Raw genomic sequence first — 128305 nt, 5'->3', positions numbered from 1 at the left:
GTGTGTGTGTGTGTGTGTGTGTGTGTGTGTGTGTGTGTGTGTGTGTGTGAGTGTGTGTGTGTGTGTGTGTGAATGTGTGTGTGTGTTATGTTGTCAGAATCTATTTGCCTCTTCTAACACCAGAGGACGTGCTGCTGGGAGAAATCTCTGAAAGCTTGCCATGTCAGGTAATGTTATGCTGCATAGTGGCCACTTGGTAGAAGCAGTCGACCTTCTGTCAAGCAGTCGGAATATTGAGAGAGAGAGAGCGAGCGAGAGAGAGAGAGACAGAGAAAGAGAGAGAGAGAGCGAGCGAGCGAGAGAGAGAGAGAGAGAGCGAGCGAGAGAGAGAGAGAGAGAGAGAGAGAGAGAGACAGAGAGAGAGAGAGAGAGAGAGAGAGCGACTAGTACCAGTGATGCAAAGTAACTACATTTACTGAAATGGGTACAATTTTGAGAAGCTTTTACTTGAGTATTTTCATTTCATGCTACTTTATACTTCTATTCTTCTTCTTTTCTTAAAAAACATATTACATTCAAAACGTTTGCTGTTGATACCCTTTGCCCATTTCTCTTCCAGAGACTAACCAGTGCTCTTCTGCTGCTACTGTAGTTGGCCACGGGTTGTTATTTTGTTCTTTCTTTAGGAAAATGCTCCATATAAGCACAGTATTAACTAAAATGACATGTTAAAGTTAGATTTTGATCCTTCTACAAAAGTAGGTCACACAGATTAACGCAGAACCTACCTCAGTGTTAATTGCATGCAGCCAAATGACAAAGTGAACCAGGGGCCACGGGGGTTGCTGCGGGATCAAAGCTCTTTTTGACCCGTTGGCAAAGCAGCCTTGTATCAGTATTACTCGAATGAGTTATGTCTCACAGAATAGCTCGCCACAGCCTGGCCTCAGTGAGCTTTCTGCAGCCACACTCTATCCAGAATGTGAAAAGACTTTCTATTTGCTTTGAGACAGCAAGACTCAATAAGATCGCCATAGATCACCATGGCATGATGGCTGAGGCATTCTCAGCCTCACAAAGCTTCCTTCCACTGTACAAAGACATCCAGGTAAGGTGGTAGAGGGTGAATGTGGCCTTCAGCCCCTTATGACACTTAACAGGATAGACGGTTTATAAAATGAATGGATGGATAGTTTGTGTTGAATGTAAGAAACGGAAGAAAATGCTGGCGTAAGGGCAGCAAAGATTTATTAAATGTATTATATATAAATCACATTAAGAATTACAAACAAACTACTTTTCTCTTACAGCTTTGAGGATTTGCATTTTTGTTTTTTTGTTTAAGGAGTAACTGTGTACAAATTTCATTTGATGTGAAGATGATAGCTCAGGGGAAACAGTACCTGTGTTTAAAATAATATAAAAAATAATATAAAAACAGAAGCACAATAAAACCATAATTTATTTTGTGCTCCGAGACATATTTTTCTATTCTGTGTGTGCTTCTCCTGGTTCTCTCCTCAATTATGAGAATTCAAAAAGAGGTTCATTTTCAGTGTCACTGGAGAGAAACTAACTTTTCATTAGTTTTCCTATTACTACTCAGAAATTGGTTTACAACCTGAAAATGGTTAATAAAAATAAAATGTAAAAGTTACAAAGTTTTGTTACTTTGTGATTTTATTTGGTTTTATTATTTCATCACATCATCACAAAACATTTAAAGATGTGACACAGAAACTAAACAAAACAACAAATATTGAAACTTCTTTGTGAACTGAGCACAGTTTTATGTACATATCATACTCATCATACACATCGCATTGCTGGTTTGGCTTAAACAGATAATTTTCTCACACTGAAATCTGTGTCATCTGTCAACTGCTAGATGTCATTACAGTATTTTTACACATATGTCATGTACAGATGTAACACATTTTGAGAGCATTCACAGATGTAGTCAGGAGGGATTCTGCTGCAGCTGCCAGTAGAAAGAAATGTGTCTTTTTTGAAACAGGCTGACAGGAAAGATGGAGTAATGCATAATTATAACAAAGTAAAGAGAGGACCTCTTTCACAGGTATTACAACATTCAACACATATTTCAAATACACGAGTTCCAGCACATCATGCTGAAACTCCACTGACTGATTCTGTACTTGATATGGCTGGCATACCAGGAAGCACCTGGCAAGTCGCAGAGTAACATTAACATTCATTCGGTGACCAGTTTTCTCTCTTTTAGCTCTGTCTTGCTCTCCAGCACCTCCTGGGAGGGAATAGCTGTCTGGTGCTCAGCAGGTAGTGTATGTTGGGTTTTTAGAGGCAGGAAACAAGACGTGAGAGCGGTGAGATTGAACCAAAACAGCACAGTTGCAGCCGTAAAACCGAAACAACAAGCTGAAAGATGCTAAAGCGCTGGTTTGAACTGCAGAGTTGGGTGATAATTCTGTGCGCGTTCATCACTAGCTGCACAACACACAACACTGTTATTTGTTGTTTTATGAAAATCATAGTTTAATGCAGCTTTAATGGTTTTCCTTGTGTCTGAGAGCTTTAGCTGCAAATTCTTTCATCATTGCTTTTTGGGATAAATCCTTTGTAGGGGCAGACATTGTGTTATATAAATAAACTTGTCGTAGCTTGACAAGGTTTTACCTAAAATGACAGAAGCTCGGGTTATATGTATTTTTAATCAAAGTCTTCAAGGTTGCAGCCTTTTCTCCTGTTATCTCTACAGAACAGGGAGTTGACAAATGTTTTCTAAATTCAACCAGTCATGACCTTTATAATCATCCGTACCGGTGTGTGAACACTCAGTAGTAAGTAGTGCTGCAATGAAAGAAAACTCTTTGAAATATCAATTTTAATTAAACCCAGCTACACAGCTTGATGTGGTTGACTTTGAAATGCATAATGGCCATTTCTGTCTTACCCCTCTAATTGAATGTCTTCCTACACCTGAGGGTTCTCGCCTCTGCAGGTACAGCAGCTGCAGCTTTAATGGCAACCACTTCTCTCTCAAACGTGTCAGGAGTGTCAGCCAGGCTAAGAAAGCCTTCTTCTTCAACTTGACATCTTCCTTTTCTGCTGGTTCCGACCTGGAAATAATGGGGTGACAAGAAGCACGGAGCTCCTTTTTTTCACACATCCCTATCAAAAAACACATTTGAAAATACCATCCTGTGTAACCTGGGGTCCAAGTTTATTTCTATCACACTTGTCTTAGCACATTTTAAACAGTCCTTAACGCAGTAACGTGCAGTATCCTTTTTTTCAGGTCAAACTCTTCATATCATATTGTTAGTTTATACTGACTTGTATAAAGCTGGCAAGAACCCAAAAACCAAAAAAATCCACCCATAAAAATTTGCAAATCCTTATGGATAGACCCTCAAAATATAATTATTGTTATTAAAAAACATATAATTCCACTTTTCATACGTAAAAATACTGCAGAAAAATCTAAGAAATAAAACTAAAACCACAACAGTGATTTTATTCCCACTCATTCTTGTGTCTTTTCATTGAAAGTCTCTGCCTGTAAATCACTGGAAATAATGGCCGAAACCAGCACTTTACATTTCTCTCTACATGAGGTAAAAATCAAGTTATGTTATGATAAATAAAACATGCTCAGTGTATGGACTCTTTGAAAAACGTCAAATGAAAATAAGAGAAAATTAATAAGAAAAATTTTCAAAAGCTTTTAACATCCCCTGAATAAAACTGCGTTACACATTACTGATACGTGCACAGTGCACAGTCCACTCTATGACAAAATGGACGAAAAAGAGGTAAAATGGCATGTCCCCCTGCCTTGGGCACTGATACGTCACTGTGTTTTTGACTGACACGTCACTGTGTGACATGTCACTGTGTGAAGTGTCAGTCAAAAGGTCTAGATTTAAGAGAATAAAACATTTGTCATGAGCAGAGAGCAGTTCTGTCTTTGTACTCACTGATTGAGATATTTTATTTACAGCTGGTAGATCTCAGTCTCGATTTCCACTCAGTTGCACTTAAAATGTTTTTTTTCAGTGTCTTCCATCACATTGAGATTGAAATTACCCCAAAATGTCAAGAGGAAAGATGCCTGACAAACATTTGTTCCCCCATTTTGCCCTCCTTTAGGTAAGGGTAGGGTAGTATGAAGAGTATCCCTCAATAGCAGCTCTGCAGAGATATTGTCATCACAAGTCTTTTAACTGGGGCCAGATGAAGGGACATCATTACTGATTCATCATCACAAAAACATGGAGAAGCACTCAGAGGAAAACTGAACAGCTCAAACACACTTTCTTTCGAAGAAACTTTCTTCATTTTCTTCATTTTGTCGACTCCACACTGTCATTTTCTCAGGGTCCATGCGTTCACCCACTCATGCTGATCGAGGATTGTTATGGCAACGCTGTGACCGACATTCGAATTCCTCCTTTCTTTTCACATTCCTCTCGTCTTTGTTCGCTCACATCTTGTATATTACATCCATGGCACCTCAAAAAGGAAAAGAGGGCAAGAGAAGACAACATGCTAACGTGGAGCTGAATGCTCCCCCTGTTCTCTGGGCTCTCAGTCTAGCTGTGAAATCAGAAAGTGATTACAGCGAAGCGTGAATGCTACTATTTGGAGAGAGACAAGAAGAAGCAAACTGGAATAGCAGGATTGAGGACCACTGATATAAGGATCTATTTGTGTCAGAAACAAGGAAGACGACTAACTTAATCCAAGTCATTTGAAGCTCATGAAAGTGGGGATAAAGTGTGATCTGCTGCAGAAACTGTACATCAAGTGCTTTTCAATGTCACACTAATCTCTGGGTACAAGGAACAAAAACAGCTCTGGAAAAAGTAGTGACAGAAAGAAAAGCTTTTAAGCACTCAAGTCACAGTAACTTCACAATAAAATCAAAATGTACAAAACAGTCCTTAGGCCACACAATGATTGTGCACAAAAAAGACACTGTTGTCTGTCCTGCAGCCATTACATCTTGTTTGGGGGGCTTTTGGCCTAAAGTGTGGTCGTCATTGAGTGAAATAAGCGATGTGCTCATTTGCATAACTGTCTCACCCTTGGGTGCCTTGTCTGTTGCACTGTCCTATAAATACATAAAAGGGCAGATCTTACACTGTTTGGGACACCCTCTTATTAAAACGGAAAGTCAGTGCCAAAACCTCAAAGTCAATATTTTCATTTAAATATCCATTTTCCAAGAGAGGTAACAGGTCTAACATTCATGCAAGTCACAATTGGAAGAAATATATTTTATTTATTTATTTTTTATACGTTTTTTTCTTATTATCTTATTTCTTTGTATTTTAATTAATTTATAATAATTTAATAATTTAATTAATTCATATTATTTCATAATATCCAGCAGTCACTGAGCAACATTATCGTTCTATTAGAGTTGTGTTTCTGGCCACTTAATAGCTGTAATAGCTATTCTCTCTCTTTAGCTGCTAAATGCTCAATCAGCTAGTCACCACCAGTGTCTGTCTGCTGTTCGGAGCACAGCACGTATCGTGCACTAGGTTTTTTCCACTGAAAACAGCTGCCTGTTGCAGCTGAAAACAACATGAGAGCGTGAGAGTGAAACAACAGCAAAATAAACAGATGGATAAACAATGAAACTCGACATTAAGCGCATTGCTTCTTAAAGTGGTGATTTGTACAGGAGCCAGAAATTGTGACATCAGAGGGATAAGAATGAAATTTGGGTCAGCTGTTGTTTTGTTATCTCCCCTGTTTATATCAATATAAATACAACACAATATCACTGCAGATCACAGCCTCCAAATGACCATGAAGGTGAATTATGTAAAACTGAACATTAGGAAGGGAGGATTTTTTGCAAGGCTTAATTGGCTATTGGTGCACCTAATAACTAGTCTATATTTTAGCACATAATATATTATCATCAGCATAACAATAAACACCATTCCTGTTATTACCAAAAAAAGTTAAGGACATGTAATGTGAAAAGAGAATCTGACCTAGGAAAAGGCTCTGAGGGACCCTAAAACCTTGCATGTTGTCCTTTGAACGAGCTTGAAGAAAGAGAGGAATTAAACTAAGCATGTCAGGATTGCTGGTATCGGTCCAACCAAACACTATCCATAGACTGTAAATAAAGATGGACAGAGCCTCCGTGATGTCACCCATAGGTTTCTGAAATGCGGTTTTGAATTTCAGAGTGAGCTATTCTGCCGTTGCCACCTACGTGGCCACTGCCAGATATAAGGGATTTGCCTCTCCATCATTACATGCACCAGATCCCCCAAATCACCTTCGATACCACAATGGCTATTGTGGTGGATATGATCGAAATCACCGTCCCCAACACTTTGCAGATGCTGGTAATCCATCGTCATGTGCAATTAAAATTATATCATGAGAGGAGAAAACCCAGTTTTATTTGCATAAAATCACTCAATGGAAACACAGGCAATTCGCAATGTTTTGTCGACTTTTCAAAACAAATCACTTCTATTTTGCACAAAACTGCGATGGAAAGGCTGGTAATGGCAGGTTCACTGAGATGGTGATGAGGGAGCTGCAATCAGGTGTGTGGGCAGGGGAGGCAAATGTGGAACATGTGAGCAAGTGGAATTGTAGACAGGAGAAAAATGCTGGTACATCTGGTGGACGGCTGGAGAATGGCAGATCTGTGGAGATGAAGGTGAGAACGTGGGTTAGGAGAAGTGAGCAGGGGTTTGGAGATGGGGGCTGAGGGAAAGTGAGAAGCAGACTGCGACAATGTTACCTGATATATAAGTAGTACTCAGTTTGCATTCCCGTGAGCCAGTGCTTTACAGTCCAGCACTCGGAAACCTGACTGTTTTTATATCCCAGCCCATCTAATCAGGGTCTGATTACAGCTGGGGTATTGAGTGAATGCAATTAGCAGAAAGGAAGAGAAAGCCTGCAGCCCTGTAGGTCAGTGTACTGCTGCTGACTGGGAGCTTCAGTTAGTTAACAACAAATACCCGAGATAGAGATGACTAATTCAATACAGAGGCCATTACAGTGTGAAAGTGTGTGTGTGTGTGTGTGTGTGTGTGTGTGTGTGTGTGTGTGTGTGTGTGTGTGTGTTTGTGTGTTTGTGTGTGGGACGAAGAGAGAACTGCTTTTAAGAAATGAGCATATTCTAGTTTTTCTTTTTTTATTCCATTTCATGTTCTCTATGAAATACTGTTCAACACCTAATATTTACATTCACATAATTTTACCAGATTCATTTTTACTGTTCCATATTTATTATCATTGGATCATTATTGGAAATCAACTGATCAATCCATCATCTGAACTGAAGTGAAGGTGGGAGACATGGCATTGTGGTTCAATTGTAGGAGGTCAGGAAAGAGGGAGAGAGGAGAAAGGCTTGGTGCTGAGTATAGTAGAGAGGGCTGAGAAGAGAGCTGAAGAGATGAGAGAGGACCAGCAGAGAGTGTTAAGAGGAGGCAGGGGAGAGAGAGACAGAGAGGCTGGTGCTGTAGAGCTGCGATAAATGCAGACCCCCGACAGCGTGGCCTTTCATATTTCAACACCCCTGCTCCTCAGCTCGCTCCCTGGCGGACCTCGCTGTCTGGCCCAAAAGTCTCATAATCTCCCCAGGGGGTCTTCTTCTTTTAAACAAACAAAGACACATACTAACATACACATAAACAGGATTTCCACACAGGCTTTTTCTCCTCCAGATACATTAGACTGTTCTAATAATGACTGTGTTGGCAGTGACTTTTACTGTAATCACAGCAATCACAAGAAATCTTGGTGCACAGGGTATCACTCATTCTGGTCCTTTGATTGCAGAGCTCATATCATTACCTACTTCTTTGAATCTCGCCCTTTCCTCCTCCTGTTCTTAATCCTACAGTGTCACTCAAGCTGACTCTACAGCTCTAAAGGTTTTACCCAGCAGGGCCTCCTCCTTTCTGTCTTTCAAACATGCGGCATACAAAAGGATGTTTTGTCCCTATTTAAACGTCTGGTTACATCAGAAATTGTAACTGCAATCTTTATTCATGTGTCCACACAGAAATAAGCGTTGCTAGAGGCTTGTTGATGTGACGACCACTTGCACAGCTAGCAGAGGAACTACTCTACCTGGTGAACCAATGGCTAACACACTAGCAAGCTGGCAACATGCTAGCACTATTCAGTCATAATAGTTCTCCATGCTGCTCTCTGTGTTCCCTGCACTGTGCCCCTTACCAGTCTGTGGAAAGGAGTGCAAGTGAAGGGGGGGGGGGGGGGGGGGTTAGGGTTAGGGTCATTATTGCTCAGCACCTGGAGATGTTTCAGTGTTTCAGTCACTGAACAAACTGCTCTCCATTATGAACAATACATCCCCTCCGCTCATGAAGCACTGCAGAGACAGTGGAGCTCGTTTTCTACTTCAGCTCCACAGTCACAAAAGAACATTTCAGAACATCTTTCTTACCATTCACTATTCACACACAGCTCACGCCTGTGAAGGTGAACACGCCTTCTGACCATAGACAATAAATAAAGATGGACATAGCATGGGTTACGTCACCATGTGTGGTTTGGAAGCTCAGAAGCTAACCCTAACCCTAGCAGACAGGTAGCTGAACGTGATGGCACCCACTTGTCACTCAAAGCGACCACGCCCCTCGATTATGCAAAATGAATAAAATATCAACAGGTGACTTATATTAATATTCACCCCCCGTACAGTTGTCATGACGAGGGAAATCAGTTATAGAGATTATTTTTTCCTATCAGCTGTAAACATGTTTTTCAGCCTAAGCGGTTGCTGCCTGGGTGTTCACAAAAAAATGAGAGTGAGGGCTGCCTGTCAGGATTGCAGTTTGTCCATCATATGTGATATCAGTTTGACAAAATCTCATATTATGGTCGCCTCAGCATTTTACTTATTAATCCAGTTGGTGCTTTATTGATGTTTTTTTTCATCTGACCATGACAGGCAATCAGTATCTCTGAAACCACTGATTGGACATCAATAAATCTTGAGAAAATCACACAGCTCATCATTGTAGCCGAGCAGTTTTAAAATTACACTGATTGGCTCAATAGCGGCTCTACCGTCACAGGTCAGAAAGAAGATGACTAGTTTATTTGATTGGCAGGGAGGTGGACACTATCATCTGTAGAGGAAGACTACAAAGGGATGTGCTCTGTCAGTCAGCAAACATGAAGAAAGGAGAAATGAGGCCACAGGAGATGACTGGAGCATATTCCCTGCCCTCTGTCTCCTCTCTGACAACTGCATACTCCCTTTGTGCAACTCGCTGCACACAGTATATCTTCATGATTATTCTTTTAGTGTCAGGAGAAGTGAACTGCATGAATAACACGGCCAAGTGAAGAGGTGGAGACCGCAGGAAATGGAGAAAGGAAAAGCAAATAGTGTAAGACAAGCTGATAAATGTGGGTTGGAAAATTGGCAAAGCTTTGAACTGAGAGAATAAAGGAGAGGAGAAAGGTAGAGATGGAAAGAGATGCAGTAGGTGTGTGAATCGGGAGATGACAGAGCAGAACCTTCCAAATAATATGACTCAATTGAAAACATAAAAGGAGGAGTAAATGGAGAGTTAAAATCAGGAGCAGAACAAACACGAATGACTGTGGCCGCCAAAGCATCCATAATACTGGCTAGATACAGACGCACATGCAAGCTGCACCTGGCTGCCTGTGTTTCTCATTTCTCGTGCAGGTGAGTGTGCGTGCGTGTGTGTGTGTGCGTGTGTGTGCGTGTCTGTGTTTGCAGAATGTTTACCTGCTGATAATGCACCGATCAATGGTTTATCAGCCTGTGAAGAGCCAAGCACAAATGGTCACTGCATCACTTCCTTGTCTCAGTCTGTTGTTTATACTCAGGAATAATATGTTTCATATACATTCCTCTCACTGCTTTCTCTGTTGAAATTCATATATGCAGCCTTTTTATCTTTTACAGATGTCTCTCTCTCTCTCTCTCTCGCTCTCTCTCTCTCTCACACACACATTTCATTCTCTCTCTGTTGGTCACCACATGTCTACAGGCAGCCTCAAGGAGCACAGTAACAGGTACAAAAGTATCAGGGTTACTATATGAGGAGGAGTCGTCCAGTGTGTGACCTGCCTCTCCTGCTTGGTGTGCATGCCTGTGCCTGCATGCATGTGTGGGTGTCTAAGCTTGTTTGTTTATAAAAGCAGAGCCAAAGGTCAAGCGAGCCCAGCCCACAAAACAACTCATGGCGGGAGTCTACAAATTGGCCCTGCTTTGTTTGAGATATTGATGAGACAAGAGAAGCAACCCAGACTGACATCGGTGAGATAATGTTTATCAGCAACAACAGTCATTAGATTCTGTTTAGGTGACTGTTAGTCCAATTTTATCCTGTGGATGGGGTGTGTCATTATGGAAATACATTGTGATATCTCTTTTTGCCGTGCTATTAAGTTGTTTTTTTTTCTACAATTGCTAACTCACATATCTATACTTACTTCCTTTCATACTATACTTCAGCTCACTTTTCACACAGTTCTCGTTCTTGCAGATCAGTCAGCACAACAGTTAACCTCACATCAACACTTCATCCATATTTCAAGATCAACTCTAACAACATGTACCATCACAATATGTGCCAGTGCCAGTATTTATTTATTCATTCATTTGGCATAAACCAAGATTCCAATACAACTAAAATGTCATGTTTTTATTGCATGGATTGTGCTACCTTACACTGTATGTCAGAGTACTAAATCAGAAATGCTGCAATATGATTCTGCTATTCAATGAGACACAAAGCCATAAATACTGTATACACTATACAGACATGTACAGGAACAGCCATAGATATAGACATAAACCAGCGTTTGTCTCAGCTCCGTTTCCTTCATTTGGCCACGTGTTCTCATCCATATCACACCTTTTGTCCTCTCTTTAATACATCTGGCGGTCTGATCCATCCTTTGCAATCTTCTGCAGGTACTGTACGTGCAGACATCCAGCATTCATTGTGTCCAAGAGAGAACTCCGATCATGTGGCCGGCGGTCATAAACTTTTCACCTCCATGAGGAAAAGGAATTCCTGTGTGAAGTTGAGGAATGGAGAGTAAAGTGAAAGGAAAAAGAAATGGGTTGTATTGTGATTGGGAGAGAATGGTGAAATGCCACATTGTCTCACACAATAACAAAATTCTGCCTCGCTCACCCTGTTTTTTCTTCACCTGGTACAAGTTGTTCAACACTTGCTGGAACGGTCCAGTTCCATGACAACAGGACAACTCCATCTGTTGATGAAGCTCATGTCGTATGATCAAAAGCTCTGAAACAACTATGGACCTTGTAGTGAGATCTGGTTGTTGTTTCCAAGGTGAGGAATGAACTTTAAAGTTCAATATTTATGGACAATGTTTAATGATGTGTCACAATAAACTTTCGATATGTCACATCTCGTAGTATCACCTGTTTGTTGATGCAACTGTTATATTTGAATGCTGTCTATTACTGAAATTATATGGTTTTAACTGACAGAGGATTGGAAACTATTTTGAAGCTCCACGTTTCTAAGACTAATGTTATTATTATAAAATATTGATTTCTGTTTTTTTCAGCCTGTTATGAATTGAAAATATCCGTCTTTGGTGCTCCCCAGTGGCAGTGTCAAATCATTTGAAAGATGCAATCCCTATTCTACACACAAGGACATTAACCTTAAAAGGTAAATTTGCAAGTCATTATCTACATTTATATATTTCCTGCTTTCCCTATAATCTCTTAATTCTCTCCTTCAGCCTTTTTCCTTTGCTCCTCCATAGGATAATGTCCGTGGGGCATCGTCTGTCACTCAGGCAGTTAGCCAGTGAGTCTGTAGACAGATACACTGAGTGACAGTCAAACCCCAGGTGATTAACTTCATGTCTTAATCCAAAGAGAAAGCTTTCTGGAGGGGAGCATATAACAAGCTTTGATGGTCACTTGACTGACGTATCTTTTATGTCAATCATAATCTTACACAGAAGGAACACAGACATTGAACTGATGGCCGGGTGCAAATGTGAGTTATTTGAACTGGAAGCTTGGTGATGAGTAGGATTCATCAGTTAGTATTTGTGAAGTACTTTCAGATGTAAATGTATCACAATGTAATAAGAACTGGTTTGGTTTGTGTGGGTGGGGATCTGCCATAATTAATGTGAGTAAGAACAATCTCTAAAGTGTGTCTGAAGTGTTAATTGTGTTGATGATCAGCAGGAGGAGTTTATAATTAGTCACTGTGTTGCAGTCTGGAAGGAACACAAAAGATCAATGTTAAACTCTCAAAAGAATCATTTCAGTCTCGGGCAGGATTATGACTCAATACAAAATTTAAAAGTGGTACTCGCCAAATAATTTTGTTGTAAACACTTCAAGACCACAGATAATTTAACATTTGAAAAGACAGGTCGTCGTTTCTTTTCCCTGTTTCAAGTGTTAGGAGCCTATACACAGAATTTTACATTCAACTTTAAAATAAATAAATAAGATTTCAGTAATACAACTGGCCTCTGATACTGTCCTTGGTTGAGAGATACATCATGGATGGATTACTGAACAGTGCTAATGGGCGCAGGCACAGGGGCCCAAAAGATCTGGGAATCACAGCCTTTGTTTGAAGTGAGTGTTATCATCACTTGCTGGGAAGTTAATTAAATGACAACTGACAACAAAAAGATGCAAATCAACCACAAATGCAATACCAGAAAGGGGCAAAATTAAACCACAAAGAGACGCAAAACGATAACAAGAGACATAGATCGACTACAAACAGAGGCAAGAGTATTAAACAGAGACGCAAAACCAACACAAAAAGCATCTAAACAACACAAAACTACTCTTTCGGTTCTGGGGATTTGGCTCAGTAACACTTTATTTGGTAGTCTGCCTACAGAGAGGCTTGTAGAGTATTTCAAATGACTGAACGGTTTCGCTAACCCTCACCCTAACCATGAAATGGTTCATTAACTGTTGGTTGAATATTTGCATATGCAATGTTGAACATTAGTAAAGCATTTAAATGTTCAACAGAGATGAATGAAATGGTTGAATAATTATTTACTGAATGTTTGTATATATGTTGTTGAACATTACAATGTTTTAGAAAGATTAGTGAAATGTTCAAAAAACTGTGTAAACTCCCTGAAGGTAAATAACGTGTGACCTCTGGAACTGTGCAGGAGGAGTGTGATGGCCTTTTTCATTTTTCCCAGCGTCACCATTGTCTCATAATCTGTCCATGGGTTAATATTCTGTCGCCAGAAGCTCACTCATTGATTCAAGACCACAAAGACATACTGTATATGAAACAAACACAAAGTCATGAAAGACATTCTGCATCACTTCTCACTACATGTCCCTTGCTGGGCCGAGGTGACCACCACAATCTTATGAATTATTCCATGGTCAAGGGCCAGTGTGTCCACCAAATTTCATGTAAATGTATGCAGACTAATTAACCAAGATGGAAACCTTCCCAGCATAGGTACTTCATGCATCTGCTTGATGATGCACAAAATATAGGTTTATGAATAAAGACAGTGGCCCGCTGCATGCTTTCCCTACATCTCTTTCTCCTCAAAGCTGTGTGTTTAAGATAAGGACCCGTACAAAGATAAAAAACCATGTTCTGCTCAGAAAGTACACGCATGCACGTCTATGATGTCAGTCTTAAGAGGATGAAATGCTATGAATTATTTCATGAAATAATGTATCATTTATTACATTATACTATTAACAGTGTGTACATTGCCTGTGTTAGTGTGTGTGAGGCTACATAAGCAATGAGGGAGAGTCAACCTGACATCCAGTCCGTGGTCATTACAGAGATGGGCCGTCTCTAAAGACCTTTCTGGGAAAGAAGACACACACAAGGACACACAGAGTCAGATAATGACACAGTATAAGGATATGATTTCTGCCGTTTCTCTCCTCTGAGTTAAATTATTGATGACTAAAGTTAAAATGTGGGTGCAACACATACCAATTTTCTCTCTCTGTAGTTTTGTGCTTTCTCATCCCTCCGCTCTCTCCTCCTGTCACTTTATGCAGGTATTTCTGCCTCCGGAGCTAGAGTCTGGATCTGTGACTGCAAGCATACCACCCCCTGATCCTGCTCAACACCTGCTACTACAACTATTATTATCCTTATTGTTATCATTATTATTATACATTCCTATATGCAACTTGGATTGTGGTATGTCACTCTCCCCCTCTATCTCCCTCCTCCAGCTTTCAATGGGTTCTTCCTGATAACCTAGGTTGAGATTTGGCTCTATATGAGCCTAGCCGCCCTGCAGAGTTAGCTCATTTCAAAATTTTGTATCTTTGATCTTGTTCCTTTGGTCACTACCCAAAGCTCATGACCATAGGCAAGGGTCAGAACGAAGATCGACTGGTAAAGGAAAATTGGTTGCAGGGGAGAGGCCAAATAGCGACCAGATGGAAGGCAATTTTCAAGACGGTGTCATCTATCCCAGATAAGGGAAACTGGGGCATCCTCCTGGAGCCAGACCTGGGAGGGGAGCCTGCTGGTGTGCATCTGGTGATTGGGCCTTGGCCCATGCAGTGCAGTGGGGTCACAGCCCAAAGAAATGACATGGAGCCACCTTCCTTTGGGCCCACCACCTGCAGGGACAGGCATCAGGTAAGGTTGCAATGTAAGCTGGGCAGCAGGCTGGATCAGGTGACTCTTGCTGGCCATATCTTTCTGTCTTTTTTTTTGTCTCTACAATAAACTTACACCAACTTCTCCTCACTTTGAGCTCAGAGTATATTGCTTTCAATTAGTTTGGGTATACAAGCAGCTGACAGCCAAGCCTCTGAATCAGACGCTGATTGGCTGTGACAGCACCCACCGGAGCCAATAGGAGTGTCAAATTCAGTGACATACCTCTAGACGTCACTAGCAAAGATGGCGGATGAGAATCGATCATAAACTTAGAGAAAGAAATCGGCAATGCCTCAGGCAAACGGTAAGACTATCTTTCGTAACTTTTCGTAGCAGTTTGTAGACCGAAGTGACTCACATGGAAAGCGTTGATTTTCTAGATTAAGTTGAAAAAAAGCGGCACGTCTCTAGCTCAAACCATGGCGGAGTTATGAAGCTCTAAACACAATGTGATATTTGGGAGCTACATACACTCCCGTGCTGCTTAGCCCCTGAGAACTTCGTCTGTTGGATAATCATGACTAAATCAACAGCAGTCGGAACTGAAGTTATTATTTAGAGTTGACCACACAAACACTCAGTTAATCTTTTTCATCAGGACTGTGCAGGTGTGGTGGTTTGATAAGATTTCATTGACAACATAAGGACACACCAACCCTCCAACTGTCATCAAATCATGTGTTGCTAAATCCTGATTGGTAACTGTAAGTAGATGACATCACCGCTTTCATACTAAGCCCTGCACACTTCAAACCAACATGACAAGAGGAGAGAGAGAAAAAAAAACACACACTATACAATACAGAAATCTCTCAATTAATATACGTAAGAAAGTGTCATAACTTTGGCAGGAAAATGGTGTTCATGCGGGACCCCCACTAACAAGCTAATTGAGAAATTATTTTTTCAGGGCGTTTAAACATAAAATGGTTTTGGAGGGATTTTTCCAACAATTATGGGAGAGTTTAATTGAGTCTGTTTTTGTCTTTGTTTATAACTGTAGCTATTATCTGTACGCACTTATGTATGTGTGAATCAGTCAATCAATAGTTTTACTTCTCATTGTTTGCGTCACACACCTGAATCCCTGTCTAGTAATGTGACTGGCTGCTATGCATGTAAATTGCTTCATATAGCGAGACATGACAGGACTGTTGACATGTGAGTTAAAGAAATGAGGTTATATCATCATGGTTATATCATCGTCTGACCGCAGCTCGGAGGAAGCGTTCCTCACAGAGGATACAGAGCTGGCACTGTCTGTCGCTCAGCCTGCTTAAAAGTGCAGACTGCTCATGTTTCTATAAATTTCTACAGAATGACAGTGACAGTTCGCGGCTGTCGGGGTGTGTTTGTGTGACAACAGCAAGCAGAAATGTTTGGTTTATGATCACACCATTTTATTCCAATATAACCCAACAAACATACAGCACTGAAGCATCTGAACAACTATAAATAATCTAGTAAAGTATACAACATAGTCTCTGTATTTGCACGAAAAAGCCTTTATTATTAAAAGCCTTGTTTTTTTTTTTCTTGACAGCTTCCATTCGTTTCGCTGACATCGCCTCCACTCATTATATTCACCTGGTCAGCTTCCTCGTGCCGCTGATGAGTTTTTCTTTCTCTACACATATGACAAGTGGCTGAAAAAAGTATAACCTGAACTCATACTCACTTTATTACAGTATGTTCTACTACAATAAACACATTGTTTGATTCTAATTAGCTTTTACTGAATAGCCTTAATCACAATGACTGGTTTTATAAAGGGACTGGTTGTGTGGTGAGAATATGGAGACCAGAAAATAGAAACATAAGCGTTACTACTGAAATGCTTTAGGTTCACTAAAATACAAAAATAACATACGAATGTGTTTTTCTGCTCCGTCACTCACTGTACCACAAAAGGAGAAGCTGTGCTCAGATTGCCATGAATTTAATGTGGGTTTATAGTTTTTAGTCTTTGTTTAGGTCTGTTTCACTTGTCAGTGTTAAAAGGTGACGTAGCATAAAGCAGAAATACTGTTTCTATAGTTGCCTGTGTTGCTCAGTATGACTGACCAGAAATATATCTGAGGTGTCCTGTTATATGATTTTAAAGGTACCTCCCAAACATTCAGAAACAAGTATTTTCTGTGCCTGTGGTATAATCCTCTCCATCCTGTCACAACACAGGATCTTTGATAATAAAATCTCAAGGGCTGACACGGTTGCAATACAAGCAGTTCAAAGGCCAAAACTAACAGAGGCTGTGAGAGCTGATAATGTGCTGCCAGTCTGATCAGAAATAGCATCTACTATACAATAAACATGCCGCTCATACAGTAACACTTGCAACAATACGTGCTGCTGTAAACCCTGGATTTAGCAGCATCACGGCTTCTGCAGAGAAAAACATATACACATATTCTGTACATATGCCACAAATGTACATGTACACACACACACACCTACATGACACACAAGTTTATAAAGACACAAAGTAAGAGGCGTATATACAAAGAGGTCAGAGGTTTTGTTTTCAGAGCTGGCTACATGTTTGCAGAAGGTCACTGAGCAGGCGCAGAGTCACATTTCCTGTGACTGAGAAGCTGACAAACAGCAAGCAAGCTATTTTTTACCAAATACAAACAAGAACCCACAAAGCGGTACAGATGTCAAGTTCATTGATCACAATACGCCCATTTGAGTAAAGTGAACAGCAGTGAGTGGGAGCTTGAAACAGAAAAATGCACTTTTAACACAGAAAAAAACTTGATACTGAATTAGTGCATTGTGCTGTTTAGCAGTTTCATTCAAGCTGTAGTAGGCCAAGATTTTTATCTAAAAATACCTTCATCTTTCCAGCCTGAATCATGTATGTCTATAATAAAAGAACCCTGTAATGCCCAGTTTACCAATATAAAGATATCAGGTACCTGCGGGAAGTCTTCTCCGCTGGCTTTAAATATGTCCTTGATGGCATTTTTGGTTCCTTAAAGTTAATACATTCTTACATGTTATCTGACACACTAACAGGAAGTGAGAGAAGTAAGGTGTGAATGTTTGTGTGTCTTTAGGAGTCGTGGTGATTGCTGAGAGTGGCTGAAAAGGCACTTATGTCAGATGGCTGGATGGAGAGAAACCCAGGGCTTGGTGATTCATACAGGTAATTCATACATCGAGGCATGAAAAATATTCATCAGGTTGTTTCACTGATATGGCCCATCAATGCTGCAATGCATTTAGAATGAGTGTGCATGTTTGTATCAGGAAATAGCCCGATATATGCATTTTTACATTGTTACTGCTGAGAAGCATCAGTGTTTTCCATTTTTCATCAGCTAATCCAACTGTGTTCCCTCCTCTATAGTCTCACATCATCACGTTTTTTTTCCTCCTCAGCTCCTCTTTTCATTTCCTAAAACACCTGACATCCAGAGTTTATTGGCTAGTGTTCCTGTGGAGCTATGGTGGCTGATGAGGCGGGCGTAGTCAGGGCAGTGGTGGTGGGAGGTTCAGCAGGGGTTACAATGTTGGTTACCACGGAGGCTGCTGTGGAGGTTATCGTGGTAGTGGTGGATCCGATCCCTGGACAAGTGGAGGGAGATTGATAGGTAGGGCTGAAGCGGTGCAGGTCTGCTGCTGTGTGCGAGGCAGGCGAGTCTGGAGCCTGAGGAGAAATCTTCATAGAGGAAGAAGAGAGCCAGAATCATAGGAGAGCAGAGGGAGGAAGCATCAAAAGCAATATATTGAAGCAAGAGAGAGGCGAGGTTAAAAGTACGAATGAATGTAATCCAGTGTAATTTTATTTCACTGATACCAGACTTACTATTTACCTTTTCAGTAAATAATTTACAATTCTCTGACCTGTACAATTAAATGCACTTGCTGTTAAAACCCAGGTTTAAAATACAAATGCGAGTTAATAGTAATTTGCCTCTCATTGCATTTCTCTTCACATGAAGATGAAGAGATATGACTTGAACTTACATAAATTCTGAGAATAACCAGCAGATCCATACATGAATAATTGAGCATTTGGACTCTAACATATTCTCTGTGACTTACCGAGGAAGTTTTGATAGTTTGGATAACCTTGATCCAGCTGAAGGGGCCGTGGGAGAGTCTCATCAGAGCTGCTCTGTCAGTCTAATGCACCTCGCTGCTTTTGTACAAGTTATCTAATTGGACACTATGAAGCCCCCATGCTGCAAAGACTGAGTCAAAGCTTTTTCATTCCCTGACCACCCTCCTGTTTCTAACGCAGACACAGACACACACACACACACACACACACACACACACACACACACACACAAACTCACACAGAACTAATAATCTCATAATCTTGCACTCCCGCATTCAGAGTTTTTCCTAATCATTGCCTCCACAGCAGCATTAATCTACCATCCTTCTTCAATTAGCTGCTACACACACACCTACACACACACACACACACACACACACACACACACACACACACACCTGCCTGTTGATTAATTCAGATGTGTTCGGCTGCGAAAGCTGATGCATCGGACTCATTGGTGATGCAGAGAGTTGGAGTGTGTGTGTGTGTGTGTGTGTGTGTGTGCGTGCGTGCGTGCGTGCGTGCGTGCGTGCGTGCGTGCGTGCGTGCGTGTGTCTCATCACACCATGGTGATGTCACACCATTTTTTTCTGTAATGATTTTGTTTTTCCTTGTCACTTCATTTCCCATTTTTGCCCCAAAAAACAACAACAACACACACATAAAGACAGAGTACCTGGCTGCTCTGGGGATCATGGTAGACTTTGTTTCGAGGGGAGAGCAGGACAAGGTCGTGTGCTGTGGTTTTCTCAGTACGTGGGGCACTGGGGTCACCATCATCTACACCATTGGCCTTGCACCTCATACTCTTCACACACAGCACCTGCAGAACCACAACAACAACTATCTGTGGATGCTTTCAAGCTACATCAGAAATCTCCAGGAAGCAACAGTAGCTACTGACTCGACTCGTGTAGAAGTGGAGCATTGTCTGCCACACTGTAATACTTGATACGATCACCAGATGACGCCAAAGTAAAGACTTTTCAGATCCTACACATCGTGGCTTTAAGTTAACCTAAAATAAAAAGAGGCCGACTGTGGCTAATAAACAACAAGGCAAGATAATTTAGTAAGTGAGCCGTGCTATTCCGATTATTTAAATTTGAGGCGGTTACTACTTAAGCTCGGGGTTTGATTCAAAAGAACTCGATTGTGCGACGTGTCCTCTGACCACATCGGAAGGCACACCAGAAGGCTGAGTGAAAAGCCATGTCATAATAGCGAGGAGGGAAATGTGATAATCATTTAAATAAAGGGATAACAGCATACAGTTCAAGATAGTCTTGTGGAAGTCACGTGAAAGGAATTCATAGTTTTGCACATAGTTGTTCGCATGAAAAGTGACAGAAAAAGTTGTTACAAAAACGAGCTTGAGAGAAACCAAACGAAACTCCACCAACTCTGCAGAGCGGCCAACTGCTGTGAGGAGTGGGTGTGAATGTCAGATTGTCAGTTTCGGAAAGTTGGAATGCATAAAAAGTCACAAAGCTTTGTAAGTAATAAGTGTAGGAATGGCATTTGGGACCCTGATTATAATATTTGAGCAGAGCAAAAGAAAACTGATAGATATGCTTGCAGAAAAAAAACACATCTTTTAGTTTGTGAGGTAAGTAAGTAAGAATTAAGTAAATTAACCCAAACCAAACCTCCCTTTAACTTTACTAACTTTTAAATTAAGTATGAGGTTTTTGCGATGTAGATCATGTTTACTCACTACCACTCATTGTCAGATGTATTATTGATCAAGTGATCAGTCAGAACCTAGGCAGAAATTAAATGTTTTCACACTTTGACATGAGTCATGAGCTTACAAACTCAATCAGCTGCTCTCAACTGGAACCTAGTTGCCAGAGGAAGTATTTCACCATCTGTTCATTTGTCCTATATGTAGATGCTCTGCAACCCTCTGACTTGTAGTAGAAAAAAAATATAAATATATCTATATTGTATATAGATACAGACGGGTGTCAAATTAAAGGGAAAACTTCCCCCATCTATAGGAGACAATGAGGAGTCTGAAAAACATGTGAATCATATGCTGTGAACTTAAAAGTCACCAGATCTCAACCCAGTTGAACACCTATGGGAGATTTAGGACCTTGAGACAGCGCTCACCATCATCAAAACAATAATGAGGGAATATCTTTTGGAAAAATGGTTTATCCCTCCAGTAGAGTTCAGGGTCTTGTAGAATCAATGCCAAGGTGCATTGAAACTGTTCTGGTGGCACAGGGTGGCCCAACACCTTACTAAGACACTTTATGTTGGTTTTCCCATTAATTTATCACCTGTCTATAATGTTTAAAGATGTCTGAAAACTCAAAATATATGCATATATTCTGTTCTTAAGATGTCATAATGTACTGTCAAGCATGGAAGAGGCAACCATGTCTAAACTGTATGCCCTTCTTCCAGTACAGAGGAGAGTGTTTCAAACTAATGCAGTTTACTTTGACATTTTGCCTTCACCTTCAGTTAAGTCACTGCTTGCAGCCAAGAAACAGCCTGGCACACGATGTAGAACCACAACTTGCTGTTTTTTGCACTTACGTATTTGTAAGGTTTAAACAAGTACTTCTGTGCCTTCAGGCAGAGTCAGGCTAGCTGTTCCCCCTTGTTTCCAGTCTTTATGCTAAGCTAGGCTAACTGGCTGTAAGCTTCATACTGAACACATGACGAGACGTGGGAGTGGTTTTAATCTGTTCATGTAACCCTTGGATTAAAGCAAATACTTGTATTTCTGAAAATGTGTAATTATTTCTTTAGGCCTTGCCTGTACACAGAGTTGATAGCCAGACAACATTCAACCTACTTTTCTGAAACTCTGTTTGAAGTTGTCTGACAGGAAGCCGTAGAGCACCGGGTTGGCGCAGGAGTTGGCGTAGGACAGGATGACAGCAAAGAAGTAGATGCCGGCAGTGACGCTGGACTCTGGGATGATGACAACCAGGTTGACCATGTTGATGATGAAGAACGGCAGCCAGCAGAGCACAAACACCACCACGATCACCACCACCATCCGCGTCACCTTACGCTCCGAACGGCGACGCTTGGTGAAGCCCGCCCGCGCCCCCGAGGACTTCACCTGCAGGGAAAACACCAATGATAGTTTGATTATGATGATGGTAAGGGGGATGAATATGAGAGTGATAATGATGATGATGATGAAAATGAGGGAGAGGGTGTTTAGGATGATGGAAATTATCATGATGAGGAAGCAGATTACAGTATGAATTTATACATGAGCTTTTTTAATCAGCTTCATATACACACTTACACACCTTGATGACGATAAGTAGGTAGCAGAGGCAAATGATGAGCAGCGGTCCAAAGAAGCCCACCGTGGCAGTGTAGAGGATGAAGGCTGTCGACCACACGTCATTCGGCTCTGGCCAGATCATGTTGCAGGAGTTGAATGTTTCCTAAAGAGAGAGGAAATAAACTGATTGAAATTTAAATATTAAAGGAAACCACAGCAAATTAAAAATCCAATCGTCATCTGCTCAGTCTGACAGTGAGTAGAATACAAGAGGTAAACATTGCACTTTGAAGAGTTTAATTGCAAAGCCCATAAATTATGCAGAGAGGATGTTTGGAGAAATGCAAATGACATTATCTGCTTCTTGGGGTTTTTAAGAAGCGTGTTTTGCATTGTGGAAGACATTTCCAGACATTAATGTGTTTAGTTTGTGTCAAACCGACAATTAGCTTTAACCCAGCTGCCTTGCCTCCTGTTGTTATCAAACCAATGTCCTTCACCAACAAAACTGCCGCATTTGTCAGAAGTTGAATTTTCCTATTACCTTTTTTCTATTCAAAATCTTTGCTGCCGTTAAGAGAAATTTCTGCAATACTTTTCTTTCCATGCACATATAAAAGCCTCTGCTAAACTTCTGAACAAAAGACACTGAACAGCGTGTTTTAACTCAGTTCGCATGTCTAGCATCTCAGCAACAACTTGCCTGTTTTTTCCATCACAGCCTTTCAAGTTCCGTAAATACCAAGAAATACTATAGAGAGGAAAAAGGCATTCTTTCCATCTAGACACATTCTTCTCAAGTTTGAAACCTGCATTATTTTTCATTTATTTGCTTGGCCACTTTTGGACAGCACAACAAGCTGTAAACCCAACACACACACATCCAGCAGGCACAGAGCAAGATTAATATTAATTTGGAGTTGTGTTTCTGGCCACCCAACAAATCTAAGTCCAATTCACTCTCCTCTTAGTTCTGCTTTTGGTTTCCACCAACTTCTCAGAGAAACAGCTGCTGCTAAATGGTCCATTATGTTCAACAGCTAGTCGTGAGCTTTGTCTATTTGTTGTTTGGTGTTGGGCAACTAGCGTACGGTGAGTCTATTAGAGCTTTTCCACTGAAAACAGCTCCCTGCTGTTACTGGACAATAGGTTTTGAGAACAGTGACAGTGAACATCCAAAACAGTCAGCTGAAAGAAGGTAAATCAAGGGTTACTGCAGAGTAGGTTTGACACTAGAAGTGAGCGCTTTCGCATTAGTCATGATTTATCCATTGGTAATAACAAAAATATTGATTAGAGCAGCTTAAGAGTTCTAAAGAGAAGAGTCTGACACTTCGGTCTCGTGCCTTCATCCGGCAACATCATTCCTGATTGTTTTTGGCAAGAATTTGGTTGTTTGTTGTGGTATTATGCCATTTAGCAGGTTACTGTATAAATCACTATTGGCTACACTAACAATTGTAAGGACAGGTTTTTAAAACACTAAATGATTTTCGAACACAGCCAGGCTATCCTGTTTATGGATCTTTGTGCTAAGATAAGCTCACTGGCTTTAGCTTCATGTTTAGCATACAGCTGAGTGGTGGGTCTTCATGTCCTCATTTTGTGACATGATGTATTATCTTTTTTGTTGTTAGTTCTTATCTTGTTTACTTTATGACCTGTTTTGGCAAAGATGCACTTTTTCATCATAATAAAGCCTGTTTAAAAAAAATGTAATTTTGAAATGATATAATGACATAATGAATGAATGTAGGTACTGATACAGACAATTTGTCATTAATGAATTAAAATGCAGAACCACCACTGTGGCCTTATTAAATGTAAATTTAAGAGGGACCTGCAGGGGTCACCTCGCTGTGTCTTGTGGTCCTATCTAACGTTTTGACCTCTGGCACTGGGACATAGGCCTTCAAAGACATAACGTTAACCAGGACTGGGTTTTCTACCTGGACATCAGAGAAGATGACCACCGGCAGGACCACCACAAAGGACACGGCCCACACAGCTGCGCTCACCACCTTGGCCACGCGGGGGTGTCTCCACTTGGTGCTGCGGATGGGATGAACCACAGCCAGGTAACGATCGATGGACATGACCGTCAGACAGAAAATAGACGTAAACTGGTTCATAGAGTCTGCAGTCATGACCACGCGGCACAGGAAAGAGCCAAAGGGCCAATAGGAGAGCACATTCTGTGTGGTGAGGAAGGGGAGCCCGATGATGTAGAGCTCATCAGCCACAGCCAGGTTCAGGATGTAGATGTTGGTGACAGTCTTCATCTTGGCGTAGCGCAGCACCACGTAGATGGCCAGAGTGTTGCCGGTGAGACCCACCATGAAGACCGTGAGGGAGATGACCGCTGTCACCAGAGTGCTGCTGCCCTGAAAGGGGACACTCTGAGTGGACAGGTTGGAGGAGATGTTGAAGAGGCGGGGGTAAGAAAAGAGGAAGGATGAGGGAGTTGCTGCAGAGGAGGAATCGAGGTCTGATGAGAGGGGAATCCATTGGGTCTGGTCTAGAGGCTCCATTATAGTTTTCAGAAATGAATAGGGAAGATCGTGCCACACAATCCAGAAGTAATTTTGTTTCCCCCTGTTTCCAAGGATTTAGAAAAAAGTATTCTCTTCTACCCTGTTGGTTTCCATGCTTTCTTTGGAACAGATCAGGAAGAGGAGAGAGTCAGCAGCCACCACACTATAGGATATCGGTTAAAATGACGAAAAGTGGTTTAACGTGTCTGATTTACAGTTTAGTTTGTCTCAAATTTAAGTTTGATTGTGTGCACCAACTCCAAAGAGGAAAGTTGTGAAGCCATTCATCCTACATTCTAACATAACATTGAAGCAGTTTTCGCAAGGAGTCGTATCAGTATTTACGCAGTACGCAGTACTGAGCTTTAGTATTGTGGTTGTCACCTCTCCGGTGTCTCTGGGTTTGGCACAGCCCTAAATTATTTGCCTTCTCCTTCTGCCTGACACCGCAAACACATCGCCTACAAGTCAACCGTCGTGCGCCGAGGGAGAGTCGATTGGAACAGCGCCACTGCTTTTACGCACGGCAGATCTACTTGACTATAATCTCTGTAATAATGACTGATTATGTGCTATAACCTTTAAGTAGGTTATGTGGTGCCATAACGTAATGCACTCCGAATGCAACGACACATTTTTAAACCACCCATTTAGTACACTCGTGATTTATCAAGAGCAGACTTACTTTGGCGAGCAGTGAAAAAAGTCCAAGTCTGCGTGAATTCAAATTCAAATGAGCAGATCCCCCAAACCAAACTTCTGGTGTTAATTCAGTCCTCTGATTTTCCAATAAAGCAATATCGATGGATAGCTTGTGTCCGATTTTCCGATCGATCGCTGTCCGTGGTGCTGAGCAGAGTGTGTCGGCAGCTCTGCTGTTTCTTTGATATGATTTGTTAAGAGATAGAGAGGGAGGGCGAGCAAGAGAAAGAGAGAGAGTATAACACTCCTTCATGAGACACAGCAGACACAAGGAACCGAGGGATCTTCAGTCTGATCATGGGTGAATTCAGTACAGAAGAGAACAGATTTACTGTTGTTGTATAATTTTAGGACAATTTTAAGGTGCTTAGGCTACTTAAGTAAAGTACTTGAGTATTTTCATTTCATGCTATTATATACTTCTACTCCACTAGATTGTAGAGGAAAACTTACACCAACAATTATCTGACAGCTATGCAGATTGAGATACATAAATATGTGAACAGTGTCTAAATCATGATGTAGTGCTATTTAACTAGATCTGCCTCAACCATCCAAAACAAAAAAAGGCTGCTTGCTTACATGTTAATGTGCCAGTGCTAATGTAATACTATTAATTATAAAATGTGACACACTGAAAGGGGGGATTCTGCCAAGTTTTACGCATATATTTTTTCGTACGTAAGATTTTGAATGCAAAACTTTTACTTGGAACATTTTTCTATTGGGGTATTACTGCTTTTATTATAGTAAAATGTGTGAGTATTTCTTCCTCATACAGTAGCCTTGGCTGTTTCTGATTGATGATTTAAGGTTCTTTGTATTATTTTTGCAGCAATACAGAAATCTAACGGTGACAATATATTTCCATGGTCATGTTCGAATCATAGTTTTTTTTGCAATAGTGGTTCTGGTTTAAAACTAAAGTGCAAAAATATTGTTATGTTATGTTAATATCATATTGAAGGGTATGCGCCTGCTATTACAGCCTGTGTGATACAGACCATCTGTCAATTCACCACATACTGCTCAGTGTCACCCTGATTAAGATGAAGGTGCCACAGACAGAAGGCCATTCTCACTAAGAATGTTCTTGTCCATATATTTTGTGCTCACACAGGTGAAATCCGCTCTATCAGCTATGCAAGGTGTGTCTGTTTAGTATCACATGCTAACACTGGCTAGTATTACACATCAGAGTCCGTTACAACTTCATGAATTCAAGTCAAATTTTATTTATAAATCACAAACCACAATTTTACTCAATGGGCTTAAAAATCTGTACAGCATTACAACACCCTCTGTCTTTACACCCGGACAAGGAAAAATATGGAAGAAACTTCATGAGGAGCAACAGAGGAGGAATTCCTCTTTCAGGATGGACATGCAATAGATGTTGTATACACAGAATAGAGCACCAAATACTGTAAGCATTAATGAAGAAAATGTTCTGGGAGGAGCAGCTTCCAGGTGCCACCAATAGATAAGACCTGAGACACACAACCTCCTCAACCGTGAAGAACTAGAAAAAGGACTATATAAACATGCAAGATGTGAAACCAAGCACGTCATTCACACGTCTAGGAAAAGGAAACAAACACAGAGAGAGGGAGAAGCCAGGGAATGAGGGAGTGAGGTAACAGAACGGCCGATGATCCAGAACAGAGAGCCTGAGTGAAAAGAGAGGACGGGGGGGGGCTCCTATGTTCAAGGGAATATACAGTGGGTTAGAGAGATGCAGTGGTTTCTGAAAGTTTACAGAAACTTCATCAGCAGGACACCATCGACTATGATGGAAGTCCTAGGTTTAATGGAATAATCAAGAGTTTTAAGTTTGGATTTAAATGCAGTCAGAAAGTCTGATGTCAGCAGGGAGGTTGTTCCAGAGGGAGGGGGCACGATAGGAAAAGGCTCTGCAGCCTGCTGACATCTTTTTAAGTCCAGGGACAGACAGGGCCCCTGCACTCTGAGAGCAAAGAGCATAGGATGGAATATAAAGTTTAAGGAGATCAGACAGGTTGGAAAGGGAGCCAATGAAGGGAATGTAAAATCTGTGTAATGTGGTCAAATATTCTGGATTTAGTTAAACTTCTAGCTGTAGCCCTCCGAACGATTTAGTTCTACTATCTGGCAGGCCTGAAAACAAAATGTTACAATAATCCATTCTGGATGACACAAAGATATAGATTGGAGTCTCAGCATCTGCAATAGACAGAGAGAAAAAACAGAATTAGACGGTCTCAGTGATTTCCTTAATGTGCTGATGAAAGATGAGGGAAGGATCAAACGTAACATCGTGGTTCTTGGCTGTCATATTCTGGGAAATTACATAGTTGTCGAATTTACTGTGCGTCTGTGTCGGGCCAAGCCAATAACCAGCATCTCAGTTTTATCGGAAATTCGGAGCAGGACATTTTTTGACCTTTAGCTTTTGCCAGTAGACAAATGATTAATTTGATCAGGGTCACCCTTGAGAAGGGTCACCAGCTTTGACAGTAAGATACAGCTGAGTATCATCAGTGTAGCAGTGGAAATTAATTACATGACTATGTATAATTTGGCCAAGAAGTGAAATATATAGATTGAAAAGTGACACCAAATTGGTTTTACAATTGGTCAAGGACTATGCAGTAATCTATCGTATAAAAAGCTGCAGCTGAGATTGAGTAAGAGTACACAGGTAGAATCTGAATCCGTAGTGAGCAAATGATAATTTACCACTTTGGCAACTGCAGTTTCAGCGGCGTCAGCAGACTGAAAAGGTTCAAAAAGACTACTGTTAGATATGTGTGCTGACAGCTGCTTAGACACAACTGTTTCCAGCACTGAAAAGAATGAAAGGTTAGAGACTGGTCGACAGTTCTGAAGAGACCCTGGATCAAAGTGTGGTGTCTCAAGTAGCAGTTTAACCACAAACGTTTTTTAACTAGTGGCCACAATGCCAGACGCAAGTGACAAATGAAGAATATTTAGGATTGTAGGTCCCATAACTGGCCAGAATCCTTTGGAAAGTTTAGCTAGAGGTTCGAAGAGGCAGGTTAAAAAGCTCACACCATCTTAGACAATGATTCCAGATATATAGTCACAGAATTTGTTAAAACAGAGATTATCTGGGATTCAGCACGATGCTCAAATGATTCTGCAGAAAATGCTGGAGTTGAGGAACTAATTTTGTATCTAATCTCATATATTTTACTGCAGAACAAGTCTAAAAGTAGGAAGTAAAGGAAGAGACAGCTGCTTTCTAATATGTTTGCCTAAAGGAATATAGGATTATGCATATTGTTACTGATTAAGCGAGAGAAATATGCTGCTCTAGTAGTGGAGATTGAGTGCTTGTAATTCAAAACACACTCATGCCATTGGAGCTAGAAGACATTTGCACTCCCTTCTTAATTCTTCTATAAATTGTGAATAAGGGGTCACGTGGTCTGTAGAGTACCACAAGTTGAGATGGTCAGAGTCTGTTGTCCTAGACAAAGCAATTTATAGCTGATGGAGATGGTTTAGTGCACGAGCCTCAAAAGAGTTAAAAGTAATATAGACTTGTAGATTAAGGCATCACCCCCACTTTGTCTAGTAGGCCAAGCAACATGGGCATTGACATACTCAGGTAGGGAAGTTTCACTCAATGGTAAGAAAACATTTGGTTTAAGTCAAGTTTCACTTAAACCAATCATATCCAGATTATGCTGAACAATAATATCATTTATATTCATTATCTGATATTTATAATACCAAATTTGAGGGTCTTGTTGGGGTTGGCGTTTTCAGTAATTGGGCAATCTGTAGAGCTGCTAGTAGAGTATGTATTTTTTGGAATGAGATATTTTCTGTTTTTAATAGAAGATTTTGGTTCCCTGCACTCGTGGCGGTGTTGAGAGGGATTTTATCAGGTGTTTTGTGCTACACATCACCACCACCAGGGGTAGGGCTAAACCAGTCTATGATACAATCAGACTTCTTTTTGCAACCAATGGAGTCGCCCCGTGATGGTCACTAGATAGGATGCAGATTTAACATAATTCCGCATTGGCTTTACTTTTAAGACCTGGAGTCTACAACCATTTTTATATACAGTCTATGGGCTAAAATAACAGGACAGGAACAGGCTACCTGCTAACACCAAGACTGTTTTAAAGTAAAGCGTAATAAGTCCATAGGAGAAGGAGCAGACAGCAGGTGTCGTTATCACGGAAAATCGCCATAAATCTCACAAAGCATCACCAGTGTGTCCTTGAGTCCTTAAGTTCTTATCTGTGTGTTCACTTTCAATCAGTCGTATATGCAGGCAAGGCATCTGAGGATAGACCACAAGGTAAACCTCAGTATCCCACAGAAAATGTCTGGTGGATGAGTGTGATGGAAACAGACAGAGCATCTACAATAATTCCACTCAATCCCACAATCTCATATGAGCTTCACACTCAGCATAAACACACTTAGACAGGAACAATATATATATATATATATATATATATATATATATATATTATCTGAAATACTGTAAGACACTGAGAATACTATAGCCTGTGAAAAATGCAAAATATGCAGAGCTGCATACATCAGGCAGTATTATTTTAAATGTCAGTCTATGAACTCATCTCAAATTGCTGTACATACAGGTTAATAGTCAAGACTGCTTCAGAGGAGCATTAAGCAAACATAAACACACACTTTCACAAAAAAGAGTAATTTCTTCTCAATGTGTTGTTTTATGTTTCTCAAATGCAATACATTTTCCACTGTCTGAGCCAGACAGATGAAAGGGTAGGAAGTATTCATCTCTTTAGCTCCATGACAGCCAACACATTACAAGGCAACATCAAGTACTGGTACCATGTTCTTGAGACTGTCATAACTGATGTCTCAGATGTAGTGCAAACCCCTAAGTGTAGTTCTTCACGCCCTGCGTGGCCTGACTGACACCTCTATTCATGCCTTAAGGCAGATGACCTGTGACAGTGAATGTGAGGCCCCACCTGCACATATATACATCCATCAACATGGTCATCCCTCAGTGCCACAGCCACTCTTCACCGAGCCCAGCTTCGCAGCAGGGTGATCAAGTGTTGCACCTGGTTCCTCACCTTCAGGGAACAGAAGTTATGGTCCTAACAATTTGTTCCCTTATCAAAGCGAAAAGCAGTGCATTCTTGTACATTTCATATCCACAGATTCAATAGGCTCAATAGGGGACCACATAAAGCCTCAAGAACCAAAGCAAAATCCTATGAAGGGACAGTGGATTTAACTAGGGTCCTCAGCTGATGGACCCCATTTAAAAAAACGAATGGCAATAAAGTGAAATCTTAATCATGGAAAAGGAGAGACCCTTATCCAGCAGCTCGTGAAGAAACATAAAAACATCAACAATAGAGCATTGAAATGGGAGTACATTTTAGTCTTGACACCACTGCTGAAACGCCCGCCATTTATAGGCCTCGAGTGGATAACGCCCTTGCACTCTGGATTGTTGGGCCATTACTACTACAAACACTAGTGTATCCACTCCTAGAAAACACTGGCCTGTCAGAACCAGACAGAATTGCTTCAGAGAAAAGAAAGTTGCTAGCAGCTCCAGGTAGTTGATGTGAAGCTTGCATTGTGCAAATGTCAAGATCCTTACATAGCAAACAGGGTTCCCTCTAAGGGAAGAGAGCTAACGTGCAGGAAGGGTTTATTGTCAGCCCCCTCTGGAAGTGACACAACACACAGCTGGTGATACCAAAGGTTCACTTCTGTAACAGCCTGAGCGGCACTACATCAATCATAGAAGACATCATACCTATTAGCTGTAAAGTCATCCAGAAACATGGCCTGTGTCTCAATTAAAATTGAGCAAAGGAGCGGAGAAATGCAGCTGACTCTAGGGTCGCATCTATTCTGAAAGTTCACTGCTTGAATGTGCAACGGTTGAATAAATTGCTAACCACTTTTCCTTGACCTCAGCGTTATGAGGTGAATGATTTGAAGGAGAATTCATTCACTTACACTAGAACTGTAACCCGTAACCCATAGCAATGGTTCTATTCACCCACTGAGAGGGAGCACATGCACAACATTGAAGGAGGTGAACCACTATATAATCCCTGCTGCTGCTCAGTCCTACAATTACGAGTGTGTTTTCTTCATCCTAGGCATTGAATCCTTTTGGAGGCTTGGAGGTGGAGTGGCCAGCTCAAGCTGAGGCTGGCTAGTGCTCTCAAAGGCCTCAGACTCAAAGTTAGCTAACCCCTCAACATACTCCATGTGGTCAGCCGAGTTACCAGTGGGAACTTTGATTGAAAACTCCCCAACTCAGACAAAGCCAGGTCCCTCAAACCAGAGAGGAGGGAGTCATATCGTACAGCAGTAGACTGTCCCACCGCTTTCTCCACAAACATTACCCACCTTTCCAATGTTGAACGCCGTAGCTGGTGACAACACACACAGGCCTTGGGTTTGGTCAACACTCCTGGTGTGGACAATGCCCAGACAGACGGGACATGCCCTATGCTGGTCCTTGTTGTGCAAAGAGAGGCCACATTCCTAAGGACATGGGTAGACAGAAGACTTCTTCTTCGGGTGCTTAGGCTTGGTGCTCATTCTGAAACAAAACAAAAACTCAAATTTAGCACTCCCCGGACAGCCACACTCATCAGTTGAAGCAGCAGTGGCTAACAATAACAAGGGCCATTAAGTTTAATTCAGGCTGGCCACACATGGACTGAACACATGGAGCTAACGAGCTGTAGCTTGCTAGCCCAACTCGGTGGACGTGTTCTTAGGGAGGTGAAGAGCACAAGAACTGAGGGGTGACCTTGTTGACGGATGTATACTGATCAGCCACAACAGGTAACTGGTTGTAATGTTGTGAGTGATTGGTGTGTTTCTTTTACTTTGTCAAGCCATGAAAGAGCTTTTAGCTTTAAGCCATGATAATTGAAACAACATTCAATTTACTGATGGTTCAGAAAGAATCAAAACCAGTTCATGTTTAAATGTTTTTGCTGATCAGTCTATATGTGCGGCCTCTCATAATCGGTCACAGGTCATCTGCCTTAAGGCGAGAATAGAGGCAACATCAGTAAGGCTACGCAGGGTGTGATATCCCATACTTTATGTGTTGTATGGAGTGAATCAACTAAAAGGAAACAGGTGAAATTCATTAATTCTATTAGAAGCATTATCAAAGGGGATGCATATGTTTCACAGAAAGCTAGATGGAGAGCTTTTCAGAAGAGTGGATGCCACGAATATGAGTCAAGAGCTCCATTTCACATCTGTCCCCCTGAAAGGCTTTGGTCAAGGGTTGTTTAACATTACACATCATGCAGTATATATTCAGTATACTTGCAGGCAGTAGAGAGATATAAGTAGAACCAAGAAAGAATCAGAAAAATTGTTCAATAGGAAAAATAAACACAGTACTTATGTTAATAAAGAGAGCAATCAATACTATAAACAGATGGCCAGTGGCTGTGGAAAATCATTGGTTTTGACAAACACATCTCAGCATAGGAATGTAATTATGGAAATATGGGTAGAGGCTTACACATGTTTTATTCAAGCACATTCGTGAGAAAATCTCAAAATAAATACAGGGAAAAAATGAACTCCCCTGACTATCTTCACCACTGAGATGAAACACGATAACAAAATTGCTTCAGTTTCAGAAAAAAAAACAAGAGATGTTATCAGAATGTAACAGAGCTGCGCTACAGGTTTGTGTACATGTTTGTATGTTCAAGGGCAGCTATATTCGTAAGGGTCAACAGATTGAGAGCCTATTCTTTTGAGAACATTTCAATCTGCGGCTGCTGGTCTGGATGAAAAAGCTGGCTTTGACGTCAGCTGTTAAGGTTAGGATCAACAAAAGTGTTATGAATGTGGCAAATGCCCCATAACCTCATCACCTCTCCAGAGTTTTCCTGTAAACAAACAAAAACTTATGTTTACATTCAGTGGAGCATGTACAAACCTCCACGCACATGTGGACTATATTAAAAAAAACAAAAAAAAAAACAGGGGGACCCACTCCACAAAACATTGCTCCATAACACTGCTCATGGTTAAATACCTTTAATTATGTGTGTGACAGGTAAATCAGATGTAAACCGCAGCTTATCCAGCACAATTATGCACTTGGATGAGCTTGGATAAACCTGAATATAAGTGGATGTTCCACTGTAGCTGCTCACATATCCAGACAAAACTGGCTGCTTATGTACAATATTATTCAAGTCAGACATTTCTCTGCACAAACATCGATATAAAATCATTCCTGTGACTTTTTACCTTCACATCTACATTATACATCTCTTCCCTGCTTAACTATGATTCGTCATTGCTATTTGCCTAAACAAGACACATGCCTGCAGTCTTTGTGTGAATGAATGTTGTCATCTAAATACAGACAACCACATATACCATAAGGTAGCTGCTGTAGTAGTAATTTTCAAAATTCTATTGTGTGGAGGGTGTTAACTGTTGTATTATTAGGAGCATATCATCAAGTCAATGTGTATATTTATGCATTTTGCATTTATTAGACAGCACAATAGGGAGAAATAGAGGAAATGACATAGAACAAAGGATTGCTGGCTGTAGGACATTGAAGTTGATTATCAAAACACCCCAGTTTAATGTGTTCTGACCTTTACTCATACCCCACCCTGACCTGAGAAATAAGAGGGTTATGGCAGGTAGATGAGGGCAGCTCTTGCTTTATTTCCTAGATAGTGATATAGTTATCTAGAAATTGGCCCTCAGGAAGGCTGCAGGGACCTTCCAGGACAGACCACGTGACCACATCACTGGTTTAAAGAAATAAAAGGAAGAAAGAAGGAAGCGGAGAGGTGGAGAGGAAGATGAGGTAAACAGTCTAAGCCTGCGAATGTTGCAAATTCTAATTTTTTTGTATCCTTGGTTGTCACTGGTCTCCAGAAAATACTGTTTACCCCTGCTGGCTGTGTCGAGGGTTGGCTCTAGTCTATTATGTCAAGTTGCAAAGTCCATGGACAGACTTACAGACTTTGGCCTTCAAGTGAAAGCAAAGGTAATCCAGCAGTAAGTACTTGAACCTTATTATGAGCATCTTATCCTTGACAATGGTATGTTTGTCACGACTGAAGACAGGGGAAAGGACCCAAATGCTGTCACACAAAAGGCAGGCTGATGCAGTGAAGATGCTTTAGCAATGAAAAAACAGGCTTACAGGTAGATGGTGGCTAACCAGGAAGATGACTTGCAAGGCAGGTACACAAACAAAAAGGAACAAACAACAAGTGACTGGCAATCACAAAGGTGGGAAAACACAAGGGCAGGAAGTAAAATAACCATGGACACATAAGCTTAAGTAATTTCAGAGTCCAGATAGGAAGGCACACAGAGGGGCAGATCATGACAAGCTGAAATCAAGTTTACAGGGAATGCGTGGGAAAGTCTGAGTGGGAAGGATACAGAGGGGCAGAGTCCATGTAAGGTTGGTAAAAAGGCTAACCCTCAGCTACTTTGTTTAGAGTTGTCTTCGCCTTCATGAGAGGCAGATATCCTGAGATGAGGGCATTTGAAGTCCTTTGAGAAAGCTATTAGGGTAAGCGCTAAAGGAATCAACATTGTTGCTCTCTTATTTAGTATTTGAATCCCCTTTAGATTGCCGATTCTTCGTGTTAAAAAAAAAAAAAAAAGAAGTAAATAACTGGCAAAAATCACAAGAAAAGTGAAACAAGAAAAACACACAAACCAACTGATACTGCAAATAAACATAATCCTGTCTATCCATTATGACTTTTAATTGTCAGCTGGTTTGCTGATAATACAGTTGTATATATATGTAAGTATATGTTTGTGCTTGTGGAGTTACAGAAGGTCCTCATGAATGAAAAGATTTGAATTGAAATGAACTTTGTTTAACTGCACAAAGCTCGAGTTGTTAGTTTTGAGCTGTAATATGTGCCCCGCAGTGACACGCAGTGTCCAGCTGATGCAAGGTTGAATTGCTTTGAATGATGCCTCATGAATAGAGAATAAGATTTCTAGCACATTCACACAGTCTCTCCTGTAAATCGCCTTCCAAGCACAGACACAGAAGCAGACAGACATGTTAAATCCTCAACTTATATTAAGCAATTTTGTACATTACATTGAAAATAATACATTATGTCCTGCTTACATGGGTGAACAGTAACAAAGTATATTTACTTAGTGCAATAGTATCTGTACTTTATTTGAGTATTATTTTTTTGGAAACGTATGACTTTTACTTCTCTATACTGAAAGACAAATAATGTACTTTCAACTCCATGAAATTTCAAGTACAAGTACAAGTACTCTACAAGTACTCTTGACTTGGAAACCTGTGTTTACTACAACCAAACTTCATCACTGCCTAAAAACAATGGACATTTCCACAGGTTTTGAATCATATTCTCTAAGCTTTTTATTCTACAGGTTCTACAGTCAGTCAGTCAGTAGGCTGTTTCAGAGTCATTAGTTTCTGTAAATGTGGATCAATACAACAATGTGTTGACATAAAAAAATTTTACTTTTGAATACTTCATTATTTCTTTAACTCAAGTAAAAATCTGACTGAACAACTTTCACTTGTATTGCAGTAATATTCGACCAGATGGGTCTATACTCTGATTCCAGTAATAGAGCTGTGTACTTTGTCCACCTGTTTATGATATTGTCACATAATTCAGATCATGGGGACGAAGTGTAACATTCACATCACTCTTTCCACAACATAGAATCTACATCCTAAAGATCATTCTCATTTGTGTGCACGTCATGTGTGTCGGCATGAGAAGTGTTTATCTGCGTAAGATGATTCATTGATGAGTCATTTCTCAAAAGGATTTCACACACATACACACAACAGTATAGTAGTAGCAGACAAAGTAGATACATCATAATGTTTATGTGCTTCTGTAACCATTACATTTATCCCTGACTTCCACTGTTTCATAGTCTTCCATGTTACATCCTTTTCTATGTATTTCTTCCTTCTCTGCAGGGAATGTAGTTGCAGGAAGAGGAGGACCCTACCCCCCACCAACCCCACCCCACCCCACACCCCCACTACAACACACACACACAAACACACACACACACACACAAGCAGCCTTTAGTTAATATCAGGTTGGGTAAAAAGGAAAGAGTTTATGCCCATCTCCACAGCAATGCCCTGGAGTGAAGCTATCACGCAGCCCGAGGGTTGACCTTACCAACCTGTCAAAGGACATTATTGTCCTGTGGGCAGTGTGTATGTGAGAGAGATAAGTGGAAAACAGGAAAACATGGCTGCCCAGAAAACAAAGCATGAATTACAATACAAGAAGACAAGGAGCTCTATACTATTCTACTCAAAATATTAACATAAAAGAGAAATATTAGAGAAATAAAAGCAACCATCTTATTTTTGCTAAGAGCCTAATTAACTGAAGTTAATTGACAGTTAATGACAGCAGTTATTAGATTTAGCCCTTACAGATTTAGGAAAATCCTGATGGGAATTATAGCCTATTGATTAATGGTAATCAAGAAAGGAGTTTGTACTTGTCTTCCAAAATTTGAGATGACGAGATTTATGAATCAATCTGCTGAAAAAGACTTTGTGAGCTGTGTGATCCGTGAGAACAGGAAAGTGAGTCCCATTTCCACTACATTGTGTATGCTATGGGAAATGTTTTAAAACTCTAGTAACTCCTAAAGGAATAATTTGACACTATAGAGTCTCTGCCGTTTGCATGGCAACCTCGCCGTGACAACAAGTCTCCATGAAGTCGCTGCATCCAGCCAAAGAAGTAGATACATAATCCCTCAGCTTGTTGTTTTCACCCTTATGTGCGGTTTAAAGAAACAAGATATAACATGTTAATTAGTGTGCTTAAGAGGTGCAAGTGGGTTGTGTTACCTTTGGACAGAGCCAAGCTTAGCTGTTTCAAGCCTAGGCTAAGATAAGCTAGACTCTTTTAACTCTTTTGGCTCTGCTTTTGGTCTCCTTCAACCCCTGAGGAAAATACCTGGCTTTTTAGCTGATACATGCTCCACTATAGTCACCAGCTAGTCTCTAACAGTGTCTACCTGCAGTTTGGTGCAGAGCAGGTACTATACTGTAGGTTATAGAGCTTTTTCACTGAAAACAGCTGCATGCTGCAGCAGGAAACACTATGAGAGCAGAGTGAACCTAAACAGTGACGTTGCAGCCAAATGGCTAATCAATCAGCTGCAACTCTATGAAGCTCCTTAAGACCATTGAGCGCTGTTGGGTCAGGTGACAATTATAGTGTCATTAGTATGACTGACCCTTTTCACATTGTTATTTGATACATTTTTATTGTAACAATATCAATTACAGACACTTTAAGTATATAAATATAATGAGTAGAGATGGCTGCAAATGTAATGGTTGTTTAATGTCGATGTTTAGCTAACTGTATCTCAAATGCCTGGAAAAGGAGGCAAGATGAAGTATAAACATGGTCTTAAACCTGATGCTGCTCATATGTTTTATTTATATGCAAACCTGATGTTATTTTGCGTGAAAATCTGTATTATTTATTCCTTTGAGGACTGTTGTATCATGTGGGTATAGGCTATTTGTATAAACTTCATCAAACTATTACAAAAGTCATCAATACTATTAATGCTATCTAAAGTAAAGTATCAAGCAGTTTTCAGAAAAAGGAGTGCAATTCAATGTTCTTGCCACAAGAGGCTCACTAAGTATTGAAACATCTGTATTTCTGCAGTATCACTGAAACCGGATGATGAGCAAATATTATTCTCTACCTTCCCTTTCTTAAAAACTACTGTCAGACTTTCAGCATGTCACAGAATCCTGGACTGTGACTTACATTTACTTCCTCATATACTCACACACACAGTGTCTTTGCATAAGCACACTTCAACAGGAATAACTGGGGATTAAACCTCTAACCCTGCAAATAATGTCCAACCTGCTCAAACACCTGATCCACAGCCAAACCTGCATCTGTAGATGAGCTGACATTCAATGGCGTGGCTGTGTGAGGGATTAGCAACTGAGCACCTAGTTAAAGAGAGCTGTGTGCTGTTTAAGGAGACAGGTAAGAAAAAAAAAAGAAAAGAAAAAAGGGACCACAGCAGGCAAGTTGAGAGGGCTATACATGCAGGTTCCTGGCAGAGCAAAGAAGTGTGTCCTCATTTAAACACAACTCAGTGTGACAAGGAGCACAGAGAGAGGGTAAGAGCTATATTTGGTCTTTGGTGTTAATTAATGTCACAGAGAAACCACTGTGCCACTTACTAAAAAAATAAACTGCCTCGCTGCTTCTCTCTTTTCTTAAAACTCAAAACCAAAAATAAGCTGCTGATAGTTCCTCCTTTATCCTTTTATTACCAAACCCAGCCTTGATTAGACTAAAAAGATTTGTGTTTTCTCTTTTTACCATCATTGGGCATGTCAGCATTGTTGTCTATCGCTATGTGTATTCTGATGCATGCTTTCGACCCAGGTGCAATTATCTAAATCATTTTCTATCATTACAATAACTCTTTAGATGATGGTCTTGGTGAAAGTATGTGCTCTCGGAGTGATTTCTGGCTGACTCTTCTTATTTGAGTCTCCATATTTCTCAAGGCTGGATATGAGTGCTGGCTGATTGGATGTACTGTAAGGCACATGAAGAACACTGTTGTCTGGAACACAATACGTCCAAGTGTCTGAATGAATCAGAACTGCTTTCTCTTCTTTTCCTCATGTTCACTATTTTGTTTGTGCAGCAGAAACTGGCAATATTCTCTCAGCCAACTTTTGAGAAAAAATGCCCTGTAAAGTTTTACATTACAGTCAATACTATAGCACCTTTTCAACCTTCAAATATTTTTTTGTTGAGATTTTTCTGTTGAGAAATAACAATTAGTGGTTAGTGCAGGTTAGCAAAAGTAATAGGCCTTACTATGTGTAAAATAAAACTATATTCATCGCATACACTGAGTGACCCTGAAAACAGAACCATCTGTACTGTAATGTAAAATTCCAGTTTTAGATAAAAAAAATTGTAATTATTGTTGATACTGTGTCAAATAAGGGGTTGAATGTGTCATTCAACTCTATGGTGTAAGTGCTGAGGCTGTACTTCTTCTTCCTCACTAGTATATCTCTGGAACGTATGAATAGCTGTGGATAATGTAATGTGTTGAACAGATATTGGATCACTGTGATTTCACGGTGATCAGCTGGATAGATGTTGAAGGATCAGTCGATCCAAAAGTGGCATAGACAGCTCCAAAATATATAAGTATAAGTATAGGTTCATGTTGATTTTAAAATGGAAGTTAGATTGTGAATGTATCATTGCATGAAAACAGATATTATAGACGGTTTATTAGTAACTTAGAAACACCAGAATTCACAGAGTGATTAAAGTACTGCTTACACACAGATTAATGCATTGTCTTTAGTGCTACTAATACTTCTCACAAATGATCACTACTAATACTGACAAATGATTGTCACTCACAAATTGCAGGTAAATTTGTGAGTTCTACAGGGATCTTGAGCATGGGCTGCAATGATGATGTCTGGTGCAATGTGTCAAAATTAAGGTAAGAAAAAATGATCTTCATGCTTTATATTATGTATTATGTGTATGTCTCATGTAAATCACAGCTTGCAAGGCCAAAATACCATTTAAGCCATCCATAAATAATATGTTTAACTTTAACTTTATTCCAGTTGGATCAAACAAAAGTTATTTAAATTAAGTGTCCTCTTGAATGTTTTACCTTTGTTCAAAGAATTAATGTTGCATCTCATTTCAGCCACATGCCACTGTTTTGTCACTACTGTGTATTTTGTTTCTACTGTACTGTTACTACTTTGCTGCAGGTTTTTCTAAATGTAATAATCCAATTCACAAGATTAGTGGTGGAAGAAGGAGTCATTCATTTTACTTAAATAAGAGGAGACAGATAGTATGAAAACAAGCTGCTCTTTACTTTTAGGCATTTCCTCAGTTTCCAGTATAATCTTACTGTCATGCATTTCCTGTCTTCTTCCTCTTACCCTCTCCTGGTTTCTATCACTACGATCATTTCTGCCACATCCTCAACTCTCTATCCTTCAGCCTTTGACAACAGCTCTCATCCATTCCTCTTTACTATGTGCTCCCGTCTCCCTCTCCAGAACCTCCTCGCTCTCTCCTTCTGCATTCTCTCCTCATCCCTCTCCTTCCTCTCCCCTCATCTCCCCCTTTCTTCCTGTAGCCCTACAATAACACAGACAGAGGCCTTAGTAAGTGCTGTTTTCCTGGCTGGGCTGGAGGACCCTCCCCATAACTAAACAGAGCCAAGCTCATTTTATCTTCACCCAGACCAGACTGGACCAGTCGAAGCCAGACAAATACAAAATACTACTACTATTTCATACATCGGGACAAACTGGTTCAGTGGGACAGCTCCAGTATGGTCAGCTGAAGTGTTCAGGTCAACCCAATGTCCTGTCCATCCATCACCACGTCAAAATCTTTTTTTTCTCTAATGCCAAATGCAAAGCTACAGTAGTTGCCTTAATTTCCTTGAAAATAATTGATATATATTTTTAAATTCACTTGTTACTTTCAGTTAATTCTCAATAATTTGTGTCAAACATTTTTCTTTCTAGGAAAGTTCTTTGTTAATGATTAGGAAATTGTAGTAAAATAGTGTTAGGTTCATACCCATGAGCTTCGGCTGTACCCTGTGTTTAGTGCTGATTAGCAAATGTTAGCATCCTATGATACTAAACTAAGACGGTGAACATGCGTTGTCAACATTATACCTTCACTGTGCTTTGTAAACATCAGCATGTAATTGTTAGCATCCTGATGCATCCATTAACCAAGGCAAACTAACGTTTCCTCCTCAGGGAGCGCCCTGATGGCTCACCAGTCTGAGGTTTTCTGTTTGCTTGACTCAGGTGATAGTCCCTGTGCGTCTTTGTATAATGTGGGTGTGTAGCCCTTTGAGACTCTAATTGTAAATTCCCTCCCTGCTTGTCTCTGTTCACTGTAAAAACACAAGAATATTTGAAAAGTTCCCTGTGTAAACGTGTCTCTGTATCTTTCTGCAAGACTGCACTTCAGCTTCACATGGGTTCAAGAGCTCAAGTTAAAATGTAGGACTGTCTGATGAGAAAGTATTCAGCATTTGTGTGAAACACCTGCCACCAAATGAAAAGACAAGTTCCAAAATGAAATGTGCACTTCATGGTAATCATTACTGGCATCAAACTAAAACTCATTACCAATGTTAAATTCATTTTTTTAATAAGAGCTATTTTAGGATGTCAGATTTTAAGATTTTTATATTGAACAAGAGACATGAATTTTTAAGCTATTATGAATATTTTCTCTGTGATGTTTGTCTATCTTTGTCGTCTTTTTTTTTTTATATATATATATTCTCTTGAAATATTTAACATTTCTTTGTTCAAAGCCATAAAACTTTATTTTTTAATTGCAGTACAGATCTGAAAGTTTACAAAGATATATGAAATATACCGACCTGAGTTTTGCAGAAATGTAGATAAATTATGCACAAGACATACAGAACAAAGTACAAAGACTAATGCAGAATATATAGGCTACGGCAGTGTGAAATAAGTCGATTTTAACGACCTTAAAGGAGAAACGAAAGAGAAAAACTATATATCAATAGTTTAACATTGTTATGTACTCTTGCGTAATATTTTTGATCATTGTAGAAATCATTGGCAGGGCTGTTATTCGTTTTGAAATGTAAGCATTTGGGTTATTTGGCCTGAGCTCTTCCACTTGCACATATTTTGCTTCTCAAATATGAACTGTGAAATGCTGCCGATGAGGATAAGAGAGTCTGAGGGTCATTGTGGAACTCTTCTTTTCTTTGTACAGAGCTCCAGATGCCTGCAGGGAGGATGGGTGGGCCTCGGCCAAATCAAATACCCAGGAAACACCTCTAACACGTGCCCTGCACTGCCTCAGGAAATACCGCAGAGAGATGGAGGGGTGAGGGGGTGTTCACCATATTCTTTTTTTTTTTCCAAAAACGCCATAAAATATCAAGTTTTGCAGCTGTCATTTCACAAACAAATCACAGCAAAGCCGTGTCATTTCAGCACCTCAGTGAGATGACAAGTTTCTGCGGGTGAAGGAGGCCAAACAGCATCATATCACTGCCTCAAGGAGAAGGAATCCTGAGTAGTGGCTTCTTACTATTTCAGCGAATTTATACATTTTCTGTATTTTGTACTGTGATACTTTTTTTTTTTACCTTTTAAATAATTTCAGAACCTGTGCATGCATAGTGGAGGTTTTGGCAACGGGGTACAGCTTTCCTAAGCCGACACACAGCTTCTCCTCTGCAGAGATAGACAAACATGTATGAACCGGGGTTCTTCATGCTGCTTTGGCAAAATTAAAGCATTAGTGTGCTTAACTGATTTAATTTGATGTAAATTGAGTTTAAAGGGATTTTGTGTTCGCTTGGCTCAACCTCATGCTGAGCCTTTTAAGTAACACAGGCTGCCCAGAGATAGACTTTCTGAGAAACATCAAAAGAGGCCTGCCAAGTGAAAAACCTCCATCACCTCTCCATGACACTTCTGAAGATGAGCTGAGAAGAAAGAGCTGAACTAAATTGTTGAAATATACATATAAGCCCTGGATATGTCCCCTCATCTGGCCCCTGCGAGAGAAAGACTTATAGTATATAAAGACATCAACAGTGTCTTTATATGACAACAAAGCTTGTCATTATAACCAGTGAAAAATATTTCATTGTATTTCCATGTCCATTATCATCTTGGTTGAGCATTGATATTTCCATGATTTAATGGACCAGACCCTCAGGGCCCCAGGAGCCCATCAGTTGGATGTCAGTTTCTAAAGTAATCAGTTTGTTATTACCTAGAAATGTGTTTGGGAACATTAACACTAAAGCAGATCATCAACTGAAATGGGCCTTTCTCATCATTGTCTGTCTTACCAGACAAATTTAAATGGTAGCCTATATATTCCTAAATAAATGTGTGTGTTTTATCCCCTAGCAGGTTAATCCAACCCCGACTATGATGACAGAAAGAAGACCACAAATATTATTATGTAGACTTGATTAAATATGGATATTTTTTTTAATTTTCCTTTTTGAAATTGTTTTTATTTCAACAGAAATAGAATTAATACTTTTTATTTAATACAAGAACAAATTTTATTTCCGATAATTTTTTATCGTTTGGACTATTTGATATTTAATGCAAATGCAGTAGAGGATAATTTTGGGATATTTAATGCCCTAATAAAGCAACAAAGCTGTGTGCCAGGTCTCAGCGGTGGTTCAGGGAACTGCATGAAGTAGAAGGAGGAGGAGAGAGGAAGTTCTCCAAAACTTTTTTTCCCCTGAAAAGGATTCTGGAGAAGCTCCGTTAGATTTTCAGAGGAAGGGGATCCGACCAGAAGACTGAGGAAAACACAGGGGACATAACGGTGTCAAAAAGTCCGTCCCTTCTTCTGTGTTTGTCTCCTCACATGAAAGCCGTGAAAAAAGGACGCGTGTTGTTTCTGTGTATTTTGTGCCTTCCCAGACTGAGAGGACTTACACCATCAGAGGCGATGAGATGTGAGTGAGCTATGCCTTGTGGAAATGGACAGACTTTATCCAAGCGAAAACATGGCGTCTGCGTACCGAGGTATAGCTTCTTTTCCAGTCTGCTTGTGGCGCTCTGCTGCCTGGAGGCATGGGGCTCCGGGCCGCAGGGGGACGGCGGCAGGAGCTGCAGCCCCTGTCCCGTTAACTGCAGCTGTGCCCTGGCAGGGCCCCAGCCGTCCTGCGTCGTCAACTGCTCCAACATCGGGCTGGAGAGGGCCCCAGCGGCGGCAGACATCCCGCTGGCCACCAGCGTGCTGTAAGTAAAACAGGTTGGGAAGGAGAGGATGTACAGTGGAGAGTGCATTAACTCCGTTTAACTAGGTTTTAATGGTTGGAAAAGATTCAACACACACTACTGAGGATATAAAACACAACAATTTCTTCTACTTTTTCTTCTTTTTTTTTCTTACTTAATTGTCATTTCATTTGTTTTCATGGTGGAGTACAGGCTGGTTTACCATGTTGTTATTTACAACACATCCCTATAGGCCTATTTGAAAATTGAGAGAATGCTCTCAGCCCATCTATTGTTTTTGTTGTTGTCATGCATGGACCTGAAACAATTAGTAGAGGTATGGATGGATCCAGTTACAGAAAGTCCATGCAACTATTCAATCATTTGAGTCACTGGTGAAGCAAAAAAAAAAAAGCCATTTTAAATAACTGGAAATTGATCATCCTTGTGTTCTGGGTTGTTGGAACAAACCCAGCAAACTGAGTGTGTCCCCTTTGGTTCTGGGAGTGATTAGGTTTTTTTTCACAATTTTCTGACATTAAACATTATGATTAATTGATACAAATAAGTCCTAGTAATGCATAAACACTGACAGATGTGGTGATTGGATTACTATATAACTATATAAACGTAACACCAAGCCTGCACTGTGGACTAGTTGTTAAAAAGATGGATAAAATAAACAAAAATATTTCAAGAAAACCCCTCAAAATTTGAATGTGCATAATGCAAAAACAGCATTTTCTCTTTATTTGAAGGTTACCTTTTTTTGTGGCCCAGGCCTGCATCAGAGGCCATACTGCTAGGGACTCTGTTTGTGTTTGTGTGTGCATTTGTGTATCTCAGTTTGGTAGTTTAAAGGGAGCTGGTCACCAAAGAACCAGTGAACCTGGTGTTTGAAGTGCAGATCAGTCTTTCGCCTCTGGTTCTGCTGCAGCGAGAACATTCTGTTCTGCCCCGACGGAAGCCATATGTTATCAGTTATTTGTTTCCCCTCTAACTACCCTCTTTTATTTAACTTAAAGATTTACCCTATTTACAAGGCCGGCTATCAATGCACATTATTTTGTAACTTTCTTATTGTAGAGACGTGAGTTAATTATCATATGAATGTTGTTTTATGAGGTTTTCTGAAGCAGGGTAAACATGTTTCAGCTGAAATTCCTCTCAACTAAAAGCAGCATGCATATTGAGAATATTTGTTAACCTACCCTCTCATCTCAACAGCTTTCCTTAATATTGCTTGACATTTATAGTGATGGTATTTGCATAAGAGAGGAAAAGTGCTCTCGTAGGTGCGACCCAAATTAGAGACAGATCTTGTTGCAGGATCTGTCTCTAATCATGTCCGACTCTTTTGGAGCCCTAATTGCATCAGTCTAGATAAACCTCTGTGGTCCTACTGTACCAGCAGAAGCCATATGTAGATGTGACCGGCTGTTGATATACAATACTCGCTAATTTGGCCTCTTGGTTCCTGTTCCCACCCTATGAGCAGAAGTATGGAATTAAAATCAGATATTTTGCTTTTAATTAACTAGGATTTCATGGCTGACTGTGGCAGGGCGAGACATCCAGCCTAGATCCAGTGGAGAACTTAACAATATTCATTTTAAAATGCTGCAGGCAGTGCTTGGCCTCTTACCTATCCACTCATTATTTAAAGAATAAAAAAGAAAAGATCATATACCTGCATGGACTTGTCTGGGTAATGGCCTTCAGACTGCCTGAGGCAGAGAGAGATGAGAGTGTAGGACTCAGAGATGTAATGTATTAGATAGTTAGCCCTCCTGAAGTCACCTTGATCCCTGTCTCATCATAGAACTTAGTTTACCTGATCATCAAGACTACCGTAAATCTTTACGAGGTGCATTCACAGCATGTCTTGCAGTAAATAATGTCAAACTGATGTTGTTGGTATGAGAGGAGGGAACATCATCCATCAATATTTTTTATACTGGTAATTATATAAAAAGTTGATCCATGTCAATGGATTTGTCATGACTATAAAATGTTTACAGACATGGCTTAGAACCTTTGAAAAGGTCACTTCAATCTTCCTTTCCTGTCTCTTTGGCTTCCCTCCAGTTTGTTATTGGCACCGTTGTGTGTGAATTTGAGACCTTGGAAGACTAAACAAACCCTGGATCGCAACTTGATTAGTTGTTAACGAACTGCTCACAGAACAGGGCTGTCCTTTAATCATCAACTAGGAAAAATGTAAATGAATAACAGGCCAAAGGGGGTGTCCATGGCTTGGCCAGCATTATCAGTTCTGCATTCATTGCTTTCATTTCATTCTGAGGGGATGGCAGACGAAGCAAATAGGCTACTTTATAGTGTATTCAGTTATCCTGAGTGCAAAGTGACATGTTTAACTTAGCTTGTTTTCGCTGACCACCACTCCAAAACACAAAGATATTATATACATATATTTAAAAAGTAGCGGCAAATTGCTGGAACTTTAAAAAATTTACTTAAAACAATTAGTTATTAAAATATTTTATTTAAATAATCGACTAATTGGTTCAGCTCTATTGCACACATAAAATGAAACATAGGCATTCAGATCCTAATGCATCTCACCTTGACAGATAGAGGATGGTTTAAGCAATCACCTCGCTCGTTAAATACTTGGTCTACCATGTAATGTAACTTCACTGCTCATTTCCCCTGAAGTTTAACAAGCCATTTCTTCGGGGTTCCTCCACTGTAAAACAAGAAAACCTGGTGTTGCTGTCAATATCACAGACATTTGAATCATTTTTATGCAGATTTATTTTGTCATTATTTTTGCAATAAATGGACAAAAGGAAACCAGCATGGTGCTGTAAAATGTGTATCTGGCATTAGTGTGGCATTTCTTCAGATGCATTAGCTCTGGTAAAATGATGGAAGCTAAACAGAAGCTATGGGATGGCTTCTATTGTCTGTATGAGAGAGACAGAGAGGCATAAGAGGATGAGGCATGGCTGAGTTACTGCTGAATATTCTTGACCTTGTTGTTGTTTTTATAAAGACATTTAGACCACTACAGTGAAAGCTGTTTTGGCAAGGCAGATGGTTCTGACTCTGAATTTTTGTTCTAAGTGAAATAATTAGTTTAAGTTTTCATGGTGGTTGTGAATTTAGTGTCATTTATTACAGCTGTCAATCTAAATAACTGTTCTGATTAGGAAAATCTTGACTAGAACATTTGATCAAGGCTTCAGCATACTAAGATACATACTGTATATTGAAATGAAAATTGTTCTAAATAATACTGTGAAAACATGCTGTCGGCCTCGATGGATTTTGTGCTTGTTTGCTGTTTAATGTCAAGTCCGTTGCCAACGACAAAATCATTGCACTTTTCTTTCAGTAAAAAGCAACAGATTTTCATTTGAAGGATTGATGGCAGTGCATTTTTGCATTCAATTGCTCCCCTGATTTCTCATAGGACAGACACAGCATTATTACTGAAGCAAGAACATGTCACCTTATAGGAAAAAGAACTAAATTTAAATGAAAACCAATGTTGGATCCTCTGTTAAATACCAGCTCCTCTCCTCTCAGTCTGTGCCCCTGTCTGGCCCCAGATCTAAATGCCATGGACTTGCCCCTGAAAAAGAAAGTCATCCAGTGGTAGTGGAGCATTTTAACATATTGCAGTGTGCCTTTGGAGAAAAGCATTCCCATTACACACCAGTCCATCCGTTCCAACCCACACACACACAATAAAAATCTCTTAACACTTCATTCAGACAGTTTATGCAACTCTGAAGTCACTTATGGGAAATGCTTGTGGAATAGACGCAGGTTTTTTAAAGTCTCTATAGCTTTTGTTTAGTATGCAAATTGCTGTGACACAAATCTTCTCGGCACTGTGTGTTCTGGGACGCTCAACGGAGAAAGTCAATAAGAAATTCAGTCAACATCTGTTTAAAAGTACCGCACACTGAGATGAGTTCACAGTGGAAGACAAGTGGCTGGTGGGACACAGCACAGTGCACAGATTTCTTTGGCCACATTTTATTTAATGTATTGCCTCTGTACTTAATGTGGCCACTTAGTATTTCAAATGTCAATTTTTTTTCACTTCTTTTGTAAGATTGGTCGCTATTGTCAGTAGGGTATAAAAGCAAATGTCCTTACATACAGTGGAGTTGTTTTATTTGCTGAATCATTTGACAATTCAAATAAACAGTACTTTCCACAAGTCTCAGGTCAGCTAGAGAAGAATCCAGATTACACCATAACAAGTGCAGAAGTTTTATAACAGCAAAAAGTCACCCACAGGTGCTTTGCATGTGATTTGGAAACTCAAAAAAGGAAAAATGTTTGATTTTATTTTATTTCATATCAACAGTACAGCAGATAGGAATTATTTTTATTATTCGATTCGGTATTTAAGTCATAGCTATACAGATAACCATACATCTGCTGCCATACATGCTGTTAGCATGCTAAAGTTAGCATTTAGGACAAAGAAATGCTGTGCCTAAGTACAGTTCAACAGAGCTCCTGTTCCTGTTAGACTTAGGGAAATGGAAAAATACATAACTTACCAGTAGTAAAGAACATTGTTATTATTCATGTCAAGTAACAAAGAGGAGTAAGTATTTAGTTTCAAAATGAACTTTCCTTGACTTTGTAGAACACTGTGGCTGTCTTGGGCAGTACACCGTTTACCTGAACTGTAAACACACTCATGGTCTCACAGTTTCTGGTCCTATCTGCCCTGCTCGGGAGAATTTGTGGCGTTACCATGGCAGTGGGATGCATATATACACACACACACAGAGACACACTGCAGGCATGGAGATGTGCTTTTCTGCTATTTACAACAAGCAGTTTTGGCTTCACACTGGGTCATGAGGCTTCACAGCTGTCAGACACACAAGACTCAATCTGAATTTCTGCCTTTTTCTCGATCACTCTCTGTCTGTACTCTTCTCCTCCTGCAGAGGTGGTTATCATCCACACACACACACACACACACACACACACACACACACACACACGCTGACTTTAATGAAGTGGGAAAGGAAAGATTGAATGTACGGACCATATGCGAGGGGGAATTTGTTGTGTTACCATGGCGATAGTTACTAGTGACATCACTCACAGAAGCACAGACATTCCAGAAAGTCATAAATAAGAGGAGGGAAGAAACAGGAAGAAGAAGAAGAATACTAGACGGCTCCCATCGTCTCCTCCTCTCTCTCCCTGTGTGTGTGTGTGTGTGTGTGTGTGTGTGTGTGTGTGTGTGTGTGTGTGTGTGTGTGTGTTGCTTACAGAACTGTCTTGGTTCATTATTAACTCACTGAAGTTTGTTGTCGGTGTCGGTGGTTACATGGCAGACTGAAGACGGGTCTCATTTTTGTGTTGGTTGGTGTGTGCGTGCATGTAGGTGATGCAACATTCACAACTACACTAGAGTTATCTTTTGTCTTTGAAGCATTCTTACACTCTTGTTTAAAGTTTGTAGCACTGCAGCTCTTTTTTAACTAACAACTTCCAACCAAAATACACATGCTGTGTCATACTCAGAGACTCATATAGTTAGCTGTAATCCTTCCTGCCAGACCTCTGCCAGATGTGTTGTATTCACAGATGGAAGAGCCAAAAAAAGAAACAGATAAACAGACTGGTAAACTAATAGGGTAACACAGAGGATAAAATACAAGTGTTTATTTTTGACTTTATTTATGTGCCAGTTGTCTTGGCTTAACCATGCTGGAGATATGAGGGTTCGTTTTCATATCTACACAGGAAAGTCTTGTTTTTAAATTGTATAAAACTAAGAATGAAACTTCATACTTGAAACTTGCCTACACTGCTTTTCCATCACGCTAACTATAAAGCATCACTTTTCAAGAGTCTGTCATATTACAAGTTTATTGAACTGACTGTTTTTGTATCTGTCCTGTAGTTATATTACTCTCTGTGTGCCATCAATCAGCCTATGCAGGAATAAATTTTAAGCTTATGTTTGACAGCGAGAAATTGACACAACTTAATTACCCCAAAACATATAGACGAAATTTGCAGTCACATCAATCATGCTGTCCATGCTCTGCAATATGCCAAGAAGGTTTGATAGAAATAACAGAGCTAAAAATAAAAAAAAATTACACTGATGCTTTATAAAGTAATTGTCCGCTCAAAATGTATTCTTTGAGTATTAAACACTTAAGCAGTGTGGATGGAAAACGTTTGTCGATTGTTCATGACAGAGAACAGCAGCTTGAATTCGGTCAGTAGAGTGGCTCTCAGTGGTGACAAGTAAAACAGCAAAAAATGTCCATAGAAACTAAAACAAGACAAAGATAAGTTTTGCAGCATAATCCACCACTCTGAAGTCCATCCAACATTCAGTATGTATGAAACAGCCAAATGTACGAGCTTTGAGGATTCTGCTGCATTCTGGAAAAACTGGACGGTGAAGAAAGGAATTATGCTGCAAGCAATCCACTGAAACTGACTGAGGTCAAGCTACTTTTACAGCCAGCCACCATTTACAGCTGCCTCCAGAGTGTGTGTGTTTGACAATGAAAACATAGCTTTTGGGTGGAGGTAAATGGACCTTTGATTTGTACAGAGGGACAGTGTGACCCACATGCAGACTCGAATAGAATAGACATTACATATTACTCTTTGAGTGCATTCAGGCACGTGTGCTAGGTTGAGTCTTGTTATGCGATAGAGAAACATACTGTGATAGAGCAGAGCGACATGTGTTAAGTTCAAAAGCATGTAAGATGGTGCTGGGAAAAAGGGAGGGAGAATCTGAGACCGACTCCACAAATGCTGTAAAATACCCTTAATACCATCAACATGACCACTTAATTAAAGTAATTCATGATGACAGCTGTGAATGATGTATGTGGCTCAGTACAGCTAATGTTTGTCTTCTGAACTGAGGGCTTTATGATAATGAAGTGGTCCAGGGCTTTTTACATTAGACCTGCATTAGTGATTCATCTAGTAGATTGGCAAGCGTAGCAGACTGGTGGATCTTCCTGAGGAAAACACAAACAAGTGTGCTCACAGTTGCAAAGACTGGCTGGTATATTTTAAGAAGCTTACCCTTACTCCCCTGTGTCAAGTCTAATCAATTCAGTTCATTATACTTTATTGGCATGTCAGGTGAACAATATCGCCAAAGTGTCAAGGATAATTCTAGGATTATGACTTGAGAAGAAAAGAATATAATTCATTTAGTAAAATGTAGTTAATAAATAGAAAAGAAAACAGTAAGCTGTGTGTGTGTGTGTGTGTGTGTGTGTGTGTGTGTGTAATAGGCTGTGTCAAGATATGCCATATTCAGTGATGTTGTTTTAGTTATGTGTCCCTCGGTTGTGACACGCAGTCACATATCGTGCAGCTAGGTTTGCTGCATGTCCCTCCCCTAACAGAATAGGATGCTTTTCACTGTCATCTGGCTCTGTGAACGTTGGAATTAACAAATCAGATTGCTTTAAGTATGCCACTCTGATAATATTATATTTGTCACATTTTAAGAGGAAGTGGATCTTTGTCTCTACCTCACCCGTCTCTTTCCTCTGCTGGTATCCAAAACTTCTGTGATCCCTCTTATTTATATTCATGGTTTAGGGCCAGGTAGGAATTGAGTTTAGTTTGAGTTTCGGTTCGATTCATCCAATGTTCCAGATAGACGTCTTTTGTTAATTTAATAAACCTCCCCGGGTATACTAAGATAAGTGGTTGGAAAGCAGTGCTGGTCTGAGGTTGAACAGTATTGGGCGTTATTTGATCAATAAGTCTTCAGACTCTTTTAGAGGTTCAGCTTTTTGGTTTGTAGTGCCTGAAATCTTAGTGTGCCTTGAGGGCTCGATTTGAGATGTAACCAAAGTATTCTTTTTTTCATGCACTGGTTGGTGTTTTTATTTGGATGTTTAATATGGACCTGCAGTATTCTGCATGCAGTGCCTCTATGGGATATTTGTCCCATTTTGTGTGGTCCTGATGACTGAGCAGACCCCAAACGTCTCTACCACAGATGGTCATCGGTTGGATTACACTGTCAAACACTTTAGGACACATTTTAATTGGAATGTGTAGTTTGTAAAATAGTCTTCTAATAGCATAAAATGTTCTACATGCTTTTAGTCCACTGCCAGACCAAAGTTACCTGAGGTACAGATTTTGAGCCCCAGGTAATCATAATATAGGATGTGATCTAGGTGGATTAATCTTAATTGATACTTGGTTTCCTGAGATCTGGGCATCTTTTCTGACAGTACTGCTCCGGGAGATCCAGGTGCTGCTGAAGTCCTTGTTGTGAGGGTGACGGGAACCGTACGTCATCAGCATGGAGCAGGAATGAATCCCTCTACACCCCTTTGGAGAATTTTTATAATATTACCCCTCTTACCAAAGAGAATCAAAAGCCTTTTTAGTAAAATCAATAAACATGCAAAAGCATTAGTTTTAATTTTTAGTTGTTTTGGGGTACGTAATGATTAGAGTGTAAACATGGTCAGTAGTGCGGTGATTTGGTAAAAAGCCAATTTGACCTGCAGGGCATTACGTTACATAAGGAACGCCAGCATTCGGGCATGGATAATGCTGCAATAAACCCTCCACAGGTTACTGCTCACACAAATGCCTCGGCAAATGTTAGAGTCTAATTTATCTCCACTCTCATGTATTGGGAAAATAAGCCCCCGGCTCCAGATCTCAGGAACGCAGTCTGACTGAAGAACGAGCTTGAACAGCTGAAGCAGGGCCTGTCTCAGCTCGGGGCTGCTGTGTTTTTGCATCTCTGTCCTGATGCCGTCAGGTCCACAGGCTTTAGAAGATTTTAGTTTTTTGTGCTTTTTGTCTAATACTTTCATAGTGATTATACAATCAGTGGGGTTCTGGATCTTTAATTGTCGATTCAAGGATTGTCAAGTGATTGTTTTTTTTTATTTATTTCTGTTCGTGATTGAGCTTGTTAGCTAAAATTAGCTCATTTAGTTTTTCAACATGATCTTTCCAAATGTTACCATTTGTTATTTAAGTCGTTCAGATGCTCCCAGGCCTGATTTTGATCAGTGGACTCCTCAATTTCTCTTAATTTCTAATTATGAAGTAGATTTTTCTTTTGTCCTTTTATCTGGATGTATTCTCTCACATGTTTGCAGTATAACTCTTAACTTTTCAATTCATAGTAAGACCAGCTTTACTTTATTATTTATGATAAATATAATGTATTTTTTCAACAGCCATGTTTAATTGGTTTGATTGAAACTGCACAGAGAGGAATGTATTCATTAGATCAGTGATTTCAGATGAGAGAAGGGTCCGTGTCAGTGATGGCATAGTTGACTACACTAATCCCAAGAGCTGAACAATATGTGACCCTCCCTTAGTCTCTGCTTTGTATTTTGATGTGAAGATGAAGAAGAATAGAAAAGGTTCAAGGACGAGAGCGGAAACCTGTAGAGATTCAATCTTGATTATATAAGCTCAAGACATTTTTTTTACTTGTTAAAATTCTAAATAATCAATGCCCTGTACAGGAGCTTCAGCCAATTTAAAACTGTATCCTTTGGACTGGGTTGTGTTAGGCAGTGAGAGAGAGCAAGACAAAGTGAAACAAACTATGGCTGGTGTTCACGGCAGAGGAAACATTTGACTTTTGCTCCAGCACGACAAAACAAATTAATCTGTTGTCTCCCCGTTGTTACTTTATCTACAGAAAGAACTGGAGAGAATAATAATTGGATTTTGTTCCCTGCATTTAGATATAAACAGCCAAGACTACAAACTTGCAGTGTCTGTTTGTGTAGCCTGTTCACTGGGCACAGAGAGTCGCAAACATAAAGATATTCCAGAATAACACTGTCCTGCTTGGGCTAAACGTTAACATGGGTTTTTGAGGCTGAAAATGGAAAACTGGATTGTTAGCCTCTAAACTGTGGAATTACAACCTTGCCAAAATTCTAATGACATGTAAATCAGAAGTATGTAAAATTTTCATTCAATGTCATGATACCATTTATATTCATAACAAAAAGCCTGTTTTGCATCTCAGTTTTCAAGTTAAGGAATGCACATTTGGCAGCCAATACTAAACAGGCAGTGTACATGCAGTCCATGTCCCTTGTCATTTTCTGATGCACAATTAAAAGAAAAATGGAACTCAATCCTCCCATTTGTAAGTCTACAGAGGATCCATGTCTCTGGATCTGTGAGGGAGGGAGGCCAAAAAAAAGTCTCATTTATTTCATGCCAGTGAACCTGAAAGCCGCAGAAGAAACTGATGCAACAAGGAACACAAGCAGAACGAGCAGAGAGCACAGTGAACTGATGAAGTGCTGCATGCTGTCTCCGAGCTCATGGTGTGGAGGAAGCTGAAGCTGAAGAAGTCCTCATCTTCACTACAGATTTTGCCGGCAGCAGCAGCAGACCTCTGTGCTTCCAGGGTGGCTGACGCTCTGCTTGTTTCGATGATGTTGGAGGCTTATTTAACTCCTATATGACACACTTCATTAATGTGCTCTCTGCTTGCTCTGCCCTTTCTATTTCACTTGTTCATTGCATCAGTTTATGTTAAGCTTCCCACTTTAGCAAACATAAGATAAATTAGACTATAGTGCTGTTTTCTACAACTCCCTGCACACACAGTATGATTGCCTGGGGCCTTTATGCTTATACTCCCCTAATGCTATTCGTCGCATTTTATAGTCATGAAAACTTGTGCAACACTTGTCGGCGAAGTTGCAAAATGATGATGATACATAAGTGTTTGAAATCTAAATTTACTCCTTACTATAAACTACTGAATATCTTATGAGTAATGACTATGGGAATTAGGAAGTGATTTCAGACATGACCATGGTAAACATCTAGCTGCCTACATGTTTTAAACTGTTCTTGCAAGCAGCTGAGTCTCTCACTTGGAGAAAAGAAGTATAGACATGCTGCTAGAATGGCTGCAAATGCACCACAGCTGACAGTTACATCAAAATAAAACCCAATATTAACACCAATACAATCCATTCAACAAATTTTTGGGGAACTTTTTATTTGTAACTGCTAAAACTACGTAACACAACAAAAGAAGCTCATTTTGGCTGATTTAACTTCAAGGTTAGCACTAGAGCTAACCACCTTGGAAAAGTGCATGAATACGCCTAAATCAGAATAACAGGTGTTTTTCCGACATTGTGTACATTAGCATTAGCATTGTGTTTGTGAGCATGTTAGCATGCTGACATTAGCTCAACTCACAGCTAGGCCTGAGTGCAGCCTCACGCAGCTGCTAGCATGGACCTGACGGCCCAAAAATTAAAGAATAAAAAGGTCAGGACCACGTGTGGACAATGGCCATGAGTGGCTATGTTGAATGTTGCTAATAGTTTAGCTTAGCTTCTGCTAACCATAGCCAAAGGCTCACGGGTGCAGCTGTGTCGCTGTATGAAGCACTTGCCCGAGGGGAGAGCTGTAGGATGGCGGCTGTATTTTTAAATTTGGCCTGTCCTTATTTCTAGATTTCTGCCATATAAAATCTAATTATAAACAGCAGTTTGTCATTGAAGTCAAATTTAATGTATAAAGGTAACATAAAATTAATGATAATTGCGTTCAACATTTAACAATCCAATTGCATGTTACTGTGGCACAAAGGTGACAAATAAATTCAGGACGATTGGCACTGTTTTGCATTATCATTTTTCACATATCACATATATATGTCACATATCTCTCCAGCCAAAGATCAAATGCAAATAGCAGCCCTCCCTAACATTTTTATTTTTCAATTCAAATGACCATGGGACAGATGTATAAACATTACAAACACATAAAAACCAAGCATATATAATTTTCTGCTCCAAACTAGTATTTATTAAAAACAAAACATAGGGTGAGTATGAGTGCAGCTTGTACAGTGCTTTGACAAGGTGAACATATGATTTTGAAGAGGAGAATGACAGAGAGAAGTTAATATCCATCATTATTCTATTTTGTTATTAGCTGGTTTAGATAAGTAGCCTATGTGTGGCTTTTTTCTACACACTTAATTACAAAGTGCTTTTGTGTGCTCAATTTTCCTGTCCTATTTATTTGTCCTATCTATATATATACTGTATATTATTATTATTTTAGTCAGCTTTTGGTGTTTTCCTTTTAACAGAATATTATTTTCCAGTGTGTGTCTTATTTTCACTTTTATCTTTTATTGTGAAGCACTTTGTGACTTCTGTTTCAATATGATGGTTGATATTGATCGAGAAATCTCAGCTGATGACAGCTTACTGGTGCTTGTTATATTGCGTTACAGTTTTTGGGAGACACTTTTGTTGTTGTTGAGTGCCTTCAGTAGACTGCAGCAATGTGCGGATGATGCATCCACCCCGTCAGAAATAAAACAAGACAAGTAGGAGTAGAAGCAGGTCCCACTACGCCATTGTTTACTCAAAACATTTGTTTCCATTTGCTGCCAAGTTGTGAGGGATCTTTACCAGTTTTTTTTTCCTGGTATTACCATTCAGTTGTGTTGTGTGTAAATTGATAAAAACAAGTGGGAAAGAAATGTCAAACTTGACTTTGGTATTTGATTTTGAGTTATGTTAAGAGTTCTTCCAGTTTAACGTCAATGAAATATAGTTACTGATTTCCGTTTTCGCTGAAATTATGCTTCACTGAAATAATAACAAGTTGGTTTTTTTCCTTTTTGTAATCACACCCCAGAAGTGCTTCAGGCCTGAGATCCATTTTGGTTTAAGCCCACAGTTTATGACTTCAAGATAAGTGAAACTCACGCAAAGTAGTTTACCAGAAAAAGAGTGAGCAATGAGTGTATGACAGCATCACAGATTTTTTGTTTTTCCTTTATGCATTGACAGCATGTAAAAGTGTGTATATGTGAGTGCGTCGTTCTTTGAGCAAGTGTGTTAAACCGCTGCACACAGCTGCCCTTCACTTGCCAGCTGGACACCAGACAACCCAGGCAGCAGCAGCTGGAAAAATGGACAGAATGTTCTAAAGAGGAGAGGAGAGGAGTGTTTGTGACCCAGCCAGCCAGACTGTGTAGCAAAATGTTAGGCTTTTTAGACCAAATCTCTTCAATCAACAACCCCGTTCTCCCTAGCTCCTCGCCCCATTCCCCTAATTTCATTCTGCCTCTCTTCTTGCAGTAGGGAAAGTACCCAGCTACTCCTGAGATTTTGTCCACCCCCTCACCCCTGTCTCAGGCATGAGGTGCTGGCTGGCAGCCCACAGTAGGGCGATTGTTCTCCAGTCTTGGCCTGTGTCAGTCACTCCCGGTCCCCCCCAATTTCTCCTCTGCTTCCTTTTCTCACCTGTGTTCTCCTCTAACTCCATCATCTTTAACTCCTCTTATACTTTTGCATTTCTCCCCTTCCCGTCAGACTCCTATAGGTCTGCCCAGCCTCTGGATATAAACAAAGCAGCAGAGCAACAGGGAGAAAAATAGGAAAGAAATTGAGTGTGTGGGGAAAGGAGGGAATCAGGCAGCGTTGCTGAGGGGGATGAAAGCGACCACAGAGCAGTCTGTGTTTAGTGGGTTAGTGGAGCACTGGCCTTCACTTACAGGGACTTGGACCACCTCACCACCACGATGCAGCAGATACCAATCTGTCCAGATACAATCAGAACTACATCAGAGTTTTCGTCACCAAAGTCTCTCCTTTTTTGTTCTTATTTGGAGATTGGAGACGGATGAAATCAAACAGATATCAGTCTTCTTGAGTGACTTTCTTTGTCTTTTTTTCCCCTGCAATTTCTGCAGATTTATCTTTTCCTCAATTCATATTTTTTGTCATTCCCTCTGCCCAAGTAGTCAATGAGGACTGTGTGTGTGTGTGTGTGTGTGTGTGTGTGTGTGTGTGTGTGTGTGTGTGTGTGTTCTCATCCTCCGGCTCAGAATAAGTGGCACCAGACAGGCCTTATAAGGAGTGGTTAGATCATTGGCCACACCGTCAGTAAAACAGAACCATATGTGTGCTCTGTGTTTTTGTGTGTGTGTGTGTGTGTGTGTGTGTGTGTGTAAGTAAAACCATGTGTGGCCAGAGGTAGCTGAGAGAACAGGAGCCTGTTGGTAATAGACATGGTGAAGGTCACATTATATTGTCATGTTAAACACACGTACACACACTCTTTCTCTCCCTCTCTCTCGCTCTCTCCTCTCTCTCTCGCTCTCTCCTCTCTCTCTCTCAACTTAATATCCTCTGGTCTATGCAGTGTTGCCGATTTGGTCAGTAAGAAAGTTTTCATATACAGTTGATTAGTACACACACACACACACACCTGGTATAGATGTGGAGAGCATTACATAAGGTGTCACCCTAATGTGTGAATGATCAGCTCGTGGGTGGAGCGTCTTTCTGCTGTCCTGTTTCATCTGTTGATGGATTTAGCAGAGGAGGACTCTCTCTCTCTCTGTCTCTCTCTCTCTCTCTCTCTCTCTCTCTCTCTCTCTCTCTCTTACTCTCCATCTTTCTTACACAGCTTGTCTGGAATGTACAGATGTTTCCTTTTGGGAATGGGCGTCCTGCTCTGTTCACACACACACACACACACTCACACACAAAGAAAGAAAGAGAGAGAGAGAGAGGAGAGAGAATTGTGTGTGTTGAATTGTGTACTCCCATACACTCAAACTCATATACACATTTCCCCGATGTAAATTGTCGATTTTTAATTAGTTTCTACTGAACACACACTATAAGTAAAGATATGGATCAGCATGGTTGTACAACTTTTTCAATATTAGATTATTGCTGTTCTTCAGGCACTATCTTGTTGCCTCACACACACAAACACACACACAAACACACACACATGCACACACACACACATGCACAGTGCTTTTTGTCCTCTCACAACCTCTGGCTTCTTGTCATCTGGCTCCTTGTTTTTTTTTCTTCTTCTTTTCTCGTATTGTCTCATCGTTCTCACGTGCAGCTGAGGCTTTGCTGTGAAGGCTCACAGAGGAGACTGAGGCCACTTAACAACGCTCCGCTCTGTCCTACTTCCTCCTCTCCTCTACTTGTTTGTCTTGGCAACTCATCCACACAGCTCAACCAATTCAGTTTTTCTCACTTCCTGACTCATTTATATTTTGGTTTCACACTGACTTCAACTAAACTCTTGTTTAGTTTCTGTATACTCTTCATACTGTTAACACTGTGTATGCAGTGTACAGTATGGCAGCATGTATACATATCATTAGAGCCGGACCAATACGTCAAGCTCATATGTCGACCGATATTAGCTTGTTAAAGATACTGTTTCGTTTTTTATGGCATGACTCTTGCCTGATATTAAAGTAGAGCAACAAGGAACTGTTATATAGAGATAAACACTTTACTTTTCAACTGTAAAATGTCCCACTCATAGTACATATGTTGGTCACATTTCTTTACTGATCAGATTTAACGGATCCTTATCAAAGATATTTGTCTTAAACAGGCTGATATCAATTGATCAAGTTCTTTTGCGTATTTTTGACATTTTACAGCAACACTCAAAACAATCCTATATTGGAATTACAGGGCATTACTAAAAAATCAGAAGGCCATAAATAAAGAAGAAAGAAAGTGTTGCACATGAAAACTGTGTGTGTCTATGCAATCATGCAATAAATGTCCTGAACTTTTACTCCCAAATTTTTACTCACTCTCATCTGCATATTTGCTCCTCAAAGTTTGCATTATAAAAGTAGCTAAAAGTTATACAGAAGATTATTTGGGTAATTCCTGAGATCATGTTGAGTTGCAAAGTAAACCCTGTAATCTGGTTCTCACCGTTCTGCTCGTCTTTCATCTCTTCTTCTCTCCTCTTGTCGCTGTGAAAGGAGGAGGAATGTGTGAAGGTGTGCATGTGAACGATTATACCTACTGTGTGAAAGAGCAGAACTGAAAAAGCAGAAGGATGAAAGACAAAAACTTCCGTCATCTTGATGTGTTGTTTTGCAGACGACTAATGAATAAGGATGACTGTGATTTCCTGAAGTGCAATACGTGTGTGAACAACATGTGAATCTGACCAAGTGACATTTACGATACAGTTTTCTCATTAGCCATCCTCTACTGCCTTTCATTTGCAGCCCGACACACACGGGTTTATTTCGTATTGTTTGATTAAAAAATTAATCTCAGTAACTCATAAACTCCCAAATGAAACTACTAATCACATTAGTAGCCATCTCACATGTCCTGATTCTAACAGTAGATGTAAAGCTGCGTGGCATCATTTCACATCATGTGCTCCTCATGGGGAGTACTACTGAGCCTGTGACACAATAACATATTGCCCTCTGTGCCTCTGGAGAAGCTTTCTTTCTGAAGTTTGAGAAAATGACATCATCAGGGTTATCTCTGCATTGTGTTGGAGACTTTTAATGTTTAACAGGAAGCTTGAATCATAAACTGGGGGCACGGGGTTTGATTCAGGTGATTTTCATTATTCAATTTTAGTAAAAGAATGACGCATTACTTGGCATGTCCCGGTGGCTTTAGGGTCCATGCGAGTGTCATCCCCCTCTTGCCCCACACAGTTGACGTCACTCTCTGCTAGCTGCCATCCAACAAAAGGCAATTTTATAAGTTAGGAAAGTTCACTGAACCTTTTGTCAAAAGCATTGAGTGGATGAACTGAAAAAGTCAAGGGTCACCTATTTTGAACAAAACTATTTTTGTTCTTCCTAAAACCTTTTAATAGTTATGATGTAAGACATTTTTAGCCGAAAACAGCAGTTAATGTGTCATCGCTAAGGCAGAATTAACCAGAAAATTCTCCATTGTTTCTTCTTTGGTATTGTGTTGTTTGGCACATCCACTTACATATTTAGAGTGTCTGGTTTTATTTATCTCCTCCCCTTTTCACATGAGCTAAATGTTTCACTTTCTCTCTTCTTTGCTATTATTACATTTCGTTTCCCAGCACTTACCCAATCACATTAACCTTCAATGATACTGTGTGTAAGTCAATGTATGTGTATGCAATCACCTTGCCCTAGCATTCATTTTAAGTATGGATATGTTTGGTTTGTTTCCACAGAGATCTTTCCAAGAACCACATCTCCTCCCTTGATACCAGCCTGTTAGTTCGTCTCACCGGCCTCCGAGAGCTGTAAGTACACAAAGCATTCTGTGTTTGAGTGTTCATACAATTTAATTTATACCCAATCGATCTATCTATCTGCACCTCTGTCAATCCATCTAACTACATATGAACATCTATGTATCATCTATGTGTCAGGTATCTTCAAGGGAATAGGATCAATGTTCTCCCCAGAGGGGTGTTCTGCTGTGGACCACTGTCAGTCCTGTGAGTACAAAGTCTTGAGAAGATGAGGACCTGGCAATGTCAAGGTTGTGAGTGGAGGAAAGGAGAGTAAGGGAGACTGAGGAAGATGAAAAAGAAAGCAGGAGAGAGAACGGCTTGGTTTAGTCTGGATTTAAGTAGGCAGAAATCCCAGGAGTAAGCTAGCTAGGCCAGAGAGCATTCACAGAAAACACACACACACACATACCCACACATGCATGCACGCACACCAATCACTGCACGATTAAGTTCAATTACAGCTTACTGCTCCAGGCTCCCACTACGTCCTTCTATCCCTCTCTCCATCTGTCCATCCCTCCCTTCCTCCATCCATTACCTTATTTCTTCCACCCATTGAATGGGTGTTTAAGCGTGTGTGTGTGTGTGTGTGTGTGTGTGTGTGTGTGCGTGTGTGTGTGTGTGTGTGTGTGTGTGTGTGTGTGTGTGTGAGATGAGAGAGGACTCTGGTGGTTTCCATCAGTTCCTTCCAAAACCACCACACAACGGCCCCATTATGTAGCCTACTGCATGGAGGAGAGAGGGAGGGAGAAGGAGATCATGAGTGGAGATGGAAAGGGAGAGGAGGGAGTGAGGAGTAAAGGACAAGAAATAGAAGCATGGAAACAAAGCTGGAGAGCAGAATGGTAGAAGCATCAAACGTTTGAAATGTTATCTGTTACTCTGTACTTCAATTTTTTGGGATATAAATTATGTTTTTATTCAATCATTCAGTCGTGTTTTGTGTTCAGAAAGTGTTCAGACCCCTTGGATTTTTTTGACAAAAAAGAAAAAAAAAGTTTTTTCCTCATCAATCTACACTCAATACCACATAATGACAAAGTGAAAACAGAACTGCAGATTTTTTTCCAACTGTATTACCAAGGAAAAACTAAAATATCACATTGACATAAGTACACAGACACTTTGCTATGACACTTTAAATTTAGCCCTAACCCTAACCCTATGTATATCAAAGCAAAAACAAAGCCATGAGGAGCTGCGTACAGAGCTCAGAGACAGGATTGTGTTAAGGCATGGACCTAGGGGAGCTTACAAAAACATTTCTGCTGCATTGAAGGTTCTTCCCAAGAGCACAAACTGAGACAAACTTCCAGAAGGACAACCAACACTGCAGCACTCCACCAATCTGGGCTTTATTGCAGAGTGGCCAGACGGATGCCTCACTTCAGTGAAAGACACATGAAAGCCGCTTGGAGTTTGTAAAATAACCCTAAAGGAGTGAGAAACAAGATCCTTTAGTCTGATGAAACCATGATTGAACTGTTCTGCCTCAGTTCTAAGCGTCGTGTATGGAGGAAACCAGGCAACTCATCACCTGCCCAATACCATCCCATCAGTGAAGCATGGTGGTGGCGGCATCACGCTGTGGGGGAGACTGATCAGGGTTGAGGGAAGGCTGAACAGAGCAAAGTACAGAGATATCCTGAATGAAAACTTGATCCAGAGCGTTCAGGATTTCAGATTGAGCCAATGATTCATCTTCCTACAGGACAATGACCCTGACCACACAGCCAAGACAACACAAGAGGAGCTTAGGAACAACTCTGAGTGTCTTTGAGTGGCCCAGTCAGAGCTCTGACTTGAACCCAATCGAACATTACTGGAGAGACCTGCTGTCCACTGACGGTCCCATTCAAACCTGACTGAGTTTGAGAGGATGTGCAGAGAAAAACAGCAGAAAATCCCCAAATCCAGGTGTGAAAAGCCTGCTGCATCATACCCAAGATGACTTGAGGCTGTAATCGCTGCCAAAGGTGTTTCAACTAAGTCCTGAGTAAAGGGTGTGAATATTTATGCCATTGTCATATTTTAGTTTCTCCTTACATTTGCCAAAATTTTTAAAGTCGTGTTTTAAATTTGTTATTGGGGTATTAAGTGAATTGATGAGGGGAAAAAACGATTCTTTTTAAATATTAGCACAAGACTGCAACATAACAAAATGTGTGAAAATGAAAGGGGTCTGAACACTTTCTGAATGTGCTGTATATGCAAGTGATATGAGTCATTTTTGTGTAAAGAGGACGTGAGAATGCATGAATTTCTTTGATAAACACAAATCTAAAAGTCATTTTGCATAACTGCATCTATTAACAGTTGGATAATTCATTCATCTAATGATTCAGTTATTGGCTTTTTTTAGTCAATGACAAATTCACAGTGCATCGATCTTGCCGAAATATGATATGTATCATGGTCATTGTCACAAATTAGTGCATTTAAAAAAAGTTTTGTTTTAATGTCAACAGTGATTTGTCTGTTTTTTTTCCATCAGCGATTTGAGCAAAAACCAAATCACCACCATAGAAGAGAGAATATGCGACAATCTATGCAATTTAACTCAAATGTAAGTAATCACCATTCACTGTTAGTCTTCTTGTATCTCTTTGTCTTTCTTCTCCCCAATAGATATAAAAATATGAAATGATGAATCAAATATAATTGGAACCTATTTATATACACACACACACACACACACACACACAGCATTTGTACAAACACATACATCTGATCACACATGCTTAAATAAGCAGCATTTTTCCAGTTAACTCGCCTACACACAAGATGAATGAAGCTTTATTTCAGACTGGAGTGGGAGGTAGTGAGTAGTAATTATCCCTCACCAGGTCTTTTAGATGAGAAAAGATTTGTTCTTGTGCAAAGTCTGGAGCTGAGCGCAGCTAAACGGGCAACTCGGTAACAAGCTGTAAGACATGTTATGTAATCTTATTGCTTCCATCTCTTGTTCCATATATTCACCACTTAACCCCCTTTCTCCCCATGTTTCCTCAATATTTTTTTTTCTCCTTTTCATCTGTCATTCCCATTGCTGCTGCTTCTTCTTATCCCATAATTTCCTTTCATACCTTGTGTCATTATGCCTCCTTCCCCTGGCTCTTTCTTTCTCTTACATCATTTAAAGGAATACACCTTTTTTATGGCTGACATCTTGATAAATCACAGCAGGAAAAACACAGGTTTTTAATAATGACTGTTGTCCATCAAGTCATGCCAGTTTCAGAGGGCCGGTAGTGTACATACTTGTCACTGTCATGACTTAGGGACACTTCATTGGAGCAGAGCAAAAATTAATGTTATTAATAACACCTGTGTTTTTTTTGCCATGAGAGGTCAAAATGTCTGCTGAGGAAAAAGTCTGTGAGCGAGGGGAGCGAGCTAGCCTAGTTCTGCCAAAGGTGCCATATCTAACTACACTTTCTATCTTCCAATATTGACATAATGCTTTAATTAACCGTTTTACACATTGGAGCTGCAATGCTACTTAAAGTAACTACCGCCGGCTGCCTGCCCTCCAGATGTCTGCCGTTATTGTGGCTAGTGTGCTAGCTAAACAGATACAACATCTATAATTTTATTTTTGTTGAAAGGGATCTTTTAAAGCTTTTGGCAGGTGCTAACCGTTAGTTAACTGATATTTCTCATTTAACACAATTTGGTCAGCAAACAAGTGCATTTTGTAAGATGTTGCAGCATTATTTTAATGCAAAAGATGAAATTTGTAACTTTACTTCATCTCACACACTATTTTATGCAATTTCAGCACTTACAAATTATCTATTAAAGCTAATCACACTTAGACTGCCATCTTTGTTGTGACTAACAGTTCAACTATCATTTGAAGTACCTGATATACCTGTTATTTGCACCTGCTAAAGTGAATCATGTGCTCCAGTATCTTATTTAGGTTTACGTTGTTGTGGCCAGTTTAGCTGTTTCAAGTACCATTTACCAACATGTTGCTGAAAGTAATGTGAGTTTTAATGGCACATACAGTATTATTAACAGTGGTGTCAGTGGGACTCAGCCCCTCGTGTTTCTGTGAGCGCCGCCATATCACACCATTACTCATCCAGTCAATTCTTCCACCTTGTCCCCTCCTCCAGTGACCTGAGCAGTAACCCCTTTGAGTGCGACTGTAAGCTGTTCCGGTTGGTCAGCTGGCTCCAGGAGAAAGGTGTACGAGTTCGGCGTCCGGACGCCATGCTCTGCAAACACCCTCCTGAGCTCCGCCACCAACCCCTGTTGAATGTCAGCCTGCTCACCTGTGGTATGAAACAAATACACGCTAACACTTGTAAATTTTCCAAGTCACAAAAATTCACTTATGTATTCAGGATAGTGTGGGAACTTTGTTGCACTAAATGAAGTCTCTTTCGCAGTTATTAGTCCCAATAAGATGTGAGCTGCTTTTGAGCCAGTATATAATCTGATGCCTGAGAGGCTCAGCCCGTGGAGAGAAAGACATCAATCAAGTGCATGTTTGATGATAAGCAAGCAGGCTTAATACTTACTAGTTGCTTTTGGGTTTAAAACTCACATCAAAGGACAAAAATAATGTTAATGTATTATGCAATCATTGTGAAATTCAGAAATTATAAAAATAAACCATTCATCTGTCAGAGATGGTCTGATGCTGGTTAGAATTATAGATGACAATGTATGTATGTATAATGAATGCCTAAAGTTATATTAAGTAAGCCCTTAAATTCTCCGTCTCGTCTTCAGGTCTAAACTATGCAGGTTGTCTTGAGGACAGCAGCAGTGGAGCAGGGGGACGGAGTGAGCTTGTTATCTTCTCTTCCTCCACACCCGGAAATTTTACACGTGAACAGTGTAACAGTGTGTGTTTTGCTGCATCACACCGCTATGGGGGTTTGGGGGCAAGGCATGAGTGTCTCTGCAGCACAAACTCTGAGCCCAATTTCATCAGTGAATCTCAGTGTTCTGCTGCATGCACAAACCCCCATGTTATGAAGGTACGTAGCTCAGCAAGCACACCGTGGACCCAAATAATAATCATTGCAATGCAAGAGCTTCTGATGTTTAGTGTTTGCATCATAAAGAGCAGCTCGTAATGGAGACCTCCCTTTGTGTAGCCTCTTTCTCTGGGTTTTTTTCTTCGTGTGTAAACACATCATTCAGGATTTCCTCTAAGCCTTCCTATAATCTACCAACAACTTCCCTCTGTGGCTTGAATGACTTTTCTACATCCTCAGATTCAGTTTCCTGCAGGATTGCTTTACAGAGGAACTCAAGAGAAGTTATTCAATACTCAGACTGAAAATTAAGATTTGTTTATTTTAAATTGGAGAAGTTCATAAGTTTCATTAAAACCACATTTCTATTTAAAACCATAAAAAATAATAGTGAAACCACAAACATCTTAACAATTAACAGTAAAAACCATTTTATTTTACTTTTAAAAACCTCCTCTTCCTCACATGGTTTCCTTCGATTCACAGAAATGTGGGTGGACTCTGGCTCATGATGTGTTTGCGGTGGACTTCTCGATCTCACTGAAGCGTCTCCCAGTGTTCAGTGTTCATGACCACATCAGTCTGGCCGCCACTTCCTCTGTCAGTCCGGTGACGCTGTCCTGGGACTTTGGTGACCTTTCATCTCGAGTCAACACTACAGGAACAGGGGTGACCACAGCAGCTCATAAATATGGACTTCCAGGTCATTATCCAGTCAGTGTGATGGCCTGGGCTGGACACAAGGAGGTGAGAGAGAAAAAATAGGAAATCATTTTTTATTCTTCTCAACGATATAAAAGAACAGGTATTTTTCTCAATGTTTGAAGTATTATGTCGTATATATTTGTGACTTCTATGCATGCTCAGACCTCTGCACGCGGAGAAGTGATCGTGACAGTTCCTCCTAAACTGGAGCTGCGTTGTCCACCTCTCGCTGTGGCCAATAAGAGCCTAGAGTTCACACTTGTCAGCTGGGGCTCTGTTGACGTGGATGTCGACTGGAAGATCACAAAGGATGGTGTCCAAGTTGCCAAAGGTAAGATACATCAACACTCTGAGCTCTGAGCAGCTGATGGTCAGCTCAAGTTTTTTGAAGGTCATCTTTTTAGTAATAAAATAGTAATTACATCTTTCCATGATGTTGCAAGTGGGTCTTCAAAAGATCTGGGAAATCATGTGACTCATGTCTGTCGTCCACCAGCCTCGCCTCACTGTCCAAAAGACGGGGTGTTCCAAGCCGAGTCCTCACACTGTTTCCAGATAGTTCCAGGGGAGATGAGCTGGACCGACGCTCGACAACAGTGTTCTGACCGCGGCGGGGATCTGGCAACAGTCAGGATTGATGCACTGCGTAACCTGCTGGCACACAAAGTCACACAGTGAGTGTTTACTGCCTGTATGGAGAGCAGAAGTGGGGCCCCAGCATCCCTCTGATTTTATGCTATACTGTTGTATGTTTATGCATGTTAATGCTCTTCAATATTCATACGGTATCAGTAGAAGAGACCAGGCCCTGCAAAAAGTTGGCAGGTACAGAACAGATAACCTGCCAGCTCTGTGACACAATGCTTCATCCCTGTTTGCATTACAAAGTTAATAGTTCTCACCATGTTGCAGTCTGTTTGCAGAAGCGACAGCCAAAGAAACACTGAAACAGACAACAAATACTCAAAACAGATGTTGAACTTTCAATCACTGACAATCTCAAAAGTGCATGGTTTGGATAGGGATGTGTGTAAAACGTGTTTTTCTTGCTTCTCTCTTCATGTCTGTGTGAACCTTCAGGCTTATTTGATTGAATGTGCCTCTTTTTGTTTGTATGTTTAGGCATGTGTTGTTCAGGCATGAGGCTGTTTTTAAGGGCAGTACTTTTCATTATTTATTATTCACTGTTTATGAATTTCATACCTTGAATTTTGCTGCATGGATTAAGTGAGTTTGTCATCTATTCATTTGTTTTTGTTTATTCTGTGACCGTGTAAAAATGCTTTAACGCTTTTTTTCTCACATAGTATAGTGCATATTCACATGCACACAGATCGTGACATCAGGCTTAGCCATAGGGATTAGCTTTGACTTCCACAAATACTCTAATGTTTCTTTGCTGTCTGTACTGCACATCTGTATGATGCACTATATGTGGACGTCACTCTGGCTTTGGCTTTGGCTTTGTTACAACAGAAAAGTATCTGACCTTGCGCTGGTCTGCAGACCACCAGTGTTTGGTGTTTAGGTCAGAGAAGGTTGCAAAAAACACATCTGTAAAAGCACAGCTGCATTGTAACTTTAACACCCAGGGAGGAGGAGTCCACAGTTCATGGTGTGTGTGTGTGTGTGTTAATGGGTAGAGACCCTGCCCTCAAAGTGGATGAGGGAAGAAAACACCTGCTGCAGATGGAGCTTATCCCATCTCTCCTCTGCTCGTGTTTCTCCATCCCCTCGCTTATATAAGTATCTTCTTTTTTTTTAATCAGTCCTTGTGGGGTTTTTTTTTTTGCTACAAAGACCCCTTTTCTTGTTCCCCCTCTGCTGGTATTTTTTAACCCTTGTCCACTCTTTTAGATGTCGTTTTCTCAGATGTGAGTCGTCGGCCAGTGTAGAAAAGTCTGACAAAAAAGAAAGAAGGAAAACAAGACAGATAAATAGCTTGTGAATTTTTTGACATGGACTTGATTCCATTTTCTGCCATTTGTTTGTACATCATTGCGCACACACAGCGACTTTCCTTTTGGTGGGGGGGGGGCATTTTGTTTTCAGTTAACAGCTTATGACAGAAAGAAAAGTGGGAGCAGGGGCAGGGGGTGAGGGGGGGAAGTCCATTAGTGGACTCATGGAGTGAGAACCCAATCTGGCAATCACAGGGACATGCTAAATATCTGACATCGCCTCTGTGACATCCCATTGGGGTTCAATCAGATCCCATTTTCATGCTTTCTCTTTCCTGCAATCATCGATTGTTGAAGGCAAGCTGGCACATAATTCACTAACTTCATTGTCACTTATTGAGACCTAATTCAAATGATTGTTGAAATGATTCAAGCCTGGGTGTTGTGTAAGGAGGTTTGTGTGGAGTGTTGTTCCTTGTCTGACAGGAAGATCATATTCACAAGGACATGCAAGATGTTTTTATTATTATTATTATTGTTTACCATTGAATTGCTTGTATGTCCTTAGATAGTTTCATGTGGAATTTGTCTTTTCTTACATTTGGTAATGTTTGTTTCTGTGTCTTTCTCTGTATGTTTCAAGTGAAGGAGACAATTTTCCAGATCTCAGCAGCCACAAAGCGAAATGTCAAGCAGTTGTCATTTTAATCTGTGTGTTACCTGTCCGTTGCTGCCGCAGGGAGCGAGGTGTGTGGCTGGGCTTGAGTGATGTCAACTCTTCAGGCAAGTTGCACTGGGTAAACGGCTCAGAGGCACAAGAGGGAGAGGAGGGTCTGCCACATCGCAATGCCAAGCGTGCCTATGTCTGCCAGTACAGGCCTCAAGGTAAGCTCCATACATTCACAGTGACACTGACACATGCACACGAAATGTAAAGCTGTTCACATACCTAGAAATCCACACTCAAAACTGAAGAAAACTGAGGCACAGATTCAATACAAACACTGTGTTCCTTAAATCTCTCTGTGCCTAAGTTGTTTGGGGCAAAGACCTGAGATTTCAGCCGCCTTCACTATCAGTTCTATGTAAATTAACTGGCACAAACAAGCATAGAAATAAACAGCCTTTTTCATAACTAATCACAAGCACAAGACTGAATCCCTGAAGCACCATTTATAATTGGAGCACACTTGGCATTGATACAAATTGCTCCTTGTGAAAGAAGCATCCAGAGACCGTTCTCCATCATTTTCAGCACTATGATTACATCAGAATAATATTCTGAGACAAATTTGTCTCTGTGATTGATCACGTTTTCAGACTAGATGGTTAGGAAGGAACAGAATTAATTTTTATCTGTATAAATATACAGCACTTGTCAAGGACTAAAACATTACATTTATTAAAATTTCCATGGGCCATACAATTCTGAAAGCTGTAGAAAATAAGCACCCTTCATAGCCTAATTCTTTAAAGTATTTATATGTACCGTTGTACTAAAAGTACAAATCATGTTTGATTGCTGCAGTAAAATTGCTGCCATTTTGAATGTCCAAACACAAAATAAGTGTTTACCACATCTAGATGTTAAGTGGACAACATAATGTTGGTGAGTCGGTGTTAAACATATGTTAAGACATGGGAACAATCTCAGTTGGAATAAGTATTGCTGGATGCAGGCAAAATAACCCACTGCAGTGCCAGGAAAATGGAAAGCCAGTGACTTTGTTATCATCTTGGAATAGAACGTGTTCTGCAGTTAACTTAAAACAACATTTGATGTAACACTTCATTTGGTGCTGACGTAGCTCAAGCAGAAGTTAAGCCGGACTGACGACATCAGCCTGCTCGATAGGAAGGGCCTTGATGAGGCCGATCTCCTCTCAAAATATGTACAACAGTCGTCAGAGAAACCAGCACTGTCTAGATGCCTTCAAAGCTTAACAGGAATTCAGTGCCATGGCATTAAATTCATTGTAGATGTGCAGCAAGTTGTAGTTTGTGTGTGTGTGTGTGTGTGTGTGTGTGTGCGTGTGATTGTGAGTACTGCCTACCTGCCTGCCTGGTGGTTTAATTGCGGTTCTTTGGTCGTGTCCCTCTTTGATTCTGTCTCTGCGTTTGTGTCAGTCTGCAATGAGAAGATACATTCTAGCTCTACCAAGGTGTTCTTCCTTTGGCTTTGTTTGGCTTGTTTCTTCAGAGGGTTGTTCTCTCTCTCACTTCTTCCTCTCTCTACTCTTCTCAAGTCTGTGTCGACTGCAGTTGCTCCATCATTTCATATAAATTGCCTCCGCTGCCTCTTTCTTCTCTCCTCTTTTTAAATCCCTCAATCTTTCCTCCTCCTTTGTCACCTTGAGTTAATTCTGATTCTGCCACTACAGTTCGTGTTCCAGATGCAGGGATCTACATGGTGGGACTGGCTGTGTTTACCTCCAATAATCCTTTACTCCGTGCCCCAGCCAGTCTGCTCTCTGCTCCACAACCTCCCAGCAGTGGCATAGAGGTGAGGAGGAATCTCAGCTTGTTCATTTAAACATCGTATTGTCTTCCTCAAACCTTCTTTAGTCAAATTCTTTATATGTTTTCTCTATTTCCCCGAATTTTTTTCTCGACTCAGATGCTGTTGTTCCCATCTCTGAGCTTTGTTCAGGCAGGTCGTCTGTCCTCTCTTGAGTTCGTCACTCAGGAATTCAGCTCACAAATCCACGTCCGATTCCAGACCTACAGGCCTCACTGTCATTATCCCGGCCTGCACCTGCTGCTATCCAGTGAGTCGCACACAAAAGCACAGAAACACACTCTCTCTCACACACACACACACACACACACACACACACACACGCACACACTCTAACACTGACTTGGCATAAAAAAACATCTGCACATTTCTGATGAGTGTCAGCAGGTGTTAAAAAAACTTATAAGCCACCTGCACCCACACCTCCTGTCAGACAAAAACATCCCCACACACACACACACACACACACACACACACACACACACACACACACACACACACCAACCAGCCTTGTCTAAAGTTGTTAGGTAGATGAACATGAAAGAAGAGTTTGAATGGAAAGTAGGGGGAAAACAGAAGAGGGAAATGAGACCAATCAAGGTCACCTCCCTTCTGAGCTCCTTCCTGTCCTTGTCCAGATACACAACACATTACTGCAACACTGCGTGGCACATGGCACAAAAGACTGAGATGCTTTCTGTGTTTTTTTTTTTCTGCATCTCCACTGAGACATAGCAGCAAAGATGTGCAACAGACAGAAGAGCAGAGAGCAGATGCACGTGAAAGATGTGAGAAACAGAAATCCACAGAGAGGCGAGCAGCTTGTTAAAGATCTAGGTGCACGTTTTCTGTAAACCTTTGTGACTGCAGCAGTAGGAGACAATAAAGATAATGAGATTATGCATCTGGATTATTAATTATACAGAAAGCAAGTTTGCCCTACCCCACTTGAAGGTGGATATCAGCCCAGCACATTAATTATCTTCCGAATACAAACACACAAAACACACACACTCAGATCTTTCACACTGACATTACCCAAGTTACAACTTTTTGGCATTGTTCTGAAGAGATTTGCTTGTTTGATTTAATCTTCATCCAGTAATTCATTGCCTTTATCTGCAGTTTTGCACCATAATTCTTGTTAGATGTAAAGTGGCCACATTGACGCATCAGCTTTAGATCCAGATTTGTTTGTCTGGTGTTTTTGTACTTTTCCTTAAAGTATCACTTTGTGTTTTAATTCAATTTGTCTAATTTTATTTACAATATAACTATTACTATACATTAAGAAGAATAAGGAATAAGCATATATGAATAGGCTACAGCAGGTGGTGAAAAGAAAAATACTATTATACTTTTACTCCACTAGATTTCAGAGGAAAGTATTGTGCTTTTTGCTCTACTATATTTATTCAACAGCTATAGTTACTTTTACTTACAAAACACATGAAACAATTTCCTAGAGCATACTACCCAAAAGTGTATAAAATAGTTATCTGCTTATTAAATAATAATAGTTATCTACATATTAAATGGGTGGAGATAAAATTAGCTCCACTTCCACTAGATACAATATTAAAATGCTGCTACACGGTGATGCATCAGTAATAATCCAGTAATTATAATATGACATTCAGGGTCATTCTGCAGCATAATGAGAAACAGAGAGTCAAGGGAATAGGAAAAGTTAACATTTGGTCTGTTCTGTATTCTGTTGTGTGTTATGTTCTAACTTCAATAAAAAATGAATGATTTAAACAAAAGGCATCTTGTGTCTCAGGCTGTGGAGGTCCAGTGTGCGCTCCAGTGGCCGTTTGTGTCCCAAATGACACCAGGACTGGTGATCCACCCTCTTGTCCCCGAGCAGAGCAGTGGTGTCCCTTCCAACTGCGATGCTTGGCCCTCTCTAGTCCCTGCCAGCCATCCTCCTGTCCTAACTGCACCCACGCTCACCGCCTGCCCCCTGGGGCGCTGAGGCCCCGTTATACCCTACAAAATGAGGTTGTCTTCACTCTACCAGCAGGACCAGCTGCACATGTAGTGGTGAGGAGATTTACTTTTTTGCCTCCACACAAACAGGGACAGAGTTTTTAGTGTTTTTGCTTTGGAAATACAGAAATCCCAGAAGAAATGTCCGATGACTGTTTGATGATGGCCAGCTTTAGTTTGAGGGTGTTTACAGCCGGATAGGATAAACAATTAACGGACTGCAGCTGTTGTGCAAGGGCTGCCATTTGACTGCAACAAAAAGACGCAGATTAAGTTTTGATTAAATAAAGAAGACACACAGTTGGTGATGTGCAATATTATGTTCATCTACCTGACTTTCATCTGTATTTGCCTGTAACTTACACTCTCCCGATCCCTCTTGCTCCCAGCTTCAAGAGCAACTGGAGGACCTTCTGGTTTCCCGTGGTGATGTCATTGCCCTGCAGCACGATGCTGGACCCGCCTCCCTACTCCGCTGCCAGTCCTCCCCACACTCACCGTGGCGACAACCTGTTTTAGCCCTCAACCAGTCGGAGTGGTTTTGGATCAACAACACAAGACAGACAACAGATAGCTTGGCTGACCCTGACGCTGACCCTCTGCCTGACCCGGAGCTTGACATGGAGGTACTGGTGGAGGATGGCGAGGGAGGGTGGCTGGAGGAAGTAGTCTGCCCCGTCAGAGTGCTCTATGTGGGACACAGTGAGACCCAGCTGCAGGGAGCACAGCTGTCTGCTGGTTTATCCCAGCCTGGACTTTACAGCCTGCTGGTAAGACATCAAAGCAGCATGTCATATCCCAGCATGCATCTGGCAGATATCAACATACATGAGGAGGCCACATAAGACTGTAAAACATGTACTGTATCAATTCTTCTGTAAAAGTAAAAATGCAATTAACTTAAAATTTTGCTTTGGATGAAATTACATGTAATAGGATCTTCTATGTTTAAATCTGTCTATAGAGATTAATATAATTTGGAGATAAATATTTTATATTTATCTTTATATTTATCTCCATTTATCTCCATAATATTTTTTGTCACCACATACTAATCAATCAACACCCATCAAGTGTCTGTAAAATTATTTGTCCTATATTGGTACATCTGTTGTATTGACCTCGTAACCATGACCAAATGTAATTTGATCAAATCCAGGTGACTTCTGCTGAGCCATCATACCCAGCCTCAGCATCATGCCCATTGCGGGTAGTGCCCCCTCTGGGCTTGACGATCCTACACCCCCTTCCTCAGAATGGCACCCTGTACCTGCAGCCCAACGACACCCGCCTGCTGCTCTGTGTCCAGTCTCGCTACGTAACAAAGGCTTCTCGCCGGGGCAGTAATCGGAGCGTGATCTTCCAGTCAGAATGTCCATCAGAGTTTTCGTCCAGCCCGTCGCTCTGTCGGCCCGGGCCGAGCGCAGGGTCTGGGGTCAAAGCTGCCGAGCCCAGCCTGTATGCAGTGCTGGACCTGAACCTAGGAGTAGAGGAGCAGAGGAGTCCGGTGCAGGTGGAGCTGGAGGCCCACAACAACGTGACAGAGGCCAGCCTGATTATGGTCGTCCACCTGGAGGAGCCCCTCAGAAGACTGGTGGTGCAGCCACACCCTGCACACAGGGTGCTGATGGAGTCAGTTGTGGTAAGTGTTTGCTCCCAAGTACATTTATTTGGTGTGAGGTTGTGCTATTAAGAATTCATATTTGATATTGATATGTCTTTTTTTTTTAATCACGTCTTTATATCTAAGTTTATATGTTTGTGTGTGTTTTAGAGCTACACAGCATCCGTGCTTGAAGGCTCCAGTCCCACATTTAAATGGACAGTGGATGACAAGCCCTACTTCACCTATTACAACACTGTTCTCAACGTCATCTACCAGCATGCCGCAGTCTATAAACTCACAGTGCGTTTCTGTCAACTCAGCTGTGAATTCAACATTAGTCAAATTGCTTTCGTACTTGCAAACTGTCTCCCCTGTTGCATGCAGGAATATTAATTGTTTGGATTAGGTTTATATGTGACAGGTTTGTTTTTAATATCCAGCTTTTTAATGGGGCATCCACAAACAGTGACAAATTGTGTGCATATTAAACAACTTCAGCTGTGACTCTGCAGCTTTTTGTTTTGTGCTAAGAATTTGGACAGTAAGGTTTAACTTGAAGGTTTTCCATTTGTAATCAGACAATTTTTAATTTAAGTAATTACAAGATTAGATTTTGTTAATTACATCTGAAAGAAAGAACTCTATTGCACATACAAGCCCGAATTGATTATTCTGTAGTAACACAGTTGTCATATGTTAAAATTGGTCAACACAACGCTCTCTGTATTACTCTAAAATCACCAGAGTTATTAGCATTTTGGTTTTCTTGAAGACCTTCCTGGATCATTGATTATGCAATCTGCTGATTATTGTCAATTAACTGTTGGTCTAGAAAATGTCAGAAAACTGTGAGAAAGTTCCCAGAGTCGGAGTTGATGTTTTCAAACCTTTTCTATTGTATTAATCAATTATCAAAATAGTTAGTGTGTAATTAACAAGAGACCTGAACACCAACAACACTTTTTCAAGTTTTTATCCACTGCCTTCAGCCATCTTACTGGTTGTGTGTCATGTCTTTCAGGTGACGGCCATGAACCATGTCAGCACCCTCACAGAGCATTTCAACGTGACGGTAGACCGCCTGCAGCCCATGGCCAACCTCACAGTGAAGGGTGTGCCAGATGTGGTCCCTCAGGGCTCCACTCAGACTCTCACCACTTCTGTGCTCGTGGACATGTCTGTGGCTGCCACCTTTCGGTATGAAGACGGGGGGGGGGGGGGGGGGGGGGGCAGATGGAAAGAAGCATTGAGCAAATAAGATATATCTTGTCTAGTGTTTTTTGAAACAGAAAGTATAATAAAAAGCTGCCTCTTTTTCTCTCTGTCTCCTATTCTATTTATTTTTAAGACAAAAACAAGCGCTGCATCTGTTTGTGTTTGGCTGCTTGTTTCTTCTCCTCTATCTGTCTCTCTTTCTCTTTGCTCTTTTCTCTGTTTTCATCTTCCTGTGCGCCATAATAACACTGCAGCAGTCATACCATGCAGAGCCTTGGATTTATAACCGTGTGGTTAAAGCAGATTGCTGACAAGAATTTTCCCTTCTGCTCGGCTGTTTCCCCTGTACTTTTTTTTTCTTTTTTCTTCCACTCTTTCTCTTTTGCTCTTTTCCCTCCCTCCCTCTTTCGCATTCCCACCCTCCCAACTGTGGTGCACTCTTTCACTTAGTTTCCTCCACTCTCACCATTCTTGGTCCAGAGAGGCTTCCTGAGTTTTGAGTTTCCACTTCTCCTCGTCCAAACCCTCTATTGCCTCGTCAGAGAAGATTCCTAGTGACTGTGTGTGTGTGTGTGTGTGTGCGTGTGTGCGCGTGCGTGTGTGCGTGCGTGGGTGGCTGGGCGGAAATGGTTATCAGTGCATCTATTCATCTAACCTCCATGTATTTCTCTGAAGCTCCTCTACTAATGGTTTTACATTGTCTTTGTTACGCTGCAGATGGTCTTTTGGTGATGGGGGATATAAGGAGTTTGAATACAAGCCTCCCTACGACTCCGCCCTCCTCTGCCCAGACTCGTCCAACCAGGTCCTCCTAAGCAACAATGTCACCTATATCTACTCTCAGCCAGGTAACCCCTCACCCATCTACCTATCAGCAGTAGTAGCAATGAGTAATGTAGCGGCAACCAATTTGTTTCAATTTAAGCAATGTTAAAATGTCTTAAGAGCGTGGGTAGACAGTGGCATATAAATAATTTTACCTCCTTTTTCTTGCCCTCTCTTCCTTCCCTCTCTCTGTACAGGAATATACACCGCGCTGGTGTCCGTGTCCAATCGTTATGACAACATTAGTCAGAGCATCAACATGAGTGTCTACAGCATCCTCACTCGTGTTGATATACAAACAGAGCCACGACTCCTCCTTGCTGGCAAATCAGCCGATTTTGAGGCTCACCCTCTGCCCTCACCCTATGGAATTCACTATGACTGGCACTTTGGAGACGGTTCAGCTCCGCTGCAAGGTCGCCGTGTGGCACACACCTATGCACATAGTGGCGTCTTTAATATCTGTGTATCGGTAAACAACACCATCAGTTCTACAGAGGCTTGTGCTGAGATGTTTGTATATGAGGAGATTGAAAAACTAGTAGCCGAAAGCTCTTCTCCCACCGAGCTTCACAGTCCTACTACAGTGTGGGCGCGCCTTGCTTCAGGTAATAACATCACATGGACATTCTCCATGGGTGATGGCACTGTCTACTCTACATCTGAACCTAATGTGTCACACAGCTACATCAAAGATGGCAACTACACAGTGAACGTGACTGCTGCGAACGCTGTGAGCGTTGGTTGGACAATCCTAACGGTGCAGGTGTTTGTGTTCCAAGTTATAAGGATGGAGCCGTCCGGGTGTATCCAAGAGCAGACCCCTGTCAACTTTCTAGCCTGGGTTTCCGGTAACGAATCGGCTCATCTCTATGAATGGTGCTTTGGGGACGGAAGCCCCAACGAGACACACCATGGCAACCCCAGGGTCTCACACACCTACTGGACAGTTGGGAACTACCGCCTCTCCCTGCTTCTCTCCAGTGGTGTCAACAGAGCCACCAAGGCCAACCATCTCAGCTTGGTGTGTGTGCAGCCAGCTTTGACCAACATCAGCCTTGCCCTTGAGAAATCACACTACGCTGTTGGAGAAGAGATCCGGTTCCAGGTCAGAGCTGAGCCAGAGTTTAACTACAGCTATCAGTGGGACTTTGGCAGAGAGGAAGACCTTATGCTCATTCATGGTTCTGGGAATATTGAGACAATGTATAAAAACCCGGGTCATTACATGGTGACAGTCACTGTCTTCAATAACATCTCCACCAGTAATACCAGTGTTGTGATTGAGGTTCTGATGCCAGTAGGACCAATTGTTATTCAACATAATGGCACTAAGTTCAACAACCTGACGCTTAAAGCACCATATGCTTTCACAACTTCTTCCTTGGCCTCCAATGTCACTTACACCTGGAACTTTGGGGATGGAAATGTGCTTACAGGCCAGAATACGCACCACACCTACAACATTTCAGGAAACTACAATATCACACTGACAGCAGCCAACACAGTAAGCAGAAACCACACTACTTTACCTGTTGCTGTGCTCGAACCAATCCGTGGGTTGACTGTCAACGCCAGCTTGATAAATGTCCCTCTAAATGCATCGGTTCACTTTGAGGCCCAAATGGAGGAAGGAGATGGTGTCCGGTTCTCTTGGATCTTGTGCGACCGCTGCACCTCAATACCAGGGACCCACACCATGTTCTACACCTTTCGCTCTGTTGGCACTTTCAACATCATTGTGACAGCGGAGAACGATGTAGGAATAGCACAAGCGAGTATCTTCCTGTTTGTCCAACGTGAACTTGAGGGACTGCAGGTTTTAGCAGAGGACATCGGAGGAGGCGGAGGCACAGGAGTGCACGGTTGCTGCTTTGCTACAAACCGCGTTCTCCACCTTCAAGCAGGATTAAAGGAAGGAACAAACATGACTTTTACCTGGAACCTCATCAGAGAGCAAGACCCAGTCAGCTCAAGCTTCAACATAAGTGGGAAAAGTGTGGAGGTGAATTTCTCTACGCCAGGTCCATGTGACATCTTTCTCCGGGCTGCCAACCTCCTGGGCCAGCTGTCTGTCAACAGAACCATCCACTTCCTGGAACAAGCCAGAGGCGTGTACCTGCAGATCAGCAACAACCCAGTTGCAGTCAATGCTCCAACTAACCTGACAGTCTTGACTATGGAGGGCTCGGACCTGCAGTACCGCTGGTCTGTGAATGGGGATGTTCTGCCGTGGAACAAGCCCTGGAACACCCACACCTTCATCAGTCCTGGCCAAAAACTAGTAACTGTGGAAGTCTTCAATAAAGTTAGCTCAGAGATTGTGTCAGAGATGGTCAGTGTCCAGGAAGTAATTTCTGGACTAAGGTTCACAGCTACCAATGTGACAGAGCAGAGTTACGTGGCAACAGGTGTCAGTGTCTCGCTCCAGGGAGAGGTCCTGACAGGAACCAATGTGACGTGGATGTGGCTGTTCGAAGGAAGAACAGACACAGGAAGGAAAACTTCTCTGATTTTCCAGGAGCCAAAGCCAGCCATTGTTACTCTGAATGCCACCAATGATGTCAGTGTGCAAGCGATCTCCAGGGAGTTCTTTGTTCAGGACAAGATTCAGGGGTTGGAGCTGAGGGCAAGTACAAAGATTGCAGGAGTCGGTGAGAAGGTGGAGTTCACCATTTCCATGGCAGCTGGCTCGGACGTTTGTATTATCCTCAGCATCAGTGGAGATGCCACTGTCACCCTTCAGCCCAACCATACTTATGACCACATCTTCACACATGTCCACAATTTCACTCGAGTGGATAACTACATGGTGAATCTCACTGCTCACAACCAGGTAAAGTGAAAGGAAATGATTAACGTACAATATACAAAATAAGAGAGTACAATATAGATGCTTTGGCTGGTCATTTTTTTACTGAAGAAAAAAATATACATTTTAAACATTAAAAACAGTCATTCCTACAAGACTATCACATTAACTATTCCTCAGCTTTCACTCACTTGTGTTAAAACATGTACAGCGTGTGGGAGCATTTACCAATGAAAAATAATTTTCTACTTGCCACGCCATGCCACTCTCTGTGTTAAAACATAAGGTCTGCTATCACTGCCTAACATGGGCATGTTCACACATTTATGCTGACAATCCAGTGACACTATTCTTGGCACACACAGTAGATCCCTCATGGTATCATAGTCTGTGCCTTTAATTATCTGCACTCTGCTCCTCACAGAGAGACCTTGAGTCAGTACAGCATGTGTAAAATTGAATTGTTCTCTGAAACATATGATTGAGCATATTGTTGATGTTTGTTGTCATCCTCCCCTCCAATGCGTATTTAAGCCCAATTTCACATGAAGCCTGTATGTTGAGTGTTTGAAAATTGGCGGCAGCCAATTTTCTACGAAAATAAACAGTATGTCATCAGAATAATTAGACAAGTTAATCACGTCTCTACTCAAACATTTAATATTTTAAATCAAATCATGACTACATTATTCTTTTTTTTTTACTCTGATGTCAACAAGATGAAGATAATATAGTCGAACTAATACAGAGCACTTCTCTTTATGTGCTGCAATGTGACAATCCAGGTGAGCTCCAAGAGGCGGCAGGTCCAGGTTAAGGTGATGGAGCCGGTGCGTGGACTTTCCATCTTGGGAAGCTGCACAGCAATCCCTGTTGGCGTGAAGAAATTGTTTGTGGCCAACATCCAGACGGGCAAACCTGTTAGTTTCTTGTGGACTTTTGATCTGCACCACCTCCATCAGGCATCATGTATCGGCAAAGAGGTCAGCTCACTTAAATATTACAGCCTTTGAATATCACAAAACAGCTGTTAAGGTGCACAAGTGGTGATGTATGTCAATGAATCAACCCATCCTCAGGTGTCCTACATGCCAGAAGAGGCAGGTTTATTGACCATCTACCTGAAGGCCTTCAACAACCTGCACGGTCAGAACATCACCAGGCACATCCTAGTGCAGAATCGGCTGACGGCTGCCGTCCTGTATGCAGCTCCTCAGGACACTTTCATCAATAAGACCATAACCCTGATGGCCTCTGTCACACCCAGGTCTAATCCTGTGGAGTGTTTGTGGGACTTTGGTGACGGTTCTACTCCAGTTCACACCAACACCACAACTGTGGGTTATAAGTACAGTCACCCAGGACACTACCGGGTCCAAGTATGTTCCTTTGAATTACATTACTCCATGTAGATCCATTATCTATTTGTTGATCCTTGAAACAAGAGATAGATTAATCGGACAGGTGCTGTATGTGAAAGCTTTCCAGTTTTGTGATTTCACAAGCTTGTTTTTTTTCTCCTTGCTAGGCGAACTGCAGTAACCTGGTGAGCTGGGTTTTGGCCCAGGTGGAGGTAAACATCAGTGTATTAGAGTGTGAGGAACCGGAGGTGCAGGTGGTTCAAGCCCCCCGCCTGGCCATCTGGCGATCCCAGCCCACTTTGGTGGAGGCCAGTGTGGATCTGAAAGGCTGTGTACGCTATGGAGCTCAGTACCTCTGGCAGATCCTCTCAACACCCTCCTGTGATAATGACCAACATGGCCGGATTCCCTCTGGAGTGGTGACTCAGCCCGCTCACTCTTTGCCTGTCCCAGTAATTCGCCTTTCAACTGAGGTGGATGTGCGGCGGCTGCAGCTATCGTTGCCTAAGATGTCTCTGGCAACAGGGAACTACAGCTTGGTGTTTTCTCTGTCATATGAAGGTGTGCCGCTAAGGAAGGCTGCCTGTCTGCAGCTGAGTGTCATGGCTGCCAGGTCAGTAGAGAAACACATCATTTTCCCTGTAGAGCTGTTGATCACATACTTTCCCCCCTTTATTTATGGATTCTAAATAATTAATAACACTGCTAGTGATGCACAGTTTGATGCAGTGTGACATTAAAATGACAAGTTGAATTCGAAATTTGCACTGCTATTTTATGTTAATTTTTAACCGGTTTCAGGCTGATGCCAATTATAGAAGGGGGCACCTACAGGGTGTGGTCGAGAACTCAGGACCTGCAGCTCAGTGCGGAGCAGTCCTACGACCCTAACTTGGACCCAGACAGCCAGTCACTACTCCACTACAACTGGGAGTGTCAAAGTACCTCAAAGGTAAGGGCAGGCATGAAGCAAAAGATGATTTCACACATTATAACTGAAAAATTGCTTCTTTTTGTTAAATTAGCAGTTTCTGTTGTTCTCACAAACCATGACATTACACTATATATCGTATAATCAATCCCTCGCCAGGCGTGTGGATTGTTTCATTCTGTTTTAAGAGGTTTGATTTCAGTGGGTAACCTGTTGAAGGTCATGCTATCATTGGGTGTCTAAAAAGAACCAAGTATTACATTAAAATGTGGCTATGTTATGCAGCATACATTATGTAGAATTTACTACTTTACAAAGTCCATATATTCTGAGCAGATTAGTGAATAGTGAATGAACAAGTGGTGTCTTTAAATGGCTACAAGTACAGTAGAAGCAGAGTACAACAGAGCTCTGTGCTGTTCTGCTTTTGCTCCTGTGGTTAGACAGGATTGTCTCTCTCAGTCTCTCACTGTTTCCTCAGTATTTGGCTTGAATCTAATAGAAATAAAAGAGTGTTGAATTGTCAAACCAAACTCCACTTTCAAACTTTTTAATGGTGAATTCATAAGACAGAGTTTGGAGGACAGACTTGATTCTGCAAAGGAGATTGTGGAAAAATTACGTAATGGTCATCTGGTCCTGACTGAGTACTGTAACTGCCTTCTGAGAGGCTTGTGAAGAGAACTCAGTTCAGCACAGTTTGTGAGTGTGCCTCTTTAATGTTGAGTGCGTGCGTGCGTGCGTGCGTGCGCGCGCGCGCGCATTGGGAACACATTTTGCCTGTACAGCAAAAGACCACAATATAAAATGCAATGGGATGGGTGTGTCCAAATAGACATTTTTGGTGTGTGTGTGTCTGCACATCTAAGCGGACAGACATTTAAAGGGTTATGTAACTGTTTAGAGATAAACTCAGCATTCCGCAGCTGGCGCTCTGCTCTCCACCCTGACAATTACACACTTGAACGTAAACAACATGCAAACATTACACACACACAGCTGTGCGAAGCTGCTGATAAAGAGAACTGCTAATGAAGAAAACGTACTGAGACATGTTGAAGGGCAATAAGTTTGACCACAAAGAGTCAAACAGAGTTGTATATTCATTTAGAAGGACTCAAAGTTGAAGAGATAGAAGCAGACAGAAACACAGTTTATCAAATGTCCTACACTGTCCTGACCTTGGATACAAGTACAATTACGAACACAATAGAGTTGGTTAAAAAAGAAAAAAATATTCAATGTTACAAAAGGTTGATGTTTTTCTCTTTTCTCTAAAGGAGAGCTGGGCACTGCCAACAAAATGACATCAGTTGTGACAGTCTTTATTATACGACTATCCACCTTCATAACATCTTCACAAACAAGAAGATTTAAAGAATATTAAGATATTAATAAAAACATTTTGATTTGTTTGTATATAGTATATTTGTGAAGGGGAAGTAAACATTTGTCTTGTACCATGTACCGTTTTTGAGAAAATAAACATTTCATTTTTAATCTTAGGCTCTCCCTTAACATCCAAATGTTCTAAAGTGGTGACTCATTCACTTGCAAATTTTGGCTTCATTAATTCACAAGTTATGTCGGATAAATAAATTGCTATAATTTGAGAATGAATGATGCACAGATGTTTGTTTTGTGTGAACAGATGTTCACAAACAATGTACAACAAATGAGACCACTTGTGTTGTTTTGCTCTTCATGTGGTGCTGAATTGAAAGGACAATGATTGTCTACTCCCCTACTAGCTGTTTGATTAGATGCCCAACCTGAGTAGTTACTGTGAAATGAGTAGGTATTGGGGCAGTGTACAGAATAGGCTGCACAAAGTTGTTAATGCATAGCCTAATAGGATTAATGAGTCACCATTTCGCTCTGTTTGGAACAATTACGGTGTAAAAGTATAAAGACTTTATATTAGCAGAGGTTGGGGGTCTACCTTGTCACCGTATCCCACTGAGCCCGAGTGAAGTGGCTGCTGCAGGCGCACTCTGCTCTTGCCTATGCTGGACTGTAAAACAGTGACGTTACTGTGCGTGCCTTGCAGACTCTACAAACCACGCCTTTTACAACCACAGCCCCTTCAAACCACACCCATTATCATAATTTCATAGTGGCCCCTTAACCTTTTTTTATGCCTTTACTGAAATGACAAATAAGTGCGTAGTAGTACATAAGTAACAATGTAGCCACATGTATGTCTTTTTCTTGTATTAATATCAGTGTTGTGATAATAGTGAAGTTATATCAATATTGATATAATTGCTACAATTATGGCCTCATTTCTCCCTTCCAATTTCTGCTTGCAGGGCCCAGAGCACTGCTCCAGCCTGAACTTTGGCCTGGGCTCCAGCGGTCCAGTGCTGGGAATCTCCGGCTCAGAGCTTGAGGCAGGTGTCGAATACACTTTCAAACTGACCATCAGCAAGGACGGCATGGCACCAGAGTCCACCACACAGACTGTAAGTGTACATAGGCTCCTCCACACATGAATACAAGCATGCTTTAAGTCAGTAGTTTCCAACCTGGGGGGCAGAAGCGCTCCACTAGATCACTAGATTAATGTTTAGGCTCACAAACTAATAGATTGTCTTAAAAAGAATTAAGAAAATGTTCTGCTACACAAATGTGATTAACTTTTGGGTATTCATCTGTAGTCGATGTTTTTTTCTTGTGAAATATGAGGTAGTTTTACATCTTCAGGCTTCTAACAGTTATTCTAATAAGCAATCTGACAAATTTCAAGGTAAGAAATCATCATTGATAGTAATCAAGCTGTGATGTCACAAGGAGTCCCTCTTTCATTTGAAGGGATTATAAAACAAATATACTTATCAAACAGCAAATAAGAAATGAAGCCCTGCCTCTGATGAAAGCCAGCCTCAAATAAAGGCCTCTTGCCTTCTGCAGTTGAGGTAAATAAAGGTCTCGGACACTTTTTGTGGAGTACAGTATATGATTGTCAGTTTTGGGTTAGGGTTACAGGAGAGCTCATATATCATACTGTCAGCAGTGTTGTTGAGCATGTTAGAAGTGATTTGTCATCAGCCTTACACTCATTCTTTGCCCTCAGCTACAACAAAAAACTCTAAAATCGGGAAGTCAACCTCTGCTGTCCATATTAGGGCTCTGTTATTTGTGACTCACACCAAGCAGGATAAAAATCAGAGTGGAAAAAACTGTTCATGGTGGAACACAGGGGAAGATGTAGTTCAAGCAGTGGTCATGGTTGTTATTGATTGTCCCAGTATTAATGTGGTGAGCTTTTATCAATTCCACAGTGAGGATGTTAAATATTTTCAACATCTATTCAGTCGTGCTTAATTACAAATGCACACTGATATTAAGCATGTACATGTATTGTCACATACTGCCTGTCTGTCTTATATGTGGAGAGATTTCTCTAGGATGGTTGTGAGTATATCAAAAAGTTTTGCAGAACGTTTTTTACTCGTTTGATATTAATCAATCACATTATTCAATGTAATTACAACAATTAGTCTCTTTCACGAATAATTGCACTCAAAATCTCCAGTTCTCGGCCTTCTCCATCATCTATTTATTCTCCAAAATGTTTGTGATGACATCTCTGGTTCATTGATTAACAATTCAACATCTTGGCATTGAAGCTGCTCCCAGCAAAATACAGTGAGCCTTTAGTCTATTAGATGAGAAGAAACAAAACATAACAGATTAAACAGGAAATGGCAATTAGACTGAGAGAAGAATAGAAAAGATAAACCACCGAATGTGGTGTAAGTAAGCATAACAATGCATGACACATAGTGTGTGGTAGTGGTTCTAATTAATAAGCAACAACACATAGAGCAGATGAATGCTTGCTGTTTGTTTTTAGGTGGTTGGGAAGATTACTTTCTGTTTGGAGAGACTGTGCCCCATGCCATTGTTTCACATTGCATGTATGTGTATGTGTGACAGGTGCTTGTACAGAGCGGTCACATTCCCATGGTGTATCTGGAGTGTGTGTCCTGTAAGGCCCAGTCGATCTACGAGGTCAGCCAGAACTCGTACGTCTACCTTAGAGGAACCTGCACCAACTGCCAGGGCTTTCACCGTGGGGTAAGCACACACACACACACACACACACACACACACACATACACACACACATATATAGAGAAAGGCACAAGCACACAACCCAACTAAATCTGTGTCTCAGCAAAATGAGGTCACTGCACCACAGAAGTGACAGTGGAGTCAACATTTCCAGATCCTTTTCTTCCCTCTCCTCCTCCTGCTCCACCTTCTCTCCTCCCCCTCCTTTATTCAGACTTTCCCTGGGATTTGTGATGCAGGCAGTGTGTGGGTGTGAGAATGAGGTCATTGTACAAGTGGAGCCAGAGAGAATATGTTATGTCCTTACTAACACAGGGAAACGATTTGAAAGACAAAACACTTGAGTTGAGTCACTGGTCCTCAATTTGCACATGCCAGCTGACTGACTATGACTCAGCTGTACACTAACCTAGCTTACTTTTTAAAATAATTCAACTGTACTTAAGTTTCCATACTTGTTTGCTTTGCATACAGTGGGATCCAAAAGTCTGAGACCACTTCATGGGAAAGTGGTCCACCATGCATATATTTCAACAGAGGAGTCAAAGAAGAGCCTCAACTGGAAACAAGTTCAGTTTCCATCAAGTTTCAGCCTCTTTAATTCCATGTAAAACTTGTATGGATTCAAACATCCATGAGACACTGGTTAGCCAACCTATGAGACTTTAAGTTACAATATGAACATATAAACTGGTTATAACAAACGTTTTATATTGAATCCTAAGATCCACTGACAGCCAATGGAGGCTGTACATATACAGTATACAGTATACCCGCGACAACATAAAAGTTTTCTCAAACATTTCTCAACATTATTCAAAACATAAGAAGTCTGACCTTAGAAATATTTCTTACTTGGGGAAGTAAGCTTCTTAATATGTATACAAAAGACTCAAATGTGTCAAAGTTCTCTGTATACAGCTGCAAGGTCTTTTCAGGTCTCTTTGGACCAATAATAATTTTTGTTTCACATTTTAGAAAATACACTCATGTCTGTATGCTAAATTTGAAGCTACAACCAGCAGCTGGTTAGCTGATCTCAACACAATGACTGGAAATAGGGGGAAACAGCCAGCCTGGCTCTGTCCAAAGAAAAGAAAATCCACTTACCAGCACTTCTAAAGCTCACTTATTAAAATGTTATATCTTGTTTGTTTAATCAGGACAAAAGCCAACGTTTCATCTCAACAAGAAAGTGAATATATGTATTTTCCAAAATGCTCAACTATTCCTTTAAAGCTGCTTAGCACCCATTATGTATCTTTTGTTCCCAACCCAACTCCCCCTTTTTCATAACCTGCTAACCAAAAAAATGCACTGATCAAGTTAGATTAATCAAGTTAGGACCAGTACAACCTGGTTTCTGGACCACAGGAACCATTCAGGTATCAAACTGACACTGCCTTTGAGTTCTGGCTACAGATATTTGGTGTGTATTAAAACAATCACAGTAAGGCAAACAATAAAACAAATAAAAAAAAGAAACAAGAAGTTGTCCTTACCTTTACTGAAAGTTTTTAAGTTGTCTACTTGACTTTATGCTTCTGAGGAAATTACAAATTATATTTTACCAAATCTCTTTCTCTCTTTGTCTCTTAGCGCTGGAGTGCCATGACTCTGCAGAACGAGACTCTGGTCCTGGACTCCTCCTCCACCACCACAGGAAGTGACGGCATGAACCTGGTGCTGCGGCAGGGTGTCCTGCGCCACGGAGACTCTTACATCTTCACCCTGCACGTGACCGATGGCAGTCTGGATGGTGAGGGTGTTGCCTCTATCACGCTGCATCACAATATGCCCCCGGCTGGTGGAGAGTGTCACCTGAGAGGGGGAGGGGAAGCAGGAGTGGAGTATGGGGACGGGGACGGGGACGCTGAAGGCTGGAGGGTACGCACACTGCTGGACCGGGTTCACTTCAACTGTTCAGGTAGGAAGAAGGAAGGTGTGACCTCCCTGCAGAGCCGGCCCAAGCCTTTATGGGGCCCTGAGCAGAAGTTAATTTGGCCAAGGGCGTAGGTTTGGTCTCAACATTGGTAGGGATGCAACAAACCCACCACGACTCCAAAACAAAGAGATTGACTTTTTAATGCCATCAACCAAACAGTTTATTAACATATAAGATCAGAATTTACATTTAGAGATGCCCATACACAAATATTATACATGTACATATGTTGAATCTCCATATATGAAATATGTACACACATGAAGGAAAATCGTGTGTGTATACAGTATATATATATATATATATATATGTTACATAAATGTTATATAAATATATATCCATCCTGTCGGTATATGTTCATTTATATGAAAATATAAAAGATAGAAATGTATGATTCAATTTATTAAGAAATTATTGAGAAAATCAAATAAGAACATATAGAATTATTATAAGCATGTTGTTTTAATAAAGTTGCATTTTACTAAGAGTATTTCATATATGTTATGAACTTGTATCTTCATATATACAAAGGTTGTATATATGTCATAGTAATATATCCTCTTATAAATGAGACATCACTCTTGATATAGGGACAATTATGTCATATATGTACATAAAGTATGTAAAAAAAAAAAAAAACATTATAGCATAGTGAGGCATTAAAATGTCAAATGTCAATGAATCTAATGTACATTGTGGGTGGTAGCGGGAGTATTCGGAGAAAACCCATGCAGGCTTAGGGAGAACACGCAAACTCCACACAGAAGGCCCCATGCCTGAGATTCCTGGGATGCCTGGGATTCAACCCACGACTTTTTCAGTTTAAGGCAACAGTTCTAACCACTGTACATATGCATAAAAATGTGAAAAACATCATAGTGTAGTATATCAAAATACGTCATAGTACAATAAAGTATTAAAATTTCCAAAAAATAAAGCTATTTGCCAGAACTTCCATTCATACTTTGACTCCTGCTAGCAACCTGACTGCTGGCCCATACCTACAGACGCAGCCACATCCTAAACTTTATTTAATGACGACAAACTAGATTTTGATCTTGTAAATAGTAAGCCTATAGGCTAATAGCTATAACTAGTAAGCAACAATCACCCTCATTGTTGATAATGAATAAGGATAAAACAGCCTAATAAATCTCAACAGGGCTGCCGGCTGCTGTGCAGTCCAGCCACAACGGTCTCTGAGAACTTGTGCATCATCTCCAGGTACAACAATTGTAAAATACAAACACCAACATACAATAAACAAAAAATAACAATCCAATAAATCTCAAAGCAAACAGCAACAACGGCTCTTGGCATGAGAGTGCGCAGTGTCTCCAGATGCAGCTGTGGGCGTGTGCGCCAGGTGTGTTTGGCAGTTTTAGCCATCATATATATAAATAGATATTAAAACTACCAAGCAGTTTTGAGGCCAAGTACAGTTTCTATTTTTTGCACTGCTTGAGCAGAACTGCTTGAGAGCCCAAACGATGTAATTATATATGACGGTGTGGCGCCTATGGGTGCCAATATGCTGGTGGTCCTAATGTTAAATAAAATATATGGTGGGTCATTTCAAGAACTCTTGAGGGCCCCCTAGTGGCCACGGGGGCCCTGAGCAGCCGCTTAGTTAGCATATGCCTTGGGCCGGCCTTGCCTCACTGTCATACGCCCGACACAATATGTATGTACGTGTCTGTTTTACCTTTTTTTTCAAATGTACTATTACTCATCACCTCTTTACCATTGTCATTTTTTTCTCTCTATTGTTCTTTTTGTTTTTCTCGCTTTTCTGTCTCCAGGTTACAGTGATCTGGGCGTCTCAGAGACTCCCCTGCTCTACAGTCTGCTGGTGACGCGCTGCAAAGAAGACTACTGCGAGGAATTCTGTGTGTACAAAGGGAGCAGTCCAGAGCACTCGGCCTTCCTGCCCCCGGGCTTCAGCTCAGCCCGACACCGTGTAGCTGTGTCCATCACAGTGGAGGACCATCAGGGAGCTGCCATCACTGCACTCAACAAGTAACTACAATTTACTTTGCTATTTAGTTCAGTTAGACAGAGAAGTGTGGCCAATTAAATAAGATTCAGACCTTCAACTTTTTTTTGTTTACATCCCAAGCTGCTGCAGTCAGCTAAACCTGCACATTACTGAAGTTTCTGTGAGAGGTACAATAAATCCCCACCATCTCCGAGGTTTTTGTTCTGTTGCTCACTTCTGGCCCGAAAATTTCACCGTAGAGCTTAATAAAGTTTAGCTCTTTGGCGACTAATGGCAACAGTTTAGTGCCTTGCATCAGAGGGTGTTGAACAGTGAATTTAGCCACTCTTAGCTGTCATATTATTATGGGATCAGCAGCTCCTGTGAAAGACAGGAATATCTGGACAATATCATACGGCCCCAAAGTTGGATCCTGCTCAAATGTTTCTGTGCATGTGTGTCCGTATTTTAAAACAATATTGTTACAGTAATTAAATTTGGTAGCCCTAGGTTAAAACCCCTTAATATAATACAATTTTTCCCTTATTTTTCCTCAAGTAGGTCTACGGTTGTTAAAATAATTTTATTTCACACTGACAGACTGTATCACATACCATATATATTCTCTATCAATTTGCGAGTTAAATAGTCAAAGCCAAAATCACAGTTTTTTTAATGGTTGCACTTTTCCATTAAATAGAAATATTCTACATTTATTCAGCTGCACATTTCAATTAAATTCAACCTTATATATTTGGTATCTTCAGAGACTGACTGGGAGCTTAATTTCGCAATTCTAAGCATTTGAACAATGTTTGGCTGCAACTAAAAATGTGCTGCTCAAGAGTAGCCTCCAATATTATTTATGTTTGCACTATCTGCAGCAAGTTAAACAGCAAACCACTCGACAGGATTTCTGAGGTTATGCTTATATTGATTGTCTTTTTTTATATATCTAACTGGAATTGCTTGGAAAGCGGTATTGATTATCAGTGCATTATCCTCTTAAAATACAGTAAATTGAGCATGATTAGCCCACCAGCCAGTCAGTGCCCTCAAAGGATTAAAAAGCCCAATTTATTTATATGTCAGCACTGGAAAAAGTTTATTTCTCTGCTTTTAAGAGGAGCTGCACAAGATCCAAAAATCCTCATGAAATCAAGCTAAAGAAGGTCAGTTCTCAGGCTCAGCAGTGCTTTGAGCTAAATAGTAATTTTAATATGGCAAAATTATCACAATGACCATGCTGATGTTTAGCAGGTGTCATGTTTACCCTGGTGGTAGTCTTTTTATATGGCATTATGTTTTTGGGATGTCCGTACGTCCCATTCTCGTGAACATGATATCTCAGTAACGCCTTGAGGGAATTTCTATGAATTTGGCACAAACATCCACTTGGACTCAAGGATGTGGCCATTAGTCAATTCTCTAACTCAGGAAGGAGAGGTTGTAACCATTTCCTGTAACTTGGCTGATAGACGGAGGCATACAAGCGAATGGCGGTAATTCTAGTTTTAGAAAGTTAGCGTGCTAACGTGAAAATTTAAGGGATGACCAAAGTTATTACAGTTCATCTTGAGAGGTAGCCAATCCAATAGATGTTAAAACATTTCACTGAAAACCACAAATGTGAACATCATGATGTCTTCAGAAGAAAAGTCAGGTGACCATGAAAGTCATTTGGATTTGGGAACCACATACGTATGTCTTCAAAAGAATTTGTGCCAGTCCAGTTACAGTCCACAGTTAATTTCAACAGTTATTGAGATAATTCAGTCATGCCATCTAATATTTTTATGTTTGAAACACAATATTCAGCAGCAGTGCATTTTTTGTGTGTTTGTGTCCAGGTCCATGGAAGTTGTGATGCCAGATCCACCACCCGAGTACAGAAGCCTTCCTCATTGGCTGTCTGAGCTGACAGACAGCAAACTGAAAAAGCTGCTGGAGCAAGGAGACTCCCAGAGGGTCAGAGAGTTATCACTGGCTCTTATTACAGTCCTAAATGAGGTACGAGAGGTCTAATCACCCAACATCAATTGATGCATCGACAGTATCATGAAGCATACTTATACCTGTTTATACTCCCTTTCAGTATGAGCAGAGCAGGGGGTCAGCATGGGTGTCCCGAGAAGAGCGCAGTTACCGAGTCAGAGTCCGCAGCAACATTACCAGAGCTCTGACGGCTCTGGACCTGACGACTGTTAACGACATCCAGCAGACCTCTGCTGCTCTGGCTCAGTGCACGGTGAGTGAGCTGAAGGGAAAGCTAGAAAAGATGGAAACAGGAAGGAAAGCAAAGAAATGATCAATTCTGTTTGTGTTTTCCAGGCGGTGAGTCGTGAGTTCATTTGTGAGGAGTGTCAGAACAGCACTCTGAACAAGCTGGAGTCCATGCTGGAGATTTTGCAGACTGACACCAAGCAGGGCACTGTCACTCCAACTGAGATAGCTGACAACATCCTGAACATCATGGGTAAGAAAGAAAAATTGGCTGTGAATCCATGAGTGTTTCCATCTGTCAGAACAGTGTTGGTCTCAAAATATGAATGAAAGTAAAGTGTAACATTAATTAGGAGCTATCAACTACTCATTTATTCATGTATGTTTATTGCCAAGTGGAGAGCAACGCCCTCTCACTGGTGTTGCTTATCACCAGACAACATATAGAAAAAAACTGAAGACCGAAATAGAGATGCATAGATCAACTGTAATACTTGCTCATGGTATTACTGTATATATGATACTTGTTTTGTAGATGTAAGATCATTTGGTTAACCTTTGTGTTCTGTAGTTTATCATTTATTTCCACTAAACACGTTTGTGGACACATATTTAGGAAAACAGTGAAAATCTACAGTTGATCGTTGATCCAAATCAATCATCTAATTACAATCAATCTGTCAGTGATTGGCTCACTAACTCTGTTTCTCAAAAAAGCCTCCTGCACTCTAAGACTGGAAGATTTATTGGCAAAAACAAACTACAGTGAAGGAAACTGGGCAACTGTAACTTTTTCCCCACTTTCTTCTTTTCCTAATCTCAGCTATTAACCTCATCTCATATCTTCTCCCTCCCTCCAGGTGATCTGATCCATCAGGTCAGCCAGTCAGCCTCCCAGTCTTACCTTCAGACAGCCTATGTCGATTCCCCCTCACCCCCCTCCACCTCTTCCTCCTCTGGTGAGGAGCAAGTTGGCACCCTGTTAGACCCCTCACCCTCTTCACCAGAGCCACACCCTCTGCGAGTGGCAGCGAAGGCTTACAGCCTGTCCTCGGTCCTCATGATGATCCTGATGCACGCTCGGGTGCTCAATGAGGAGCCACTGATGCTGAGGGGAGCTGAGATCGCTGCCACAGGAAAACTGGCCGACCCCCATAGCTTGCTCTGCTACCATGACAACAGTCCAGGTGGAGGTGTGTACTTACTGTCTCATTAGTTGATGAAAGTTATGTTTCTGTAGGTGATCATGTTCATCACCTCATTATCTATAGAAAGCTGGACAACAGGACCGTGATGGAACATGTGTTTAATCTTGTCTTCTTACCTTCCCCTCTCTCTTTCCAGAGTGTCAGCGTTTCTCCATCCCGCGAGCTTTGAACACCAATCTTGTCAGAGCTGCTGCAGGAAACGGCATCGTGCAGCTACTGTTTCAGGTAACATCAGAAAACATCTAATCTGACAGAAAACACTCAATCAAGTACAGAATGCTCGTTGTCTTTGGATGTCTGTCAAAAAACTGGGCAGCAAGAAAACTGCTGTTGCTAAAGTCTCATGAGCAAACACTGAAATGACCTGCCTGAAGTGCACTTGTTTTGTCTTACCTTTTTCTGTTTCACCCTCAGTTTCTATCAGATATCAATTTATCCACTTCACTTCCTCTTATGATTTTCTCTCTCTTCTTCTTTTTTCCCCAAGGTGGAGTCCAACCCCTTCCCCTTCAACTATGTGGAGAACTACAACGTCTCTACCGAGGTGGCGTCCATGGAGTTTCGCACTGAAAATGGCACCCAGATCCCAATCTCAGGGCTGGATGACAGTCAGGCCATCACTGTTGCCATTAGCAATGGCAACAGTGATGTTGGAGTTGAGGGTTCTGGTAATGGAGGGTTGCCCACAGCTGGAGCCGTTAACATCAGCCACTGTGACTCCGTCATCGTTAGGGTCAGCATGGGAAATACTAACAGACAGGCAGGGCTGTTTGTACAGCTCAACTTCACCTCTCTGGAGGGTGAGCTCTTGACGTTCATCACATACACACTGCATACACGGCTGGAACAACTTAACAATATAATGTCTTATCTAATACAAAACATACTCATTGGCTTACCTTAGAAGTTCAATTTTTGTTGACACCGAGTGAGGAAGGTATTTTGAAGCTGTAATGTAGCAGTGTTATGCTTGGCTGTATTATGAAATCAATGGACCCTTGCAGCCTCTTCCTTCTGGTTTGTACCCTCATCATGTATCCAAGCAGCTGTGATGGTGTAATTTTCTCACAGGGATTAACAAAGAATTATTCTGTTTTGTTTTGGCAACCCTTGCTCTCTTTATAAATGAAAGAACATCGGCTGTTATTATATTGTACGATATGTGGTTATGAATCTTTTCAGTATTTAAGTATTTATTCATGAGAGAGTAGCAGTGTGAATTTTGAACTGGCTTGCCAACATATAGCTATTATATGGACCAAATAGGGAGATAACATACAATCTATAGATGCATTAACATAACAAGTACAAAGAGGTTAAACAGCACTCATTGATCTACTATGTTAATTGTATACAGTTTTATATTTTTATTTGTAATTGTATTGACTCAGTTTAAGTATTCTCATTCATCATTATGTCTGAGGGCGACAGTCCATCCCTGTATACGTACATCCCATTCTCGTGAAGGCGATATCTCAGTAACACCTTGAGGGAATTTATTCAGATTTGGCACATACATTCACTTAGACTCAAGGATGAACTGATTAGAAGTTGATGTTCAAAGGTCAAAGGTCACTGGGATCTTACAAGACATGTGTTTGGCCATAACTCACAAATTCATGCGCTAATTATGACACAATTTAACACAAACGTCTGATAGGATAAAATGAAGTAATGTCATTTCATTTCCAAAGGGTCAAAGGTCAAATTCACTGTGACATCCTAATGTTCAGCAAAATTGTTCATTCAATGCTGTAACTCAGGAAGGAGAGATTGTGACCATATTACCTGCAACTTGGCTGGTTGGTGGTAATCGTAGTTTTCCTTTTCTTTCTCCAGTTGCCAGAGAGAAGGATAAAAGAGAAGAGGATGAAGAAGAGCCGTACATCACAGCTTACCTTCATGCCCATGAAGAGCCAAACGAGTTCAACTGCACAGACAGAAAACGTATCACACCTAGTATGACCAGGGGGCAAGATATGGACCACAGGGAATACACCTTCTTCCTGTCACCAGAGTACGAGCCCTTGTTCATTCACTGCACTGTAATATGATGTGTACTAAATATGTTAGTTTAGAATTTAATACTCATGTTTGCTGGGTGAGGTCTATAGTGTGGCCATAAAACCTGAGGCATGTTTGTTTTGGATATTGTTTCCTGTCCTGTATGACTACAGCAAACAGTGTCCCGTCTGTCCCATGTTACACAGGTCCTACGACACCACACTGGACTACTACATCAACGTGAGCACGCCCTGCAGCCCTGGCTCTCAGCCTGGGGGTGTTCGTCTGGAGGTTGCGGTGTTTGCCTCCCTGTGTCAGTATTTCAGTGAGAGTGAGAAGCAGTGGCGGACAGATGGCATGGTGCCCCTGGCAGAAACCAACCCCAGCAGGATTGTTTGCCGCACCAGGCACCTCACAGCCTTCGGTGGAAGCGTGTTTGTACCAATCAATGCCATCAGCTTTAAAGTGCCAGTCAGTATCACACAAAAAAAAAAACATGCCTTCTTTGTGCATATTCGCCAGATGAACACACACTTAAACCGTTTCCCTTCTCCTTCAGGAGCGTTCTGGTGCACCAAGCCTGGTTGTGCTGTTGGTGTGTGTATTGGGCTTACTAAGCTATCTTGTAGCAGCAGCCATCTTGCACAAGTTGGACCAACTGGATCTTCGCCGGGCTGGTGTTGTTCCACTCTGCAGCCAAGACGGACTCTTCAAGTATGAGGTTCAGGTTAAGACTGGCTGGAGTCGAGGGGCAGGTGAGTTAGGGTCACTATTACTCATCTTATGTCAAGATGATAAAAAGTGAGAAATGTTGTTGTTTATAGCTTAATAAGTGTGTAACTGTAAATATTAAGGTTCCACTGTACAACTGTAATTATAGGACAGCTTTGATTAAAAGCAGCAATTGTAGTATCTGAATAAAACAATCTATCTAGAAATACATCTTTGACGTTTTATAATGTAGTTACATTTATATTAAATTAAATAAATCAATAGGGTAAATATATATAATAATGATTTTGAAATAGTGCTTCAACTAAGGATAATTTTCATCTTGCCTCATCGATTCATCTTCAGATTATTGTTTCAATAACTTGGTTAACCTGTTAATTTGTAAAGCATCACTAAAACATTCAAATAACAAAAAACAATGAAAAGTGTCCATCGCATTTTCCTAGAGCCCAAGGTGATGTAATCAAACGTCTTACTTTGTACAAAACCCACAGATATAGAGTTTACTATAATGTAAGACAAGAAAAAACACCATATTCTCACTTTTAAAAAGCGGGCACCATCAAATATTAAGCTCTTTGCTTGAAAAAAATACTCAATTTTAAAATTAAGTAGTTTTTTATAAAGATAGGAAACATGGCAGAGTAGAGAAGAGAGTTTGTAGATGAATGACCCCACTTTTTCAGGGGCAATTTAATGACGAAAATTTCCAAAACTATGTTAATCCAAAGTTGATATAGTGAGTTTCTGTCTGTCCTTCAGGCACTACAGCCCATGTGGGAATCAATTTGTACGGACGTGAGAGCCGCAGTGGACACCGCCATCTTGACAGCAGAGGAGCCTTCTCACGCAACGCACTTGATATCTTCCACATTGCCACAGACACCAGCCTGGGCAGCATCTGGAAAATACAAATTTGGCATGACAACAAGGGTATAGACACATGCACACACACATAACAGAGCCCTGTAATCACAGAGTTTAAGTAGCCGATATTTGAGTAAACCATTGTTTCATGACCCTCCTTCAGGTCTGTCCCCAGCATGGATGCTGCAGTACGTCTTGGTGAAAGACCTGCACACAGGAAGCAGCTACTACTTCCTGGTTGAGGAGTGGCTGTCAGTCGACAATGAGAGAACTGACGGACGTGTAGAGATTGAGGTGGAGGCATCAGGTAAGAAGCTATAATCCAAACATCCATGATGAATATGGCTGTTGGTTGACGCCAGTCTGATGCCGGTACCACTTTTGTTTCTTTCCCTTTCTTTCAGAGGAGGCTGTGCTCCGTCAGCTGCCCCGCCTGGCGCGGTGCGAGCTGCAGAGGGCGCTGTGTGAGAGCCACCTGTGGCTGTCACTCTATGAGAGGCCTCCCCGCAGCCCTTTCACCCGCCTGCAGAGAGCCACTTGCTGCACTTTGTTGCTGCAGCTCTTTCTATTGGCCAACACACTGTGGTACAGCATCGTGGTTGATAAGAGATACAGGTACAGGAATGTGTGTCGTTTGTGTTTTTGTCCTCTCTGCCTGCTGTCTTTGTTAATTTCCACATTGCAACTGGTGATTAGTTCCCACATTTGAATGCTATCCTGTGCTTTAGCCCACAGGCCGTGTCAAGGCTTTCTTCATTAAATGGAGAGACTGTGGCAGTAGGTGTGGTGACCTGTCTGATTGTCTACCCTCTCTACCTGCTCGTCTTCACGCTCTTCAGAATGAGCCGCAGCAAGGTAACTCAAATCTCCCCAAAACTAAAACATGATCAAGGTTTCAGTGCTTCCCAGAGGCCACTTGAATATTTTCTCTTTGTGTGTGTGTGTGTGTGTGTGTGTGTGTGTGTGTGTGTGTGTGTGTGTGTGTGTGTGTGTGTGAACATTAGTGTGTGTCTGTGGAGCAGCTGCCACAACAAGTGGACCAGGAGTCTGTGGAGATCGATGACTTGGAAAACTCCATGGCTGGAAGTTCCTTCCTCTTCTTTAATGACGAGGTACAGTCTGACAAGAAAAGAAAGGGACTTACAATTCCTTAAAATGCCTTTATGTGTTTTTCAGTTTATTATGGAACTCATATTAAATTAAAATGAATCCCATGGTCCTGCCAAAGTGATTGTTTATATCTATCTATCTATCTATCTATCTATCTATCTATCTGTTTCTCAGACCAACTCAGAAGAAACCAATGTGGATTTACCCACTCCATCAACCAAAAGGTGAATTACTCTGTTGCCAAGGCAGTTGTTTTAGATAATGCATGACTTCATCATTGGAATACAAATACCAAGTATAATTGCCAGCTGTCAGATGAAGTGAGAATAATAAAAAGAAAAGGGGAAATTGTTTTTGATTTAGAGAATTGCTCTTGTCACAACTATAAACTCCAACGCCATAATTGTCTCAGCACTGATTCCAGTGTTATAACAACATCATTATTGTTCTCTGAAAAACAACTTGTTGTTTGGTAGAGAGACAGAGAGGAAAAAGACTGTTAAAGTACCTGAATAATTTTCTGAAGTCACACAACATAATAAACATCTCTCACTGTGTATTTCAGTGTGGAGAGCTGGGGCATGGCAGAGGAGGAGACAGAGGACAGGGATTGGTCAGAGCTGTTGAGTGACGTGTCTGTGGTGGGAGGGGCAGGGCATGGAGCAGGAATGCCAAGGCTGAAAAGGGGTCAGGGGAGCAGGCACTTGGGTGTTGACATGACCTTTAACCCTGATGACGAGGAGGGAACTGACCAACGCAACAAATATTTCACCTCTTCAGGTAACCACAGTAGGAAGCCTTTTTTTTTCTGCCAGTACCAATAACCTCAGTTCTTTGAGTACATAAACATCTTTTCACTCACAGATGAGGATCTAATCAAACACATCCTGGCAGATAAACAGAACTTCTTTCCTCAGGCCGATGAAAGTGAGATGGCTGACCTGTAAGTTTCACCTCTGACACAAGAAATGCAAAGAATTACCTGCATTACTAGGAACATTTACAGACCTGCTTATGTTTAATTATATTGTGTGTCAGGTCGAGCATTTTGGGAGATAAGACTGAAGTGATTCTCCTCCATGAGCCTCTTCCTCTCGAATCTGACAGAAGGAACCCACCAAAAACTGCTTTCACCTCAAATACAGGTGTGTGTAAAAGTGAGTGTGTGTGTGTGTGTGTGTGTGTGTGTGTGTGTGTGTGTGTTTGTGCGCACGCACGCGTGTGCACATGTGTTTGGAAGAAAAGGTAATTTATCAAGCATCAAACATCTTACTTAAAGCAATGTGATTGCAAATATTTATACCTATTGTTCCCCTTTAAGATGTCCAGAAGTATGTGTGTGTTAATGTTGGTTGACTGTTATCAAACCTTTACAAAAACTATTTTCTTTCCTTAATTGAAAAATTTCAACGGGACCTGGAAAGGTCGTATAGTTTGCACATTACCACTGCTTGGTAAATTGCATTGAAATTAATTTGCTCATGCTTTTTGTACCTTTTTGTCTTTTTACCCAAATCTTTTTTTCGTGGAATAAAAAAACAAACGGCTTGGCACTTCCTAACCTAAGAAATTATACTATCGGGCAATCAGTATACAAAAAATGGATCCAGAAACCGGAATTAAGTTGATGTGAACTTCTAGACTGACCAGCAAACATGACACATGTTTTGGTGTGGAGTGGTCAGCTCCTTCACCTCTAAAGACTTCATGATGTTCTTAAACCTGGAGAAAATCAAGCACAACTTGAGGGGGGCATCTTAAAAATTTGAGTCTGTTTGTCGCCCTATGATTAATTATATTATTAAGTTAAAGACACTACAGGACAAATGAAGCACCAACCACTCTATCAATCCAATCAAATCTCTTACGGTGCAGCTATTTTGCATATTCTTCTATTCCTTTTTTATCATTGACTTAACCACCATGTGAAAAAGAAAGGTTTATTTATTCATTTATTCATTCATTGTATGCTTAGAAATTTTATGTGGGACCATGTTGGGGTTGGGAGAATGTATAAATGTCAGAAATGAGTCTGTGAATGTTCATTGTATTTCATTGTACCTTAGATGAATGAATACATTTAACAAAGATAATAATAGTTATACATATTATAAATATTGCTTCAGATGACATATTATTTATTATGACAAATTTTGTCCAAAAACTACAAAACATCTACCTCTGGTGCATTTTAAGTTATAAGAAATTTGATAAGTAACTTTTTAGCTTGTTTGTCACTAGGAGTAAAATCAATGGATTTTTACTTTCATCTTTCACTTAAGTTTACTGACCCTGGTCTGTATTATTTCCATCAAAACTGGTTTTTCTCTCAGTAGACAAGATAGCTTAGCAGAAAATGTTAGAGAAGTCTATTATGTCCTTCTGTTGGCATTTCTACTACATTGGTTCAGAATTGTTTTGTCGAGCAAAATGACAAGGTCCTTTTTGTCGATTGTACAAAAACTTATTTGTGCTGCCTGTTACATAAAATCTGATTTACCATCACCACAACAAAGTCATTGTAAAAGATCTCCAAATTGTACTCCAAAGGTCATCTTAAAGTTATTTGCCTCATAGATCAATTATCTGCAAACCGTTCTGTTGTTACTCTGCTGGTTTACTCTTTGGTCAGATTAGTGATACAGGAGGACATGAACAACCCCAGTTTCTAAGGATAAAACTTGTAATGGTCGTTAGGAAGAAAACCTAGACTGCTCTGTTCAGTGATGAGCTCCGTACTGGCGGCTGTGTGTCTTGGCCCTTATTGTTATGTTTTAATGTACATCCTGAGTATATGCATCACGATCTTCATTTTGTTGCCTCAGTGTTAAATAAGAAAAGTCCTTTGTTGTCAGAGAGAAATCAATTTAAAAGGCACACTTGTTTCAGCATGGGGTCCAAAGATATTGGGACACTATTTATACAGCTTAACCTGATTGTTTTGTTAGTTAGTTATTTAACTTTCAAAGCGTGAAACCTTCCAATCTTATCTTGTATCAAACAATATAATTAAAATGCAAATGCCTTATATTTAAATAGTCGATACTGTTAATTAGAAACATGTATACTCTCGGAAGTCCCTTCCTTTATATTTTAGTTTTTATTGCCGATCATTCGTCTTAGTTTCATCCCTAGGGCCTTCGTTTCCTCTTTGGTCTTTTTATTTTTCCTTTTCAGTATTTCCTTTCACAAACCGTTCTTTATAAAGTTCCCTCTCTCCCCTGGCCTTTTCTCTCCACTCTCCAGTTGTGACAGACGTGTGTCGTCCCAGACGGTTCCCTCCCTGGTGTGGGCGTGCCGCCTTGTGGGGCAGCTGGGCAGGGATCGCTCTGGCGAATGGCGTTTCGATTTGGGCAGGCCAGGGGTTCAGTCAAAGCATGGCCATGATGTGGCTCATCTCCTGTTTTGCCAGTTTCCTGTGCTCGTGCCTTCTGTTGGAGCCAATTAAGGTAGACACACGAACACACATGTTTATGTTCAGTGATGCTTGTTTTCCACACACTTACTGTTTTCTGCTTTTACATCAAGTTGCATGTTGCTCAATATTTTGGTTTTACTGTCAGTAACTTTAATGTTTTGGTTCACTCTCACCAGTTTCAGCACCAAACAGCAGGCAGAGTTAGCAACTAGCTGGTGAACACAGTGGAGGAAATTAACAGCTAAAGAGTCAGGTCTTTCCCTCAGGAGTTGGTGGAGCCCAAAAACAGAGCTACAATTGAGTGAATATTGGAAGGCCAAAAATATGACTTTAAATTAAAGAGGATTTTTCTGTGTGTAGATAAGCAACACAAACTCATTTGCCATAACAGCTTTTATGAGTTGATAATATTGTGCTATGTTTACAGCTTGTTGTGCTAACCCCAAATGGCCCCAAAAATCAGTTGCCTCAACCAGTTGAGGCTGATATAAATAATTTAGGATTCTGCCACTTTGGCACCTTTGAAACAATTAACTAAGTTCCCATATTTTACATTTTACTTGTGATTTGGTGATTTGAAGTGTTGCTATCCATAAGAAGATATATTTGTGGTTTTAAATACCAAAAACTCAGTGTAGTTTTACATCTCCTCTCTCAGGCTTCTCTCTGGAGCTCTAGTTACAACAGGTCAGTGAGCCAATCACAAGAGAGGAGGCTCTGAGAACCAAATATTTGAGCTTTGAGCAACCAAATCCTGCAAGGTTTGGATGGTGGGTCCGGGTGGCCGGGTGTCTTTTTTGTGACATCACAAAGTTACCGAAGTCCTGTTGGCTCGTTTCTGAATACAGGCTGTGTGCATTTCTCTGTGGACTGAGCACTTTTATACTTCACAGTATTAATATAGAACCTAGACCTGGTTTATAATCAAACTACACACGGACATCTAACTTTGTACTACATGGGACCTTTAAGGATTCAAAACACAGACATCAGGCTGAAAACTATTTTTCCTATTTATTTTTCTTTATTCCGGAAAAGCTGGAGTGCAAGTGCACACACCCAAAATTTCTTTTCACTAAATTCCCATCTGGGTGTGGTCCTGTTAACATTTTGAGGTTTTCCTATTTTTATTTTCACACAATCCTCTGTCCCACAGGTGTTGTGTGAGGCAGTTTACTACGCAGTGTGTGTGCGTCGCCTGCGTCCAGAAGATCAGGATGTGCTTGTGGAGTTCCCCCGTGTGGAGAGAGTGGTCCAGCGGGTCCCTGAGGTGAGACCACCACACGGCTTCGCTCTGTCCCAAGCACGGCACCAGGCCCGCAAGGTCCACATGCTGCACACCATGCTGAAGGTGAGTCAGTAGATATAGATGATGCTGGAGGCTGATTTTATATTTGTACTGTGTCGTAGACGTTTAAAACTCTATGTCTATTGTGATAACAAAATATTTGGTTCCCATTTTCAGAATTTCCTGGTTTACATGTTTTTCCTGTTGGTGGTTTTACTTCTCAACTACTCTGACTCGTCCAAAGACACGCACAGCCTAAGACTGCGCACTCAGCTGCAACAAGCCCTACACACACCTGAGTATCACAACATCAGCAGGTACACACACACACACACACACACACACACACACACACACACACACACACACACACAAACCTCATAAGATACTGTGTTGTTTCCAATAGAAATGTGTATTTTTAAAATGTTGACCTGGACCTCTTCTATTAGTTTGTTCCTGTGAGATTAACATCTCATTTTTCAGTGACCTTCTAATTGTGTGCTTTTAATACTTTCAGAATTTCTTTGGTAAACATACAAACAGTGTGTCAGGCCATTAAAAAAGATTTTTTGGCAACTTCCATGACTGAGCACCATGTTTTCTCCTGTGGGCTTTTGAGACTCGACCTACATGTGCTATTTTATTCAAACCAAGAGAGAACAACTTTTCAAAAAGTGTCCATGAATTTAGTTTATTTAGAAAAGAGCAGAACTAGAGTTTCTTCTAGTCAAATGTATGGTCATCCTGTGCGCACACAAACGTCCTGTATGATCTTCTTTGTATGTTTGACAGCAATGTGTGTGACAAATACCCTGATTTCTCTTTTAGCCGAGATAATGTTTTGATGTGGCTGAATGAGTCCCTGTTGCCACGGCTAGTGGATGACTCTGTCCTCTTGCGAGACACAGGAAGTGTGTTACTCGGCACGCTGAGGCTGCGACAAATCCGCGACACACGGGGTGAGACTGAAATGTGGTCACTGAGGCTTCATTGATCTGACAGAAACTCTCTCTAACTTATTGAACCATACACATGAGAAATGTCTTTGTTTTTCTTTCAATTCTATTGAGTAAAATGCATCAAATGTTTAATGTGTAGCATCACGGGTACTCCAATTATTTCTGAGCATCTGTTTACTGAACTCATTCTCTTCCATGTTTGAATGAACTTTTCAGGGGGGTGATTAAGTTGGGCAAATTTGATCTCAATTTGATCTTGTTGACAATTTCTCCCATTTGCAGGTGGTGCCAGGGCAGGAGGCAGTGTTTGGGGAAAGGGCTGGTTTACCTCTCCAACTAAAGACGCTGAGAATTTCACTGCTTCTGGTGCTAGCGATGCGAACTGGTAAGAAAGGGATTGAACACCTGGCTGTAACAAAGCAGCCGTTAAGTTAACTTTTTGGCCAGATTTAGTGTTTGTTTAACATCTGGTTTTCTTTGATGTGTCATGTTCTCTTCTGTGTATCCTCCCACTCATCTTTCTAGGGTGTGGCGTTTGGGTCAAGCGAGGGTGTATAACAGCATTGACGAGGTCCACCAGCTGAACAGAAGCCTGGAAGAGGCCTCTTCCTCCTTACAGCAGCTGCAGCAGCTGCACTGGCTCGACTACAGGTAGTAAACAAGGAAGGACAAATCTGGAAATAGGAAAAAAAAACTTCTAGGTTTTAAGAAATTTTAAATTAAAGTAGAAGACAGAACTGAGCATAACAACTTCATAGTGCTCAGCCGGATATTAAATGCATAGGTCAAGGCAATAAAATCATTAAAAACATGATTTAAAAGAGGAGTTTGCTCTCTGATTTCATTGACCAGATTGTTCCACAGTCCAGGGGCCAGAAATAAGGGAGTAGAGATGGGGACTTGATGTGCATGTGCACACAATTTCACAATGATTGGAATAAAACAGAACCATGCATACTCAAGGCTTTATAAATCTGGAATGGAGTTTTAAAGTCCCTGTAGTGCAATTGGCCCTATGACTTAGTCATTAAAAAGTTGCACGAGAAAAATGATAAAACATCAAACATTGAAATGAAAGACAGAAAACAGACAGAAAGAATGTGCTAAGAATGTGGGCCCGATTTCAACAACTGTTCTGAGAATAATAACTGATGGGAGAAACAAACCTCTAATCCTGTTCATACCACAAAACTGAAATAAAACTTCCTGTAATGGAAACACCCATCTTAAATAAGATAAATAAAATATTAAAGTTGGTTCCAAAACAGGAAGTGACTTGGCCCCTGATCTTATCTTTATGCATGTGTTCCCAGGACTCGTGCTGTGTTTGTGGAGTTCTCGCTCTACAACATCAACACAAACCTCCTGGCTGTCTTCTCCTTCCTGTTTGAGTTCCCGGTTTCTGAGCGTGCCCAATCCAGTCTTGACCTCCTTGTCATCACTCTGTGGCCAATCACAGGCCTGGATCTGCAGCTCCTACTCACGGTAACCCCTGGCAACCCCTCTGTCACTCCCAATAATTACGATAATAATAACTATTATTACTATTGAGCCTTTAGGTGTAACTGAATCCTTCCCCCCTGTCTTTGGCGTCATTGTTTTGCCAACACATCTCCAATGAAACTTTGTGATTCCTTGTTTTCCAGATCGTCCTCCTCGTCTTGGTGTTGTATTTCCTGGTGCGGGGGATCTTGGGCTTCCTCAGAGAGGGCTACAGGTACCTGCTGTCAGCCTGGAAACTCCTGGGCATCTGTAAACTGGCTCTGGCAGTGTCTGTGTGCGGGCTGCACCTGAGCCGCTGCACCATGGCCGCACAGCAGTGGGCGTCGTATGTGATGCAACCGCGGGACGCCTTCACAGATTTTTACCCCCTGGCCAGGCAGAGTGAAATGTACACAGTCATGTCTGCATTGCTGTTGTTCATACTGGTGCTCAAGGTAAGAGAGAAAGACAGAGGGCTGATTATAAGTATATGAAAGGATAGAGCTTGTTTATTACAACTTTGGTTCTGTTTAATAATTCTGGTCATCAGTTCAGTCAGTAATAATGACAATGTACTTGACAAGTTATCACTAGAAAGAACACCCATAACAGTTTAAAGTATGTATGTCGATATTTCATATTTTTATTATTGTCACTAAATTCCATGAAAAGAAAAAAAACAACAACGAATTGATCCAGCCAGCAGGTTTCATCTGTGTGTCTGCAGCTTGATAGAACTTATTCCTCTGTGCCATAGCGCTCCATTGTTGTCCAAAAGCTGCTGAAAACACATTAGTGAGCATTGCACTTTATTTGAAATACTGCTGGATCTAATGTGTATTAATCCACAGCTGAAAATAGTCCCCAGCAAATATTTACTCTTGTTTGAGTAAGATATTCTAAAAACTACAGTACCCAAATGATGCTTTCTTTTTAGAAAATAAAATCCTAAATTTATGAGACATTATTTAAAGATTTATGTCTTCAGTAGAACCAATGGGCTTTGTCAGAGAGTCACAGATGAGGGAAGTCAAAGAGTACTGGGTATTATTGAGAGACTTTTACCAGCATTACAGGTGTGCTCAGTTTGAGTTTTAACTCCAGATAAAGTAATTTAGCTAATTTGGCTAAACTGTAAGGTTGGTGGTTTGACACCCAGGCTTTGCTCGTCCTGTCCACGTGTCCAAGTGTCCTTGAGCAAGACACCGAACCCTTAATTGTTCCCAATGTGAGTCTGTGCAGGATTAAAGTCTTTTGACAAAAGCATCTGCTGAATAAATGTTTTACAATGTGTAAAATTTTATCATTACAGCTAGAGGTGATAGTCATGACTATGAAAATAAAATTTTTCATTTATTACCATTAATACATTTTTTATTTTCTCTCACATATTTTTTTTTCTCTCTGTCCCTCGTCCCTCTCTCTCTCTCTCTCTCTCTCTCTCTCTCTCTCTGTGTGATCATGCAGGCATCCCACCAGTTGCGGTTTCTCAGAGAGTGGGCCGTGTTTGGCAGAGCTCTCCGGCGCTCGTTCTGGGAGCTGCTGGGAGTCGCCCTGGCGCTACTGCTGTTGATGCTGGCTTACTCACACACAGGACACCTGGTCAGACTTTTTCTCATGTCTGTTCCTTCTGTTTCTCTCACTGAGCCTCTCCTACACACACACACACACACACACACAAACACACACACAAACACACACACACACACACACAAAACATACTGTAAACTTGTACATTGATTGTACAATTATGTACATAACCTTGTGGTTGTTTAACTTTCATGCAAGGCTGTGTTTGATTCTTATGCCTCCAGTTCACTTTCTTTACAGTAGATGGAATTTCCAATAAGCATTCACTTTAGTACAGACTGAATAACATGGCTTCATCTTTATTACTAGACCACAATAACAGCCTCACTGTTGTGACTGCCAAACATCTTTTCTGAAAGATATGATAATATTTATGCAGTGTTTACCACGTCTTGTCAAGTTTCTAAGTTTGAAATATATAATACCAGAGGAAGAGTGTCCGCTGTGTACATGATAACACAATAATACCCAAAAGCTTGTTTTTTTTTTTTTCTTTTATTGGACCTTTACTTAACCAGCTTGTTCCACTGAGGTATAATGTGTGTTTTTGAGACAGCCCTGCCAGAATGGAAGCATAACTGTTGTAGTAATAATGTTACATGAACTATGACTATAACACAGGAAAGAAAACTAAAAAGCATGTAACAATATAGTGATTTGATAAATAATAATGATAAATGATGGATAATTATAAATAGAAAAGAATATTTGTTCAACAAAGAACTATTGTGTCACTGTGAGCACCTCCTCTTTTCCACAGAGTATCACATGCCTTACTTTGCTCCTGAGTGATGACTATTTTAAGCATGACAGTGTAAAAAATGGTTTCAAAAAGTGACCTTGATCCATCAATCCACGTCTGTAACAGACCTTTTTCCAAGTGTAGCTTTCCAAAATTCAGCTAGATGCGTTCACCGGGAGCTTGAAGAGGTCAATACTGTATCTTTACAATATACCGCCACCATCAGGTCAAAATTTTGTCCATATTAGACGTGGGTGACGTATATTAGACAGGGTGTTCCTGCATTTCTGTCTTCGTACCTGACATATCAGTGTTTTGCTTTCTTGCTGGAACACACTGTTTTTAGTCCTGGATTTCTGTCGATTTCACAGTTCTTATTTTTTTTTCATTTATTTCCTACAATTTTTATTATTTATTTTTCCAGTATTTTTTGAAGCACTTTGAGGAGTGATCTGTTTGAAACTTTGTTCTGCTCTCTCTCCTTGACTCCAGCTCTTCCACTCTGTACTGGACGGCTATGGCAGTGTGAGCTCCGCCTGTCTGTCTTTGTTGGGTGCCGGTGGGCTGTTATCGTGGCGTCCCGGCTGGACGATTACCGGTCCCTCTAGCACCATGTCTTCACTGCTGTTCCACGCGAGCTTCTCTGTATTTCGGCTGGTGTTGCTTTGGTTGGTCACTTCTGTGCTACTGAGGAACTACCGCCGTGCACGAGCAGAGCTGTACCGTCCGGCTGTGGATCTTCAAGACTACGAGATGGTCGAGCTGTTCCTCAGACGACTCAAAATGTGGATGGGACTGAGCCGGGCCAAGGAGGTACATTTCCTGTTTCATCTCTACAGCAAGCGTTCAGGGAAGAAACACAATGAAGGTTTTAGAGATTCTATTGGGACAAAGTATGAAAAGATTGATGGTAGAACACATTCTATTAACGTCGGAGTTTCTAGTCCTATTTAGAAAGAAATACATCAGTTCCCATACTTTTCTCCTAATCTTCCATCTTCTCTTTCATCCTCTTCTTAGTTTCGTCACAAGGTGCGTTTTGAAGGCATGGAGCTGCCACCATCGCGCTCGTCCTCCACCAGCGACTGTAAGTCCCTGTGCTTGCCACCACTAGATGGTCCGGACTCTCCACCCACACCAGACAGCGTCGATGCCGGCTCCGAGGCCTCATGGCGTCCGGCCTCCTCCAGCCCCTGCAGCCTGACAGAAGCCCCGGGGGTCAGCTTGGGGCTTGGGTTGGGCCTCGGCCCAGGAGTGGTGGTGGGAGGAACCAGTTGGAGGGAGAGGGAAGAGACTGAAGCCTCGAGGCTGCTTCCTACTCTTGATGCCCTGCTGCAACAGATTGACCGTGTCACCATGGCAACAGAGGATCTGTACCATATCGAGTGTAGACTGGAGCAAGCCCAGAGGAAAAGGTGTAGAGGGAGAGAGAGAGCAGGCGGTGGTCAGGCAGGGAGGAGTGAGGCAGGACAGAGGGGAAAGGGGGACGAAAAGGACTCTGCTGGATGGAGAGAGCGAAAGAGTGGCAAAGAAAAACACAAAGGGAGCAAGAAGGTGAAAAAGGTGGCTAAAAGTGAACTTTCAAAGGACTGTGGAAACACTGCTGCCAACCCCAAAAAGACTCCTGTAGCCACACCTATTCCCTTTTTAAAGTCCAGACCAGTCTCTGCCTCTACACACACGCCTGCTCCTCAGTCATCAGCCAAGTCTTCAGTCAGTGCACCTCCACCCACACCAGTCAACAATAAGTCTGCCTGTGATTCATCAGCAAACACTTCCCCTACCCATGTCCCACTGCCCAAAACACCCACCGCACCTCCATGTACCCCTGCACCTTCTTTGCCTTCCACTCCTGCCCCTCCCACAGAGAGAGACACCCTCCCCTCCTCCAGCCTGTTTAACCACCCTGCTCACACAACCACCATTCCCACACGCAAGCGAAAACGCAAGCCCCCACCCCTCAAAAATAAGGTGCACCCCAACTTAGACAGGCACGGCACTGGACACCCCAAATCCTGAGGACTCTGGATGGAGAGAAAAACAGAAGTGAAAGGCAGAGGAAAAGAATGTGGGAGTGAATGTTGGGTTAAGGACGAGAGGAGGACGGGGACAGCAGGTTTTGTCCCCAGGTGCCCCTCTCTAAACCCAGGGGAAAGGAAGAAAACAAGAACAATCACAGAGACTAAGTTTGGGGAAATGAAAGCTGAACAGAAAGCAATAAAATAAGACTTTGCAAGTTTACAAGAAGTGATCCGTCCAAATCCCAGTTCAGTTCTCTCAGAAACAAGGTGCAGGCCACCGGATGCTAAGTGAGCTGGTTTAAACACCCATGTAAAGGTCAACATTTAAACCAAGAAATACACTTATTCTTTATTTCCCACAGACCCAAACTGACCCCTGACCCCATGCGACCCTGGAGGTCGCATGGGGTCGCTGACAGGAACACATGAGCGTGTTCACCAGAGGACTTAACGAACTGAAAGTAGACAATGCAGTCAGTCTTTTTGTATATCTCAGAAAAAAAATTTTTGATTTCTCAGTTATGTTGTTTGTCCACATATTTTTATATTTTATATTTCGGTTACCATGGGTACTTGTGGCCTGTCTGAAAACAGTCATGTTTTATGGTTTTGAACACGAATTTGCATATGGGCACACACAGATATATACGCACATGCAGGTTAACATGCATAGAAATAACACTGTAGTTGCAGACACGCTAATGGTAATGTGTCGTACACTTCAGCCCACTGAGCAAGAGGAAACACACACACACACACACACACACACACACACACACACACACACACACACACAAAAACACACACAAAAACACACACACACAAACACAAGACTGTTGGGATCCCAGCAGCTAGTTCTTCAGGGTGCAGATATAACCACCTTCTCCATACTGATCCAGGTGAAAGGCAGATAAAAGGTGACGGGAAGCCATGAGTAGTGACAAGAGGGAGTAGCAAGTGGTCGTAGCACTGAACAAAGTAGCGTCTAGTGTTCGAAAGAGGGAATAAAGAAGAAAAGAAGAATGGTGCTCAGTGGAGAAGTTTGGTTATAGATAGAAGTTAAGGAAAAAATAGGGTTTTGCCTTCACTTATTAACAGTACTGAACATTTACACAAGTTCTCCCATCATAAAGCTATAATGACTCCCAGTCTGAGTGTCTTCTAGAAATGTTTTTTATTGTGTTGTGTTCGATATGGTTGATTTAAAAGCACTTTTGTTCAGAAGTAGATTGTTTTCTAATGGGGTGTGGTGTAAAGTAATAAGCTTGGTATCCAAACCAATAGAAAAAGCTTCACTCATACTGTATCTTGACTATAAACGTTGCCAAAGCTTTTGCATCATTTATGCATCCTGAGTTGTTACCATGCCGAGTAATTCATTCATTCATTTTGTACTTAGCACTTTATTTTCTGATGGAGCTGATATCCAACGCCATATTTAACTCTCGTGTCAAGTTTTCATTTAATACCTTAACAGCTACATTATAGAAACACTCTAGTAAGTATTATCAAGGTATTGAATTAATAGTTTGTAGTTGTCTTGTGCTTTTGTCTGGTCTTTGTAGTGTTGTTGCTTTTGTCTTATTTTGATCAACGTACATATGTACTTCCTGTGTGCAGTGGGCAGATCTCAGGGAACCCACCCTTTCCCCGAAACCTGGAAAGACAACCAGGAAAACCAAAAGGAAATGATGTATTTTGTGGTTAAATTCTGCCACTGACGATGACTTCTAGCCTGTTCTAGACTTCAGCGCCCTTCTTCTCTCAGCCAGAAAGTGGGACGTTACGTGTCAGCTCCATTTTCATGGGATTTTAAAGGATATGAAAGAGGACTGATTTTGCAGAGGTACTCATGGGTTTACTAAAGTGTGATTGAGGCTCTTTTTTCTCCCTATTCCAAACAGACCCCATCATTACACAGCACAAAGCATAAAAGGGTTTGATTTTGAATCTTAATCTCACCTATTTCTTGGCAAATAAGTTGCACAAGATTTTCAGTTTCAGGATCTCACTTAAAGGAATGAAAAAAAGGCCCATCTTCTTCTGTGTGTGTATATTTCTGTATATATTGGTGCTTTGTTTTGTATATATTTTTGCTTTTCATAAGCAGTATTGTTTATGTGCTGCAGCGGCGTATTCATAGGTCAAGCACTGGTGTTGCAAACCCAAACGTTTTACATTTCTCCAGTTTAACTGAAGCACTACAGCCAAAGCTATCAATGTATTTAATATAAATCTTTGTTCACAATTTGCCAACTAGAAACAGGAAGCTCAGCAGTGAACAAATAATGCCTCCACTGGCCTTCATATTCCTGCTCTGTGTGTACCATATGTAACAATATAGTGCCAAAGCTCACCTGTGTGTCTTCTAGCTGCCTTTGTGTTGTACAATGCATTTTGTTATAAAGCAGTGTTACATATTTGTCTACGCCCGTTTTTGTATCTTATATCTGTATTTTGCAGTTGTAGCACTTCTCATGCTTTTGCACTTGACAAAGTCAAATAAAGAGTTTGACAGCTGAACTGTGCATAATGAAATGGTTCTGGTGCTAATTACAAACATCACTAATACTTATTCTCCTGCCCAGTGCTAAAGGTTTATGGTCTGTTATTGAGTGGCCACTAAATGTTACTTAAACATCAACATTATATCATGAGCTTTTAGTTGATATGGTGAACAGTTGCTTATTTACACATCTAACATCATTCATGTGGAGTCATGTTTCTGTCCACCTGATTAATCTCAGTCCAACATTCACTCTCTTTCAGCTCTGTTTGTGGTCTCCACCAACTCCTGAGGGAAATGTAATAAAAAATAAAAGTTGCTAACTGTGTCTGTCTGCTGTTAAACACTTGGTGTGAAGTTGCAAATTTAGGTGACAGTTCAACGCAGTTTCATACTGTCACATTGTTATCACATCGTCATGATCAATTGTTCTAAAAACAATAACAATTACAGCTGCTTTAACCAAACATAGCACAACCCCACATTTCCAATCTTTTTCATGACCACTTTTTATTCCTCTCACATTTACACACAAACACGCTGTGTGTGTGTGTGTGTGTGTGTGTGTGTGTGTGTGTGTGTGTGTGTGTGTGTGTGTGTGTGTGTGTGTGTGTGTGTGCGCGCGTCCCGTCTGTCGGAAATGTAATCAAACAAAATCAGTGAAATCATCCACTGTTGATACAAGTCTTTTCCTCTGCCCAGACGCTTCTGGGTTTGAAGTTGGAGTGCTCTGCTGAAACGACTTGTTCTGCTGAGTGTGTCCTTGGGTCAGCGAGATGCCAGGAGTCGAGCGAGACTGAATGTCTTCTTGAGCCTTTGAGTCAGAGCAGAGTCAACAAGATGGATGAAATTACGTGAGGAAATAGAAAACATCAATAAGAGTGACAGTGATGGATTAGAGCCATCTCTTAGGTTTTTGTGTGCATTGTTCTTACCCTGGTCCTGATCCTCTTAATGTGTCGTAATCTCGCAAGCCACTTAGAGGCATAAGCATCAGAGGGGTTTGCTCTGTACTGATGCACCAAAGAGGCCATCTACAGAAAAACAAAGAGTGAACTAAGTGTGTTTATGTGTGACTAGAGACAGAGGTAAGGGGAAGACTTACATTTGCATGCAGAGCCATCTGTCTGACTAAGAGTGGAAGGTTGCGGTCTGAAACGATTTTTGCCACCGTTGTATCAACTAACCCCTCCAGGTCTGAAAGAGAAAGCAAGAGAAGGAATAAAAGTAAAACAAAACTGACAGCAACAAAGAGCAAGAGCAAAAAAACACAGTGATCAGCTCACCTTTGCGGCACTGGAGGGTGACCAGGTTACATTCATAATCCAGCGGTTTTATAATGACTTCTACAAAGTTAAACTGACCCTAAAAAAGACAAAAGATTGGAACTGAAGCACAAATATGTCCTGCAGATTTCAGATTTAATTTTTTGCTTGTGTGCGTGTGCATATACCTTAATGGTGCCCAGTTTGTATTCCTCTCCAGAGTCATTGTACACCACCATGACAAAATCGTTGCCAATGTGACGCTTTTTGTTGCAGCAGCCCTTGTCACTCTCCCTGTTTGGCATCAGTGTGGCTATGTGGAAGATAGCTGCAGAGACACGATTTCATCAATAACAAGCAGAGCAGACCGGCTGTGGAAAACAAATAATTACCATAAATGTCACTCTTCTCACACACACGCACGCACGCACGCACGCACGCACGCACGCACGCACGCACGCACGCACGCACGCACACACACACACACACACACACACACACACACACACACACACACACACACACACACAAACCCTGCATGATGTCGTCGTGCCAGCAGTAGGTGAACTCTCCGTCATCTCCATACTGGTCGAGACCTCCAAGGAAGATCTGGTCGGGGTCGCAGTCTTTCAGATGGATTAATTTTCCAAGGCCTGTTAGGAAGGCAGCGTAGCGGTTCGAACCGTACTCATTTGACAGGATGGAAACCTCATTGTTAACCTGAAGAGAGTGAAAGTCAGAGAGCAGGCTATAGGAATTATCTGGCAGTAATTATTAATGAAGACAGAAATCAAGGTGAATGTCTTCCCACCTGACCAGCTCCAACAAACACCACTCCAATCTTGTGGGTGTCATAAGGAGGCATCTGGTCGAGAACCTTCACAGCGCGGTCAATCACCTACCAGAGAGAGAAAACATTGTAAACACCACTGTGCATGGCGCTGGGGCAGAGTTCAGGTCAGCCAGGCATAGAGGTCAACTAACCTGAGTCTTGGGCAACAGCAGCGGCTTGTTGGCTTCATTCCCAAAGAAAGGAGAGTGGTACAGCTGGAGGAAGACGAAGCTAGAGGAGACAAGGAGACAATGACAGAATGAGAGAAAAAAAATTGTTGGGCACAAGCACCAGAATTTTAAAAAGGGTCATAAGCCACATGTTGATATTTTCCCTTGTCTATATGAGTCATTTTAAACACAAGAGATGTGTGATTCATAGACTGGGTATTCATGAAGATGTACTTTGTATAAAAATACAAATAAAGAAATGCAATGAAAATGTAAATCGAGGTTTGTATAAGAAATATTAGCCGATGTGCAGCTATGCATTGATTATATTCTAGGAAGAAGTTTATAGCCTCTCACTGTAACAGATTTCAACCTGCAATTTTTCATCATCTCAAATAATATTTTCAATTTAAATGTGGGATATAGAATGTCATTAAACTTTTCTGCTCTAGCAGGCTGCCACTTGCTGCCACTGGATCTTGCCAGTGGAGCAGAGATTAGTTCACTGACTTGATACACTGCGTCATTGACTTGGCAGAGAGAGAAGACAGACGCTGCAGTAGTTTCTTGTGTAAATTGTGGTGTACCTGGGACTAAGGCCAGAAATCTTCTCCGTGTTACCGGGTCCAGGCCGACTGTGGTACGAGTCCCTCTCTGTCCTCCTCTCCCTCCTGGAGGAGGGGGCCGATACCGAGATAGTGTGACCCCGGGGTCGGTGGCCTCCGCTGGGAGAGATGGGTCCAGGTTGTGCTGCCGCCGCTGGAAACTCCAACCTCATCCTCGCCCCTCCACTTTGAGATGATGCTACACCTGGGCCTTCACCCCCTTGACTTTGACCTCCCGGTCCATTAACGTCCCCTCCTGTGCTTCCCTCCACCTTCTCTTTCTCAAAATGAGGCTGCTGGGGCTGAGGCTTGCCATCTGAAGGCGCTCGGGGCCTTGATGTGTCTGCCAGCACAGTCTCTGTCTCCATAGCAGCCTTGGTGAAGGCTTCAGGTAAGGTCTGGAGCTCCGGAGAGGAACTGGACTTGTTAAGCCCATGGCCCTGGGACTGAGAGTGAGTCTGAAAGGGAAGCTCAGGCCCCTGGCTGCCTGGAGTGGAGGGTCCCATGGTCGGCTGATCGATGGGAATGGCTCCCTCACTTACTTCCTCCAGAGTCGACTTTTCATCATCTTGACTGGAGGTGGAGGAGGACTGCAGGGGAAAGATAAGTGGAGATGATTTCAAGCTCTTTAAATGACCATTCCAGTGGGTTTAGCATGTTTTAGCAGATTAGCTTGTTCCTAAAGCATGCAAATCCACAGTATGGTCCTGTGAGGACAGAATACAAACACTGGTAGGTGTGCCATCAATGGCTGTGCTGGCATGCTGCTTGTTGTGCAGCAGCAAAGGTGGGGAAACCTGCAGGCAACATTGACTCTATCAGCTGATAATCAAACAGCAAGAGGTGGTGGAGATGCTGTGATAAATTTCAATTTAAAGCTTTTAAATGCTGGCAGGAACAATGCAGGAACAAGGCAGCACAACAAGCCACGTTGAACGTATTGAATGTGTTGATTATGTATTTATTAGTCTGTTACAGCTACCATGCTGTAGTACCTGTGGTATTTTGTTTATTTGTCGCACAAGCCGCCAAGTCCAGTGGACATATGCATCATGTCTCATTTTGTGTGTGCAAGGTACCCACCCTGCTGAGTGTTCCAGTAGGCGGAGTCTTTGTGAACTTGTCAGCTGACATGAAGATGGGATCAGAGGTCGTTGGCTCAAACTCCTCACTCTCCAGCCAATCAGACGGGGTGTGTGCTCCGCTGACCCCTGACCCCTCCTCCAGTACCACCACAGAGTCTACAGCAGGACACAGCAACAACCGTGGGTTATAGGTGGATATATACACAAACAAAAACTGAAGTAACACACACATCCCAGTGCTTCCCGCTATTAGTTGCACAATCAGAGAAACAGAGAAGCATACGCAGGTGTAAGACTCCCGACAAACATCAAAGATTTCAGCACAGTCGTGAGTAGCGAATTTGACTTCAACAAATCACACACATTCTCTCTAAAATCTAAACTCTAGTAGATAACAAGTCAAATGAATCATTGCCACATGAAACAGAATTTGATGCATCCACATGATCAAACAAACTCAGAGGCAGTCAGGCAAACACACACACACGTGCGTATGCACAGAGATTAAGATCATGACCTTGAGTGAATCAGACCTACAAACACTGAGATCAGAGACACAGACAGATCAATTCAGTAAGCAGCATCTATCCATCACTGCTTCTTCTACTGATTTCCATCAAAACACATGCATCTGTTTGGTTCAGCTTGTTGGTTATAGATAGATAGATAGAGCTCTATATTAATCCCAAAGGGAAATTGCAGGTAAAACACGCTGCAGCTACTGCAACAGCATCCCAGACCAGGCCCTCCAGCCCTGTATCTCCCCTATAACACTCTCCCTACATTCAAAGAGGAAGAAGAAGCAGCAGCAGCCAACAGTCAGGTCTGTCTGACACCTGAGTGTTGGCCTTCAAAACTGCAGCGCTGAAAATGTCTTCATCGTCCTACTGGTCTACCAGTAAGGCTAGGAAGAGTGTAATAGTTGGATGAGGTCTGGGCTTTCCTGTTGACAACATCAGAGGGTCAAAGGTTAAATGGTCAACCTGGGAGTACATTTCAAAAACACAAGAGTTAGAGAAGATGATTAGAAAACAAATCATGGAGGGGGTCAAAAAATCTTTGGTGTCATTGGACTGATTGATCCGAGTGCAGGCATGTTTTCAGCATCACTTGTAGAGGACCCGCCCTCCCTCCCTCCCGTGTTAATAGAAGACTGATGGGTAAAGCAGAAATGTTGAATTCCTTCACTTGCACAGTTTTTGAGCATAACAGTAAAAAAAAAAAAAAACAACAAAGAAATTCCTACACACCATCTTTAACATTTAACATTTTGGAGAATAATAAATTATTCTATTTATTCACTTCCCTGCTGAGAGTTAGATGAGAGGCTCAATACAACTCTCATATCTGTATGGAAAATATGAAGCAGGAACCAGGAGACAGTTAGCTTAGCATAGCACAGCACCACATAGCATCCTAGCCCCATACACAATCCTCTGTAAAACTACAACCTGTCATTTTTACGCTTCGATTTTTGGATTTTAAAAAAACAAAACAAGCGATAACGTATTAATTTGAACTTTAAAAGAACTGGTAGACAGACTTTATTAACTTTGTACAGAGCCAGCTTAACTGTTTCCCCCTGTTTCAAGTCTTAATGTTAAGCTAAGTTATCTGTCTTCTGGCTGTAGCTTTATAAAGAACAGAAGTATTAGAGTGGTATCGATCATCTCATTTAACTGTCCTCAGAAAACAAATAATCAGGTTTTCCAAAATGTCAAACTAGTCTCATCATTTTATTATGAAAATGTTTTAATTGTCCAATCTTAGACTTTTAGCAGCAATGTAATAAATAAAATGTTTAACTTTCATATAATATGGATATAATGAAAGACATGTGATGATCAAATGTCACTACAGTTTGTGTCTGCAGACTACTGTATTGCACTGTACAAGTGAGAAGAACTACACTAAACCAGGGGTTTTCTGGAGGGGGTGGGGGAGATGTGGGGTCACACATGTGGTGGACAGTACCTGCCCAGGAAATGCTCCTGTGCAACCTGCCAGGGGCTGGAGGGCCCGAGGGGGCAGAGCCCAGACCCAGAGACCAGAGAGAGCCGCCCACTGCAGGTGGGACGCCAGAGGATAGGTAGGTGGCGCATGACGCCACATAACAGACCGCAGCCAATCACAAACCATCATGGTGGTGAAGATGAAAAAAACATGAAAACAAACCAATCAGAATGAGGGGGAAAAATCTCAAAGGCAATGAGAAAAGAAAAAAAGAAAGAAAAAGAAAGAATGAAGAAAAAAGATGAGTCCAGTGAGTAACTGAAGCAGGTCGAGACCCAGACTGAGAGAGAAAATGAACAAATTCACAGGACTCTGAGCACCACTGAAAATGCGACTTCTGCAAAAAAAAAAAAGACATTTGACTTCTAAAACAAGAACATGTCAAAGCAGTGATCTTTGATGATCACTGACCCGAGCAAATCCATACTTGCTCATTGATCACCATCTGGTTCAAATAAAGTATGTACAGGCAATTTGGCACTTAGCTCAGTCAATTAAAGGGGACCTAGGACAAGCAGTCAGGCGGACAGGAGGGATGCGCTCATGCGTAGCATTCAATTTCCTAGTACATTATGATTCTCTGTTCTGTAGTTAACTATTCTGAATGTGACGTTGTATTTATTTTACGGATGTCACAATGACATTTTTATGATCCTTAAATTTTGGGACACATAACTCACCTGCACAGATCAATTCCAACCACCAACAGGATAAAAACAAACCACAAACTTTCTGATCTTTGAAGCTTTTTCTGCCCAGACTCCTCAGACTGTTCCTCACCAGTGTTGGAGCGCTGGATCAGGTTTGCCTTGCCTCCGACGCTGCTGTGTGTTTGGGTCAGGGGCTCGGAGACGGACGACGGTGCAGGAGCAGCAGTGCTGGCAGGAGCACTGGCTGTCTGGGTAGGAGGCTCCTTCACTCCCTCCATCGCCATCAGGACACTAGAAAGCTCCTGCAGTGGCATGTTGCCGAGCTCAGAGGAGAAGGGACTGGGTGGGTTCTCCAGACACATCAGCCAGCTCGTGTTACCTGTGACAACAGACAGAGACAGTCACTAATCTACTGTAAAAGGACCTTAACAGGGATTTTTTTCCTGTTTCATTACATTAACGACAATGAAAACACATTTGCTTTAAATTAGAATTGACCATTTAACAAAGCACGTTGTAGGGTTTTAGATGAATTTCCTCCAGGCCCCCACTCACAGTAGTTCAAGTCATTAGTACAGTATAAAAATCAAAAAACAATAAACATGCTTGAGATAGACAATCTACTACAGTAAACACCAAGTTGCCTAAAAGTTTTTTTCTTGTATTTTTATGTGGTACCAGAGCTGCAAGCAGGGACCCTTGAGGGACCCCCTCACCAGAGATCCATTTTCTGTGACTCCTCTGCTAAAAAACAGCCCATCTATTGTGAAACAGGGTGTTACTTGGTTTTAAAAAAAGAAAAATATTGCTACAATCTCAGACCCAACAAAGCTTAACAAGTTTGTTCCTATATTACCACACAACAGTGACAATAACAAAAAATAAGGCAGACAACATGTTCACTGTGATGGAGTAGTAATCATCTGCAGGATTCAAGTCTCCGCAAATAGATTTTCCTTTTCTCCTGAAACTTAAAAGTCGTGCCTGAGAGAATCTATTGAGAGGCATCTGGTCTGCTTTAGAGAATGGCCTGATGTACTGTTTTGTATAACTAATAAGTAGTTAAATGACCAAAATGTGCTAAACCACTGTTGTGATCTGGTGTTAATTATAATTTAAAAAAGATAATAATGAAATTAAGTCATCATCATCAACCACACAGCTACCAAATCCCAAGCCTCACAGACTTGGCACTCATTCACTTGTGGCTAAGTGTGTTCTCCATACCAGACGGCCTCCGGATGAAGATCTCTGCCCAGCCCTGTGTGAGTATGGGAACAAACTCAGCCAGACTGGGGTTGTCTTTGAGAGGTGGGGGAGCAGACGGGGTGGCAGATGTGGAGGAGGGAGGACCCAGGCTGTCCAGGGTGGGACCAGAGGAGGGCGACAGAGGAGCGGCTAACTCGCCCTCAGAAGGGGACACGAGAGGACTGAGACTCTGAGCAGGACCGGCACGTAAAGCGTGGCCACCTGGAATATAAAGTCAGAGGAAGGTCATCATGATTATTTATTAACTCTTCTCATTGCATTACTCACATTATGTTCAGGACAGTTTGAAACAGAAAGCTTATCTGATAAGATATTAAGATTCAATGGGGGAAAAAAAATCACAAAGGTCAGCTATAATAAGACATCAGACACAACATAATAACACGCAATGCACTGGGCAGAAAAAAACGGAAGGAAAACATATTTAAGTAGACTGACAAACCCATGAATGTTATCATGAAAATATACACTTGAATAATATACAGGCAGCTACATCTTGTGATGACATTTCGTATCTGGCAGATCCGCCAACACGAATTCAAAAGCACACCGAGTACAGACGCATGTTAATGCGTGAAGGATCACAGCAATGAAGTCTAATTTTGCATCCCATTTTCCTTTAAATGTACTACAACCCGATAAAGAGTAATGATAAATAATGTCACTGATCTTCATTTACATAACATGTATCAAGAGTAGACAGGGGGAAGAGTGGGTTGCCGTTTAAAAGGGATGTGATAACACAGGCAGGCAGAGATAAAAGTGTGGCTGCAAATCTGAGGAGGATAAAAGCTACTTGATTATTTCTCAATTCAAGACAGCAGGAAAGATCACAACTCATTTTACCTGCTCTATAAAAGCGTCTCAAAATGCATTTTTGGAAAATAGCACTAAACAAATGATGGTAGATCTTGGCCACAATTATTATAAAAAAGAGTGGTATTTTAGTATTGTCCCGCTAACATTAGAAAATTCTCTTCAATATAATCAGTTGTATTCTAACAATGAGGGAGAGGTTGCTCTATCATGGAACGTACTGAAGTGTTTACCTGTCAAGCACCTTAATATTTATTACCTGACATAGAGCGGACCCGTATGCGTGTGGCTCTGTTGTGTTGCTGGCTTGACTGTGACTCCAGTTTGGCCGGAGCCTCTTTGGTTATTCGGGTGTGTAGTGATGGATCTGATCTGCAGGACCAGGAGATGGAAACAATGATTTAACAAAAAAATTATAATAATTCAGAGGATTCATCCTGTTCAGTGTGTGTATGTGTGAATGTGCTTCACCTGGTCATTTCCCCTCCTCCTCCCAGACGTTCAGCCATGTCCAGGCCTAACAGTGCTTGTGTTCTGACCCCTCCGCTGGTTGTTATGGTCACCAGCTTGTTGCCAACAAGCCAGGTCATACTGCGACCCCCTGCCAACAGGAATTCTGCGATGGGAGACCTAAGAGGGCAGTCACAGGCCAAATTCATAACTGCTATAGCCTCTCTCCATTCTTTTTCCAAAACTTTACCACTGTTAAGTGCCACCCACACACACACATACAGAGAAGAAATTTCTTGCCAACCTCTTGGGCAGTGCAGAGAAGTTGGAAAACACATATCGTGCCATCATGTCCAGACAGGTCTCAGTGAGCTCCAGGTGAACAGTCTTCAACCCCTCGTCTGCCTGAGTCACCGCATTTTCATCAGCGGAGCCAAGGCTGCAGGTGGTGGTCGAGGTGTGCATCCTACAGCAGGAAACAGGGAGAAGGTTAAACAACAGCGAGATGGGCAGAGGAGCGAGAGGAGAGCACACAGGCTCCTGCTATTTTTTTAACATGTAATCAGTGCAAACAGAAACATGCAAGTACTGATATACAGGTGAAGTATAAGAAATGCACAATATCATTAAAAAAAAAATTTTAAATCACACAAACACACCTCTGCACATCTCTGTTTATATCACATGCAAAACAAACATTTATATGCACACATACATCCACATGTGTGTGTATATAAGAAAACGCACCATAAGATAATCACATTTTTCTAGCACACAAACACAGACACACACTGGGACATGGCATAAGTGGCTGTGATATCACATTGGTTATCTCCTATAATGTCAGTCAGCTCTGTGAAGGAGGCTGAAGGGATCTGCGGTGTAGCATGTTTTATGCTCACTAAGCCACAGGGATGCACAAAAACATCTCAGCTTAAACAAAATCTCTCAATTAGTATTCACTGAAGAGTGAGCAGCGTCTCTTTCTATCCACAACAACCATTAGTGCTTGTTCTATAGCCAAGTCAGGTTAAAAGCACATTTACAGATGTTGACACCTTCAGTCGGGATGTAGAGATTCCTAGATTTGAACTGAAAGCAACGCTGCCTGGTTGCTCAAAAGAAACACACTCAAAATGAGCGATTCACAACAACACTCTGAGGATGACTGTGCCCAACTGAGATATCTGTTTATCCCAATGGGGAGTATTGAAGGCACTGTTTTCATGAATCATCCTGACAGGAACATAAATAAAAGTGAAATAAAGGATGAATATTAAAACAAATTGGGGAGAAAACAATTATGGGAAGAATAAAAAAAAGAGAGCAATACAAAAGGAGCATTTGTCCTTGGTGGATCTATCGTGGTAACTGCTTTAGCTTCATTTTACTGTTTCAGCTTCAAAGACACTACAATGGTTCAGAGGAGCCTATCTTGACAGGGATGCATCTCAGCTGACAAGATGACTTGTCAAGGTTTCACGTATCTACAAGATTATATCCTTGGTATAAAACCCAATTCAGGTATCTGTACAAATGCAAAGTAAAATGTTTTAAAATGGAAATTTAGGCACACAATCTTAAGTCTGAGAGGTTTGCGCATAAATCTTTAATACTTCCATCAGGGGGAAAAATCTCTTTCACTCAGACCAAGTCCCAGTATGTGAATAAACAACTCTTCCACACATATTTATACTTACCATTCTTCTATTGACAATTATTCATCTTTCACTTCAATGTCTAGTGGACACGTACTCCAGACAACATGACCATGAAATGCTCACAACTGAAACAGAGTGCAGTGTCTTCACTGCTTCCTAATATTACTTACCACATCGCTATCCATTGTACTTCATTTCTAACTAAAGATGAATTTTATGGCATTTATAAAAATTTAAGGCTCTGCTTTTTTAGTGTAGCTACAACGGTCAATACCTTTGAATGGGTGGCAAAAGCTGAATCATTTTAAATCCTATGTGTATGTGTCACTTTAACGTCTAAAACACAGCTTAAAACACAGTCATGTTGTCTGAGGTGAAACCAGTCTCCACCACGAGGCAAGCTTCAATCTAACGCGTCACTCAGGTGTTACCATTCTAGAGACAGAGACAGAGAACACACTGGTTGAGAAAGAAGCAGATTTGGCAGCTGAAGCAGGTTAAACAGATCTACACTGCAGTTGTTCAGCCTCATTAAGTTCCAGGCTTCACTATGAAATTAAATGCAATACAAAGTGATTTCAAACTTTCCAGTGCAGGGCTTTTACTGCCATCTGTTGGGCATGAGGTGGTATGACATATTTACGAGTGTGGCAACAGAGCCACATCTGCCAACTGCAGTGATAGATCATACATCTGTCAGTCACTCAAGCAGGTCAGCCAAGCAAAGATAAGCATAAAGGTATGAACATAAGTGAGGCAAGGAGTGTGTATATGTGTGTGTGGTGATATGAATGGTTTGAGTCTGTAATCAAACTGTATCAAAGTTCACACCAGCCCAGCTAGTCCTAAAATCCCACACTAGGAGATTGCCATGGTCATAGCAGCACAGTGTATGTTTGTGAGTGGAGCAAAACAAAAACAAAAATATGTCAAGCAAGCAAACAAAGCTGTTGTGCTGCTGTGGTCCCTGTCACTGGCAGAGGAAACAGTAGTGCCCTCCCACCAGGAAGAGGGAGGCAGAGTTGTTGGTTGCAGTTGTTGTCAATCAAGACACCATCACTTTGGATACATATGCTTTGCACCGGCCCCGCCTGCCATTAATTTCTTGTTAGGCCAATCAAAACTTGTCAGCAAAACACACAAACAAACAAAAACAAAATCAAAGTCAAACCACAGACAAATAAAAATAAAAATAAAATCAGTGTGTTAGAGCAAATCAAAAAGAAAAACATGGATCAAGATGTTTTCAGAAGTCTTCTGCAAACACTGCATGCAAAAGCAAATCAGAAAACAAAATCTAAAAATAGCAAGTGTATGATCGCAGCCCAAAACAAACCAAAAAGGTTGACACACAAACCTTCCTCCAGCATGCACCACCCACTCCAGGTATCCCTGGCAACAAGCCACCCAACGCCCACCCAACGTACCCGCATGACAATGAACCTACACCCCATCAACCATCCCATGGAGGAGGCAACAAGTGTTTGGGTTGTTTTTGTTTTTTGTTTGGTTACCCAGAAGGCTCTTCTCTAACCTGCGGACCGCATGTTCGGAGACACTGATGCTGCGGGAGCGGAAAGCGTCCATGGCTGACAGGTCCCTCAGCTCTTTAACAGGAGAGCTGCTGCTATTGGCTACCGCCGCTGCTGCCTTCGCCACTTTTGCCGCCCGCAGACTGGGCGGTGATGAGTACCCATGGCGAAGGGTGAGGGGAACGGGCCCGGGTTGGCAATACAGTGGCAGTGGGCAGTAAGGGGGTGGGTCATCGTGACGGTGGAAGTAGTTTGGTAGTGTAGGGGGAGAGTGTGGTGTGAGGAGGTATATCAGGAGACAGCAGGAATCGTCACGAGCATCAGAGCAACATGAGCAGGTCACCACGGGGCGTACACCACGCAGAGGGGAGGGGAGAGGGAAGGGGAGGAGTGGGGGGTGGGCGCAGGGTGCAGAGGACAGGGCCACAAAGGTCAAAGGGCAGAGGTCACAGGAGGAGGAGAGGGGTCAGGAGCAATGTAGGATGGATCCAGGATGACACGACCACCCCCCAAAACCACAACCACAACGCAGCACCCAATCGCAGGAGGCAGGGGAGGGGTCAAATGAAGAATTGAAAGAAAAACAAAACAAGGTGAAAATTAACAGCAGTGAACACTATGAATCAGATTACAGGAGAGCGGAGTAAGAAAAAAAGGCTAAACATCAACTAAAAAGGAAAACAGACAAGCTACAGCAGAGGGTAAAACAGCTTCTGCTATTCAGAAAAAAAAAATACGCACAGAAAGTATTCAGGAGAGCAACAAAATAACATTATTTCACACAGCAGGTACATAGTGAAGCCAAGAACTAGTACAGGAGAAGTAAAATAGTAGGGATGGACTCAGCACAGGCCTGACATAATGGAAGTTAAAAAACAAGAAAAAACATAAATCCAACTGAAAATGAAATGCTGGGTTAAACCTGAGGGTTGGAGCACAGCAAGTCTGGACTTAATACTACAGATTAGATACATCTCTAAATATTGTTCTTCTTATAGTGTACTTTTGGAGACCTCTAAATTAAATCTTGACATCATATCCCGTAGTGTTATGCCTATGACATATGACCAAACCTTTTGACCTACATGAAATAACCCATGTGGACTCTGACATGCAGAGCTCCAACCCAACAGTGGGCAATGAGCAGCACAAGGACAGATGACTGGGTGAATGATAACACAATATGGAACACTGAAAGTGGGTTCATACAGAAGATCAGTAGAAACCGATGTTAGCAGAGGCACTGCTGTAACAGGGAGTGTGTTTGATTGCAACGGCAGCAAGAGCGTTATGAGGTTTTTTTAAAATAAATCATGAAGTGAGGGACTTAAAAGAAGACGTGTGTACAGAGGCTGCACTATTTCCTCAAACATATTTAATTGAGCAACAGGGGGGGAGAGGGAGATTTAATAAAAAGCTACAATGAATCTCAAAAATCAAAAAAATAAGAAATCATATGGGGCAGGATTGAATTATTTTTTAGGAAGCGGCAGCTTGGTCTCATACAGTATTGGTTACTTTTAATAGTTATTTTGGGTCTTCAGAATATTCACTGTGAAATGCTATGGAAATACTGGCTTACCTAGGAGATGCCGACACAGCCCAGTTAATAGCTGGTTAAACCTCTGTTCAGTTACCCCTCCTCTCTGTGATCATCTATACTGTGTTTTAATTAGTAACTTTGGATGCTTTTTACCATACGATGTTCACGCAATTAAAAATCGGACAACCGACAGACATTCACAGCATGTACAGATGAGCGTAACGCCTTGCTGAGAAAAGCTTCCTTAAACCTCTGTGTGAAAGACCGTCTCTATTTCTCTTTGTGTACATGTAAGGCCTGTATTTTTTGTGCTCATAAATAACAGATGGAAAGATGTGACAGTGGAGAAAGAAAAGCAAACTCTTCTTTCCCCATGCTATCACTCTATGTGCACCATTATAAACTAAAAGTGGTGGGCACAGTAACACAAACACCTGGACAATGTAATACAATCCTCTACAAAAAAGCTGTTAGCTTAGATGACATAATAATATACAGGTGTTCATGTTATTTTGTCCACCCTGTGTGCCATTAATATGAGGAGAAGTGGGTTTAAAAATAAACATAAATCGTGGCAGAAAGAGACGTGAAAGACGTGAAAAAGCATAAACAATAAATAAAATGAACTAATGATCACCATGGCAACCTGAGAGGAGTCATTGCAACCATCACGCCACATTACCAGTCATGCTGAGTCCCCTGCTACCTTGGCAACCCCAAGCCTCTTACACAACAATGGCCACATGGGCAGTGTGTGGTGCTGCTGGGTTGTACGTCAGCATTTGCAGCTGTGTATGAATGGATGCTTTACCTCTTGGGTCTTTCGTTGAGGCTGGTGCTTCGGGCGCGAAATGGACTCTGCTCATGACCATCATCGAATGGCAGCAGGGCGTTGGAACGCAAACCCTGGAGAAAGAGACAAACGTGAATATAAAGGCACAAAAACACCAAACTGAGGAATGCTGTAGTTAGAGTGAATACAGGGTCTGCAGCAAATCTCAAATAAAGTTAAAACATTTAAGCATAAGGCTCAGGTAATTTAAAATTTTACATCACATAGACTAGGTCATAAAGACCTTAAAAGATCCTGGGCCTGATGGAGAAGTAGGGGAAATGAGGGTATGTTAGCATTGTACATGCACTGTGGATAAGCCCAAAAAGTCACTGAAAGTCACTGTTGAACTGTAATGTCACAGTTTGTATTCTTGAGTTACAGTGGTAATGTTATATTTCAGAATAAAAATGACAAGTCCTAAAACAGTCAGTAAAAGGTAGAAAGGCAAACCAGCACAAACCTTTGTGATGTACTGAACAAAGTCTTTGCGGAAGGGGAGTCTGCAGCGTATAAACCACATAGCAATTACATGGTGGGCCAGGGACACGATGTACTGGTTGAACCTGATGGGAATGGAAGAAACAAAAAGGTCAGAGTGTGTCTGTGCATCTGACAATAACCATGTCTTTGTGTGTGTGTGAGCACTCACTTGGAGGGATTAGTGTAGGGTAGAGAGATGGCAAACACACTGACATACTGCTCAGCTACAAAGTTGGCATACAGATGGGGCAGGCGCACCAGAGCTACGAAATAGAAATGAAGAAAGAGCAGATCAATCAAACACTCTCTTATTTTGGCCTTTATCTGTGAAAAAAAAATCCAATGTGACTAACTGACCTTGAACATTCAACAATATCAAAGAAACAATAAACTGAATACATTTTGAGAAAAGCTTTTGGGACTCACTGGACAGGAATTCAAGCATAGGTGATGCCATGGCAACAGTGGCAGAGATGTGGGTGAGCTTGACGATAAGAGCGGGTAGGAGCTTGATCATGATGTCAGGCATCTCCACCGTGCACATTGTAAGGGCCACAACACACTGCTTGGCACAGCGGTAAATGAGGCCAGTCTCAAGGCACTGAACCAGCTCTCTCTGCAGAAGGGAAAGGAAAATAACTAATGTTGATTTAGTTTTAGATTTAGTTTATCTTTGCTGATTCTGTGTGTCTGTCTCCATGTATGTCTGTAGGGTGGCTAGTAAATCTGAGAAATAAGGTTATGCGTGGTATACAGAAACCAGCCACAATGGGATGATGTTGGCCAAATGTAGATCTTCTTGCTGCAAACTTGATGGTCAGTAAACCAAACACTCAAGCTTTAGAACATCCAATTTTTCTTACTTTCTACACACTATGCCTTGTACCTGTCTCGACTGCTCCAGGTAATTGTGGTAGGAGGTGATCGCTGTGAGGA

At 41.3% G+C, this 128305-nt stretch overlaps 3 protein-coding genes across 3 annotated transcripts; 1 reads left to right on the top strand and 2 right to left on the bottom strand.

The window, feature by feature from the left end:
• Window positions 1-17769: 17769 nt before the first annotated feature.
• On the bottom strand, window positions 17770-25346 carry sstr5 (somatostatin receptor 5). Its single transcript, XM_023411847.2, has 5 exons — window positions 23905-25346; window positions 21978-22118; window positions 21509-21781; window positions 19370-19516; window positions 17770-18288 (listed from the first exon to the last, which is right to left on the bottom strand). The coding sequence occupies exons 1-5, from the start codon at window positions 24484-24486 to the stop codon at window positions 18055-18057; spliced, it is 1377 nt and encodes a 458-aa protein (XP_023267615.1). The 5' UTR covers window positions 24487-25346; the 3' UTR covers window positions 17770-18054.
• Window positions 25347-43606: 18260 nt separating this feature from the next.
• pkd1a (polycystic kidney disease 1a) lies at window positions 43607-112478 on the top strand. The gene is made up of 56 exons (XM_023411861.2): window positions 43607-44083; window positions 61082-61153; window positions 61283-61351; window positions 63642-63713; window positions 65272-65435; window positions 65894-66144; window positions 66631-66891; window positions 67012-67180; window positions 67346-67523; window positions 69490-69635; window positions 71132-71253; window positions 71368-71518; window positions 73052-73314; window positions 73650-74030; window positions 74420-74902; window positions 75035-75166; window positions 75888-76063; window positions 76799-76929; window positions 77104-79742; window positions 80504-80701; window positions 80798-81097; window positions 81247-81692; window positions 81881-82031; window positions 84323-84475; window positions 85953-86093; window positions 87690-88017; window positions 89838-90054; window positions 91864-92023; window positions 92109-92261; window positions 92345-92489; window positions 93097-93429; window positions 93581-93669; window positions 93932-94244; window positions 95284-95461; window positions 95655-95919; window positions 96008-96203; window positions 96943-97113; window positions 97211-97354; window positions 97452-97662; window positions 97776-97902; window positions 98052-98159; window positions 98332-98381; window positions 98723-98937; window positions 99022-99100; window positions 99196-99302; window positions 101404-101606; window positions 102732-102926; window positions 103041-103180; window positions 103692-103822; window positions 104105-104207; window positions 104348-104473; window positions 105136-105307; window positions 105469-105759; window positions 106772-106906; window positions 108129-108449; window positions 108657-112478. The coding sequence occupies exons 1-56, from the start codon at window positions 43809-43811 to the stop codon at window positions 109653-109655; spliced, it is 13929 nt and encodes a 4642-aa protein (XP_023267629.1). The 5' UTR covers window positions 43607-43808; the 3' UTR covers window positions 109656-112478.
• Window positions 112479-112654: 176 nt separating this feature from the next.
• LOC111659043 (tuberin-like) lies at window positions 112655-128299 on the bottom strand. Its single transcript, XM_023411860.2, has 22 exons — window positions 128256-128299; window positions 127796-127985; window positions 127539-127632; window positions 127350-127452; window positions 126866-126960; window positions 124514-124654; window positions 121623-121784; window positions 121340-121498; window positions 121128-121240; window positions 120011-120253; window positions 118914-119162; window positions 118095-118184; window positions 116119-116276; window positions 115018-115625; window positions 114413-114491; window positions 114240-114326; window positions 113962-114148; window positions 113617-113756; window positions 113450-113528; window positions 113269-113360; window positions 113099-113197; window positions 112655-112977 (listed from the first exon to the last, which is right to left on the bottom strand). Exons 2-22 carry the CDS (start codon window positions 127911-127913, stop codon window positions 112810-112812), a joined length of 3264 nt encoding a protein of 1087 aa, XP_023267628.2. The 5' UTR covers window positions 127914-127985; window positions 128256-128299; the 3' UTR covers window positions 112655-112809.
• Between the last annotated feature and the right edge of the window lie 6 nt (window positions 128300-128305).

Source organism: Seriola lalandi, unplaced genomic scaffold (genome assembly GCF_002814215.2).
Source record: "Seriola lalandi dorsalis isolate HSWRI2012SDOR001 ecotype SW California unplaced genomic scaffold, Sedor1 jcf7180002054471, whole genome shotgun sequence".
Lineage (NCBI taxonomy): Eukaryota > Metazoa > Chordata > Actinopteri > Carangiformes > Carangidae > Seriola > Seriola lalandi.
Note: the sequence above shows the minus strand (reverse complement) of the source record. Positions and strands in the feature narration are given on the sequence as shown.

Coding starts and splice junctions, on each gene's coding strand:
- sstr5 (XM_023411847.2), bottom strand. CDS start 24,486: ATGGAGCCTCTAGACCAGACCCAATGGATTCCCCTCTCATCAGACCTC. Junction 22,119..23,904: donor TCATCTTCTCTGATGTCCAG/GTAGAAAACCCA, acceptor CTCTCTCTTTAG/GAAACATTCAACTCCTGCAA. Junction 21,782..21,977: donor ACCTACTTATCGTCATCAAG/GTGTGTAAGTGT, acceptor TTTTCCCTGCAG/GTGAAGTCCTCGGGGGCGCG.
- pkd1a (XM_023411861.2), top strand. CDS start 43,809: ATGCCTTGTGGAAATGGACAGACTTTATCCAAGCGAAAACATGGCGTC. Junction 74,903..75,034: donor TGCTGATGGAGTCAGTTGTG/GTAAGTGTTTGC, acceptor TGTGTGTTTTAG/AGCTACACAGCATCCGTGCT. Junction 76,064..76,798: donor TCTGTGGCTGCCACCTTTCG/GTATGAAGACGG, acceptor GTTACGCTGCAG/ATGGTCTTTTGGTGATGGGG.
- LOC111659043 (XM_023411860.2), bottom strand. CDS start 127,913: ATGTGCACGGTGGAGATGCCTGACATCATGATCAAGCTCCTACCCGCT. Junction 116,277..118,094: donor CAGGAGCATTTCCTGGGCAG/GTACTGTCCACC, acceptor GTCCTGCTGTAG/ACTCTGTGGTGGTACTGGAG. Junction 113,198..113,268: donor AGATGGCTCTGCATGCAAAT/GTAAGTCTTCCC, acceptor GTTTTTCTGTAG/ATGGCCTCTTTGGTGCATCA.